The sequence below is a fragment of the Lolium perenne genome, chromosome 4, assembly GCF_019359855.2.
Source record: "Lolium perenne isolate Kyuss_39 chromosome 4, Kyuss_2.0, whole genome shotgun sequence".
In the NCBI taxonomy this organism is placed as follows: Eukaryota; Viridiplantae; Streptophyta; class Magnoliopsida; order Poales; family Poaceae; genus Lolium; species Lolium perenne.
This window is the reverse complement of record NC_067247.2, coordinates 97,173,880-97,316,668: the sequence shown is the minus strand read 5'-3', so window position 1 is coordinate 97,316,668 and position 142,789 is coordinate 97,173,880. Positions and strand designations below refer to the sequence as shown.

General features: G+C 42.5%; 1 long non-coding RNA gene and 1 pseudogene across 1 annotated transcript; one reads left to right on the top strand and one right to left on the bottom strand.

Moving 5' to 3' along the window:
* Positions 1–41,426: 41,426 nt before the first annotated feature.
* LOC139830495 (uncharacterized) lies at positions 41,427–43,930 on the bottom strand. The gene is made up of 3 exons (XR_011742691.1): positions 43,412–43,930; positions 41,860–42,861; positions 41,427–41,708 (listed from the first exon to the last, which is right to left on the bottom strand). It is a non-coding gene; the product is annotated as an uncharacterized lncRNA (long non-coding RNA).
* A 17,242-nt stretch (positions 43,931–61,172) lies between these two features.
* LOC127347027 (uncharacterized) lies at positions 61,173–122,097 on the top strand (annotated as a pseudogene).
* The last annotated feature ends 20,692 nt before the right edge of the window (positions 122,098–142,789 follow it).

The following is a 142,789-nucleotide window of genomic DNA, read 5'->3' as shown; positions in this document are numbered from 1 at the left end:
TTCCTTGTTGTTCAAACTCAATACTAGAAATTATCTAGACCTTAGAGAGACCAAATATGCAAACCAAATTTTAGCATGCTCTATGTATTTCTTCATTAATGGGTGCAAAGCATATGATGCAAGAGCTTAATCATGAGCACAACAATTGCCAAGTATCACATTACCCAAAACATTTATAGCAATTACTACATGTATCATTTTCCAATTCCAACCATATAACAATTTAACGAAGGAGAAACTTCGCCATGAATATTAAAAGCTAAGAACACATGTGTTCATATGAACCAGCGGAGCGTGTCTCTCTCCCACACAAGCATGATGTAATCCAATTTATTCAAACACAAACAAAAATAAAAGCATACAGACGCTCCAAGTAAAGCACATAAGATGTGACGGAATAAAAATATAGTTTCAGGGGAGGAACCTGATAATGTTGTCGATGAAGAAGGGGATGCCTTGGGCATCCCCAAGCTTAGACGCTTGAGTCTTCTTAGAATATGCAGGGGTGAACCACCGGGGCATCCCCAAGCTTAGAGCTTTCACTCTCCTTGATCATGTTGCATCATACTCCTCTCTTGATCCTTGAAAACTTCCTCCACACCAAACTCGAAACAACTCATTAGAGGGTTAGTGCACAATAAAAATTAACATATTCAGAGGTGACACAATCATTCTTAACACTTCTGGACATTGCATAATGCTACTGGACATTAGTGGATCAAAGAAATTCATCCAACATAGCAAAAGAGGCAATGCGAAATAAAAGGCAGAATCTGTCAAAACAGAACAGTTCGTATTGACGAATTTTAAAATGGCACCAGACTTGCTCAAATGAAAATTCTCAAATTGAATGAAAGTTGCGTACATATCTGAGGATCATGCACGTAAATTGGCTTAATTTTCTGAGCTACCTACAGGGAGGTAGACCCAGATTCGTGACAGCAAAGAAATCTGGAACTGTGCAGTAATCCAAATCTAGTACTTACTTTTCTATCAACGGCTTTACTTGGCACAACAAAACACAAAACTAAGATAAGGAGAGGTTGCTACAGTAGTAAACAACTTCCAAGACACAAATATAAAACAAAGTACTGTAGCAAAATAACACATGGGTTATCTCCCAAGAAGTTCTTTTCTTTATAGCCATTAAGATGGGCTCAGCAGTTTTAATGATGCACTCGCAAGAAATAGTATTTGAAGCAAAAGGGAGCATCAAGAGGCAAATTCAAAACATATTTAAGTCTAACATGCTTCCTATGCAAAGGAATCTTGTAAATAAACAAGTTCATGAAGAGCAAAGTAACAAGCATAGGAAGATAAAACAAGTATAGCTTCAAAAATTTCAGCACATAGAGAGGTGTTTTAGTAACATGAAAATTTCTACAACCATATTTTCCTCTCTCATAATAACTTTCAGTAGCAACATGAGCAAACTCAACAATATAACTATCACATAAAGCATTCTTATCATGAGTCTCATGCATAAAATTATTACTCTCCACATAGGCATAATCAATTTTATTAGTTGTAGTGGGAGCAAATTCAACAAAGTAGCTATCATTATTATTCTCATCAAGTGTAGGAGGCATAGTATAATCACAACAAAATTTACTCTCCATAGTAGGTGGTACCAAAAGACTACTATCATTATAATCATCATAAATAGGAGGCAAAGTATCATCAAAGAAAATTTTCTCCTCAATGCTTGGGGGACTAAAAATATCATGCTCATCAAAGCCAGCTTCCCCAAGCTTAGAATTTTCCATATCATTAGCAACAATGGTGTTCAAAGCGTTCATACTAATATCATTGCTACTAGCATGCAAATAAGGTTCCATAGGTTTTTTAATTTTCGCATTAAACCATTCATGTCTTGACTCAGGAAATAGTACAAAGAGCTCACAGATGTTTTCCATTATGCCTTACTAGTGTAAACAAGAAACAAAAAGTTGCAATTGCAGGATCTAAAGGAAATAGCTTCGAGCACAAACACAATGGCGCCAGAAAAGTACTTTACCTGGAACCGGAGTATGAGTGCCTTTTACCTTTCCTCCCCGGCAACGGCGCCAGAAAAGTGCTTGATGTCTACGTTCCCCCTCCTTTCCTGTAGACAGTGTTGGGCCTCCAAGAGCAGAGGTTTGTAGAACAGCAGCAAGTTTTCCCTTAAGTGGATCACCCAAGGTTTATCGAACTCAGGGAGGAAGAGGTCAAAGATATCCCTCTCATGCAACCCTGCAACCACAAAGCAAGAAGTCTCTTGTGTCCCCAACACACCTAATAGGTGCACTAGTTCGGCGAAGAGATAGTGAAATACAGGTGGTAGTATTGCAGCAGTAGTAACGCAGTAAAACAGTAAACAAGCAGTAGTAACGCAGCAGTATTTAGGAACAAGGCCTAGGGATTACACTTTCACTAGTGGACACTCTCAACATTGATCACATAACAGAATAGATAAATGCATACTCTACACTTTTGTTGGATGATGAACACATTGCGTAGGATTACACGAACCCTCAATGCCGGAGTTAACAAGCTCCACAATAATGCTCATATTTAAGTAACCTTATAGTGTAAGATAGATCAACAGACTAAACCAAGTACTAACATAGCATGCACACTGTCACCTTCATGCATATGTAGGAGGAATAGATCACATCAATATTATCATAGCAATAGTTAACTTCGCAATCTACAAGAGATCATGATCATAGCATAAACCAAGTACTAACACGGTGCACACACTGTCACCTTTACACACGTGCAGGAGGAATAGAACTACTTTAATAACTTTGCTAGAGTAGCACATAGATAATAGTGATACAAAACTCATATGAATCTCAATCATGTAAAGCAGCTCATGAGATCATTGTATTGAGGTACATGGGAGAGAGATGAACCACATAGCTACAGCCGAAGCCCTCGGCCTCGGTGTGAATTACTCCCTCCTCATCATGGGGGCAGCGATGGCGGTGAAGATGGCGGTGAAGACGGCGGTGGAGATGGCTCCGGGGGCAATTCCCCGTCCGGCAGGGTGCCGGAACAGAGAGTTCTGTCCCCCGAATTGGAGTTTCGCGATGGCGGCGGCGCCCCTGGAGTCTTTCTGGAGTTTTGTCAATTGGTACTGCGTTTTTAGGTCGAAAGGGCTTTTATAGGCGAAGAGGCGGCGCAGGGGGGCACCTGGGGGCGCCACACCCTAGGCCGGCGCGGCCTAGGCCTGGCCCGCGCCGCCATGTGGTGTGGTGGCCCCCGGTCCACTCTGCGACTCTTCTTCGGTGTTCTGGACGCTTCCGGGAAAAATAGGAGGTTTGGCGTTGATTTCGTCCAATTCCGAGAATATTGCCCGAACAGCCTTTCTGGAACCAAAAACAGCAGAAAACAGGAACTGGCACTGTGGCATCTTGTTAATAGGTTAGTTCCGGAAAATGCATGAAAATGATATAAAGTGTGAACAAAACATGTTGGTATTGTCATAAAACAAGCATGGAACATCGGAAATTATAGATACGTTGGAGACGTATCAACACTCTCAACATTGATCACATAACAGAATAAATAAATAAATGCTATACTCTACACCCTCTTGTTGGATGATGAACACCACTAACTGTGTAGGATTACACGAACCCTCAATGCCGGAGTTAACAAGCTCCACAATATTCAATGTTCATATTTAAATAACCTTAGAGTGCATAACATATCAACATAACCAAACCAAGTACTAACATAGCATGCACACTGATGACCCACAAGTATAGGGGGTGTATCATCGTAGTATCTTCGATAAGTAAGAATGTCGATCCCAACGAGGAGCAGAAGGTGTTGACAAGCAGTTTCGATGAAGGATTCACTGTAAATGCTCACAGACAAGTATTCAGGGGGTTTTGATGTAACAAATGAATAAAGTACAAGTAAGTAAAATGCGAGAGAAATAATTGCAGCGAGTGGCCCAATCCTTTTTAGCACAAAGGACAAGCCGGTTTGATTACTTATAATGACCAAGCGTTCTCGAGGACACACAGGATTTTAGTCTAGTGCTTTCGCTACATATGGCTAATTAATCTTCATTGTTTTGATAAGTGTTGTGTGGGTGAACCTATGCTAATGTACCGCCCTTCCTAGGACTAATACATACTTGTGATTATACCCCTTGCAAGCATCCGCAACTACAAGAAAGTAATTAAGATAAATCTAACCACAGCCTTAAACTCTGAGATCATGCGATCCCTCCTGCATCGATATACCAACGGGGGCTCAGGTTTCTGTCACTCCGGCAACCCCGCAATTGGCAAACGAGTACAAGATGCATTCCCCTAGGCCCATAAAGGTGAAGTGTCATGTAGTCGACGTTCACATGACACCACTAGAAGAATAACACCACAACTTAAATATCATAACATTGAATATTACTCAACCATAATTCACTACTAACATTTAGACTTCACCCATGTCCTCAAGAACTAAACGAACTACTCACGAGACATCATATGAAACATGATCAGAGGTGATATGATGATGAATAACAATCTGAACATAAACCTTGGTTCAATGGTTTCACTCAATAGCATCAACAACAAGTAGAAATAGATACCGGGAGAGTTTCCCCTATCAAACAATCAAGATCAAACCCAAATTGCTACGGCGGAGACGAGGTGCTGCGGCGGAGATGGCGGTGATGATGATGAAGATGATGATGATGGTGATGGAGATGATGTCCAGCTCGATGACGGTGACGATGGCGTCGATTTCCCCCTCCGGGAGGGAATTTCCCCGGCGGATTCCTGCCCGCTGGAGAGCTCTTTTCTCTCTGGTGTTCTCCGCCCCGCAGAGGCGGCTGTAACTCTTCGTGAGGTACCCTCTGGAGCTTAGGTTTTTGAGACGAAGGGTTTCGCGAAGAAAAGGAGGCGAAAGGGGCTGTGGGGCCCCCACACCACAAGGTGGCGCGGCCAGGCCATGGGCCGCGCCGGCCTGTGGTCTGGCCCCACCTTGGGCCTTCTCAGCCCCCCCTTCTGGCTTCCTTCGTCGTCTGAAAAAATAGGATTTTTGGTATAATTTCCTTCCATAGTTGATCTTCCGAAATATTGCGTTCTGACGGTGCTTTTTCCAGCAGAATCCTGGCTCCGGTGCTCGATCCTCCAATAATGATGAAACATGCAAAATAGATGAAATAACATAAGTATTGTGTCCAAATATGAAATATATCAATGAATAGCAGCAGATTATGATACAAAATAGTGATGCAAATTGGACGTATCAACTCCCCCCAAGCTTAGACTTCGCTTGTCCCCAAGCAAAACTGAACTCGGTAAACAGGACCACATGTTTATGGAGTGAAGAGTCGATAAATAAAATACGGACAAGAAGCATCATATTCATTCACACAAGACATTATAGTAAACAACTTCCTCATATAACTCAATCTTGAAACAAGTATAAGGTAATCACAAATAAAGGTGCATAAGAAATCATAATTGGTGATGGCAAACTTTGTTCTTGGTCAGAGAACAGTTAACAGATTATACTTATCTATTGAGCAACGCTCTCATATTAAAGCTTATGGTAAACTGGCATACTCAATCATAATGGTCTCCTCATGATCATTGATAACTTGCAAAGCTATATTCATTCAGATAAAACTTGTACTAAACAAGGAAGAATAAAAACATGATAAAGCAAATCACAATATAATGGTCTGATCACAACCACTCAAATGCTTGCTTGAGATGGAGGGAAATAGGTTTACTGACTCAACATAAAATAAAAGACAGACCCTTCGCAGAGGGAAGCAGGGATTAAATCATGTGCTAGAGCTTTTTCAGTTTTGAAATCATATAGAGATAATAAAAGTAACATTTTGAGAGGTGTTTGTTGTTGTCAACGACTGGTAGCGGGTACTCTAACCCCCTTGCCTGGCAAACCTTCAAAGAGCGGCTCCCATATTATTTTCATTTTATGTGGCATTCCTTCCAACCTTTCTTTCACAAACCATGGCTAACCGAATCCTCGGGTGCCTGCCAACAATCTCATACCATGAAGGAGTGCCTTTTTATTTTAGTTTTATTATGATGATGACACTCCCCCCAACCTTTGCTTACACAAGCCATGGCTAACCGAATCCTTCGGGTGCCATCCATCAATCACATACCATGGAGGAGTGTCTTTTTAGTTTAATTAATTTGGGACTGGGAATCCCATTGCCAGCTCTTTTTGAAAAATTATTGGATAAGCGGATGAAGCCACTAGTCCATTGGTGAAAGTTGCCCAACAAGATTGAAAGATAAAACACCACATACTTCCTCATGAGCTATAAAACATTGACACAAATAAGAGATACTAAGTTTTGAATTGTTTAAAGGTAGCACATGAAGTATTTACTTGGAATGGCAGAAAATACCATGTAGTAGGTAGATATGGTGGACACAAATGGCATAGGTTTGGGTTAAGGTTTGGATGCACGAGAAGTATTCCCTCTCAGTACAGGTCTTTGGCTAGCAAGGTTAATTAGCAAGCATAAGAGTCGAGGGAAACAAACAAATATACATGTGATAGAAACAATCATGCATCCTCCTTATAAGCACAAACACTTTTAACTTCAGAATAATAAGCTATGAGCTAACAAGAAAGAAAGACAATGAAACAACTACATGTATTTCTCTTTTCTACTTAAACCTCAAAGTGTTGTTGCTATTGACCAATGCTAAGTTTGCCAAAACCAAATAGATTTATTCAATGCTCCCAAAGTGATACCAATACTAACAGCAAGGTAAATCATATAGTAGAGATTGCAAACTAAAATAAGATGTGCAATATGTAAATGATAAGACTTCTCATTAATATTCCATAACGATAACTCACACCAAGGGATACATAGATAACCAACTAAAGGAGAGATACTTCCAAACTGCAACCCATCTTATATGATAACTTCCCTACTCATGATATGACACTACTTGACAATAAAAAGTAAAAGGTAGTGATGATGTGATACCGCGGCACTCCCCCAAGCTTGGAACAAACCAAGGGGATGCCAATACCGATGATGAATTACTCCTGCGGCGATGGTGGTGATGAACTCCCATCATCAAACTTCCAAGGAAGAGGCTCTCCATCAAGAAACGACATCTTGGTCTCGGGAATCCTGAAACTAGCAGCACGGCTTATGTATTTAAACCTGTTTTCATACTCACAGTTCTGATTCTGAACGTCATAGAGTTGTGCTTGGAGCTTGTTGGTGGTGTCGTGAAGTGAGAGGATGTCGCCCCAAAGCTTTGCAGTTTCCTTCTCATGTTCAGCAATGAGTTCAGACACAATCCTGTGGAAGATATCCACCTCACGCTCAGCCATCTTCTTGTATTTGAAAACCTCTTGTTCTAGCTTCTCCATCCTGTCTTCCAAGCTTCCTTCTCCTTTAGGACCCTGGACATCCTTGATCTGCAGTTCTCCTGCAATGAGCAGCAACTCCTTGGGGTGCATCCTCAGCTCCTCCTTGTACAAGTTGCCAACATCCTTGCAGGAGCTGTCCTTCGGGGTTTCCGACGAAGACATGATGGCTCTAGATCCGAAGCAAATCCTGGCAGAAACAGTTCGAAACAAAACACGTCGAGAAAACGATATACGGACCTCCAGGGGTCCGGGGGATTATATAGCAAAAAATTTCACGACAAAAGGAAAGTACCAGATCGAACTAGAGTCGGAAAGGGGCGACGAGGCGGCCAGACCATAGGTCAGCGCGGGCCCAGGCTAGGCCGCGCCGGCCTATGGTGGCACGCCCTCGTGCGTCTTTTCCACTCCGTTTCGAACTCGTAATTTTTCATATTTTCCAAAAACAGCAAAAATATAGTTCGGAAAGTAAATTGCGAACTTTTCATTACCCGATCAAGTTACCTATTCAAAGTCGAGTTCTGGCGGACTGTCAATTTGTCCTTTGATGAAAGCCTCCGGCGTTTCCACTCGAATAATATCAACATCAACATTATAGGAATCACCTGAGATATAATGCTTGAGTCTTTGTCCATTCACCACTTGCGTAGCATTGCCTTGGAGAGAGCTAATTTTAATTGCTCCTGAACGATACACCTCCTCAACAACGTATGGTCCTTCCCATTTCGAGAGTAATTTCCCTGCAAAGAATCTGAGACGAGACCGATACAATAGGACTTTATCCCCAATATTAAATTCTCTTTTGATAATCCTTCTATCATGCCATTTTTTAACTTTCTCTTTAAAGAGTTTAGCATTTTCGTAAGCTTCACTTCTCCATTCATCTAGAGAACTTAATTGCAACAACCTCTTATTACCGGCAAGTTTAGGATCTTTATTTAATTCTCTAACAGCCCGATAAGCTTTGTGCTCTAGTTCTAAAGGTAAATGACAAGCTTTCCCATAAACCATTTTATAAGGTGACATTCCCATGGGATTTTTATAAGCAGTTCTATAAGCCCATAGTGCATCCTTCAATTTACCAGCCCAATTCTTTCTAGTTTTATTAACAGTCTTTTGCAAGATAGATTTAATCTCTCTATTTGATAATTCTACTTGCCCACTAGTTTGAGGATGATAAGCGGAAGCAATTCTATGATTAATACCATACCTAGCAAGAGTTTTTCTAAAACCACCATGAATAAAATGAGAACCTCCATCAGTTATAATATATCTAGGAACTACAAATCTAGGAAAAATAATATCTAAAAGCATTCTTAAAGAGGTCTCACCATCAGCACTTTTTGTAGGTATGGCTTCCACCCATTTAGTAACATAATCAACAGCAACAAGTATATGAGTGTGATACGTCTCCGACGTATCAATAATTTCTTATGTTCCATGCCACATTATTGATGTTATCTACATGTTTTATGCACACTTTATGTCATATTCGTGCATTTTCTGGAACTAACCTATTAACAAGATGCTGAAGTGCCAGTTCCTGTTTTCTGCTGTTTTTGGTTTCAGAAATCCTAGTAACGAAATATTCTCGGAATCGGACGAAATCAACGCCCAGGTTCCTATTTTTCCCGGAACCATCCAGAACACCCGAGAGCCGCCAGAGGGGAGCCCTGGGGGCCCCACACCACACCCTGGCGCGGCCAGAGGGGGGGCCGCGCCGCCCTATGGTGTGGGCCCCCCAGAAGCCCTCCTGCGCCGCCTCTTCGCCTATATAAAGTCCCTGGATCGAAAACCCTGAGGCGTTCGACGAAACCCACAGAAACCTTCCAGAGCCGCCGCCATCGCGAAGCCAAGATCTGGGGGACAGGAGTCTCTGTTCCGGCACGCCGCCGGAACGGGGAAGTGCCCCCGGAAGGCTTCTCCATCGACACCGCTGCCATCTCCACCGCCATCTTCATCACCGCTGCTGCTCCCATGAGGAGGGAGTAGTTCTCCATCGAGGCTCGGGGCTGTACCGGTAGCTATGTGGTTCATCTCTCTCCTATGTACTTCAATACAATAATCTCATGAGCTGCCTTACATGATTGAGATTCATATGATGATGCTTGTAATCTAGATGTCATTATGCTAGTCAAGTGAGTTTTACTTATGTGATCTCCGGAGACTCCTTGTCCCACGTGTGTAAAGGTGACAGTGTGTGCACCGTGTGGGTCTCTTAGGCTATATTTCACAGAATACTTATTCACTGTTGAATGGCATAGTGAGGTGCTTATTTATATCTCTTTATGATTGCAATGTGTTTGTATCACAATTTATCTATGTGCTACTCTAGCAATGTTATTAAAGTAGTTTTATTCCTCCTGCACGTGTGTAAAGGTGACAGTGTGTGCACCGTGTTAGTACTTGGTTTATGCTATGATCATGATCTCTTGTAGATTGCGAAGTTAACTATTGCTATGATAATATTGATGTGATCTATTCCTCCTACATATGCATGAAGGTGACAGTGTGCATGCTATGTTAGTACTTGGTTTAGTCTTTTGATCTATCTTACACTATAAGGTTACTAAAATATGAACATTAATTGTGGAGCTTGTTAACTCCGGCATTGAGGGTTCGTGTAATCCTACGTAATGTGTTCATCATCCAACAAAAGTGTAGAGTATGCATTTATCTATTCTGTTATGTGATCAATGTTGAGTGTCCACTAGTGAAAGTGTAATCCCTAGGCCTTGTTCCTAAATACTGCTATCGCTGCTTGTTTACTGTTTTACTATGTTACTACTGCTGCAATACTACCACCATCAACTACACGCCAGCAAGCTATTTTTACGCACTTTGTTGCTCTTGCTTATTCATACCACCTGTATTTCACTATCTCTTCGCCGAACTAGTGCACCTATTTGGTGTGTTGGGGACACAAGAGACTTCTTGCTTTGTGGTTGCAGGGTTGCATGAGAGGGATATCTTTGACCTCTTCCTCCCTGAGTTCGATAAACCTTGGGTGATCCACTTAAGGGAAAACTTGCTGCTGTTCTACAAACCTCTGCTCTTGGAGGCCCAACACTTTCTACAGGAAAGGAGGGGGAAAGTAGACATCAGAGTGTTACCTTCTGAAGACGGAAAAGGTCCCATGAAGTCAAATCCCCAACAATCAAATGGTTCAATAACAAGAGTATAATTCATAGGCATTTCATTACGTCTGGAGATATTACCAACCCTTTGGCATTCATCACAAGATAAAATAAACTTTCTCGCATCCTTGAAGAGAGTTGGCCAATAAAAACCTGATTGTAGAACCTTTTGCGCGGTTCTTTCTCCGGCGTGATGTCCTCCATAAGCACTACCATGACATTTACTCAATATCTCTTGTTGTTCATATTCGGGAACACACCTTCGCAGAATACCATCCACTCCTTCTTTATATAAGTGTGGGTCATCCCAGAAATAATGCCTCAAGTCATAAAAGAATTTCCTCCTTTGCTGAGCTGAAAAGGTTGGAGGCAAGTACTTGGAAACAATAAAGTTAGCATAATCAAGATACCAAGGACCTGTCTCGCGAGCTCACCTTTATTACAGCCAATTGTTCATTTGGAAAACTATCATTAACAGAGAACAGGATCATAAGCAATATTTTCCAATCTAGACAAATTATAAACAGGATTATCAGCACCTTTCCTATCTACAATATGTAAATCAAATTCTTGCAAAAGAAGTACCCATCTAATAAGCCTCGGCTTAGCATCTTTCTTTGTCATAAGGTATCTAATTGCAGCATGATCAGTATGAATTGTAACTTTTGAATCAACAATATAAGATCTAAATTTATCACAAGCAAAGACTACAGCTAATAATTCTTTTTCAGTTGTAGCATAATTTCTTTGAGCAGCATCAAGAGTTTTACTAGCATAATGAATAACATTCAGTTTTTTATCTACTCGCTGTCCAAGAACAGCGCCTACAGCAAAATCACTAGCATCACACATAATTTCAAAAGGCAAATTCCAATCAGGAGGTTCAACTACAGGAGCAGTTGTTAAGGCTTTCTTTAGAGTTTCAAAAGCTTCCTTGCAATCATCATCAAAAACAAAAGGTACATCTTTTTGAAGAAGATTAGTAAGAGGCTTTGAAATCTTGGAGAAATCTTTAATAAATCTCCTATAAAACCCAGCATGACCAAGAACACTACGAATACCTTTAACATCCCTCGGATAGGGCATCTTCTCAATTGCTTCAACTTTAGCTCTATCAACTTCAATACCTCTTTCAGAAATTTTATGTCCCAATACAATTCCTTCATTAACCATAAAGTGGCATTTCTCCCAATCAAGAACAAGGTTAGTTTCTTCACATCTCTGCAAAACTTTATCAAGGTTTCGCAAGCAACTATCAAAAGAATTCCCATAGACGGAAAAATCATCCATGAATACTTCCACAATACTCTCACAAAAGCCATGAAAAATAGCAGACATGCATCTTTGAAAAGTAGCAGGAGCGTTACATAAACCAAAGGGCATACGCCTATAAGCATAAGTTCCATAGGGACATGTAAAAGTGGTTTTCTCTTGATCTTTAGTTTTAACAGCAATTTGTGAAAACCCAGAATAACCATCAAGAAAGCAAAAATGAGTATTTTTAGACAATCTTTCTAGCATTTGATCAATAAATGGTAAAGGGTAATGATCTTTCTTAGTAACTTTATTAACTTTTCGAAAATCAATGCACATTCTATACCCTACAACTACTCTTTGAGGGATGAGCTCATCATTATCATTAGGCACAACAGTCATTCCTCCTTTCTTGGGAACGCAATGCACAGGACTAACCCATCTACTATCAGCAATAGGATATATAATACCAGCTTCAAGAAGTTTTAATACCTCATTCCTTACCACCTCCTTCATCTTCGGAATTAGACGATGCTGACGTTCAACAACAGGCTTTGCATCATCTTCCATATTAATAGCATGTTGGCAAATAGAAGGAGAAATCCCCTTCAAATCATCAAGAGTGTAGCCAATAGCTCCTCGGTGTTTCTTCAATATTTCCAATAACCTTTCTTCCTCAATCTCTGAAAGCTTAGAACTAATAATAACAGGATATATTTTCTTATCATCAATATGAGCATATTTAAGATTATCAGGTAAAGGCTTTAAATCAAAAACAGGATCTTCCTTTGGTGGCGGTGTTGTACCCAAATCTTCCACCGGTAAATCATGCTTGAGAATAGGTTGGCGAAGAAAAATTTCCTCAAGCTCATCTCTTTCTTTCCTGAAAACTTCACTCTTGCTATTCTCCAAATGTTGCTGCAAAGGATTAGTAGGAACAAGAACAATAGATGCACACTGTTCCATTTTAAAATCATCACTAGGCAAATCAGCTTTATAAGGAGTTTTGGCAAATTTAGAGAAGTTAAACTCATAAGATTCACCAGCAAATTTAGTCAAAATTTTCTCTTTCTTGCAGTCTATAATAGCTCCACAAGTATTTAGAAAAGGTCTACCAAAAATGATAGGACAATAATCACTAGCAGCAGAACCAAGTACCAAAAAGTCAGCAGGATATTTAATCTTACCACATAGAACTTCTACATCTCGAACAATACCAATTGGAGAAATAGTTTCTCTATTAGCCAGCTGAATAACCACATCAATATCTTCAAGTTCACAAGAATCAATTTCATGCATAATCTCCGTGTAAAGCTCATAAGGAATAGCACTAACACTTGCACCAATATCACATAAACCATAATAGCAATGATCACCAATTCTAACAGATAGCATAGGAACACTAACTTGTTTGGGTTTATTAGGATGTGAAACAATATTAGAAGCATCTTCACGTAAAATAATATGACCATCCTCCACATTTTCGAGTCACAAGATCTTTAACTATTGCAACAAAGGTTCAACTTTTATTTGTTCTTCAGGTTCTACAGGTTTCTTTTCACTTTTATGAACTGCACTATTTATAACAGAGTACTCCTTCATTTTAGCAGGGAAAGGAGTTTTTTCAATATAAGCTTCAGGAATAACATGATCAGCAGTTTCAACTACAATGCATTTATTAATAGATGAATCAATTTTATCTTTATACGGTTCATGATACTTATCAAAATTCTTCTTAGGCAATTCATAATGAGAGGCAAAAGCTTTATCAAGATTTGCAGCAACTTGAGAATCAAGACCATATGTAGCACTCATATTACGAAATTTATCAGTATCCATAAAAGCTTCAATGCATTTATAATCATAAATTATACCTGATTCTCTATCCTTGTCGTTCTCCCAACCTTCAGTATTTTCTTGGATCCGATCAAGAAGGTCCCTTTTAAACTCTTCTTTGTTGCGTGTAAATGATCCAGAACAAGAAGTATCCAGCAAGGTCTTCTCTTGAAAAGAAAGTCTTGCATAGAAATTATCAATAATAACATTACCAGGAAGCTCATGAATGGGGCATTTGAGCATTAAAGACTTCAATCTCCCCCAAGCTTGGGCAATACTCTCTCCATCATGAGGCCAAAAATTATATATGCAATTCCGATCCTTGTGAATTTCACTTGGAGGATAGAACTTAGAATAAAACCGGGGCACAATATCATTCCATTCAAGAGAATCCCCATTATCCGATAATTTATACCAATGCGCCGCCTTACGAGACAGCGATATAGAGAATAGTTTCTTCCTCACTTCATCCATAGCAATACCTGCACACTTGAATAAACCGCATAATTCATGCAAAAAGCAGTAAATGATCACCAGGATGGACGGTTCCATCCCCTTCATAGCGGTTATCCATAACACGTTCAATAATTTTCATAGGTATTTTATATGGTATCACTTCCTCACCTGGTGCCTCATCCACTACCGTTGCGATAGTAGTAGATTTCCCAAATAGAAATTGAAGAGAAGATCTCTCCATAATGACTTATAGCGACGGCAGAAATAAAATCAGCACAAACAAGAAAGGTTTTCCTTACCAATTCCACTTACCAATAGCGCTTCACTCCCGGCAACGGCGCCGGAAAATAGTCTTGATGACCCACAAGTATAGGGGTGTATCGTAGTATCTTCGATAAGTAAGAATGTCGATCCCAACGAGGAGCGAGAAGGTGTTGACAAGCAGTTTCGATGAAGGATTCACTTGTAAATGCTCACGGAGACAAGTATTCGGGGGTTTTGATGTAACAGATGAATAAAGTACAAGTAAGTAAAATGCGAGAGAAATAATTGCAGCGAGTGGCCCAATCCTTTTTAGCACAAAGGACAAGCCGGTTTGATTACTTATAATGACCAAGCGTTCTCGAGGACACACGGGATTTTAGTCTAGTGCTTTCGCTACATATGGCTAATTAATCTTCATTGTTTTGATAAGTGTTGTGTGGGTGAACCTATGCTAATGTACCGCCCTTCCTAGGACTAATACATACTTGTGATTATACCCCTTGCAAGCATCCGCAACTACAAGAAAGTAATTAAGATAAATCTAACCACAGCCTTAAACTCTGAGATCCTGCGATCCCTCCTGCATCGATATACCAACGGGGGCTCAGGTTTCTGTCACTCCGGCAACCCCGCAATTGGCAAACGAGTACAAGATGCATTCCCCTAGGCCCATAAAGGTGAAGTGTCATGTAGTCGACGTTCACATGACACCACTAGAAGAATAACACCACAACTTAAATATCATAACATTGAATATTACTCAACCATAATTCACTACTAACATTTAGACTTCACCCATGTCCTCAAGAACTAAACGAACTACTCACGAGACATCATATGAAACATGATCAGAGGTGATATGATGATGAATAACAATCTGAACATAAACCTTGGTTCAATGGTTTCACTCAATAGCATCAACAACAAGTAGAAATAGATACCGGGAGAGTTTCCCCTATCAAACAATCAAGATCAAACCCAAATTGCTACGGCGGAGACACTACACGAAAAGTTGCCATGGCCGACGAAGTTGAAGTCGCGCTGTGGTTGCTGGTGTACCATGGCCGACGATTTTGGGTCCCTCCGTGGTGCATGTCAAAACTTTTTTTTTCTCGTTTTTTAGGCCACCTAGCCCGACGAAAGCGGCCAAAACGTCGCGTATGGTGGCCCGGGACGTGGTGCATCTCGAAATCTCGGGTTCGCCGGCCGAGTCAACGCAAATCCGCACCGCCGAGGGATGTAGGGCCCAGATGGCAGCCTCTCTGGCATTGTTTTTTTTCTCGATCGCGCCATCTCGTTCAACGTTCTCCGATCGAGCCGTTTACGATGTAGGATCATGGGTCCCGCATGTCATCCTCTATGAACCAAAATTCTTTCTATTCTTGGATTTTTTTTGACCCCCTGATTTCTGGCTACTTCCTTTTTCTTTTGATCCCTTGCCGCCTTGGAAACGTTGAGACCGCTGCTGCTAAATGGGACCCGCATGTCATCCTCTATGTGCAATCAACTTTCTTTTCTAGGAGTTTTTTTTGGCACCTCATATTTGGTCACTTGCCTTTTTTTTTCGATCCCCTGCCGCCTCTCAAACGGTGATACTGCTGCTGCTAAATGGGACCCGCATGTCATCCTCTATGTACTATAAAACTTTCTTTTCTTGGATTTTTTTTGGCACCTCATATTTGGTCACTTGCCTTTTTTTTTCGATCCCCTGCCGCCTCTCAAACGGTGATACCGCTGCTGCTAAATGGAACCCGCATGTCATCCTCTATGTACTATAAAACTTTCTTTTCTTGGATTTTTTTTTGGCACCTCATATTTGGGCACTTGCCTTTTTCTTTCGATCCCCTGCCGCCTCTCAAACGGTGATACCGCTGCTGCTAAATGGGACCCGCATGTCATCCTCTATGTACTATAAAACTTTCTTTTCTTGGATTATTTTTGGCACCTCATATTCATTCACTTGCCTTTTTCTTTCGATCCCCTGCCGCCTCTCAAACAGTGAGACCGCTGCAGCTAAATGGGACCCGCATGTCATCCTCTATGAGCAATCAACTTTCTTTTCTTGGAGTTTTTTTTGGCACCTCAAATTTGGGCACTTGCCTTTTTCTTTCGATCTCATGCCACGTTTGAAACGTTGAGGAACCTGCAGGCTCATGGGACCCGCATGTCATCCTCTATGTGCTATAAAAGTTCATTTTCTTGGTTTTTTTCACCCTCTGATTTTTGGCAATTTCTTTTTTCTTTTTAACCATGACGCCTCTCAAACGGTGATACCGCTGCTGCTAAATGGGACCCGCATGTCATCCTCTATGTACTATAAAACTTTCTTTTCTTGAATTATTTTTGGCTCCTCATATTTGGTCACTTGCCTTTTTCTTTCGATCTCATGCCACGTTTGAAACGTTGAGGAACCTGTTGGCTCATGGGACCCGCATGTCATCCTCTATGTGCTATAAAAGTTTTTTTCTTGAATTATTTTTGGCTCCTCATATTTTTTCACTTGCCTTTTTCTTTCGATCTCATGCCACGTTTGAAACATTGAGGAACCTGCTGGCTCATGGGACCCGCATGTCATCCTCTATGTGCTAAAAAAGTTTCCTTTGTTGGATTTTTTTCACCCTACGATTTTTGGCTTGCCTTTTTATTTTGATCACCTGCCCCCTTTGAAACGTTGAGTAAGTTGGCTCAAGGGACCCGCATGTCATCCTCTATGTCCATCAACTTTCTTTTCTTGGATTTTTTTTCACCCCTAATTACTAGCTACTTTCTTTTTCTTTTGATCTCAAGCCGCATTACAAACATTGAGACCGCCGTCAAAATGGGACCCGTATGTCATCCTCTATGTACAATAAATCTTGGATTATTTTTGGCTCGATATTTGGTCACTTGCCTTTTTCTTTCGATCTCATGCCACCTTTGAAACGTTGAGTAAGGCTGCTGGCTCATGGGACCCGCATGTCATCCTCTATGAACAATAAAAGTTTCCTTTGTTGGATTTATTTTTGACCCCTAATTTCTCGGCTATTTGCCTTTTTCTTTTGATCCCTGCCCCCTTTGAAACGATGAGGACCCATTTGGCAGGTCGGTCCCACATGTCATCCTCTATGAACAATAAAAGTTTCCTTTGGTGGATTTATTTTTGACCCCTAATAAATTTCTGGCTATTTCCTTTTTTTCTTTTGATCCCCTGCCACCTTGGAATTGTTGAGAATGCTGCTGCCTCATTTTTCTTTTGGTCCTGTTCCGCCTTGGAAACGTTGAGACCGCTGCTACAAAATGGGACCCGCATGTCATCCTCTATGTACAATAAAGTTTCTTTTCTTGGATTATTTTTGGCTCCTGATATTATGTCACTTGGCTTTTTTCTTTCGATCTCATGCCGACTTTGAAACGTTGAGGATGCTGCTGCCTCATGGGTCCCGCATGTCATCCTCTCAGAACGATAAATGTTTTCTTTTCTTGTATTTTTTTACCAACTGATTTTTGGCTTTTTTTTATTTTTGGTCCCCTGCCGCCTTTGAAACGTTGACGACGCCGCTTGGCTCATGGGTCCCCGATGTCGACCTCCCGTACAAGAAACATGTGATATTTTATTTTGCAGACAATAAACGTTGTATTTCGCTCTGAGCTATTGCAAACGGATAAATTAAATCTTTATATCTACATAAACAAACTTATATGTTGAATCTCCTTGTTTTTTGTTTTTGCGAAGCATAGGACTTTCCTGTTTTTTTTTTTGAGAAAAATCCGACCTTTCCTGTTTTGGAGTGGGCTGCAATTGTACGAGTCAAAAGGCCCAGCAGGATAGTTCGAAGGCCCAGATGTCGAGATACAGCCCAATTGAAATCTTTCTTTTCTTGGATTTTTTTTCACACCCTGATTTCTCGGCTACTTCATTTTTCTTGCGGTCCTGTTCCGCCTTGGAAGCGTTGAGACCGCTGCTACAAAATGGGACCCGCATGTCATCCTCTACGTACAATAAAGTTTCTTTTCTTGGATTATTTTTGGCTCGATATTATGTCACTTGCCTTTTTCTTTCAATCTCAAGCCGACTTTGAAACGTTGAGGAAGGCTGTGGCTCATGGGTCCCGCATGTCATCCTCTATGAACAATAAAAGTTTCCTTTGTTGGATTTATTTTTTCCCTAATTTACGGCTATTTGCTTTTTCTTTTGATCCCTGCCCCTTTGAAACGATGACGACACAGCTAGCAAGTCGGTCCCACATGTCATCCTCTATGAACAATAAAAGTTTCATTTGATGGATATATTTTTGACCCTAATTAATTTACGGCTATTTCCTTTTTTCTTTTGATCCCTGCCGCCTTGAAATAGTTGAGGATCTTTGCTGCCTCATGGGTCCCGCATGTCATCCTCTCGTAAAGGTAAATGTTTCTTTTCTTGAATTTGTTTACCAACCGATTTTTGGCTTATTTTTTCTTTCGATCTCCTGCCACCTTTAAAACGTTGACGACGCTTGGCTCATGGGTCCCCAATGTCAGCCTCCCCATACCGCAAATCCTCTTTACGCAAAGGTTGTATTTCTAGATAGATAAGGTGGATTCGAATCTGCCATGGTTCGAGCGGCTCGGGTAAGCCTTCTTTCACCGATTAATGGAAGTAGTGTATAGCAAGGTCAAGACATGTGGCTCGGTGTAATGAATCTATTTGAATCATGTTGTGGGTTCAATCTGATAGTTCTCTAACAGGTCAGTCAAAATAGAAATTAAGTTTTTTTCTAAAACGGAAATGCAAATTAAGATGAACACAAACATTAGTTATCATAATAGCTGATCATACATACATACTTGCTAAGAGCAAAAGCTTGCCGTAGTTTTACCACCCATACAATTAATTAGCAGTTCGAGATAAGATAACCTTATATAAGTATAACTACAAATGCATTTGCTAAGGGCTCATGGGGCAACAGAACTAGACAACCGCGAACTTTATGACCGGCATGTCACGGTGGCATCGAAAGATCTTGACCTTCAACTTTGATCCAATGCGAAGTTTGGCACCGTCAATGAACTTTTTCCACCGGAAGTAACAGCCAAGCGGCCATACGTGGGACCTGACGGAGTACCGTCCCTCCACGGTGAGACCTTCACTCTCCATGACGAGGGATATCTTGCCCCTTCGGCCAGCATTGAGATCCTTGGAGATACTTTTAGGCAATTTCTGATTCAAAGCAAGAGATACCACCAAAAATTAGTCAATGGCACCAATGCACTTTGAACCATGTGAGACTTTGAGCAGAGAAGACATCAAGATAAGAGCAGTTATGCTTTGTCATATACTCACGAACATAGCCTTGGATGCGTCCTGGTCACCACACGGTGGCCACGGCAATGAGCTGAGACCTCGGTGATCCGGCTGGGCAGGTGCGGGAGCACAGGCTGGTACACGAGCCGGGTGCGATGCGAGGAGACTGGCGGCGGTGCGATAAACGGTGCCTCTAGAGGAACCGGTGCTGATGCAGGAGACTGTTGGGCGAGGTGCAGAACGGTGCAGCTAGAGGAACCAGATCTTGATGCGGGGAGCTCTTTGGGCGGTGTGTAGTATATGGGGCCTCTACAGAACCAATGCTGATGTAGGGGACTGCTGGGTAGATGCGATAACGGAGCTGGTACAGGAACCGGTGCTGATGCGGGAGAGTGGGAAGCCGGTGCCGGTGCCGGTGTGGTTGCCCTTTGTGACATCCGCTTATGTTCCATCGGGGATCTGCAGCTTTGATCAAGTTAAACCCAGCAAGCTAGAACAGAGGGAATGGTTTAGAACAACTGCTCATAACAGATATCAACAGATATCAGTAGACAAAGTAACATATTATATATTTGGAAGTGTCTCCAACTCAGAAGCGATTACGTATATCTGCCCGTTTGAGTTTCGATCCTCAGCTCGTCGCCCTTCTTCGCACCGTAGTCAAAAGCAAACTTTCTCCAATCATGTCCATACAAATATGTGATGGCCTGCGTCTTGTAGACATACACCTCATAGACCGTGTAGGTGTTCATCAATTTGCCATTGCCATGCATAGTGAAAGACCCTTCATGCGGACACATCTGGTTAATCATTGGACGAAGTTCACAAGGTACAGTCTGCATGTGAAAATTGATACAAATGTAAGAAGCAGGAAGACTAAAAACAAGACTTTACTATATGCCAATTCATGCTAAACCACTGAGAATACATACCTATAACTCTGTGAAGGAGCTACTAGAAAGGTAGATAGAGCCATAGGAGGTGTTATATGCGGGGTATGTACATGGGCCCGCCATATTCCCGCAAGCTCGGCATCGGGATGGTGAAGGAAACATGGGAGGTACTACTGGTGCGTAGCGCTGAATGTAAGTGGAAGAATTAGGTTGTGTAAAGTGCATAGTTCAGAGCAATGCAAATGTTGACAAGCGAGTGCATAACACTATGTTACAACCTGAACAGTGAAAAATTAGTGTATGATGAATATAAGCATGCTAATTTGGTGTTTCCGAATTCCAAAAAGCATTAGACAGAGCCGGTGATAATATCAGACATAAATCATGGCATGTATATGTGGCTTAAGAAAATATACCCGAACCCTTGGATGGTTACGGCCCGGCTGGTCCTTGGACTTGAGCTTATATAAGCATCCAGAAGGTGGGGCGACAAGAACTTGGTGGCAGCCTCTGCAGATGCCTCATCAAGCTAGCTTGCAATCCTTTTGATCAATGAAGGGTTAGCAGTTTCGATCTGCATATGAAAATTGAAGAGTAACGAGACATCGAGTGATATATAAAATGAATCTATGAGACACTGATGCATATAGTGCTGGATGTAAGTGTAAGAATAGGTGTGTGTGTTTCTGAACTATTGGTAAGCATTAGACAAAGCCGGCAATAAACAGACAAAAATCAAATCATGTATGAGGATTAAGAAAATATACCTGCTTACTGAAAAGGGTACCACCCAGCTGGCCCGTGGCCTTGTGCTTGAGGAGGTTTTCAGAAGATGATGGCGGCACCATCGTCTTCACAGCAGCCTCATCAGGATCATTTTTATCCATTTGAGTAGAGGCACAAAAGTTTCATCCTGTATATGAATAGCAACAGAACTCATCATTGATATTTGATAAATCTATGAGATAGACTGATGCAAATAGTGCGGGTGTAAGTGGAAGAATAGGGTTGTGCATAGAGAACAGTCGACAACAATGCAAATGATTACAAAACAAGCCAATGGAAATCAACAGTTTATATACTGGATGAGACAGACTGAAAAGTGAAAAATTAGTGTATGATGATTGTAAGCAAACGCAGTGTTTCTGAACTTTTGGTAAGCATTAGACAAAGCCAACAGTAATTAAACAGATAATAATGAAATCATGTATGTGGATTAAGAAAGTATACCAGATTCATTAAAAGGTCACCACCCAGCTGGCCCATGGCCTCGTGCTTGTAGAGGTTTTCGGAAGATGGTGCCGGCACCATCGTCCTCACAGCAGCCTCATTAGCCTCATTTTGCATCCACTTGAGTAAAGGCGCAGCGATTTCAACTGCATAAGAATGGGAACAGATCTCAGCAGTGATATTGAATGACTCTGAGACAGACTGATGCATATAGTGCTGGATGTAAGTGGAAGGGTATGGCCGTGTATGGACAACAGTTCACAACAATGCAAGGGTGTGTTCGGTTCTGAAACAGCGTGGAATGGAATGGAATGGTTCCATTTCAGAGGAATGGAATGGTTAAATTTTTGTTCGGTTGGCATAAATGGAGAGCAGAAGAGATCGAGGTTAAACTAACCATTTGTCTCAAAATTGTAATTAACAATTGCAAATGACATTTTAATCTCAAAGTCGTAATTAACAGCGCCTAATGGTGCTCTTTTAATCTAAAAATCGTAATTAACACACTTTTTTGTTGGGTTAGGGGAACTGGAGTAGATGAACATTAATGTATGATGATTGTAAGCAAACGAATTTGGTGTTTCTAAACTTTTGGCTTCGAGATCTTATGGGTTTCAACTCTAGCCTAGCCCAACTTGTTTGGGACTGAAAGGCTTGGTTGTTGTTGTTGTTGTTGTTGTAAACTTTTGGCAAGCATAGAAAAAACCGACAATAAACAGAGAAAAATCAAGGCATGTTTTGTGGATTAAGAAAATATACCATATTCATTAAAAGATCACCACCCAGCTGGCGCGTGGCCTTGTGCTTGTAGAGGCATTTAGAAGATGGGGGCGGCATCAACATACTGGCAGCCTGATCAGCTGCAGTTTTGATCTTCCTTTTGAGTAAAGGCCCTAAAGTTTCAGTCTGCATATGAATAGCAAAACAAAAGGCAGACCTCAACAGTGATATTGAATTACTGTATGAGATAGACTGATGCATATAGTGGATGCTCTTAGCCTTTTGCAGCGTGAACACTAGCTATGGACAGACAAAAAACTAGTTAACTCAGCTTTGTCTAGATATGAATGTACTACCACCATCCAAAAGCTTAAGCCTTATTTATTTTTGAGAAATCAAAACAAGCAAAGTTTGACCAAAATTTTAGAACATTCTATCAACAAATATAATACTGTGTAGATACCGTAGGAAAATATATTTTATTATCTATTTAATGATATTAATTTTGTATTTTGCATGTTACTGATTTTTGGTAAAAGCTTAGTCAAACATGGTATAGTTTGACTTTCTAAAAATAATATAAGCCCAAAGCTTTGGGATGCAGGCAGTAGTATCTAGAGCTAAAACACATCTAGATACATCCGTATCTACGTATAGTTGAGTCAATTAATTTGGATCCGAGGGAGTATCGATTCGAGACTACATCATGGTAAGTTGGTTTAAAAAATTACCCACAGGCGGTCCCTGCCCAGCTCGGCGATGGCATTTCGCTTCTTGTCTTGCAGATCGGGCCATGCTCCTGCAGCAGGTGGGGCGCTATTCTCGTTCCCCATGGCCTCAGCACGGAACCTGGAGGTACCAACCTGATACAGAGAATATAGAGCATGGTGTCACAGAGGCTTTACGCACAAACACCTGAAGACATGTGCTACTTTAAGCATATTCCAGAACAGGAACAGATTGAGGATGCAGAGAGACACTTAAAAGGTAAAGAGTGGATAAGCAAACGGAGTACACAGCCCGCGGGGCTGGGGACGCAGCTCAGGCTCAGCCAACTGCCCACATGCGTGGTGGCCTTACGCTCCATTGCCCCCACCGCCGAGGTCTTACCTTTCCTGTACAAGCTGACAAAAGATACAGTGAGGATCAGCAGAAACTACAAAGGTTGCAAATGTCGACAAATAAAGGAAGAACACCCCAATCCAAGCAAAGGTAGCCCCCGCCCCCACCCCCATCAATCACTCCCAGCTCGAGGGTGACCAGAAAGACACCCCTTCGCCCAGAATAGGAAAGAGATGCGCAAGATATCGAGGAGAGGAAAAAAGAACCGATCTCGAGAAAGGAAAGAACATTACTAGTCCTACCTAATCCGCCTGGTCTAGATGCAGCTTGCCCCTCCAAGCTGGATGCCTGGTGTTGCTGCCAAAACCCACCGGCGGCAGCGACGGGCAACACAGTAGAGCCGGGAACAACCTAGGGCTGCGGCTGGCCGAGGTCCCTCCGAGCGACGGCCCGCAAAGCCTTCTGGTACACACGTCCGATGCTGATGCAAGGGCGTGCCACCTGACCTATACCTGGTCAGGAAGGTGATGGAGATGCCTCGCTTAGTTTCCTGCATGGCATACACGTAAACATTAAATACGAGCCTCGATCGGCTCTCAGGTTATCCTGTGAATCGGTTCAAGGAGCCGATCCACCCATGATTCGTACGAGGTGCACGAATATATGGTGGTCCTGCTTGATCAAGATAAAGCTAATGAGATCTACGACGATCTGGGGTTTTCACCGCATAATCGGATCATCCTACTCACGATTGGGCCTCGCGGCCACGCACGGTGATCGTAAGCCGATCCTAGATAGGGCCTAAAAACCAACACGAGGTTGATCCCCGGAACATCCTGTCTAGGACTAGCAAACGACACCCTACGTGCCGCTGGATCCTCCAACCCTTTGTAAGGCCTAACTATTGCAGATATTAAACTAATCCTCGATGAACGAGGAGCGATCGTAACGGATCGGATCTACTAAATAAAGATCAAGCGGGGTGCCGCCCCCACACCTGAGATAGGTGTGAGGGCGGCTAGATATGCAAGGGTTGCACTACGATAGCATGTTACGCGAAGAACTATGCTAACCCTAACACATCTATGATAACTACGTTGCTCGCCATCAACAAGGCTTCAGTACGAGCAACGCATGAACAACGTGGAGCTTGTGCTGCCTAGATCGCAAGATGCGATCTAGGCAGCATGTTGCTTACCGGTAGAAACCCTCGAGATGAAGGAGTTGGCGATGCGCCGAGATTGATTTGGTTGGTTGAACGTTGGTTGTTGTTTATTCCATAAACCCTAGATACATATTTATAGTCCAGGGGACTTTCTAATTCAGGCGTGCACCTAACCGTGCACGGGTCAAATTCTATCTTTTAATCTAAGATGCGATCTACTATATTACAGATACACGGGCAGTCTAGCCCAAACTCTTCGTGCAAGGCCGCTTTAGAGATCTTCCATATGTAATCTTCCAAGCTCATCCCTCTTACGGCCCACCTCCTGATTTGGCCAAAATCTGGTGATAACACATGCCCCCCTGGTTTTGGCAATGATAATTTCAAAACCACTCCGTTTTTCCTTCGAAGGGTCATGTCGCGGCAGAGCAGACCTGGCGCAGTATTCTTCATCATGATGACCTGTCTTTCCAGCTTCTCTGCAAAATTCGATAGCTTTGGCATCACTTCCTCGGAAACTGCAATGGCATTAAATTTCCACCAGGCTTCTCATTATTTAACTGTGCCGATCGATTAGCTCTTTTCATCCCCTTCCTCTGTTCCAGCCATCGGCACCAAAAAAACCCTCTTCTCCTATAGCAATGTCTTCCTCTTCCTCTTCCCCCTCAGGCCTCCCCCTCCAATCTTCGCCGAAGAGCAAGAATGAAGACGACCTCCACTCCGGGGCAAATCCCATCTCCTCCGACAGGGAGAAAAAAGAAGGAGAAGTAGAGAAGACAGAGGCCTCCCTCTCCGCCAGGCTCCCGCCAAGGAAGCGCTCCCGCATGTGGGCGGACAGCGAGGACGAGGACGATGACGAGGTAGAAGAAGAGAAGGAGGAGGAGGATGATTCCTCTTCTTCCGCTGGGTACCCACCGACGAAGCGCTTCCGCGCTTGGGCGGACAGCGAGGATGACGATGATGACGAGGAAGAAGAAACTCCGGCCGAAGGATGGGACAGCAGCGACGAGGAATTCTCCGACGGTAGCGCCGACGGCGACGCCGACGATGATGCTAGCGAGGATGAGTAATGTAGGATTAGTAGTCCCTGAGCAATCGGCTCTTCTTTTGCTCTTCCTTGCTTGAGTAATCGGCTCTCCATTGTAAAAATCCTCTCTTATTAATGAAGAAGACTTTCCCTTTGTGCTGATTCTGCCGATTGTTAGCTTGATCGACGCTCAATGAGCCGATGGCAACGCATCGACCTCTTACGGTAAATTTCGAGATAGACCAATTTAGCCACTTCCTTAAATGGTAACCTGTGAACCTTGCTCAAACTCAGATCTCCAAGTTCCAACCGAACAGGTCCAAACCGCAGCCACTGAGCGTATATTGACGGCAACCTTTGTCTTCGGGAGAGCTCTTGGACCACTGCTGAATCAACCCAGAGGCCGGAGCTGATACTTCTGCAGGACAGGCTCCTGCTCCGTAGCTTTAGCAGTCTTCTTCTGCCACACCTCACTGCTTTCAAAGAAGACCACGATGCAGGGTCAGCCGATGCAACTCCAATCGGCTCCAAGAACAGAGCATCTACCAAGTTAGCTGCCCCCCGAGCCTTAATCAAGGCGAGAACACCAGCGAGGATGCACAGGTCAAACCAAAAGGCTTTGACTTTAGGCAATCTGGCAATCCGAGATATCCACCATGAAGAGTCAACCGAACTTGCCCTCATTGATCAGCTTTCCTCCGCTGAACGTCGATGTTGTAGATGAAACACCAACAAAGGGTTGAGCACATAGCCGGCAGGTCTTGGTCTTGTATAACTGTACTAGAGTCGATGGCTTTGCATCGGCTGTGACAAAAAAAAAATTTTACTGGCCGATTTTTCCTATCAGCCCCAATATTTTACTGCACCATGTTCTCCTGTGCATGCTCACATGTTCATCCGCTCTAGGTGCCCCCCGAGCCGAATCTGCCAGATGACTGCAGATATCGGCTTTTGTGGTTAGCCAGGGCACTGCATTTGCACGTCGGCTCCGCGAGGATTCGTGCTGACTTTCATCCGCCGATGTGGCCGCTGCCCAGTAGCTCGATGCTGAACACAAGCAGAACACGTGGTGAAGATAATTTTAGCCGATTGCTGGAATCGGCCTCCATATCGATTGAAGCGCTGACTGAAGGTTCTGTAATGCTCCTTCATAATTTTTGGGGCCGATCACAAGGATCGGCCTCGCCATGTTTGCTCATCGCTTTGCTTCAGCTACTCGGTCAGGCTGGATAAAACCAACCCAACCTCTGACTTTATCATGTTGATGCGCTTGCTGTCGTCCACCTTGAGTGCATCGTATAATCGTGGAGCACTAAGCTCCGTCGGAAGGACGAGCACCATGTTTGTACCAGCCGATGTTTCATCATCGGCTTTCCTTTGCTTGGGGAGCCACTCCATTTTTCGTGGACGACCCTCTTCGTCCAGGGTTCGCTGAACTTTCGCAGCCAGATCAGGTCGTGCCTTCCTTAACGTATGCAAGTATAACCTTTCGGCTTCCTCCAGGCCGCGCAATCGCTGAACCCTGCGCTTTTGTGAACGGCTGAGTCCATCAGGGCACCACCTTGGCCGGTGGTACCTGTCTTCTTCTTCTTGTCCCTCGTCTTCTGAATCCTCGAGATCTGCCCACCGAGGGGACTCAGCGCGTTTGCTTTGTGGCGGGAGAGGCCCTAAGCGCTTGAACACGGACACATTGGCTGCCTCCTTCTTCTTCTGGTTGCATTCTGGGCAATTGCCGATTGTGGGCAATCGGCTCATTCCTGAATCCCAGCAGTGCCCACAATCGGCTCATTCCTGAATCCCAGCAGTGTCTGAAGAAGGGGCAGTCCCAGTGCCTGTCGTTGTCGTCTTGCTCCCTTGATTTTTCTTTGGCATGGCGCTCGTGCTCCTCCTCCTCATCGTGATTGTGCCGACGATGTCTTCTGGCTTCTCTAGCCAGACGATCTCTTTCATCATCATCACTGGATCGTCGGCGTTGGTCATACTGACTCACATACTTGTTGAGGAGGTGATCAGAGAGGGGTCGCTGATATCTCATGTTCTTCACTTCTCCCTCTGTGACGTAGCGCTTGCCATCATGACGGAGCCGATCGCGTGGAGCGGCCTCCTCTGTGTCCTTGCTACGAGAGCAGCTGCCCTCGTCTCCGTCCTTGCCAGCGTGGCGTCCAGGTCCTACCATGTTGATGCTGAACGAGGACCCTGGCTGGCAACCTTCAGGGTAAGTACATTCTACCATGTTAACGGCGGGGAAGGGTTGGGTGTCGACCTTCATGGCGTACTGGTTGAAAATCAGCCGCCCCTTTTCTATCGCCGCTTGGATGTGCTGACGCCACACCCTGCAGTCGTTGGTGGCATGGGAGAGCGAGTTATGCCATTTGCAGTATGGCTTTCCGTTCAGCTCTTGCACCGTGGGGAATTTGAGACCTTCGGGAATCGTCAACTGCTTCTCCTTGAGCAGGAGGTCGAAGATTTGCTCGGTTTGGTCACGTCAAAATCAAACCCCCGGGCGGGCTGGTGGCTTTACCCATTTGCGGGACACGGGGCTCCCCGAGTCCATTCAGCCCACTTGCTACCTCTTGATCTCCCGCGAAACTTCGTCTTCCTCTGCATCGACCAGGACTACTGCACGCTTGAATTTGTCCTGGTACAGTCCGGTAGCGCTGTTCATATGCCGACAGCTTCGAACCATGTGCGCCGGTGAGGGATAGTCTCGCTTGGGAGGCCATGTCCTTGAGCGGTGTTGCGAGGCCCGCTATCGCCAACTCGGCGCTTCCTTTTCGGTTAAACGAACCGAATAACATCGGTTCCTAAGATTCTGAAGCGCTGGATGTGATTCTGTCACAGTTTCTCCACGCTTCTGACGTAGTTGTGCTAGATCGGCAATGCCGGACTCGGAAGCCTCTGAATGGTACTGCATATGGAACTGTTCTTCCAACTGCTTCCAAGTCCGGATGGAGTCTGGTGGCAACGAGGTGTACCATCCGAAAGCCGATCTCGTGAGGGACTGTGAGAAGAGCCTCACGCGTAGTTGATCCGACACTGAGGCCGGTCCTAGTTGTGCCAAATATCGGCCCACGTGCTCGATGGAGCTGGAACCATCTAATCCACTGAATTTGGAGAAGTCAGGGAGCCGATATTTAGGTGGTAGCGGGATCATCTCGTAGTCGTCGGGGTACGGCTTGGAATAGCCGATTGCCCTCCGTTTCGGCACCATGCCGAACTGGTCTCTCAGTATGTTGCTGATCTGATCCGCTGTGCTGGCTGCAGGAGTTGAACTCTGAAGATTCGCCGGGGTGGCGTACTTAGCCAGCCATGTTTGCTTTTCCAGCTCTGAGCCAATTGCAGGAGCTGAGCTCTGGAGGTTCGTCGGGGTGGCGTACTTAGTAAGCCACGTCTGCTTCTCAAGATCTGTTGCTGACGTCCCTCCTGCTTTCCCAGAAGTCCCTGATGTTGTGGCCTGGTTTGCGAGCGCCCAGTTACCGCAATCTGGCACATACGTGCATGTGTACCCGTGAGGGATCTCCTTAGGCGCCTCTTGCAAGAACTGGCAGTCACTAGGGTCACCACCGATCTTGTAGACGACGAATGCCGGTGAATTCGGCACTTCTGGTGCTGCCCACGCAAATGGCAGTGGTGGACGGGACTGGAGTGGCAACTCCCCTTGATGCGTCCCGAGAGCCGGTCCTGACGGCGAGTGCGGTGCCTCATGATCTCCTGGATCACGCGAAGAGCGACACGCTCCAACGTGTTGACCAGGTTCTCAGAGTGGCGGTGTAGCGAGTGAGCCACCATGTAGTTGATCTCCTGCCGCAGGGACCTGGTGCGTTCTTCTGACGGGGCAGAGAGGTCTATCCCATCGAGTGCACCATTAGGCGAGAACCCCTTCCACCTGATGCCATGTGAACGGGTTCTGTGGAAAGAGCCGATGAGGTCGGCTTCGAGGATGACCTTGATCTCGTCATACTTCTTCTTGAGCTCGTCGGTCAGATCCTCGTACGTGACTGGCGTGCCGTCCGCCATCTCAGATGTAGATGGCGATGTGGTTGATGTAGAAGCTTGTCCCACCGGGCGTGCCAGAATGTGTTGCTGCCAAAACCCACCGGCGGGCAGCGACGGGCAACACAAAGAGAGCCGGGAACAACCTAGGGCTGCGGCTGGCCGAGGTCCCTCCGAGCGACGGCCCGCAAAGCCTTCTCGGTACACACGTCCGATGCTGATGCAGGCGTGCCACCTGACCTATACCTGGTCAGGAAGGTGATGGAGATGCCTCGCTTAGTTTCCTGCATGGCATACACGTAAACATTAAATACGAGCCTCGATCGGCTCTCAGGTTATCCTGTGAATCGGCTCAAGGAGCCGATCCACCCATGATTCGTACGAGGTGCACGAATATATGGTGGTCCTGCTTGATCAAGATAAAGCTAATGAGATCTACGACGATCTGGGGTTTTCACCGCATAATCGGATCATCCTACTCACGATTGGGCCTCGCGGCCACGCACGGTGATCGTAAGCCGATCCTAGATAGGGCCTAAAAACCAACACGAGGTTGATCCCCGGAACATCCTGTCTAGGACTAGCAAACGACACCCTACGTGCCGCTGGATCCTCCAACCCTTTGTAAGGCCTAACTATTGCAGATATTAAACTAATCCTCGATGAACGAGGAGCGATCGTAACGGATCGGATCTACTAAATAAAGATCAAGCGGGGTGCCGCCCCCACACCTGAGATAGGTGTGAGGGCGGCTAGATATGCAAGGGTTGCACTACGATAGCATGTTACGCGAAGAACTATGCTAACCCTAACACATCTATGATAACTACGTTGCTCGCCATCAACAAGGCTTCAGTACGAGCAACGCATGAACAACGTGGAGCTTGTGCTGCCTAGATCGCAAGATGCGATCTAGGCAGCATGTTGCTTACCGGTAGAAACCCTCGAGATGAAGGAGTTGGCGATGCGCCGAGATTGATTTGGTTGGTTGAACGTTGGTTGTTGTTTATTCCATAAACCCTAGATACATATTTATAGTCCAGGGGACTTTCTAATTCAGGCGTGCACCTAACCGTGCACGGGTCAAATTCTATCTTTTAATCTAAGATGCGATCTACTATATTACAGATACACGGGCAGTCTAGCCCAAACTCTTCGTGCAAGGCCGCTTTAGAGATCTTCCATATGTAATCTTCCAAGCTCATCCCTCTTACGGCCCACCTCCTAATTTGGCCAAAATCTGGTGATAACACCTGGACGGTGGAGGCGAAAGGAGGGGATCGAGCTAGCGGCTTGCATCCGTCGGCAATCGGCACTCGATCGGGAGAGAAGGGGTGCTACATAAAGGGGAGGGGTAACATATTTTATTACACAGTGAACTTACTGATGTGACTATAGTCATTACATGTCTCACTGAAACTAGGGCCCATAGCGTGGCACCCCAAATTCACTTGAAGCTGCCCGGCGGGACGCATTGGCGCGTCAAGAAACCCCCGAATTGTAGCGGGGAAATGAAACATTTCACAAAAATTCGAAATTCAAGCACACCGCCACGCGCCAAGCACGCGGCTGTTCCTTCCTCTTCCTCGGTTCCTCCTCCCCTATCCGAAAAAACCCCAAATCCCAAGCTCAAACCAAAAAAAAAACCCCTGGCCGCCATGCATGTCCTCGTTAACCCGCTGGAGATCGTTCCCGGACGATGCGGACCCCCCCGCCCTGAGATCCAGAATTCCGTCCACCTCGAGGCACTGCGTGCTGTCTCGCAGCAGCGGCTTGAGGGCGCTGAAGAGGAAGTTCCGCCGGAAAGTGCTCATGGCAACCGTGCAAGCTCACCGGCGTGCTGCATCCCGAGAGGAACTGGTCAAAGCTTTGCTATTCGCCACACACAAAAAATTGCGGGCCAAGATCTGGTCAAAGCTTTGTCGATGGCTTGCCGCGAGAGGCTTGGAGTCCAGAGTCAATAAACTAGCTGCTCGAGGAATTTAGGCGGTTTACACGGATTCATATTAAGCGACTCAAGTTTGTTAGTCTAGTTAACAAATGCATCTAGATACATCCATATCTAGACAGAATTGAGTCAATTAATATGAATCGAGGGGAGTACACGAAAGTGTTTCATGCTACCAACTAATGCGGCGCGGGAATCGCTGTAGAAGTAATTGTGCTACTACTCATACGATGAACTGATTGTGTGGGTGTCGAATTTTGCAACGCGATCATCCACTGAATGCTTAATCTAGCGCCAAAGGCGTACAAATCATAACATACTACAGCACCAGAACATAAGAGTACGAATCATAAAGTAGCTCAACATTTTGCATCAGGGCTGGGTGGTCCTGAGACTACCGGGACGCCCCTGATGATCTCCGGGTGTGCATCCTCTTCAACGCAAAGTTGTGTACTCGGTCCACGGCCTCCTTCTGTAGGCTGGATAATCTCAGGTGCAGGACCTTCGTCTATGAGAGGCTCGTCATCAGTACCATCCACGGGTGCATCGTGGCTGGGTGGTCTTGAGACTACCGGACGCCCCGATGATCTCCGGCGTGCATCCACTTCAACGCAAAGCTGTGTACTCGGTCCACGGCCTCCTTACGTAGGCTGGATAATCTCGGGTGCAGGACCTTCGTCTATGAAAGGCTCGTCATTAGTACCATCCACGGGTGCATCAAACTGAGATTCATCTTCAAATCTCCCATCAAACCGAGAGACCTCTTCAACTCTATGCTTCGCAATGAGTACATCAACCGCTTAGACAAACATCTACGGGATGCAACCTGAACAAATGCCGTTTTACATATTTACCTTCTCATCCGCACAAGACATGTCCCGAGCTGAAACCCGTTTCTGAAGCAAGCGCTTTTTCTCTCCTTCCCGTCCATCCATCTGCAACAAGTTAAATTTGAGTACGGAACCTTGCACAAGAATGCAAACTATTGATTGAAACAGCGGCAGCATCAATATAAATAATTAACTACATATGCCAAGACACATACAGTGTGAGCAAGATCTGCTTCTCCTGCTAAAGGATCATTATATGGTTCACCATGCTAAACCCGCCTAACATATGTGCGGTCCATCCCAAAAATGTGTAAATGATCTGCCACTACAGGGTGAGGCCTCTTCTCACCATTCATACATGTGCAGCGCGGGCAATACACGTCCAGGTTGTGACCTTCATGACCTCTAATAAACCCCATAAAGGGTTGAACACCATTTATATATGAAGGTGGACATAAGTGTCCATGCAGTATCCAAGTTCTGTCCATCTGTTTAATTATGAGATACAGTGGTTGGTGATTAATTTAAGGCGAAGTAGGAAATGTATATCCATCGAGTACAAAACTATACTACATGATTATGCATTTCAGCAATCATGTCGAGTACAAAACAAAAAATGCCCATCGACATTTTAGCAAACAGATCGTGTACAAAACTACGCCATGGCATTTCAGCAAATTAACGGATCGAGTGCGTAACCGACTCTATATGCCCACGCAAATGAACAAATTGATCGATGACAAATCGAGCGGAAAACTATAAAGTGCCAATTAGTTCGAGCATACCGACGAATTTTTAGCAGCATCAAGAAAATATAAATCGTTAGGCCGTCTTGCCCGATACATGATTGAGCTAGAGATAGCAGCCCTACCGTGGATCAACTTGACCGCCGGTGCGTCTCGAGAAGAACGACGGGGAGGGGAAGCTTCTTCTTCGCACGGACGGGACGGGGAGGGGAAGCTCTTCGCACGGACGGGGATAAGTTGTGTAGGGGTGGGTGGGGGGTCATGCGGTCGAGCCGCCGGGGTGATAATTAAGGTCGGTAGGTGGCGTTTAATGGAGTTGCGTGTGTAATTTGCCGTGCACAAGGTTGAGGAATAGGCGGTTCCCTTTGCCGCACGCACAATTCAAACTATCCCGCCCATGTAGTTTAAATTCGCCATATTTTCATTAAATCGACATAAAGTCATGTGAGTGGGGGAAAATTAGCAAAGTTGCTTGAAAAATAGTAAAACTCTGGAATTATCCTTTAAATATGCTCTACTTCGTGTGGAAATCGGGGTGTGGAAGCATGTTGAGCTGTTTTATTTGTACTTTCTTCATTAAAACTCCCATTTTATGCACTTTGGATGGAAAGAAATCATTTGTACATAAATTTTGACAACGCCATTTGCAAACACTAATTGTTTTACATGCCAAGATGCACCCATCCACCAAATTTATATGGGGCAAAAGTTTATCACAATCTAGCAGATATGCACAATTAGTGAGGGACCCCTTTTGATTTTGTGCAATTTCCACTAATTAGGTAGAGAGAAGGGGTTAATTAATTAGGCCATGTTAGGGGTTATGTGTTTTAGATTAGGTTGTGTGGATTCAAATACAACTTCTTTATTTGTGTGCTATGATTAATCAAAACTAGATTGATCGACTGCGCACACATTATTAGAGGCGCATGCCTTTGCGCACAAAGTGCATGTGTGTGTTGTTGGCCACCAATTAATGAGAGAGAGAGAGAGACAGAGAGAGAGAGGTAGAGAGAGATCTACATACGAGAGAGCGATTGAAATCCCCAAATTAAACACATATATATATGCATGGCACATTTAATTTAATTAGAGGACCGCGAGCTAAGGCACCCCTGGCCTGCTTGATGCACAATTAAGTGTCATTGGCCTATATATAGGGTTTAATTAGGGTTTAGGGTTTAGGGTTAGGAGGTTAGGGTTTAGGGTCTAGGGTCTAGGGTTTAATGTTTATGGTGTTTAGGGGTTTAGGTATTAGGGATTAGGGTTTATTGAATTAGGGTTTAAGGTTTATGGATCATCGATCGAGTGCGCACACACACATTATTAGAGGCACACGCGCCTTTGCGCATAAAGTGCATGTGTATATGTGTGTGTTTTTTTGGCCAACAACGATATATAGATGATCGAGAGAGAGAGATTGAAATCCCCAAGAATATGTTCGATCAAATATATATTAAAATATATGCACGAATGCATGCATGGTAGGCCATGCATGCACACTAATTATATATATATATTATGAGGAAACTTAATCAAATGTGTTTTCATTCGAGAGAACTTGTCAAAATTCAAGTTAATTAATTTATCATCGATAATTATATAATTAATTAATGAATCTCAGGGAGATGTTATACAACATATGATCGATATAGGCCATGTCGTATAAATTAATTGGTGTTAATCTACCGTTTAATTTGCTAGCTAGCTGCTATATATAGATCGAGCATGTTTTTATTAGATCGGGTTATAGCTAGCTAGTATAGTTTAGGGTTATGTGTTTTAATGAACTAGGGTTTGATTAGCTAGGGGTTAGTTATATATATGGTTTAGGGTTAATGCATGGCACATTTAATTTAACTAGAGGACCGCGAGCTAGGCACCCCTGGCCTCGCTTGATGCACAATTAAGTGTCGTTGGCCTATATATAGGGTTTAATTAGGGTTTAGGGTTAGCTAGGGTTTAGGGTTTAGGGTTTAGTGTTTAGGGTGTTTAGCTAGGGTCTAGGGTTTAGTTTAGGGTGTTTAGGGTCTAGGGTTTAGGGTTTAATTAGTGTTTAGGGTGTTTAGGGTTTAGGGTTTAGGGTTTAGTGTTTACGGTGTTTAGGGTCTAGGGTTTAGGGTTTAGTGTTTAGGGTGTTTAGGGTCTAGGGTTTAGTGTTTAGGGTGTTTAGGGTTTAGGGGAGTTTTAGGGTTGTTTAAGGTTTAGGGATCATCGATCGAGTGCGCACACTAATTATATATATATTATGAGGAAACTTAATCAAATGTGTTTTCATTCGAGAGAACACTTGTCAAAATTCAAGTTAATTAATTTATCATCGATAATTATATAATTAATTAATGAATCTCAGGGAGATGTTATACAACATATGATCGATATAGGCCATGTCGTATATATTAATTGGTGTTAATCTACCGTTCAATTTGCTAGCTAGCTGCTATATATAGATCGAGCATGTTTTTATTAGATCGGGTTATATATAGCTAGCTAGTACAATTTAGGGTTATGTGTTTTAATTAAGTAGGGTTGATTAGCTAGGGTTAGTTATTACATATATATGGTTTAGGGTTAATGCATGGCACATTTAATTTAATTAGAGGACCGCGAGGCACCCCCTGGCCTGCTCGATGCACAATTAAGTGTCGTTGGCCTATACATAGGGTTTAATTAGGGTTTAGGGTTAGCTAGGGTTTAGGGTTAGGGTTAGGGTTAGGTTAGGGTTTAGGGTCTAGGGTGGTTTAGGGTCTAGGGTTTAGGGTTTAGGGTTAGCTAGGGTTTAGGGTTAGGGTTAGGGTTAGGGTTAGGGTTAGGGTTAGGGTTTAGGGTCTAGGGTTTAGGGTTTAGTGTTTAGGGTGTTTAGGGTTTAGGGATTAGGGATTATTAGGGATTAGGGATTTAAGGTTTTAGGGGTTGTTAAGTTTAAGGTTTAGGGATCATCGATCGAGTGCGCACACACATTATTAGAGGCACCCGCGCCTTTACGCATAAAGTGCATGCGTATATATGTGTGTTTTTTGGGCCACCAACGATATATATATAGATGATCGAGAGAGAGAGAGAGATCGAGACTGAAATCCCCAAGAATATATATGTTCAAATATACATTAAAATATATGCACGAATGCATTGTAGGCCATGCATGCACACTAATTATATATATATATTATGAGGCAACTTAATCAAATGTGTTTTCATTCGAGAGAACTTGTCAAAATTCAAGTTAATTAATTTATCACGATAATTATATAATTAATTAATGAATCTCAGGGATATGTTATACAACATGATCGATATAGGCCATGTATATTTTAATTGGTGTTAATCTACGGTTTGCTAGCTAGCTGCTACATATAGAGCATGTTTTTATTAGATCGGGTTATAGCTAGCTAGTATAGTTTAGGGTTATGTGTTTTAATTAAGTAGGGTTGATTAGCTAGCTAGGGTTAGTTACATATATATGGTTTAGGGTTAATGCATGGCACATTTAATTTAATTAGAGGACCGCGAGGCACCCCCTGGCCTGCTCGATGCACGTACAATTAAGTGTCGTTGGCCTATACACATAGGGTTTAATTAGGGTTTTAGGGGTAAGCTAGGGTTTAGGGTTAATTAGCTAGGGTTAGGGTTTAGGGTCTAGGGTTTAGGGTCTAGGGTTTAGGGTTTAGGGTTAGCTAGGGTTTAGGTTTAGGGTTAGGGTTAGGGTTAGGGTTTAGGGTTTAGGGTTTAGTGTTTAGGGTGTTTAGGGTTTAGGGATTAGCTAGGGATTATTAGGGATTAGGGATTTAAGGTTTTAGGGGTTGTTTAAGGTTTAGGGATCATCGATCGAGTGCGCACACACATTATTAGAGGCACCTGCGCGCGCCTTTACGCATAAAGTGCATGCGTATATATGTGTGTTTTTTGGGCCACCAACGATATATAGATGATCGAGAGAGAGAGAGATCGAGATTGAAATCCCCAAGAATATATATGTTCAAATATACATTAAAATATATGCACGAATGCATTGTAGGCCATGCATGCACACTGATTATATATATATTATGAGGCAACTTAATCAAATGTGTTTTCATTTGAGAGAACTTGTCAAAATTCAAGTTAATTAATTTATCACGATAATTATATAATTAATTAATGAATCTCAGGGATATGTTATACAACATGATCGATATAGGCCATGTATATTTTAATTGGCGTCAATCTATGGTTTGCTAGCTAGCTGCTATATATAGAGCTAGCATGTTTTTATTAGATCGGGTTATATCTAGTATAGTTTAGGGTTATGTGTTTTAATTAAGTAGGGTTGATTAGCTAGGGTTATTTACATATATATGGTTTAGGGTTAATGCATGGCGCATTTAATTAATTTAATTAGAGGACCGCGAGGCACCCCTGGGCTGCTCGATGCACAATTAAGTGTCGTTGGCCTATACATAGGGTTTAATTAGGGTTTAGGGTTAGCTAGGGCAGATGGTTAGGGTTAGGGTTAGGGTTTAGGGTCTAGGGTCTAGGGTTTAGTGTTTAGGGTGTTTAGGGTTTAGGGATTAGGGATTAGGGATTTAGGGTTTTAGGGTTGTTTAAGGTTTAGGGATCATCGATCGAGTGCGCACACACATTATTAGATCGAGGCACCCGCGCCTTTACGCATAAAGTGCATGCGTATATATGTGTGTTTTTTGGGCCACCAACGATATATAGATGATCGAGAGAGAGATTCAAATCCCCAAGAATATGTTCAAATATACATTAAAATATATGCACGAATGCATTGTAGGCTATGCATGCACACTAATTATATATATATTATGAGGCAACTTAATCAAATGTGTTTTCATTCGAGAGAGCTTGTCAAAATTCAAGATAATTAATTTATCACGATAATTATATAATTAATTAATGAATCTCAGGGATATGTTATACAACATGATCGATATAGGCCATGTATATTTTAATTGTTGTTAATCTACGGTTTGCTAGCTAGCTGCTATATATAGAGCATGTTTTTATTAGATCAGGTTATAGCTAGCTAGTATAGTTTAGGGTTATGTGTTTTAATTAAGTAGGGTTGATTAGCTAGGGTTAGTTACATATATATGGTTTAGGGTTAATGCATGGCACATTTAATTTAATTAGAGGACCGCGAGGCACCCCCGGCTTTGCTCGATGCACAATTAAAGTGTCGTTGGCCTATACATAGGGTTTAATTAGGGTTTAGGGTTAGCTAGGGTTTAGGGTTAGGGTTAGGGTTAGGGTTAGGGTTTAGGGTCTAGGGTTTAGGGTTTAGTGTTTAGGGTGTTTAGGTTTAGGGATTAGGGATTAGAGATTTAAGGTTTTAGGGTTGTTTAAGGTTTAGGGATCATCGATCGAGTGCGCACACACATTATTAGAGGCACCCGCGCCTTTACGCATAAATTGCATGCATATATATGTGTGTTTTTTTGGCCACCAACGATATATAGATGATCGAGAGAGAGATATTGAAATCCCCAAGAATATGTTCAAATATACATTAAAATATATGCACGAATGCATGGTAGGCCATGCATGCACACTAATTATATATATATTATGAGGCAACTTAATCAAATGTGTTTTCATTCGAGAGAACTTGTCAAAATTAGAGTTAATTAATTTATCACGATAATTATATAATTAATTAATGAATCTCAGGGATATGTTATACAACATGATCGATATAGGCCATGTATATATTAATTGGTGTTAATCTAAGGTTTGCTAGCTAGCTGCTATATATAGAGCATGTTTTTATTAGATCGGGATATAGCTAGTATACTTTAGGGTTATGTGTTTTCATTAAGTAGGGTTGATTAGCTATGGTTAGTTACATATATATGGTTTAGGGTTAATGCATGGCACATTTAATTTAATTAGAGGACCGCGAGGCACCCCTGGCCTGCTTGATGCACAATTAAGTGTCGTTGGCCTATATATAGGGTTTAATTAGGGTTTAGGGTTAGGGTTAGGGTTTAGGGTATAGGGTTTAGTGTTTAGGGTGTTTAGGGTTTAGGGATTAGGGATTAGAGTTTCAGGGTTGTATAAGGTTTAGGGATCATCGATCGAGTGCGCACACACATTATTAGAGGCACCCGCGCCTATGCGCATAAAGTGCATGCGTATAGTTTAGGGTTATTTGTTTTAATTAAGTTGGGTTTGATCAGCTAGGGTTAGTTACATATATATGGTTTAGGGTTAATGCATGGCACATTACATATAGTTTAAATCTCAAGAATGTTTATACATGATAGGCCATATGTGCAAAGGATTTTTTTTCCCTGTGAACTTGTCAAAATTCAAGTTTATCAGTGCCAATGGAAACTAGTCCAAAAAATTACATAGAGGACCAAAAGTACTAGACAATAACTAATAGAACCTGCAACTTTACAAAAAGGACCCCAAAACATATAGAAGAAAATCAATCGAGTCCTTCTCGATCGCACATCAGATCTCTGCTCCGCATCCTTTCCAGCAACTCCGTCGCCGGGGACGCACCACTTGGGACGGTGTCGCCGGTAGTCGCCAGGACGAAGGAGAAGAAGGGCCTCAGCAACGGCATATTGGCTCACGAGAAGGGCCGCTGAAAGGCCAAGATGTGCACGGGCAAGACGGATGACGCCGTCGTATGCCCCGAGCTTGTGAACTTTAGCAGCTTGACTTCCCCATTGACCAGATCTGAAGCACTGACCAAAGCAAGCCTCACCGTTAGCGCCATCACATTGATAGCACCAGATCGGGGTTTGGCCGGCAAGATCCGCCAGATTCACCATAGGCCAGATCTGAAGCCGATGATGAGATCCCCGACTCCATTGCGCCATTCTGCTCATGGGAAACACTGGATCTAAGCTTACAACAACACTAACTCCCTCGGATCCAAATTAGCTGACTCAACTTTGCTTATCTAAATATGGATGTATCCACACATGTTTTTACTCTAGATACATACACGTCTAAGGAAAGTTGAATCAATTAATTTAGTTCGGAGGGTGTACAATATACAGAGAGAAGTCGGCCTCATCTCCGGCCGGCGAGGCCGCCGGAGAGAAGGGGGGGAGGAGCCGGGGGAGTGGGAGAGACTCGAGAGAGAAAGAGAAGAGGAAGAAATGAGAGCTCCCTGGGGAAGAACATTATTTTTGTCGTTCTGCTCGTAGCTTGAAACTGAAAATTTCGGCCGCGCGCCAAATCATCCCGCCGCATCCATTCGAAAATCCCGTGACCAGTTTTACCCTTTTAACCCTGGTCCGGAAGCTACAACCCACCGACCATGGAGGGCTCATTCGGTAACAATGAAATATCTTGCCTAGATCCCGAACCCTCCCCACAGGCCCACACCCACCCACCAACCATTCGCCCCATTAGCTCAAAAATACTCTCACACGCCAAAGCTCTGACTCTCTACAGTACTAGATCTGCTTCGCCGCCGGCATACTCCTCCACGGCGTAGCCTTGATCGTGTTGGCTGTCCACCCACCTGATCCGCTCCCCCGCCGCCCTCGTCACCGACGGATCTGCTTCACCGCCGACCTCGCCACCGACTACCTCGGCGCAGCGGCTGTATCAACTTCACCGAATCCCTTGCCAGCCAACCAGATCTGTTTCACTAACGCCCGCTTCTACTGAAACAGGGTCGATTCATCGTCTCCCGCGTTCGCCGCCGCTGGAATGCAAGTTGCCGCCCCCGTCCACCCCGCCGCAGCTTGGTTAGTACGCTGGCCCGTTAGATCGCGGTGTTTCTTTAGCCATGTTTTGTGTAGTTATTTGCAGATCTCATATGCCGTTAACTTTCTTGATGTGTTGCTTCGCATGAAGTTTGTTTAAATATTGTACAGTGCAAAAGCATTATCCGGTCGCTACTCAAGGTGAGAATGGGGCGGAACCCACCCCTAATCCAACCCCCCACCGCATGTAATTGACCTGCTACCCAGTCCAGCCCAAACCAGCATTTTTTTCTGGTAAACCGCACTGCCCCACCCCGCACGATATTTTCACCCGCACTGCCCCACCCCGCGTGGAGAATTTGGGTTGGACCCACGGGTTCAACCCGTGGATTCACGGAAAGCTGACGCTATTTGATAGTTTGATATACTGCTCTCTGCTGCTGCTTGCTGTTGGCAGATATGCTGTGCTCTTTGCTATTGCTAGCTGTAGCGTGTACTGGCTGACATATGAGAGTGAGAGTGGTAGCATTTCTTTTGTTGCCAAGGAAATTCACTAAAAATTTCTAAAAATATATATATTACAAGTTCAGAATTACTTCACCAGATAGCATTTCTTCATCCAGCATAATTGTTTGGACAAGAAAAAATATCTAAATTGTCCTAGAGCATCTCCATACACTTGTATTCACAAAATTGCAAAACATGTGCACACACAATATCTGATAAACGTAGTGCAAGCATGGTGTCTCGGGCGACAACAAGAGCGATGATGGTTGACGATGTCATGGCAATGCTCCCAGCCTATCATGTGCAATTGCTTCATACTGGTACCTGATAGAATGAAAGTTCATAAGTGGGCACATTCAGGAAGTGCAAGCAAGTTTCAGAAAATATTGACAGTGCAAGTTTCAGCACTGAATGTTCTTCTACTTAGAAACTGATAGAAATATTGACAGTGCCATCTTAAGCTCCTACTGCTTACATCGTTAAACACTAGCTGTTGGCATGCCTATCTTTAATTGGTGGATGTACATGTTCTATGGGAAGGACTCTAGACAATTCAAGTAATCAGCCATCACAATATCATATAAACTGCTAATAGCTCTGGTTTGTACTTGTACTCATGTCATTCACTGCTCTGGTTTAGTATGTGGGCACAACATCTGACATGGAAATCTATGCCTTCAAGCATCAGGCCATGGTCCTGAGTTTCCAAGAAGTTCTTAACTGCCCCAGTGTTATTAGCTGCATTGTCCAATGTTATAGTGAATAGTTTGCGCTTAATACCCCATTCTGTCAAGCAACGGCTAAGAGCCTCCTCAATGGCTTCTTTTGTGTGTGGATACTTCACGTCTTTGAAGGATATGATCTTTTTCTTCAAGACAAAGTTGGCATCAATATAGTGCGCTGTGACACACATATATCCCAACTTCTGAACAGATGTCCACATGTCTGACGTTAGGCAAATACGGGAATCAAGACTCTGAAGTTCGACTTTCAGCTGTTCCTTCATCTCATCATGTGTAAGGATGCAATCATTGCGAACTGTATGACGACCAACAACTTTGAATGTTGGTTGCATTGAGTCCATCCACTCCTCAAAGTAAGGGTCGTCGAATTTCTTGAATGCAATCTCAGCATGGATGCAATACTTGGTCATGAGTTGCCGACTTTTCTTAGCATCAAAAACAAATCCAACATCTGATGATTTCTTCTTAAGGGTTGCTAGAAACCCAGCTCTAACCTCAGCTTCAACCAATCTGCACGACTCGGAAATGTGACTCAAGAGGCTACTAGTTCCAGACCTTCTAGTGCAAGTAAGCTTCATTGCACAGTACTTGCAGACAGCTTTAGGAACATCACCAACAATGACAAGATCTTGCTCAAAGTGCTCCCACACTTTTGACCTCCTACCATGTGGTGTTGCAGAAGAACCACCAGTGCCAGCTCTCAGACACATGTGTAGACATGTTAACAAGCCTGCCTGTCAAAATAAAGGAATAGTCTCTAATAATTGAAATGAAAGGAGTAGTCTATAATTGTTGTCTATGAATTTCCAAACGTGGATACTACAGAAACTATTTAACAAAGACAAATTTAGGCTCAAGTGTTTTACTGTCTTTCTCAAGAAAATTTGTAGTACTGCAGTGTACTGACCAGTATGATGGACTAGCTACTGCAGGTTATGTGGCATGTGCATGATCTAATTTATTCCATTAAATTAACTGAAACGAGCACTGCTGTCAAATGGAAAACAATAATAAAGTGGGGGTGTATCATACAGTATTACGAGCTCAAACTGGGGTTCATACAGGCTTAGCACAAGGATCCAATTCCAACTAAGTTAAGATAGAGCAGAGCATGCTTGCAGTAACTGAACCATACAGATACGATCAAATCAGCTAGCAGTACCAATATAAAGGTCACCAAATAACATGGAATGGCATTGCACTTGTGGCAGTATAGTTTGAAAATAGTGCAAGTACAGGAAACGCACGATCTGGATTCTTGAACAAAAAGACTGATCTGCTCACCTTGGTGTGGTAGGAGAAGGGTAGGGCACCGGGTACGAAGTAGGAGAAGTGCGGCAGCGACGGCGGTCACCGTGTAGGGCGGCGGCCGGCGGTGGCTGTGGAACCCTAGCCCCAAGTCGGCTGAGGGAGGATGGCGCTGGGCGGTGCTGAAGGTTGACGGCGTAGGTAGCAGCGCAGGGCGGCGGAAGTTCGGATGCAGGGCGGCGGCGGCGGCGACGGAACCTAGCTAGGCTGCGGCCATGGGAATTTGGGGAGGAACGGAGGTAGCAGAAGAACTGAGCTCGAGTCGTGGCCTTCGTCTCTGGTGGAGAACCCGCACGGCTGGCGCGGGCCGAGCCCATGGTTTCAGCCCGTTTCTACTTATTTTTCCTAAGACCAAACCGCCCCACCCCAATCCGCTTTGCTGTTGAACCCGCACCGCCCCAGTCCACTTCAATATTAAAACCATTCGAGCCCAAACCATTTAAGGTCACAGCAGAATCCGCACCAAAAAACCCAAAACAACCCGCACCATTCTCACCTTGAGTCGCTACCATCCTGTTCATTCTACTGACACCTGTGTGCATCCACATATTTATAGCCTTATACCCATTCATTTGCTGCCTACTGTTTTTGTACTGCATGCTATTGTCGCACTGCTTTTATAGTCATTCTATGGGCATTTCCAATCTGCTTGTTCTTATACCACGTCATTAGCTCACCGCTAGCTGCTAGCTGTTTTCTCGTGTCTGCTATTCTCACACTGCTTTTATAATCATGCTATGTGCATTTCCAATCTGCTTGCTCTTATACCTCGTCTTTAGCTTATATAGTTATTGCTGCGTGCATGTCTGGTCTTTGTATTATCGTAGACTGACTTGTCAATGTTATTTTTCCTAGGGATTGATCATGCGAACCACTTATTAGAACATCCAACATTAACAGCGGGGACGCTAGGGAAGGTTGGAATCTGAGTTCTTGGTTGGTAATTTTGGCAGTTTACTTCCGTTATTATCTATAACCTATATGCATTGTTCCTTATGCAAGAGATTAACACTTGGAACCCTGCCATAGCAATGCCATTCATGCTTTACTATGTTTCTGCCTATTTGATATGCTTGTCTTGGAGAAACTGCGAAGGTGATTTGAACCTGACATTTGGTCATTCTTAATGCCAGTTTACTTTATGTGGAAAACCTTGGCATTACCCTACTCTAAATCTGAATGTCTGAAATTCGTATCTCATGCAAAGCAACATCTAGTTGGTTTTAATCAGATATCTGGTAAATATTGGCTTATTCATTTGGCAGCTCAAGTTATTTGTTATTTGAAACCAGATGACTTGGTCTTAAATGTGATATCTAAACACAGATTAAGGACAATGGAGCAGGAGGATTAGCATTTCACTTGATGGCTGAACCTAAAATGACAGCATGTTGACCACGACTAGTGCACGCAAGAGAAGGACTGCAGCGAGCGGTATGTGCTTAGTACATGCATCTTATCTTATCTTGTGCTTATTTTACGCTACATCTTTGTTATCTGATCTCTACATTGCGTAATACATGTTTGAATAGTTAATTGTTGTAACTATGTTTGCAATGTTACCGTAATGCGCTTTAATGAAGCAGTCATCATTAGAAGATAGTCGCCAAAAAGGATCTGTAGCGACCACTGTGCAACATTATGATGTAAGTTTGTGCTTAGTACAAGTTCCATACATTGTCTTATTTATGCAACTTGTTATTATCTTATATCTACATTGCATAATAAATGTTTGCATAGTTCATCGTTTAACTCTTTTTGCATTATTATCAGAATGCAGTTGTGATGAAGCAATCTTCATTAGAAGTGAGGCCCACAAAAAGTTCTGATATTTCTTCTGATGCATCTTCTCATAGCCGTCAACCTAGACCATTGCTTTCATCAAACAAGAATATCTCAAGGCTATACTTTATAAAAGACATGGTATTGCTGCTTTAAGATCTGTAGGCGATATGTTGACAAAGAGTACACAAGATTCAATCAAGGCGATTGCCAAATGTCAACGTGTTATTGATGATGCTAATAGAAGTCCTCAATGATTCTATGTAATTTTTTTGTTTGGGCACATTAATTGCCTTGTAATTTTCCTACCTGTTTTATTTGTGTATGTAATTGTGTGTATCATTGATATCAGATTTTAGGCTCATGAAATGTAATGCAAGTTGACTAGTCAAACAAGTAGGGCACTACAACAGATTGGGCCGGCCCACTTATAGTAGTGTGGGACCCACTTTCATTTTGGGCCAGCCCACTTCTTTAGTAGGCCGGCCCGGTTACACGATAGTGGGATCCACATGCTTATTGGTAGGCCCAATATCTTGTTGGGCCGACCTATTTGCTATATGGTGGTCCCACATGGTAAATGGGCCGGCCCTTTAACGAGAAGGTGGGACCCACTGTGTTTTTGGCCCACCACTATCTTGTTGGGCCGCCCACTTGCTATATGGTGGACCCCACATACTAAATGGGCCGGCCTTTTAAGCTGGAAAGTGGGACCCATCATGTTTTTGGCCGGCCCACTATCTTGTTGGGCCGGCCCACTTGCTATATGGTGGACCCCACATACTAAATGGGCCGGCCTTTTAACAGGAAGGTGGGACCCACCTGTGCTTTTGGCCCGGCCCACTATCTTGTTGGGCCGGCCCACTTGCTATATGGTGGACCCCACACACCAAATGGGCCGGCCCTTTAACAGGAAAGTGGGACCCACCTGTATTTTTGGCCCGGCCCACTATCTTGTTGGGCCGGCCCACTTGCTATATGGTGGACCCCACATACTAAATGGGCCGACCCTTTAACTGGAAAGTGGGACCCACCTGTGTTTTTGGCCCGGCCCACTTGCTATATGGTGGACCCCACACACTAAATGGGCTGGCCCTTTAACAGGAAAGTGGGACCCACCTGTGTTTTGGCCCGGCCCACTTGCTTCTTGGGCCCGATTCTTTGTAAGGTGGTCCCCACATGTTAAATGGGCCGGCCCATTTAAGTTTTGACCAGTCAACCTTAGAGGTTAGGCCCGGCCCACGTAACTAATGGACCAGCCCAGCTATATAGTTGACCGGTCAAACTATGTCAGCTGGCCCGGCCCGCTTAAGACGTGGCAGGCCTCGTGTGGGCCTACCATCTACCACGGGGTTTCAGCCGGTTAACGCCGTTAACTGCCAGTTAACGGCGTCTGCCACGTGTCAGTTTGCATGACGTCAGTAGTCAACGGGCTCCCGGAAACACTTGGGCAACGGTCCGATTTTCCGTGGCGGAAGGGCGCCCAAGCGCGACGGACCGAAAAAATCGTCGTAGGACTTTGCCTGACGCAGTTTCCACAACAGAACCCATATCGTCGGGTTAGGCCCATAGGCGACGAAAAACACCCCTTAGCGGACGATTTTGAGACGTTGCCTATCAGAACTTTTCTTGTAGTAATATTTTCCAATCTAGACAAATTATCAGCAACAGGATTATCAGCACCTTTCCTATCTACAATATGTAAATCAAATTCTTGCAAAAGAAGTACCCATCTAATAAGCCTCGGCTTAGCATCTTTCTTTGTCATAAGGTATCTAATTGCAGCATGATCAGTATGAATTGTAACTTTTGAATCAACAATATAAGATCTAAATTTATCACAAGCAAAGACTACAACTAATAATTCTTTTTCAGTTGTAGCATAATTTCTTTGAGCAGCATCAAGAGTTTTACTAGCATAATGAATAACATTCAGTTTTTTATCTACTCGCTGTCCAAGAACAGCGCCTACCGCAAAATCACTAGCATCACACATAATTTCAAAAGGCAAATTCCAATCAGGAGGTTCAACTACAGGAGCAGTTGTTAAGGCTTTCTTTAGAGTTTCAAAAGCTTCCTTGCAATCATCATCAAAAACAAAAGGTACATCTTTTTGAAGAAGATTAGTAAGAGGCTTTGAAATCTTGGAGAAATCTTTAATAAATCTCCTATAAAACCCAGCATGACCAAGAACACTACGAATACCTTTAACATCCCTCGGATAGGGCATCTTCTCAATTGCTTCAACTTTAGCTCTATCAACTTCAATACCTCTTTCAGAAATTTTATGTCCCAATACAATTCCTTCATTAACCATAAAGTGGCATTTCTCCCAATTAAGAACAAGGTTAGTTTCTTCACATCTCTGCAAAACTTTATCAAGGTTTCGCAAGCAACTATCAAAAGAATTCCCATAGACGGAAAAATCATCCATGAATACTTCCACAATACTCTCACAAAAGCCATGAAAAATAGCAGACATGCATCTTTGAAAAGTAGCAGGAGCGTTACATAAACCAAAGGGCATACGCCTATAAGCATAAGTTCCATAGGGACATGTAAAAGTGGTTTTCTCTTGATCTTTAGTTTTAACAGCAATTTGTGAAAACCCAGAATAACCATCAAGAAAGCAAAAATGAGTATTTTTAGACAATCTTTCTAGCATTTGATCAATAAATGGTAAAGGGTAATGATCTTTCTTAGTAACTTTATTAACTTTTCGAAAATCAATGCACATTCTATACCCTACAACTACTCTTTGAGGGATGAGCTCATCATTATCATTAGGCACAACTGTGATCATTCCTCCTTTCTTGGGAACGCAATGCACAGACTAACCCATCTACTATCAGCAATAGGATATATAATACCAGCTTCAAGAAGTTTTAATACCTCATTCCTTACCACCTCCTTCATCTTCGGAATAGACGACGCTGACGTTCAACAAACAGGCTTTGCATCATCTTCCATATTAATAGCATGTTGGCAAATAGAAGGAGAAATCCCCTTCAAATCATCAAGAGTGTAGCCAATAGCTCCTCGGTGTTTCTTCAATATTTCCAATAACCTTTCTTCCTCAATCTCTGAAAGCTTAGAACTAATAATAACAGGATATATTTTCTTATCATCAATATGAGCATATTTAAGATTATCAGGTAAAGGCTTTAAATCAAAAACAGGATCTTCCTTTGGTGGCGGTGTTGTACCCAAATCTTCCACCGGTAAATCATGCTTGAGAATAGGTTGGCGAAGAAAAATTTCCTCAAGCGCATCTCTTTCTTTCCTGAAAACTTCACTCTTGCTATTCTCCAAATGTTGCTGCAAAGGATTAGTAGGAACAAGAACAATAGATGCACACTGTTCCATTTTAAAATCATCACTAGGCAAATCAGCTTTATAAGGAGTTTTGGTAAATTTAGAGAAGTTAAACTCATAAGATTCACCAGCAAATTTAGTCAAAATTTTCTCTTTCTTGCAATCTATAATAGCTCCACAAGTATTTAGAAAAGGTCTACCAAAAATGATAGGACAATAATCACTAGCAGCAGAACCAAGTACCAAAAAGTCAGCAGGATATTTAATCTTACCACAAAGAACTTCTACATCTTGAACAATACCAATTGGAGAAATAGTTTCTCTATTAGCCAGCTGAATAACCACATCAATATCTTCAAGTTCACAAGAATCAATTTCATGCATAATCTCCGTGTAAAGCTCATAAGGAATAGCACTAACACTTGCACCAATATCACATAAACCATAATAGCAATGATCACCAATTCTAACAGATAGCATAGGAACACTAACTTGTTTGGGTTTATTAGGATGTGAAACAATATTAGAAGCATCTTCACAGAAAATAATATGACCATCCTCCACATTTTCAGTCACAAGATCTTTAATTATTGCAACAGCGGGTTCAAGGTGTATTTGGTCTGCGGGTTCTACAGGTTTCTTTTCACTTTTATGAACTGCACTATTTATAACAGAGTACTCCTTCATTTTAGCAGGGAAAGGAGTTTTTTCAATATAAGCTTCAGGAATAACATGATCAGCAGTTTCAACTACAATGCATTTATTAATAGATGAATCAATTTTATCTTTATACGGTTCATGATACTTATCAAAATTCTTCTTAGGCAATTCATAATGAGAGGCAAAAGCTTTATAAAGATTTGCAGCAACTTGAGAATCAAGACCATATGTAGCACTCATATTACGAAATTTATCAGTATCCATAAAAGCTTCAATGCATTTATAATCATAAATTATACCTGATTCTCTATCCTTGTCGTTCTCCCAACCTTCAGTATTTTCTTGGATCCGATCAAGAAGGTCCCTTTTAAACTCTTCTTTGTTGCGTGTAAATGATCCAGAACAAGAAGTGTCCAGCAAGGTCTTGTCTTGAAAAGAAAGTCTTGCATAGAAATTATCAATAATAACATTACCAGGAAGCTCATGAATGGGGCATTTGAGCATTAAAGACTTCAATCTCCCCCAAGCTTGGGCAATACTCTCTCCATCATGAGGCCAAAAATTATATATGCGATTCCGATCCTTGTGAATTTCACTTGGAGGATAGAACTTAGAATAAAACCGGGGCACAATATCATTCCATTCAAGAGAATCCCCATTATCCAATAATTTATACCAATGCGCCGCCTTACCAGACAGCGATATAGAGAATAGTTTCTTCCTCACTTCATCCATAGCAATACCTGCACACTTGAATAAACCGCATAATTCATGCAAAAACAGTAAATGATCACCAGGATGGACAGTTCCATCCCCTTCATAGCGGTTATCCATAACACGTTCAATAATTTTCATAGGTATTTTATATGGTATCACTTCCTCACCTGGCGCCTCATCCACTACCGTTGCAGTAGTAGTAGATTTCCCAAATAGAAATTGAAGAGAAGATCTCTCCATAATGACTTATAGCAGCAGGCAGAAATAAAATCAGCACAAACAGTAAAGGTTTTCCTTACCAATTCCACTTACCAATAGCGCTTCACTCCCGACAACGGCGCCGGAAAATAGTCTTGATGACCCACAAGTATAGGGGGTGTATCGTAGTATCTTCGATAAGTAAGAATGTCGATCCCAACGAGGAGCGAGAAGGTGTTGACAAGCGGTTTCGATGAAGGATTCACTTTGTAAATGCTCACAGACAAGTATTCAGGGGGTTTTGATGTAACAGATGAATAAAGTACAAGTAAGTAAAATGCGAGAGAAATAATTGCAGCGAGTGGCCCAATCCTTTTTAGCACAAAGGACAAGCCGGTTTGATTACTTATAATGACCAAGCGTTCTCGAGGACACACGGGATTTTAGTCTAGTGCTTTCGCTACATATGGCTAATTAATCTTCATTGATTTGATAAGTGTTGTGTGGGTGAACCTATGCTAATGTACCGCCCCTAGGACTAATACATACTTGTGATTATACCCCTTGCAAGCATCCGCAACTACAAGAAAGTAATTAAGATAAATCTAACCACAGCCTTAAACTCTGAGATCCTGCGATCCCTCCTGCATCGATATACCAACGGGGGCTCAGGTTTCTGTCACTCCGGCAACCCCGCAATTGGCAAACGAGTACAAGATGCATTCCCCTAGGCCCATAAAGGTGAAGTGTCATGTAGTCGACGTTCACATGACACCACTAGAAGAATAACACCACAACTTAAATATCATAACATTGAATATTACTCAACCATAATTCACTACTAACATTTAGACTTCACCCATGTCCTCAAGAACTAAACGAACTACTCACGAGACATCATATGAAACATGATCAGAGGTGATATGATGATGAATAACAATCTGAACATAAACCTTGGTTCAATGGTTTCACTCAATAGCATCAACAACAAGTAGAAATAGATACCGGGAGAGTTTCCCCTATCAAACAATCAAGATCAAACCCAAATTGCTACGGCGGAGACGAGGTGCTGCGGCGGAGATGGCGGTGATGATGATGAAGATGATGATGATGGTGATGGAGATGATGTCCAGCTCAATGACGGTGACGATGGCGTCGATTTCCCCCTCCGGGAGGGAATTTCCCCGGCGGATTCCTGCCCGCCGGAGAGCTCTTTTCTCTCTGGTGTTCTCCGCCCCGCAGAGGCGGCTGTAACTCTTTGTGAGGTACCCTCTGGAGCTTAGGTTTTCGAGGCGAAGGGTTTCGCGAAGAAAAGGAGGCGAAAGGGGCTGTGGGGCCCCCACACCACAAGGTGGCGCGGCCAGGCCATGGGCCGCGCCGGCCTGTGGTCTGGCCCCACCTTGGGCCTTCTCAGCTCCCCCTTCTGGCTTCCTTCGTCGTCTGAAAAAATAGGATTTTTGGTATAATTTCCTTCCACAGTTGATCTTCCGAAATATTGCGTTCTGACGGTGCTTTTTCCAGCAGAATCCTGGCTCCGGTGCTCGATCCTCCAATAATGATGAAACATGCAAAATAGATGAAATAACATAAGTATTGTGTCCAAATATGAAATATATCAATGAATAGCAGCAGATTATGATACAAAATAGTGATGCAAATTGGACGTATCACACACTGTCACCTTCACACTACGAAAGGAGGAATAGATCACATCAATACTATCATAGCAATAGTTAACTTCATAATCTACAAGAGATCACAATCATAGCCTACGCCAAGTACTACACGATGCACACACTGTCACCATTACACCGTGCAGGAGGAATAAACTACTTTAATAACATCACTAGAGTAGCACACAGATAAATTGTGATACAAAACACATTGCAATCATAAAGAGATATAAATAAGCACTTCATTATGCCATTCATAACAGTGAATAAGTATTCTGTGAAATATAGCCTAAGAGACCCACACGGTGCACACACTGTCACCTTTACACACGTGGGACAAGGAGTCTCCGGAGATCACATAAGTAAAACCCACTTGACTAGCATAATGACATCTAGATTACAAGCATCATCATATGAATCTCAATCATGTAAGGCAGCTCATGAGATTATTGTATTGAAGCACATAGGAGAGAGATGAACCACATAGCTACCGGTACAGCCCCGAGCCTCGATGGAGAACTACTCCCTCCTCATGGGAGACAACAACGTTGATGAAGATGGCGGTGGTGTCGATGGAGAAGCCTTCCGGGGGCACTTCCCCGTCCCGGCGGCGTGCCGGAACAGAGACTCCTGTCCCCCAGATCTTGGCTTCGCGATGGTGGCGGCTCTGGAAGGTTTTCTCTGGTTCCGTCGAACGTGGTAGGGTTTTCGCAACGGAGACTTTAAGTAGGCGGAAGGGCAAGGTCGGTGGAGTCCTGGTGGGCCCACACACTAGGCCGGCGCGGCCAGGGCTTGGGCCGCGCCGCCCTACTGTGTCCCCACCTCGTGGCCCCACTTCGTTTCCCCTTCGGACTTCTGGAAGCTTCGTGGAAAAATAGGACCCTGGGCGTTGATTTCGTCCGATTCTGAGAATATTTCCTTACTAGGATTTCTGGAACCAAAAATAGCAGAAAACAGCAACTGGCCCTTCGGCATCTCGTCAATAGGTTAGTTCCGGAAAACGCATAATAATGACATAAAGTATGCATAAAACATGTAGATATCATCAATAATGTGGCATGGAACATAAGAAATTATCGATACGTCGGAGACGTATCAGCATCCCCAAGCTTAGGTTCTGCTCGTCCCGAGCAGGTAAACGATAACAAAGATAATTTCTGGAGTGACATGCCATCATAACCTTGATCATACTATTGTAAGCATATGTAATGAATGCACCAATCAAAACAATGGTAATGACATGAGTAAACAAATGAATCATAAAGCAAAGATTTTTCATGAATAGTACTTTCAAGACAAGCATCAATAAGTCTTGCATAAGAGTTAACTCATAAAGCAATAATTCAAAGTAAAAGGTATTGAAGCAACATAAAGGAAGATTAAGTTTCAGCGGTTGCTTTCAACTTATAACATGTATATCTCATGGATAATTGTCAACATAAAGTAATATAACAAGTGCAATATGCAAGTATCTAGGAATCAATGCACAGTTCACACAAGTGTTTGCTTCTTGAGGTGGAGAAAAATAGGTGAACTGACTCAACATAAAAGTAAAAGAAAGGCCCTTCGCGGAGGGAAGCATTGATTGCTATATTTGTGCTAGAGCTTTGGTTTTGAAAACAAGAAACAATTTTGTCAACGGTAGTAATAAAGCATATGTAACATGTAAATTATATCTTACAAGTTGCAAGCCTCATGCATAGTATACTAATAGTGCCCGCACCTTGTCCTAATTAGCTCGGATTAACATGGATTATCATTGCATAACATATGTTTCAACCAAGTGTCACAAAGGGGTGCCTCTATGCCGCCTGTACAAGGGTCTAAGGAGAAAGTTCGCATTTGGATTTCTCGCTTTTGATCATTCTTCAACTTAGACACCCATACCGGGACAACATAGACAACAGATAATGGACTCCTCTTTTAATGCTTAAGCATTCAACAGTTAATATTCTCATAAGAGATTGATGTTTTATGTCCAAACTGAAACTTCCACCATGATTCATGGCTTTAGTTAGCGGCCCAATGTTCTTCTCTAACAGTATGCATACTCAAACCATTTGATTGTGAAAACCGCCCTTACTTCAGACAAGACGAACATGCATAGCAACTCACATGATATTCAACAAAGAGTTGATGGCGTCCCCAGGAACATGGTTATCGCACAACAAGCAACTTAATAAGAGATAAAGTGCATAAGTACATATTCAATACCACAATAGTTTTTAAGGCTATTTTGTCCCATGAGCTATATATTGCAAAGGCGAATGATGGAAATTTAAAGGTAGCACTCAAGCAATTTACTTTGGAATGGCGGAGAAATACCATGTAGTAGGTAGGTATGGTGGACACAAATGGCATAGTGGTTGGCTCAAGGATTTTGGATGCATGAGAAGTATTCCCTCTCGATACAAGGTTTAGGCTAGCAAGGTTATTTGAAACAAACACAAGGATGAACCGGTGCAGCAAAACTCACATAAAAGACATATTGTAAACATTATAAGACTCTACACCGTCTTCCTTGTTGTTCAAAACTCAATACTAGAAATTATCTAGACTTTAGAGAGACCAATTATGCAAACCAAATTTTAGCAAGCTCTATGTATTTCTTCATTAATAGGTGCAAAGTATATGATGCAAGAGCTTAAACATGAGCACAACAATTGCCAAGTATCACATTATTCAAGACATTTTATCAATTACTACATGTAGCATTTCCCGTTTCCAACCATATAACAATTAACGAAGCAGTTTCAACCTTCGCCATGAACATTAAAAGCTAAGAACACATGTGTTCATATGAACCAGCGGAGCGTGTCTCTCTCCCACACAAGGATGAACTTATTCAAACAAAAACACAAACAAAAGCACACAGACGCTCCAAGTAAAGTACATAAGATGTGACCGAATAAAAATATAGTTTCAAGAAAAGAAATCTGATAAATTGTTGATGAATAAGGGGATGCCTTGGGCATCCCCAAGCTTAGACGCTTGAGTCTTCTTGAAATATGCAGGGATGAACCACTGGGGCATCCCCAAGCTTAGACTCTTCACTCTTCTTGATCATAGTATATCATCCTCCTCTCTTGACCCTTGAAAACTTCCTCCACACCAAACTCGAAACAAACTCATTAGAGGGTTAGTGCATAATCAAAAACTCACATGTTCAGAGGTGACACAATCATTCTTAACACTTCTGGACATTGCCCAAAGCTACTGGAAGGTAATGGAACAAAGAAATCTACCCAACACAGCGAAAGAAGCAATGCGAAATAAAAGGCAGAATCTGTCAAAACAGAACAGTCCGTAAAGACGAATTTTAAAATGGCACCAGACTTGCTCAGATGAAAATGCCCAAATTTAATGAAAGTTGCGTACATATCTGAGGATCACGCACGTAAATTGGCAGATTTTTCTGAGTTACCTACAGAGAATTCTACCCAGATTCGTGACAGCAAGAAATCTGTTTCTGCGCAGTAATCCAAATCTAGTATCAACCTTGCTATCAAAGACTTTACTTGGCACAACAATGCAATAAAATAAGATAAGGAGAGGTTGCTATAGTAGTAACAACTTCCAAGACTCAAATATAAAACAAAAGTACTGTAGTAAAATAAACACATGGGTTATCTCCCAAGAAGTTCTTTCTTTATAGCCATTAAGATGGGCTCAGCAGTTTTAATGATGCTCGCGCAAGAAATAAGAGTTGAAGCAAAAGAGAGCATCAAAAAGCAAATTCAAAACACATTTAAGCCTAACATGCTTCCTATGAAAAGGAATCTTGTACACAAATGAATTCATGAAGAACAAAGTGACAAGCATAAGAGGATAAAACACGAGTAACTTCAAGATTCTCAACATAAAGAGGGGAAACTTAATATTATTAAGATGCATATAACCATGTTTCCCTCTCTCATAATAACTTTCAGTAGTGTCATGAACAAATTCAACACTATAAGTATCACATAAAGCATTCTTATCATGAGTCTCATGCATAAAATTATTACTCTCCACATAGGCATAATCAATTTTATTAGTTGTAGTGGGAGCAAATTCAACAAAGTAGCTATCATTATTATTCTCATCAAGTGTAGGAGGCATAGTATTATCATCATACAAATTACTCTCCATAGTAGGTGGCACTAAAAGACCAATATCATTATAATCATCATAAATAGGAGGCAAAGTATCGTCAAAGTAAATTTTCTCCTCAATGCTTGGGGGACTAAAAATATCATGCTCATCAAAGCCAGCTTCCCCAAGCTTAGAATTTTCCATATCATTAGCAACAATGGTGTTCAAAGCGTTCATACTAATATGTTCCATAGGTTTTTTAATTTTCGCATCAAACCATCCATGTCTTAAATCAGGAAATAGAATAAGAAGCTCATTGTTGTCCATTATGCCTAACTAGTGTAAACAAGAAACAAAAAGATGCAATTGCAGGATCTAAAGGAAATATCTTCGAGCACTCACACACCGGCAACAAGACTAGGAAATAGCTTAGTAGTCGGAGGATGTGAATACCTTTTACCTTACCTCCCCGGCAACGGCGCCAGAAAATAGCTTCGTTGCCGGGATCCGGTGTGTGAGTGCCGTTTACCTTTCCTCCCCAGCAACGGCGCCAGAAAATAGCTTGATGTCTACGGGTGCTTCTATTCTTGTAGACAGTGTTGGGCCTCCAAGAGCAGAGGTTTGTAGAACAGCAGCAAGTTTCCCTTAAGTGGATCACCCAAGGTTTATCGAACTCAGGGAGGAAGAGGTCAAAGATATCCCTCTCATGCAACCCTGCAACCACAAAGCAAGAAGTCTCTTGTGTCCCCAACACACCTAATAGGTGCACTAGTTCGGCGAAGAGATAGTGAAATACAGGTGGTATGAATAAGTATGAGCAGTAGCAATGGCGCCAGAAAAGTGCTTGCTGGCGTGCAGTTGATGGTAGTAATATTGCAGGAAGTAAAGATGCAGTAAAACAGTAAACAAGCAGCGATTTCAGTATTTGGGAACAAGGCCTAGGGATTATACTTTCACTAGTGGACACTCTCAACATTGATCACATAACAGAATAAATAAATAAATGCTATACTCTACACCCTCTTGTTGGATGATGAACACCACTAACTGTGTAGGATTACACGAACCCTCAATGCCGGAGTTAACAAGCTCCACAATATTCAATGTTCATATTTAAATAACCTTAGAGTGCATAAGAGATCAACATAACCAAACCAAGTACTAACATAGCATGCACACTGTCACCTTCACACTACGAAAGGAGGAATAGATCACATCAATACTATCATAGCAATAGTTAACTTCATAATCTACAAGAGATCACAATCATAGCCTACGCCAAGTACTACACGATGCACACACTGTCACCATTACACCGTGCAGGAGGAATAAACTACTTTAATAACATCACTAGAGTAGCACACAGATAAATTGTGATACAAAACACATTGCAATCATAAAGAGATATAAATAAGCACTTCACTATGCCATTCATAACAGTGAATAAGTATTCTGTGAAATATAGCCTAAGAGACCCACACGGTGCACACACACTGTCACCTTTACACACGTGGGACAAGGAGTCTCCGGAGATCACATAAGTAAAACCCACTTGACTAGCATAATGACATCTAGATTACAAGCATCATCATATGAATCTCAATCATGTAAGGCAGCTCATGAGATTATTGTATTGAAGTACATAGGAGAGAGATGAACCACATAGCTACCGGTACAGCCCCGAGCCTCGATGGAGAACTACTCCCTCCTCATGGGAGACAGCAGCGTTGATGAAGATGGCGGTGGTGTCGATGGAGAAGCCTTCCGGGGGCACTTCCCCGTCCCGGCGGCGTGCCGGAACAGAGACTCCTGTCCCCCAGATCTTGGCTTCGCGATGGCGGCGGCTCTGGAAGGTTTTCTCTGGTTCCGTCGAACGTGGTAGGGTTTTCGCAATGGAGACTTTAAGTAGGCGGAAGGGCAAGGTCGGTGGAGTCCTGGTGGGGCCACACACTAGGCCGGTGCGGCCAGGGCTTGGGTCGCGCCGCCCTACTGTGTCCCCACCTCGTGGCCCACTTCGTTTCCCCTTCGGACTTCTGGAAGCTTCGTGGAAAAATAGGACCCTGGGCGTTGATTTCGTCCGATTCCGAGAATATTTCCTTACTAGGATTTCTGAAACCAAAAACAGCAGAAAACAAAGAATCGGCCCTTCGGCATCTCGTCAATAGGTTAGTTCCGGAAAACGCATAATAATGACATAAAGTATGCATAAAACATGTAGATATCATCAATAATGTGGCATCGAACATAAGAAATTATCGATACGTCGGAGACGTATCAGGCGTCATGTTTGATGTGTATGGTAGCCAGCGGAACTAGTGTAGGGGTGTAATTGATGGTAGGGTGGCGGATCTACATTTGGTGGCATTGCGAACATTGTGGCAACAATGATAGTTGTGAACGGATCTGAGTCGCGACACGTTCTTCGCCACGACTGTCCAACATGTTTTTTGGTTCTTGTGTGGCATCCCGATGCGTTGAAGTTAGAGGGCTATGCGTCAGGGGACAACACGTCGGCACCGATACCACCTGATCATATGTACTAGTGCATGGATCTCCAGCTATCGTGTGGATGCGGGCATGGTCTACAACTTTCTCATGTGAAGCTCAATGTCAAATTGATGCCGCCTCTTCCTCGGCAAGTTTTCAATAGACTGTTTGGGTCTGGGTCTACATGGGTTTTGGTATCGGTTGCACCAAGGACCTCGTTGGTGGTCGTCAAAGGTGAAATCGGAGTCGTTGGCTCGTGGAGGAGTGATGACGATGACACTCGATGACAACCATGAAAGTGATCTTTGTTCTCGACGGCATATGTTTGTTTCTTGTGAGCAACAAACTAAAATGGTTGCACAATGAGTCAACTGGTCGTGCTCTAGTGCATTGTAGTGGTTTTTAGCTCATTCCTCGTAAATAAAAAATCACTTCTCTTCTATTTTTTCAAACTAGTAGTGGTAGCTGAGACCCATGCCATGATGTAAAGTTGTATATAAATATGAGATACTGCTTTACGTGTCAACATATGCATTAGTGTCTAATATTGCGTTATGCGTGTCAACACGACTGTTGTGCACACTCTTGGGATACTAGCACCACTGGCCCCATGATTGTCACAATCCTACAAAGTTATTCATGACTTTTATTTGGAAACTGTCAAAGGATTCCAAAAGATATCATTTCTCAAGTATTGGCATGGACTCGCTATTATTAGATGAATATATTCTTGAAAGGTAATAAATGGATAGTAAGTGTTTGATAGCCTTGATCGATTGATGTGGCCATAATTAAGATACTTCATTGCTTATAGTACCTCTTTAGACATGAATGCTCATACTTAATTTGATGATAATAAACTTCCAATGTTCCTTGGAAAACTGAGAGTTAACTACTTAAGCTAGACTAATTGTTTACACAACTGGCTATTCATACTTATAATCTTTACTGTTATTGCCTTGAGTTACCAATGCTTGTATTATATTCTTGGCACTTCTCTAACTATGTTAAGCTTTCAAATGGAAGAAGTGTTGAACTCATAAGGTTACTACTTGTAAGTGACTTAGCTTTCTCGTTGTTTTGGTTCAAATGCCAAGTTCTTTATTGTTTTTTGTTTATTCCTCGAGGACGATCAAGTTTAAGCTTAGGGAAGTTGATGGTTGTGAAATACGCCATATTTTCTCGCGTTTAAACTCTTAGCTAAGTAAAGAAAATAACTAAGTTTACATCTCTAGTTGCCACTAATGCCTAATCAATGCAAAATATGTGCAATCTCTTCTATTTTTGGAAGATGTGCATGAAATCACGTCATAATGGAAAATGGACCTGCAATTACTGAATAAAATCAAGTCAGGAGCATGCCGAAGTTGAATACACTCGGAAAGACGGTTCTTGGAGCTTTAACGGGTATCGGTACGGGCAAGCCCCGCCCGTACCACCTACGGCTGCGTTCCCGAGGTCAAACACTATAAAAGTCGTGAAGGGACCGACGCTGAAAGAGAGCCATTCTTCGCCAAACAGAGCCTCCATCCACCAGATCCATCCGCACCACACCGAAGAAGATCCATCACCATAGTTCATCCATTCCATCTCCCATCTCCTCTATAGCCATAGCCATCACCATTGTAATAGAGATCTCCTTGAGAATTGGCGACCATTGTAAGAATATTGTGATTTCAATCTAAGTATTTTGCACAAATAATTTCTATCTTTGTATTTGATCTTGATATTATGTGTGAGTAGTCCTCACGGGTTGCGAGTTGGGGTGAATCTTAGCAGCGTTCATGTGCATCTAATCTTATGATATGTGTAAGGATTGAATATGAGTTTTGCAATCTTGTATCCTTGTCTATTTGCCTCGTCTTGATGATCTGCAGTTACCCATATCATTCAAGTCGATCAAGGGAAGAAGTGGGATGAGTGGAGAACGACGTGGTACCGCGAATCCTCAGTGACAGAAAGGGAGTAACGATACATATTTAGTGATTCATTCGGGATCATAGGACAATCATCTAGCTTAAGGCTTTGGTTTGTATTTACTTAAAAACTGTTGTTGCTTGCGGTGTGAGGACAATGGTTAGACCATTAAGCTCTTGTCACCTCTGGCTTTAGGGGCAAGAGTATTTATGGATGTGCTACTCACAAATCTCTTATCTCTATTTTATTTGTTACACATATGAGCTTCATTTATATATGTATGTATAGTTGCAGGTGAAACCTTAACCCTAGCCTATTTTCATCATTGAACACAACTCCCTTAAAAGTAAACTACATAGGTCCGTTAAACTGAAAATGAAGTACACTAGCAAGTCTGGTAAACGTTTCCTTCACACCATTAGCAGTGCTTCACAAGGTTCGATTAAACCTAGGTCTTCTACGAAAAATCTTATCATACTACAATCCATAATTCGGATCGAAAGTATCAGCTCGTTCCTCATAAATAAAAATCAGTTCTCTTCTATTTTTTTCAAGTAAATTGTGGAAAATTTGCTTTTTTTTGTGATGGCTCTGCTCCTAGCCCTTCATTTTTAAGAAAAATATGCATTAATGTTAAGATTATCAAACCCTTAATACATGTAGTCCATATAATTTTCGGCACTATACTTGTAGTCAGGCCGAAGAAATGTAGAGCTAGCACAGGTAAGGAGGTAACAGAGGACCAGTAGTGCCTCGCGATGCGTGCGAGGACATTCCGTCCTCCCGATCATGTGATTGCCCTACCCTCCCTCTCTCCTTAAATTGCAGTGTCCCACGCCGCCCCCATCTCGCCGCCCCGCCCTGACTCCCAAGCCCAAATCCCCAAATCGCCCCTAAAACCCTAGCCTCACGCCATGGCCGCCTCCCCCAACACCCCCGCCTCCGGCTCCACTGCCGCGGCGACGGCGGCTGCTGCCTCCGAGGCCAACGATGGGCCGGTGCTCACCGTCGTCACCAAGCGCCTCCGCGCTGCGCAAGAAGCAGAACCGTATCGCCAAGATGGAGGAGTCCGTCGCCGCCGGCAAGGCCCTCGACCACAAGCGGAAGGAAGTGTTGCGCTCCAAGCCCATCGCCGTCACACTCATCGACGAGCTCGACCGCCTCCACTCCCCGCTCTCCGCCGCCCTCACCGAGGAGCTCTCCACCGTCCCCGCCCCCGCAGCCGCCCTGGCCCCTGCCGATTCGTCTGTCCAGGACCTCTTCACGCTCGTCTACTTTGGCTCCCTCTTCGACGTCAAGCCGCAGAGCGAGTTCCTCGCCATGATGGTGTTGGAGATATGCCCAAGAGGCAATAATAAAAGTGGTTATTATATATCTTTATGTTTATGATAAAAGTTTATATACCATGCTATAATTGTATTAACCGAAACATTGATACATGTGTGTTATGTAAACAACAATGAGTCCCTAGTAAGCCTCTTAACTAGCTTGTTGATTAATAGATGATTAGTTTCATAATCATGAACATTGGATGTTATTAATAACAAGATTATGTCATTATATGAATGATGTAATGGACACACCCAATTAAGCGTAGCATAAGATCACGTCATTAAGTTATTTGCTATAAGCTTTCGATACATAGTTACCTAGTCCTTTCGACCATGAGATCATGTAAATCACTTATACCGGAAAGGTACTTTGATTACATCAAACGCCACTGCGTAAATGGGTGGTTATAAAGGTGGGATTAAGTATCCGGAAAGTATGAGTTGAGGCATATGGATCAACAGTGGGATTTGTCCATCCCGGTGACGGATAGATATACTCTGGGTCCTCTCGGTGGAATGTCGTCTAATGTCTTGCAAGCATATGAATAAGTTCATAAGAGACCACATACCACGGTACGAGTAAAGAGTACTTGTCAGGAGACGAGGTTGAACAAGGTATAGAGTGATACCGATGATCAAACCTCGGACAAGTAAAATATCGCGTGACAAAGGGAATTGGTATCGTATGTGAATGGTTCATTCGATCACTAAGTCATCGTTGAATATGTGGGAGCCATTATGGATCTCCAGATCCCGCTATTGGTTATTGGTCGGAGAGAGAGATCTCGACCATGTCTACATAGTTCGCGAACCGTAGGGTGACACACTTAAGGTTTGATGTCGTTTAAGTAGATATGGAATAAGGAATGGAGTTCGAAGTTTTGTTCGGAGTCTCGGATGGGATCCAGGACATCACGAGGAGGTCCGGAATGGTCCGGAGAATAAGATTCATATATAGGAAGTCATATTCCAAGTTTGGAAATGATCCGGTGCATTTATGGCAGGTTCTAGAAGGTTCTAGAAAAGTCCGGAAGAAATCACCATGGAAAGTGGAGTCCCGAAGGGACTCCACCTTGCATGGCCAGCCAAACCCTAAGGGGTGGAGTCCCAGGTGGACTCCACCATAGGTGGCCGGCCACCCCACCTAAGGGAAAGGTGGGAGTCCCACCTTGGGTAGGACTCCCCCCTTGAGTAGGTTTCCCACCTATGGGAGGTTTTGTTGTTGGGGTCTTATTCGAAGATTTGGACTACAACTCTTGGGGATTTCCACCTATATAATGAGGAGGAGAGGGAGGGGGCAGCCACTCTTGGCCGCACCACCTAGGGCTGCCCATGGCCGGCGCCCTAGCCACCCCCTCTCCCCAAACCCTAGCCTCTCCTCCTCCACCACTTCTCCCGCATACGCTTAGGCGAAGCCCTGCCGGAGTTCTCCATCGACACCGCCACCACGCCGTCGTGCTGTCGGGTTTCCGAGGAGGATCTACTACTTCCGCTGCCCGCTGGAACGGGGAGAAGGACGTCGTCTTCATCAACACCGAACGTGTGACCGAGTACGGAGGTGCTGCCCGATTGTGGCACCGTCAAGATCTTCTACGCGCTTTTGAAAGCGGCAAGTGATCGTCTACCGCAGCAATGAGAGCCTCCTCTCGTAGGCTTGGGAACTCTTCAAGGGTTAGTCTCGTTCATCCCCTCGTTGCTACCATCTTCTAGATTGCATCTTGGCTTGGATTTCGTGTTCGCGGTAGGAAATTTTTTGTTTTCTATGCAACGTATCCCTACAGTGGTATCAGAGCCGTGTCTATGCATAGATGGTTGCACGAGTAGAACACAATTGTTTTGTGGGCGTTGATGCTTATGTTGTCTTTAGTTCGAGTACTTTGCATCTTTGTGGCATGGTGGGATGAAGCGGCTCGGGCTAACTTTACATGACCGCGTTCATGAGACTTGCTCCACGTTCGACATGCAAGTTGTATTGCATAAGTGGCTTTGCGGGTGTCTGTCTCTCCCACCATAGTGAAGATTCAATTTACTCTTTCTATTGACAACATTAGTATCACCGTTGTGGTTCATGTTCGTAGGTAGATTAGATCTTACTCGAAAACCCTAAACCACGTAAAATATGCAAACCAAATTAGAGGCGTCTAACTTGTTTTTGCAGGGTTTGGTGATGTGATATGGCCATGATGTGATGATGAATATGTATGAGATGATCATTATTGTATTGTGGCAACCGGCAGGAGCTTTATGGTTGTCTTTATATTTCATGTTGAGTATTATTTCAAAGTAGTTGTAATAGTTGCTACATGCGGTGAACAACCATGAAGACGGCGCCATGGACCTTGACGCTACGTCGACGATGATAGAGATCATGCCTGTTGATGATGGAGATCATGTCCGTGCTTTGGAGATGAAGATCGAAGGCGCAAAGACTAAAGGGCCATATCATATCACATATGAATTGCATGTGATGTTAATCCTTTATGCATCTTATTTTGCTTAGATCGCGACGGTAGCATTATAAGATGATCCCTCACATTAATATCAAGATAATAAAGTGTTCTCCCCTCGTATGCACCGCGTTGCACGCTCGTCGTTTCGAAGCATCTCGTGATGATCGGATGTGATAGACTCAACGTTCACATACAACGGGTGTAAGCCATGTTGCACACGCGGAATACTTGGGTTTGCTTGACGAGCCTAGCATGTACAGACATGGCCTCGGGACAACGGAAACCGAAAGGTTGAACACGAGTCATATGGATGATATGATCAACATGTTGATGTTCACCATTGAAGCTACATCATCTCACGTGATGATCGGTTTTGGTGTAGTGGATGTGGATCGTGTACCACTTAACAACTATGAGGGATGTTGTATTAAGTGGGAGTTCATTAGTAATTAGATTAAACATGAACTAATTATCATAAACATAGTCTGAGTAGTATTTTGAATAATTTGTAGTATTGGCATCCGTTTTCTACCAAGCGCTAGTCTTGTAATTGAGATAGAAATACTGTTAAAATCTGACAAGAAACTTTACGGACTGGTACCGTATTGTTAAAGAATCAAGAAATGATTAAGTCCTATTGCAAACTTTTAGTAAACCTCACATTGTTGATTCAAAGAACTATGGTTTTAATTAGTACCTAAAGTTATCTTGTCTCCGTGAAACTTGAAGTTCAAATCTGTTTGAAAAGTAAGGAGCTGAAAATTTTGTTTTCAGAAATAATCAAGGTATGAGATATATGTGATATCTAAGACCTTATTGCAAGATGATAGAATATAATTTGGTGAGACTACATAAACTCATAAGTTTTATGGGAATGTAGGAAGGTTGAAGACGCAAGGCGTCCCAATCCTCCAACTATTGGGGCACTAACGATATTCGCATATCCATGAAGTGATCGTCCTTAGTATGCACCATTGCTAAGACTCGTCGTTTCGTAGCATCACGTGATGATCGGGTGTTATAGATTCTACGTGTGCATACAACGGGTGCAAGCCAGATTTGCACATGCGAATACTGAGGTTAAACTTTACGAGCCTAGCTTGTACAGACATGGTCTCGGAAAAGTCGTCATGATATGATGGATAAAATTATGAGTGAAATTGTTCATCATATTACAAAGTTACTAATAGTGAAATCTGAAACACTTGTCATATGATGATCAACTTCAAAGTAAGAACCTCAAGGTTATTGGTATTTGACCAACAAACCTAGAAGTTATTGAAGGTGAAGTATTTTCTGAATAATGAGGAAAGCTAAAAGAGAAACTACAAAAGATATTTTGGCAGAAAGAAAAGAGAAGACTAGAAAGTCTAGCTCTGGTGTTTATCCATGATATACATGTTCTGGTTGTATTCCTAGGGTGGGCACTCCATGAAATTCTTGGGTATTAGGACCATATTGGTTGGTATGAAATGTCATACAAAACAACGCAATACAAGAATACAATGGCCTAAGTGACTGACAAGGAATATGATAGGAATGCACTTCTGGAACAAAAATAAAGTGTTATTATGTTCGTCGTTGGCATCCTATCTAGCCCTTAGAATTTATAATAAAGAACTTAATAATTGTTATGTTGCTCTGGTCAAATGAAAACAATGAGTTGTTCAAATTATGACATTACTCCATGTACGATGGATAAGTTATTATAAATCTTAATGGTGAAACACACATACATAATACTGACGCTAAAATGCCATGAGGCAAATGATTTGAATTCCACTTATTTGTGGAACCGCAATTTAGGTCATATTAGAAAGGAACGCATGAAGGAACTCCATGCAAATGGATTTTTGGAGTCATTCGATTTTTGAATCGTTTGGCGCTTGCAAATCTTTTCTAAAGAGAATGACTGAAATACCGTTCATAGGCCAAGAGTTGAACGAGCAACTAACTTAGTGGAAAAATACATGATGATGTATGTGGTTCACTGGGCATAGGTTGTGCGGGAGATTCTTCTACTTCATGAAAACTTCCAACAATGAATTGAGTATATATATGTGGATATATTCGATAAGGAAGAAGTTTGAAACATTTGAATGGATTCAAATAAATTTCAGCATGAGGTGGAAATCATCGTAATAGAAAAGTCAAATATCTATGATTGGATCATAGTGGAAATATTTGAATTACGAGTTTTAGCGAACATCTAAGAGAGTTATGAAATTGTTCTACGACTCACGTTTCTTGGAGTATCATAGTGATGATGGAGTATCCGAGAGATGTATCCAAACCTTGTTGGGTCAATGATGAGATAAAATATTGATGCTATTATATTTTTGTGGATTATGCTTTAGTGACTACCGCTTTTACACTAAATAGAGCATCATCATGATCCGTTGAAATGACACCATACGAGTTATGGCATGGGTATGAACCCTAATAGTCATTTCTTAAATTTTGGAATGCATAGCATAAAGTAAATAAGTTTACAACCAAAATCGGATGAATGTCTTTGTTGGTTATCCCACAGAATTGATTGGGAATTCTTTCCACTATGGAGACAAAGACAAAAGTGTTTGTCGATGTTTCTTACTTATTTCCAAGAAATTGTTTTTAGCGAAGTATTTGAGTGGGAGGATAATAAAACTTGATAAGGTTTATGAACCTGAGCATAATGATCAGAGTAGCGCAGCATCGGAATTGGTTCCGGAAGCGGCCACGACGATCATGGCTCCCATGTCTACAAAATGTTATAGTCATGGAGATCGAAGTACTTATTGAACCTTGTAGGTATGGTTTACTTTGTGATCAAATAAATGATTTGTGAACAAAGGATTGTTTCTTGAACAATGATAAACCAACTACATACAAAGAAGTTATGATGGGCCCTGACTCCGTTAAAATGGCTATACGCCATGAAATCCAAGATAGATGAATAGTTTTTGAAAGTAAATGGATCTATAAAATTGATGGACCTGGATGGAATATCCTTGAATAAGCTTGACTTGTCGAAAAGTTGTTTACGACAAAGTTCAAAGAGTTGACTACGATAAGATTAGATCTTCCGTAGCAATGCTTATAGTCTATGTGGATTATTCTAGTAATCACTACATATTTCTTTCATGAGATATGATAGTAGGATGGCAAAATACATTACTTAACAGAAGTGTGTAGTAAAGTTGTATACAAGATACAACCAAGAGTTTTGTTAGTCCGTGGAATACTAGATAGGTATACAAACTTCAAAATGGGTGAAGTAAGTATCGCGGAGTTGGAATCTTCACCAGGTGAAATAGTCAAAGAGTTTTTGATTTCATCAGAGACGATGAAGAGGCTTGCATATGCAAGAAATTAAGTGGGAGCACTGAGACATATTTATAATACTTTATGTAGATACATATAGTTGGTTATAAATGATGTAATTATATACTTGATTATAAAAGGTTTCATTGAGAATTAACTTCAATGAAAGGATATGGACTGAAACATATTTAGTGTCAAGATCTATGAAGATAGATTGAAACACATAATAAGTTTAAATCAAAGTACATAGAAAGGATATTGAAGTAGTTCAATATAGAAATATTAAGAAAATGTTCTTGTCATGTGAAGTTTTAACAAAACTTGAGTGTATCTGACACTCAATGAGTAAAAACACATGAGTGATTATGGATCACGAATAATATGTACACAATCAGATGTCCTGTGCTCTAAAATGTTATGAGCATATACCAGAATGATTCATGTGATGATCATTGGACGACAGTAAGAATATCCTTGAGTACTTTAGAAGAACCAAGGATATATATAATTTTATATGGGGTAATGTCAAACAAATCACTGTAAGGTGTTGCACCGATATTGGTTTTGTCACATATAAAAATAAAATTTCAATCTCAAAATTAGGCTAAGTGTTGTTTAAAAGGTAGCACAATGCTAGATTTAGAAGAGTTCTAAATGTTGTGACGGATTCTACAAACGAAGGCAGAATATGTCGTTGTTTTGACAATGACTAAAGATGTTAAGTCAAGAGGTTCTTTGAGAACTTGGTGTAGTTCCGATAGTGTCAGAACTTTGAAGCTATATTGTGTATGACAATATTAGTGACATATTTCAGACCGCGGAATTAAGGTTCCACCAGAAGACCAAACATATTTAATGCCGACTCATTTGGAAAATGAGTGATGCGTTGAGACGCAAATGAATTGCAAAATACATACGTTTCTGAGTGTGTCAGAACCGTTGACTAAAACTCTCCCTAGGGCAAAGTATGACCAACACCAGAATGCCATGGGTGTTAGGTACATTACAATGTAATCTAGATTATTGACTCTAGTGCAAGTGGGAGACTGTTGGAGATATGCCCAAGAGGCAATAATAAAAGTGGTTATTATATATCTTTATGTTTATGATAAAAGTTTATATACCATGCTATAATTGTATTAACCGAAACATTGATACATGTGTGTTATGTAAACAACAATGAGTCCCTAGTAAGCCTCTTAACTAGCTTGTTGATTAATAGATGATTAGTTTCATAATCATGAACATTGGATGTTATTAATAACAAGATTATGTCATTATATGAATGATGTAATGGACACACCCAATTAAGCGTAGCATAAGATCACGTCATTAAGTTATTTGCTATAAGCTTTCGATACATAGTTACCTAGTCCTTTCGACCATGAGATCATGTAAATCACTTATACCGGAAAGGTACTTTGATTACATCAAACGCCACTGCGTAAATGGGTGGTTATAAAGGTGGGATTAAGTATCCGGAAAGTATGAGTTGAGGCATATGGATCAACAGTGGGATTTGTCCATCCCGATGATGGATAGATATACTCTGGGCCCTCTCGGTGGAATGTCGTATAAATAGCTTGCAAGCATATGAATGGTTCATAAGAGACCACATACCACGGTACGAGTAAAGAGTACTTGTCAGGAGACGAGGTTGAACAAGGTATAGAGATACCGATGATCAAACCTCGGACAAGTAAAATATCGCGTGACAAAGGGAATTGGTATCGTATGTGAATGGTTCATTCGATCACTAAGTCATCGTTGAATATGTGGGAGCCATTATGGATCTCCAGATCCCGCTATTGGTTATTGGTCGGAGAGAGAGATCTCGACCATGTCTACATAGTTCACGAACCGTAGGGTGACACACTTAAGGTTTGATGTCGTTTAAGTAGATATGGAATAAGGAATGGAGTTCGAAGTTTTGTTCGGAGTCTCGGATGGGATCCAGGACATCACGAGGAGGTCCGGAATGGTCCGGAGAATAAGATTCATATATAGGAAGTCATATTCCAAGTTTGGAAATGATCCGGTGCATTTATGGCAGGTTCTAGAAGGTTCTAAAAAAGTCCGGAAGAAATCACCATGGAAAGTGGAGTCCCGAAGGGACTCCACCTTGCATGGCCAGCCAAACCCTAAGGGGTGGAGTCCCAGGTGGACTCCACCATAGGTGGCCGGCCACCCCACCTAAGGGAAAGGTGGGAGTCCCACCTTGGGTAGGACTCCCCCCTTGAGTAGGTTTCCCACCTATGAGAGGTTTTGTTGTTGGGGTCTTATTCGAAGATTTGGACTACAACTCTTGGGGATTTCCACCTATATAATGAGGAGGAGAGGGAGGGGGCAGCCACTCTTGGCCGCACCACCTAGGGCTGCCCATGGCCGGCGCCCTAGCCACCCCCTCTCCCCAAACCCTAGCCTCTCCTCCTCCACCACTTCTCCCGCATACGCTTAGGCGAAGCCCTGCCGGAGTTCTCCATCGACACCGCCACCACGCCGTCGTGCTATCGGGATTCCGAGGAGGATCTACTACTTCCGCTGCCCGCTGGAACGGGGAGAAGGACGTCGTCTTCATCAACACCGAACGTGTGATCGAGTACGGAGGTGCTGCCCGATTGTGGCACCGTCAAGATCTTCTACGCGCTTTTGAAAGCGGCAAGTGATCGTCTACCGCAGCAACGAGAGCCTCCTCTCGTAGGCTTGGGAACTCTTCAAGGGTTAGTATCGTTCATCCCCTCGTTGCTACCATCTTCTAGATTGCATCTTGGTTTGGATTTCGTGTTCGCGGTAGGAAATTTTTTGTTTTCTATGCAACGTATCCCTACAGATGGTAGCCCACGAGCACGAGAGGAGCAGCTGCATCTCCTACGACCATATCGGGGACGACACCGTGGACCTGCTCGTGGAGAACGACCTCAACACGGTGTATGCCCTGGCGGCCTTTGCCGCAGCCCTGCTTCCGCCGTGGACGTCTCCCACCGTGAAGCGCTCCAGGCCTGCGCCAATCATGCCCGCCTTTGGCTCGCCGGTGCTGAGGAGCCGATCGGCCCTGACACCCCTGCTACATGTGAGCGTTGATAAAGGTTCGTAATTTTATATGATTTTAGGTGATTGGCGATTGATTTAGTGTGGCTTTTGGCTGTAGATGTGATAACGCGTGAAGCACACGTCCGTTGGGAACCCCAAGAGGAAGGTGTGATGCGTACAGCAGCAAGTTTTCCCTCAGTAAGAAACCAAGGTTATCGAACCAGTAGGAGATGAAGGCCACGTGAAGGTTGTTGGCGAAGGAGTGTAGTGTGGCGCAACACCAGGGATTCTGGCGCCAACGTGGAACCTGCACAACGCAATCAAAATACTTTACCCCAACTTAACAGTGAGGTTGTCAATCTCACCGGCTTGCTGTAAACAAAGGATTAAACGTATGGTGTGGAGAATGATGTTTGCTTGTAGAGAACAGTAAAGAACAATGATTGCAGTAGATTGTATTCAGATGTAAAAGAATGGACCGGGGTCCACAGTTCACTAGTGGTGTCTCTCCCATAAGATAAATAGCATGTTGGATGAACAAATTACAGTTGGGCAATTGACAAATAGAGATGCATACATATCATGATGATTACTATGAAATTTAATCAGGGCATTACGACAAAGTACATAGACCACTATCCAGCATGCATCTATGCCTAAAAAGTCCACCTTCGAGTTAGCATCTGCACCCCTTCCAGTATTAAGTTGCAAACAACAGACAATTGCATTAAGTATGGTGCGTAATGTAATCAACACAAATATCCTTAGACAAATCATTGATGTTTTATCCCTAGTGGCAACAACACATCCACAACCTTAGAACTTTCTGTCACTGTCCCAGATTCAATGGAGGCATGAACCCACTATCGAGCATAAATACTCCCTCTTGGAGTCACAAGTATCAACTTGGCCAGAACCTCTACTAGCAACGGAGAGCATGCAAGAACATAAACAACATATATATGATATATTGATAATCAACTTGACATAGTATTCAATATTCATCGGATCCCAACAAACACAACATGTAGCATTACAAATAGATGATCTTGATCATGATAGGCAGCTCACAAGATCTAAACATGATAGCACAATGAGGAGAAGACAACCATCTAGCTACTGCTATGGACCCATAGTCCAAGGATGAACTACTCACACATCAATCCGGAAGCGGGCATGGTGATGTAGAGCCCTCCGGTGATGATTCCCCTCTCCGGCAGGGTGCCGGAGGCGATCTCCTGAATCCCCCGAGATGGGATTGGCGGCGGCGGCATCTCTGGAACTTTTTCCGTATCATGGCTCTCGGTAATAGGGTTTTCGCGACGGAGAGTTTAAGTAGGCGGAAGGGCAGAGTCGGGGGCGCTCGAGGGGCCCACACCATAGGGCAGCGCGGGCCCCTCCTTGGCCGCGCCGCCTTGTGGTGTCGCCACCTCATGGCCCCACTTCGTATCCCCTTCGGTCTTCTGGAAGCTCCGTGGAAAAATAAGACCCTGGGCGTTAATTTCGTCCAATTCCGAGAATATTTCCTGTGTAGGATTTCTGAAACTAAAAAGAGCACAAAACAGGAACTGGCGCTTCGGCATCTCGTTAATAGGTTAGTGCCGGAAAATGCATATAAATGATGTAAAGTGTGTATAAAACATGTGAGTATTGTCATAAAACTAGCATGGAACATAAGAAATTATGGATACGTTTGAGACGTATCAAGCATCCCCAAGCTTAGTTCCTACTCGCCCTCGAGTAGGTAAACGATAACAAGGATAATTTCTGAAGTGACATGCTATCGTAATCTTGATCAATACTATTGTAAAGCATATGAAGTGAATGAAGTGATTCGAAGCAATGGTAAAGACAATGATTAAACAACTGAATCATATAACAAAGACTTTTCATGAATAGTACTTTCAACACAAGCATCAATAAGACTTGCATAGGAGTTAACTCACAAAGCAATAAATTCTTAGTAGAAAGTTTTGAAGCAACACAAAGGAAGATATAAGTTTCAGCAGTTGCTTTCAACTACAACATGTATATCTCATGGATAATTGTCAACACAAAGTAATATGATGAATGCAAATAAGCAAGTATGTAGGAATCAATGCACACAGTTGACACAAGTGTTTGCTTCTAAGATAGAAAGAAGTAGGTAAACTGACTCAACATAAAGTAAAAGAATGGCCCTTCGCAGAGGGAAGCATGGATTACTATTTTTGTGCTAGAGCTTTTATTTTGAAAACATAGAAACAATTTTGTCAACGGTAGTAATAATTCATATGTGTTATGCATAAGACATCTTATAAGTTGCAAGCCTCATGCATAGAATAGCAATAGTGCTCGCACCTTGTCCTAATTAGCTTGGATTTACATGGATTATTATTGCATAACATATGTTTCAACCAAGTGTCACAAAGGGGTACCTCTATGCCGCCTGTACAAAGGTCCAAGGAGATAGATCGCATTTGATTTCTCGTTTTTGATAGATCTCAACTAAGGACATCCATACCCGGACAACATAGAAAACGGATAATGGACTCCTCTTTAATCCATAAGCATTCAACAACAGATAATATTCTCATAAGAGATTGAGGATTAGTGTCCAAACTGAAACTTCCACCATGATTCATGGCTTTAGTTAGCGGCCCAATGTTCTTCTCTAACAATATGCATAGCAACTCACATGATATTCAACAAAGGTGTAATAGTTGATGGCATCCCCAGGAACATGGTTACCGCTCAACAAGCAACTTATAAGAAATAAGATACATAGCAACATATTCAATACCACAATAGTTTTTAAGCTATTTTCCCATGAGCTATATATCGCAAAGACAAAGAATGGAATTTTAAAGGTAGCACTCAAGAAATTTACTTTGGAATGGCAGAGAAATACCATGTAGTAGGTAGGTATGGTGGACACAAATGGCATAGGTTTTGGCTCAAGGATTTGGATGCACGAGAAGTATTCCTTCTGAGTACAAGGCTTTGGCTAGCAAGGTTGTTTGAAGCAAACACAAGTATGAACCGGTACAGCAAAACTTACATAAGAACATATTGCAAGCATTATAAGACTCTACACTGTCTTCCTTGTTGTTCAAACACTTCACCAGAAAATATCTAGACTCTATAGAGACCAATCATGCAAACCAAATTTTAACAAGCTCTATGGTAGTTCTTCATTAATAGGTGCAAAGTACATGATGCAAGAGCTTAAACATGATCTATTTGAGCACAACAATTGCAAGTATATGCGTCAAAAAAACAATTGCCAAGTATCAAATTATTCAAGACAATATACCAATTACCACATGAAGCATTTTCTGTTTCCAACCATATAACAATGAACGAAGCAGTTTCAACCTTCGCCATGAACATTAAAAGTAAATGCTAAGAACACCAGTGTTCATATGAAACAGCGGAGCGTGTCTTTCTCCCATACAAAGAATGCTAGGATCCATGTTTATTCAAACAAAAACAAAAATAAAAGCAAACAGACGCTCCAAGTAAAGCACATAAGATGTGACTAAATAAAAATATAGTTTCACTAGAGGTGACCTGATAAGTTGTCGATGAAGAAGGGGATGCCTTGGGCATCCCCAAGCTTAGATGCTTGAGTCCTCTTGAAATATGCAGGGATGAACCACGGGGGCATCCCCAAGCTTAGACTTTTCACTCTTCTTGATCATATTGTATCATCCTCCTCTCTTGATCCTTGAAAACTTCCTCCACACCAAACTCGAAACAAACTCATTAGAGGGTTAGTGCATAATCAAAATTCACATATTCAGAGGTGACATAATCATTCTTAACACTTTTGTACATTGCACAAAGCTACTGAAAGTTAATGGAACAAAGAAATCTATTCAACATAGCAAAAGAGGCAATGTGAAATAAAAGGCAAAATCTGTCAAAACAGAACAGTCCATAAAGACGAATTTTTCTGGGGCACTTTACTTGCTCAGATGAAAAATCTCAAATTGAATGAAAGTTGCGTACATATCTGAGGATCACGCACGTAAATTGGCAGATTTTTCTGAGGTACCTACAGACGGGTCTGCTCAATTTCGTGACAGTAAGAAATCTGTTTCTGCGCAGTAATCCAAATCAAGTATCAACCCTACTATCAAAGACTTTACTTGGCACAACAATGCAATAAAATAAAGATAAGGAGAGGTTGCTACAGTAGTAACAACTTCCAAGACTCAACAAAACAAAAGTGCAGAAGTAAAATAATGGGTTGTCTCCCATAAGCGCTTTTCTTTAACGCCTTTCAGCTAGGCGCAGAAAGTGTGAATCAAGTATTATCAAGAGATGAGGCATTAGCATCATAATTTTCACAATTTGTCACAATAGGTATATTAGATGCTCCATCATCCATAGTGGTACTAAGGGCTTTGTCAATTTTAGGCCTATAATAGTTTTTTGGCTTAGGCACCTTAGAGACATACATGAACTTTTGCTCCTTACCCACATAAGCTTTCTCCTTAAACTTAAGAGAAGAAAAAGTTGAACCCAAGGTTCCCATAGCTTCTTCAAGTTCACTAATCCTATGGGTTTGATTATCATGAGTAGCACAAGTTTCTAAGATAGCGACTCTCTCATTAATTCCACCTAGAGATTTATCAAGTTTATCAGTGTTATTAAGTAATATTCCCAATTTAGTCTTAATACTTGGAAGATTTTGCTCTATTGGTCTCCAACTTTTTCATGACATCTTCAAGAGAGATTTCAATTTTAACTTCATTAACAGGTGGTATTCCAACTAGACTCTCAATAATGCAACTAGCTTCTAAAGCAGGAGTGCCTAGGAAATTACCTCCCGCAAGAGTATCAAGAACATACCTATTCTAGCTAGAGATACCAACATAAAAGTTCCTAAGCAGGATAATAGTGGAGTGTTTCTTAGTGCACCTATGATGACCATCACTAATTCTATACCAAGCATCTTTAAAACATTCTCCCCCTTGTTGGTTAAAAGAACGAACTTCAACTTCAGGATTACTCATTTTTAGCAATAGTAAAAACAAGTAAAGCAAACTAAATTAAGTAAAGTAAATGCAAGTAACTAATTTTTTTGTATTTTTGATATAGAGAAAGTAAACAAGACAAATGAAATAAAGTAAAGCAACTAATTTTTTGTGTGTTTTTGATATAAAGAAGCAAACAAAACAGAAAATAAAATAAAGTAAAGTAAAGAAAGACAATAACAAAGTAAAGAGATTGGATGTGAGAGACTCCCCTTGCAGCGTGTCTTGATCTCCCCGGCAACGGCGCCAGAAAAAGAGCTTGATAACGCGTGAAGCACACGTCCGTTGGGAACCCCAAGAGAAAGGTGTCATGCGTACAGCAGCAATTTTCCCTCAGTAAGAAACCAAGGTTATCAAACCAGTAGGACATGAAGGCCACATGAAGTTTGTTGGCGAAGGAGTGTAGTGCGGCGCAACACCAGGGATTCCGGCGCCAACGTGGAACCTGCACAACACAATCAAAATACTTTGCCCCAACTTAACAGTGAGGTTGTCAATCTCACCTGCTTGCTGTAAACAAAGGATTAAACGTATGGTGTGGAGAATGATGTTTGCTTGCAGAGAACAGTAAAGAAAAATGATTGCAGTAGATTGTATTCAGATGTAAAAGAATGGACCGGTGTCCACAGTTCACTAGTGGTGTCTCTCCCATAAGATAAATAGCATGTTGGGTGAACAAATTACAGTTGGGCAATTAACAAATAGAGATGCATACATATCATGATGATTACTATGAGATTTAATCAGGGCATTACGACAAAGTACATAGACCGCTATCCAGCATGCATCTATGCCTAAAAAGTCCACCTTCGGGTTAGCATCCGCACCCCTTCCAATATTAAGTTGCAAACAACAGACAATTGCATTAAGTATGGTGCGTAATGTAATCAACACAAATATCCTTAGACAAAGCATTGATGTTTTATCCCTAGTGGCAACAACACATCCACAACCTTAGAACTTTTTGTCACTGTCCCAGATTCAATGGAGGCATGAACCCACTATTGAGCATAAATACTCCCTCTTGGAGTCACAAGTATCAACTTGGCCAGAGCCTCTACTAGCAACGGAGAGCATGCAAGAACATAAACAACATATATATGATAGATTGATAATCAACTAGACATAGTATTCAATATTCATCGGATCCCAACAAACACAACATGTAGCATTCACTACAAGAAAAGTTCTGATAGACAACGTCTCAAAATCGTCCGCTAAGGGGTATTTTTCGTCGCCTATGGGCCTAACCCGACGATATGGGTTCTGTTGTGGAAACTGCGTCAGGCAAAGTCCTACGACGATTTTTTCGGTCTGTCGCGCTTGGGCGCCCTTCCGCCACGGAAAATCGGACCGTTGCGCAAGTGTTTCCGGGAGCCCGTTGACTGCTGACGTCATGCAAACTGCCACGTGGCAGACGCCGTTAACTGACAGTTAACGGCGTTAACCGGCTGAAACCCCGTGGTAGATGGTAGGCCCACACGTGGCCTGCCACGTCTTAAGCGGGCCGGCCCATTAAGTTTGCGGGCCGGGCCAGCTGACTTAGTTTGACCGGTCAACTATATAGCTGGGCTGGTCCATTAGTTACGTGGGCCGGGCCTAACCTGTAAGGTTGACTGGTCAAAACTTTAATGGGCCGGCCCACTAAGCATGTGGGCCGGGCCGAATGCACTCGTTTGACCGGTCAACAGGCAAAAGGGCCGGCCCACAAGACACGTGGGACCCACTTTCCTGTTATCGGGCCGGCCCATTTACCTAGTGGGGTCCACCTTAAAACAACTGGGCCGGCCCAAGAAGTTATTGGGCCGGCCCAATTAGCATATGGGTCCCACTTTCCTCGCATCGGTGGCCCATTTAGTACGTGGGGTCCACAATAGATCAAATGGGCCGCCCAACAAGAAAGTGGGCCGGCCAAAAACACGAGGTGGGTCCCACTTTCCGTTAAAGGGCCGCCCATTTAGTATATGGGGTCCACCATATAGCAAGTGGGCCGCCCAAGAAGATAGTGGGCCGGCAAAAACACAGTGGGTCCCAATTTCCAGTTAAAGGGCCGGCCCATTTAGTATGTGGGGTCCACCATATAGCAATTGGGCCGCCCAACAAGATAGTGGCCGGGCCAAAAACACAGGTGGGTCCCACTTTCCTGTTAAAGGGCCGGCCCATTTAGTATGTGGGGTCCACCATATAGCAAGTGGGCCGGCCCAGCAAGATAGTGGGCCCGGCCAAAAACACAGGTGGGTCCCACTTTCCTATTGAAGGGTCGGCCCATTTAGTATGTGGGGTCCATAATATAGCAAGTGGGCTGGTCCAACAAGATAGTGGGCCGACCCAATAAGCTGGTGGGGCCCACTTCCCTGTTAACGGGCCGGCCCAATAAGTAGGTGGGCCGACCCAAAATGAAAGTGGGTCCCACACTACTGTAAGTGGGCCGGCCCAATCAGTTGTAGGGCCCTGGTTGTTTGTCTAGTCAACTTGCATTAAATTTCATGAGCCTAAAATCTGATATCAATGATACACACAATTACATACACAAATAAAATAACTAGGAAAATTACAAGGCAATTAATGTGCCCAAATAAAAAAATCACATAGAATAATTGAGGACTTCTATTAGCATCATCAATAACACGTTGACATTTGGCAATCGCCTTGATTGAATCTTGTGTACTCTTGGTCAACATATCAGCTACAGATCTTAAAGCAGCAATACCATGTCTTTTATAAAGTACAGCCTTGAGATATTTAATCGCTTGATGAAAGGAATGGTCTAGGTTGACGGCTATGAGAGGATGCATCGGAAGAAAGATCGAACTTTTGTGGGCCTCTCTTCTGATGAAGATTGCTTCATCACAACTGCATTCTGATAATAATGCAAAAAGAGTTAAACGATGAACTATGCAAACATGTATTAAGCATTGTCGATATGAGATAGTCACAAGTACTAAGCACATACTTACATTATATCGTTGCATAGGCTCACCCCGGAACCTTTTTTGCGCTCTATCTTGTACTAAGGACTTCTTCATTACACCTGCATTTTAGTAATATTGCAACATAGTTGCAACAGTGAACTATTCAAACATTTATTATGCAATGTAGATATAAGATAATAACAAGTTGCATAAATAAGACAATGTATGGAACTTGTACTAAGCACAGACTTACATCATAATGTTGCACAGGGTCGCTTTGGCGACTATCTTCTAATGATGACTGCTTCATTAAAACTGCATTCTGGTAATATTGCAAACATAGTTACAACAATTAACTATTCAAACATGTATTACGCAATGTAGAGATCAGATAACAAAGATGTAGTAGAAATAAGCACAAGATAAGATAAGATGCATGTACTAAGCACATACATCGGCTCATTGCAGTCCTTCTCTTGCGTGCACTAGTCGTGGTCGACATGCCTGTCATTTTAGGTTCAGCCATCAAGTGAAATGCTAATCCTCCTGCTCCATTGTCCTTAATCTGTGTTTAGATATCACATTTAAGACCAAGTCAGCTGGTTTCAAATAACAAAAAACTTGAGCTGCCAAATGAATAAGCCAATATTTACCAGATATCAGATTAAAACCAACTATATGTTGCTTTTCATGAGATACGAATTTCAGACATTCAGATTTAGAGTAGGGTAATGCCAAGGTTTTCCACATAAAGTAAACTGGCATTAAGAATGACCAAATGTCAGGTTCAAATCACCTTCGCAGTTGCTCCAAGACAAGCATATCAAATAGGCAGAAACATAGTAAAGCATGAATGGCATTGCTATGGCAGGGTTCCAAGTGTTAATCTCTTGCATAAGGAACAATGCATATAGGTTATAGATAATGACGGAAGTAAACTGCCAAAATTACCAACCAAGAACTCAGATTCCAACCTTCCCTAGCGTCCCCGCTGTTAATGTTGGATATTCTAATAAGTGGTTCGCATGATCAATCCCTAGGAAAAATAACATTGACAGGTTAGTCTACGATAATACAAAGACCAGACATGCACGCAGCAATAACTATACAAGCTGTGCGACAGGAGAATTCATGGAAAAATAGCTATAAGCTAAAGACGAGGTATAAGAGCAAGCATATTGGAAATGCACATAGCATGATTATAAAAGCAGTGTGAGAATAGCAGGCACGAGAAAACAGCTAGCGGCTAGCGGTGAGCTAATGACGTGGTATAAGAACAACCAGATTGGAAATGCCCATAGCATGACTATAAAAGGAATAGCATGCAGTACAAAAACAGTTGGCAGCAAATTAATGGGTATAAGGCTATAAGTATGTGGATGCACACACGTGTCAGTAGAATGAACAGGATGGTAGCGACCGGATAATGCTTTTGTAGTGTACAATATTTAAACGAACTTCATGCGAAGTAACAAATAAAGAAAGTTAATGGCATATGAGATCTGCAAATAACTACACAAAACATGGCTAAAGAAACACCGCGATCTAACGGGCCAACGTACTAACCAAGCTGCAGCGGGGTGGACGGGGGCGGCAACTTGCATTCCAGCGGCGGCGAACGCGGGAGACGATGAGTTGACCCTGTTTCAGTAGAAGCGGGCGTTAGTGAAGCAGATCTTGTTGGCTGGCAAGGGATTCGGTGAAGTTGATACAGCCGGTGCGCCAAGCTAGTCGGTGGAATAGATCGGTTTCTGTGGAGGGGGGGGCGCGGTGAAGTAGACCCGGTTCCGTTGGAGAGGATCCGGTGCGTCGACAGGAAAAGGCGTTGATTGCTATGCTGTGGATGAGGTCGGCGGTGAAGCAGATCCGTCGGTGGCGAGGTCGGCGTTGAAGCAGATCCGTCGGTGGCGAGGTCGGCGGTGAAGCAGATCCATCGGTGGCGAGGGCGGCGGGGGAGCGGATCAGGTGGGTGGACAGCCAACACGATAAGGCTACGCTTTGGAGGAGTATGCCGGCGGCGAAGCAGATCTAGTACTGTAGAGAGTCAGAGCTTTGGCGTGTGAGAGTATTTTTGAGCTAATGGGGGCGAATGGTTGGTGGGTGGGTGTGGGCCTGTGGGGAGGGTTCGGGATCTAGGCAAGATATTTCATTGTTACCGAATGAGCCCTCCATGGTCGGTGGGTTGTAACTTCCGGACCAGGGTTAAAAGGGTAAAACTGGTCACGGGATTTTCGAATGGATTCGGCGGGATGATTTGGCGCGGGGCCGAAATTTTCAGTTTCAAGCTACGAGCAGAACGACAAAAATAATGTTCTTCCCCAGGGAGCTCTCCTCTTCTCTTTCTCTCTCGAGTCTCTCTCACTCCCCCGGCTCCTCTCCCCCTTCTCTCCGGCGGCCTCGCCGGCCGGAGACGAGGCCGACTTCTCTCTGTATATCGTACACCCTCCGAACTAAATTAATTGATTCAACTTTCCTTAGACGTGTATGTATCTAGAGTAAAAACATGTGTGGATACATCCATATTTTGATAAGCAAAGTTGAGTCAGCTAATTTGGATCCGAGGGAGTTAGTGTTGTTGTAAGCTTAGATCCAGTGTTTCCCATGAGCAGAATGGCGCAATGGAGTCGGGGATCTCGTCATCGGCTTCAGATCTGGCCTATGGTGAATCTGGCGGATCAGATCTGGCGGATCTTGCCGGCCAAACCCCGATCTGGTGCCATCAAGGTGATGGCGCTAACGGTGAGGCTTGCTTTGGTCAGTGCTTCAGATCTGGCCAACGGGGAAGTCAAGCTGCTAACGTTCACAAGCTCGGGGCATACGACGGCGTCATCCGTCTTGCCTGTGAACATCTTGGCCTTTCAGCGGCCCTTCTCAGAGCCAATATGCCGTTGCTGAGGCCATTCTTCTCCTTCGTCCTGGCGACTACCGGCGACACCGTCCCAAGTGGTGCGTCCCCGGCGACGTAGTTGCTGGAAAGGATGCGGAGCAGAGATCTGATGTGCGGTCCAGAAGGACTCGATTGATTTTCTTCTATATGTTTTGGGGTCCTTTTTGTAAAGTTGCGGGTCCTATTATTTATTGTCTAGTTCTTTTGGACCTCTATGTAATTTTTTGGACTAGTTTCCATTTGCAACGATAAACTTGATTTTTGACAAGTTCATGGGAAAAAAAATTCTTTGCACATATGGCCTATCATGTATGAACATTCTTAAGATTTAAACTACTATATGTAATGGCCAGCACTTGCGCAAGGGGATCGTCTAGTGCGCACTAGTTTCCATTAGCACCGATAAATTTGAATCTCGACAAGTTCTTGGAAGAAAAAATTGATTCACATATAGCCTATCATGTATGAACATTATTGGGATTCAAACTATACATAGATGGCCAACACGTGTGCAAGGGGGTCCGCTAATGTGCACTAGTTTCCATTTGCACTGATAAATTTGAATCTATACAAGTTCTCCGAAAAAAATTGCTTCACACATATGCCCTATCATGTATGAACATTATTGGGATTCATAATATATATAGATGGCCAACACTTGTGCAAGGGGGTCCTCTAATTCTTGGGGATTTCAATCTCTCTCTCTCTCTCTCGATCTATCGTTGGTGGCCAGAACAACACACATATGCATGCACTTTATGCGCAAAGGCGCGGGTGCCTCTAGTAATTCATGTGTGTGCGTATAGTTGAACATATTCTTGGGGATTTCAATCTCTATCTCTCGATCTATATATCGTTGGTGGCCAAGAAACACACTTATATATATACGCATGCACTTTATGCGCAAAGGCGCGGGTGCCTCTAATAATGTGTGTGTGCACTCGATCGATTATCCCTAAACCTTAATCCCTAAAACCCTAATCCCTAATTATACCCTAAACATACACCCTAAACACCCTAAACACTAAACCCTAAACCCTAGACCCTAAACCCTAAACACTACACCCTAAACCCTAAACCCTAAACCCTAACACTAGACCCTAAACACTAAACCCCAAACCCCAAACCCTAAACCCTAGACCCTAAACCCTAATTAACCCTAACCCTAACCCTAAAACCCTAGCTAGATAACCCTAAACCCTAATTAAACCTTAATTAAACCCTACATATATATAGGCCAACGACACTTCATTGCGCATCAAGCAGGCGACCAACTAATTAGCGCTGATAAATTAATTAACTTTAATTTTGACAAGTTCTCTCGAATGAAAACACATTTGATTAAGTTGCCTCGTAATATATATACAATTAGTGTGCATGCGCGCATGTCATACCTTGCACATATCATTTGTGCATATATTTCAATATATATCTGAATATATTCTTGGGGATATATATATTTCAATCTCTCTCTCGATCTATATATCGTTGGTGGCCAAAAAACACACTTATATACGCATGCACTTTATGCGCAAAGGCGCGGGTGCCACTAATATGTGTGCACTCGATCGATGATTCCTAAACCTTAAACTCTAAAATCCTAATCCCTAATCCCTAATCCCTAATTATACCCTAAACGTACACCCTAAACACTAAACCCTAAACCCTAGACCCTAAACCCTAAACACTACACCCTAAACCCTAAACCCTAAACACTAAACACTAGACCCTAAACCCTAGACCCTAAACCCTAACCCTAGACCCTAAACCCTAGACCCTAGACCCTAAACCCTAAACCCTAATTAACCCTAACCCTAAAACCCTAGCTAGATAACCCTAAACCCAAAACTCTAATTAAACCCAACATATATATAGGCCAACGACACTTCATTGCGCATCAAGCAGGCGACCAACTAATTAGCGCTGATAAATTAATTAACTTGAATTTTGACAAGTTCTCTCGAATGAAAACACATTTGATTAAGTTGCCTCATAATATATATACAATTAGTGTGCATGCGCGCATGTCATACCTTGCACATATCATTCGTGCATATATTTCAATATATATCTGAACATATTCTTGGGGATATATATACATTTCAATCTCTCTCTTGATCTATATATCGTTGGTGGCCAAAAAACACACTTATATACGCATGCACTTTATGCGCAAAGGCGCGGGTGCCTCTAATAATGTGTGTGTGCACTCGATCGATCGTTGATCCCTAAACCTTCAACCATAAAACCCTAATCCCTAATCCCTAATTATACCCTAAACGTACACCCTAAACACCCTAAACACTAAACCCTAAACCCTAGACCCTAAACCCTAGACCCTAAACCCTAAACACTACACCCTAAACCCTAAACCACTACACCCTAAACCCTAAACCCTAATTAAACCCTACATATAAATATAGGCCAACGACACTTCATGGCGCATCAAGCAGGCGACCAACTAATTAGCGCTCATAAATTAATTAACTTGAATTTTGACAAGTTCTCTCGAATGAAAATACATTTGATTAAGTTGCCTCATAATATATATACAATTAGTGTGCATGCGCGCATGTCATACCTTGCACATATCATTCGTGCATATATTTCAATATATATCTGAACATATTCTTGGGGATATATATATACACATTTCAATCTCTCTCTCGATCTATATATCGTTGGTGGCCAAAAAGCACACTTATATACGCATGCACTTTATGCGCAAAGACGCGAGTGCCTCTAATAATGTGTGTGTGCACTCGATCGATGATCCCTAAACCTTTAAACCCTAAAACCCTAGTCCCTAATCCCTAATTATACCCTAAACGTACACCCGAAACACCCTAAACACTAAACCCTAAACCCTAGACCCTACACCCTAAACACTACACCCTAAACCCTAAACACTAAACACCCTAAACTCTAAACCCTAGACCCTAAACCCTAAAACTAAACCCCAAACCCTAAACCCTAAACCCTAAACCCTAATTAACCCTAACCCTAAAACCCTAGCTAGATAACCCTAAACCCAAAACCCTAATTAAACCCAACATATATATAGGCCAACGACACTTCATTGCGCATCAAGCAGGCGACCAACTAATTAGCGCTGATAAATTAATTAACTTGAATTTTGACAAGTTCTCTCGAATGAAAACACATTTGATTAAGTTGCCTCATAATATATATACAATTAGTGTGCATGCGCGCATGTCATACCTTGCACATATCATTCGTGCATAAATTTCAATATATATCTGAACATATTCTTGGGGATGTATATACATTTCAATCTCTCTCTCGATCTATATATCGTTGGTGGCCAAAAAATACACTTATATACGCATGCACTTTATGCGCAAAGACGCGGGTGCCTCTAATAATGTGTGTGTGCACTCGATCGATCGTTGATCCCTAAACCTTCAACCCTAAAACCCTAATCCCTAATCCCTAATTATACCCTAAACGTACACCCTAAACACCCTAAACACTAAACCCTAAACCCTAAACCCTAAACCCTAAACCCTAAACAGTACACCCTAAACCCTAAACCCTAATTAAACCCTACATATAAATATAGGCCAACGACACTTCATTGCGCATCAAGTAGGCGACCAACTAATTAGCGCTGATAAATTAATTAACTTGAATTTTGACAAGTTCTCTCGAATGAAAACACATTTGATTAATTAGTTGCCTCATATAATATATATATACAATTAGTGTGCATGCGCGCATGTCATACCTTGCACATATCATTCGTGCATATATTTCAATATATATATAAACATATTCTTGGGGATATATATACATTTCAATCTCTCTCGATCTATATATTGTTGGTGGCCAAAAAACACACTTATATACGCGTGCACTAATTTATGCGCGAATTGGCGCGGGTGCCTCTAATAATGTGTGTGTGCACTCGATCGATGATCCCTAAACCTTAAACCCTAAAACCGTAATCCTTAAGCCCTAATTATACCCTAAACGTACACCCTAAACACCCTAAACACACTAAACCCTAAACCCTAGACCCTAAACCCTAAACACTACACCCTAAACCCTAAACCCTAAACACTAAACACTAAACCCAAAACCCTAACCCTAGACCCTAAACCCTAAACCCTAAACCCCAAACCCTAAACCCTAAACCCTAAACCCTAGACCCTAAACCCTAATTAACCCTAACCCTAACGTACACCCTAAAACCCTAGCTAGATAACCCTAAACCCTAAACCCTAATTAAACCCTACATATATATAGGCCAACGACACTTCATTGCGCATCAAGCAGGCGACCAACTAATTAATTAGCGCTGATAAATTAATTAACTTGAATTTTGACAAGTTCTCTCGAATGAAAACACATATGATTAATTAGTTGCCTCATAATATATATATACAATTAGTGTGCATGCATGCGCGCATGTCATACCTTGCACATATCATTCGTGCATATATTTCAATATATATCTGAACATATTCTTGGGGATATATATACATTTCAATCTCTCTCTCGATCTATATATCGTTGGTGGCCAAAATTAAAAACACACTTATATACGCATGCACTTTCTGCGCAAAGGCGCGGGTGCCTCTAATAATGTGTGTGTGCACTCGATCGATGATCCCTAAACCTTAAACCCTAACACCCTAATCCCCAATCCCTAATTATACCCTAAACATACACCCTAAACACCCTAAACACTAAACCCTAAACCCTAGACCCTAAACCCTAAACACTACACCCTAAACCCTAAACACTAAACACTAAACCCTAAACCCTAACCCTAGACCCTAAACCCTAAACCCTAAACCCTAATTAACTCTAACCCTAACCCTAAAACCCTAGCTAGATAACCCTAAACCCTAAACCCTAATAAACCCTACATATATATATAGGCCAATGACACTTCATTGCGCATCAAGCAGGCGACCAACTAATTAGTGCTGATAAATTAATTAACTTGAATTTTGACAAGTTCTCTCGAATATATGAAAACACATTTGATTAAGTTGCCTCATAATATATATATATATATACAATTAGTGTGTGCATGCGCGCATGTCATACCTTGCACATATCATTCGTGCATATATTTCAATATATATCTGAACATATTCTTGGGGATATTTTTTTTTTATTCTCTCTCTCGATCTATATATCGTTGGTGGCCAAAACACACACTTTTATATACGCATGCACTTTATGCGCAAAGGCACGTGTGCGTCTAATAATGTGTGTGTGCACTCGATCGATGATCCCTAAACCTTAAACCCTAAAACCCTAATATCCCTAATCCCGAATTATACCCTAAACGTACACCCTAAACACCCTAAACACTAAACCCTAAACCCTAGACCCTAAACCCTAAACACTACACCCTAAACCCTAAACACTAAACCCTAAACCCTAACCTGCACTTTGTGCGCGCAAAGGCATGTGCCTCTAATAATGTGTGCGCATTCGATCGATCTAGTTTTGATTAATCATAGCACACAAATAAAGAAGTTGTATTTGAATCCACCCAACCCTAATCTAAAACACATAGCCCCTAACATGCATGGCCTAATTAATTGACCCCTTCTCTCTAGCTAATTAGTGGAAATTGCACAAAATCAAAAGGGGTCCCTCACTAATTATACATATATATCTAGATTGTGATAAACTTTTGCCCCATATTTGGTGGATGGGTGCATCTTGGCATGTAAAACAATTAATGTTTGCAAATGGCATTGTCAAAATTTATGTACAAATGATTTCTTTCCATCCAAAGTGCATAAAATGGGAGTTTCAATGAAGAAAGTACAAATAAAACAGCTCAACATGCCTCCACACCCCAATTTTCACACGAAGTAGAGCATATTTAAAGGACAATTCCAGAGTTTTACTATTTTTCAAGCAACTTTGCTAATTTCCACCCACTCACATGACTTTATGTCGATTTAACGAAAATAGGGCGAATTTAAACTACATGGGCGGGATAGTTTGAATTGTGCGCGCGGCAAAGGGAACCGCCTATTCCTCAACCTTGTGCACGACAAATTACAGACGCAACTCCATTAAACACCACCTACCGGGCGGCCCGGCCGCATGACCCCCCACCCACCCCTACACAACTTATCCCCGTCCGTGCGAAGAGCTTCCCCTCCCCGTCCCGTCCGTGCGAAGAAGAAGCTTCCCCTCCCCGTCGTTCTTCTCGAGACGCACCGATGGTCAAGTTGATCCACGGTAGGGCTGCTATCTCTAGCAAAATCATGCATCGGGCAAGACGGCCTAACGATTTATATTTTCTTGATGCTGCTAAAAAAATCGTCAGTATGCTCGAACTAATTGGCACTTTATAGTTTTCCGCTCGATTTATCCTCGATCAATTTGTTCATTTGCGTGGGCATATAGAGTCAGTTCTGCACTCGATCCGTTAATTTGCTGAAATGTCATGGCAGAGTTGTACACGATCTGTTTGCTAAATGTCGATGGGCATTTTTTGTTTTGTACTCGACATGATTACTGAAATGCATAATCATGTAGTATAGTTTTGTACTCGATGGATATACATTTCCTACTTCGCCTTAAAAATGAATCACCAACCATTGTATCTCATAATTAAACAGATGGACATAACTTGGATACTGCATGGACACTTATGTTCCCCTTCATATATAAATGGTGTTCAACCCTTTATGGGGTTTATTAGAGCTCATGAAGGTCACAACCTGGACGTGTATGCCCGCGCTGCACATGTATGAATGGTGAGAAGAGGCCTCACCATGTAGTGGAAGATCATTTACACATTTTTGGGATGGACCGCACATATGTTAGGTGGGTTTATCATGGTGAACCATATAATGATCCTTCAGCGGGAGAAGCAGATCTTGCTCACACTGTACGTGTGCTGGCATATGTAGTTAATTATTTATATTGATGCTGCCGCTGTTTCGATCAATAGTTTGCATTGCTGTGCAAGGTTCTGTACTCAAATTTAACTTGTTGCAGATGGATGGACGGGAAGGAGAGAAAAAGCGCTTGCTTCAGGAAACGGGTTTCAGCTCTGGGACATGTGCTGTGCCAGATGAGAAGGTAAATATGTAAAACGACATTTTTTCAGGTTGCATCCCTTAGATGTTTGTCTAATCTATTGATGTACTAATTGCAGAAGCATAGAGTTGAAGAGGTCTCTCAGTTTGATGGGAGATTTGAAGATGAATCTCAGTTTGATGCACTTGTGGATGGTACTGATGATGAGCCTTTCATAGACGAAGGTCCTGCACCTGAGATTATCCAGCCTACAGAAGGAGGCCGTGGACCGAGTACACAGCTTTGCGTTGAAGTGGATGCACGCCCAGAGATCATCAGGGGCGTCCGGGTAGTCTCAAGACCACCCAGCCCTGATGCACCTGTGGATGGTACTGATGACGAGCCTTTCATAGACGAAGGTCCTGCACCTGAGATTATCCAGCCTACAGAAGGAGGCCGTGGACCGAGTACACAGTTTTGCGTTGAAGTGGATGCACGCCCGGAGATCATCAGGGGCGTCCCGGTAGTCTCAGGACCACCCAGCCCTGATGGAAAATGTTGAGCTACTTTATGATTCGTACTCTTATGTTCTGGTGCTGTAGTATGTACTATCTTTGTTATGATTTGTACGCCTTTGGCGCTAGAACTATAATTAAGCATTCAGTGGATGATCGCGTTGCAAAATTTGACACCCACACAATCAGTTCATCGTATGAGTAGTAGCACAATTACTTCTACAGCCAGTCCTGCCAGCGCATTAATTGGTAGCATGAAACACTTTCAGGCACTCCTCGATTCATATTAATTGACTCAATTTTGTCTAGATATGGATGTATCTAGATGCATTTGTTAACTAGACTAACAAACTTGAGTCAGTTAATATGAATCGGTGTAAACCACCCAAGTCCTCGAGCAGCTAGTTTATTGACTCTGGACTCCAAGCCTCTCGCGGCAAGCCATCGACGAAGCTTTGACCAGATCTTGGCCCGTTTTTTTTTTGCGAATAGCAAAGCTTTAACCAGTTCCGCTCGGGATACGGCACGCCGGTGAGCTTGCACGGTTGCCATGAGCACTTTCCGGCGGAACTTCCTCTGCAGCGCCCTCAAGCCGCCGCTGCGAGACAGCACGCAGTGCCTCGAGGTGGACGGAACGGACGAACTCGGGATCTCAGGGCGGGGGGGTCCACCTCGTCCCGGAACGATCTCCAGCGGGTGAACGAGGACATGCATGGCGGCCAGGGGATTTGGTTTTTTTTGTTGTTGTTTGAGCTTGGGATTTGGGGTTTTTTCGGATAGGGGAGGAGGAACCGAGGAAGAGGAAGGAACAGCCCGCGTGCTTGGCGCGTGGCAGTGTGCTTGAATTTCGAATTTTCGTGAAATGTTTCATTTCCCCGCTACAATTCGGGAGGTTTGTTGACGCGCCAATGTGTCCCGCCGGGGAGCTTCAAGTGAATTTGGGGTGCCACACTATGGGCCCCAGTTTCAGTGAGACATGTAATGACTAGTCACATCAGTAAGTTCACTGTGTAATAAAATATGTTACCCCTCCCCTTTATGTAAACCCCCTTGTCTCTCTCGATCGAGTGCCGACAGCCGACGGATGCAAGCCGCTAGCTCGATCCCCTCCTTTCGCCTCCACCGTCCAGGCATCCAGCTTGGAGGGGCAAGCTGCATCTAGACCAAGCGGATTAGGTAGTACTCTACTAGTAATGTTCTATCCTTTCTCGATATCGGTTCCTTTTTCCTCACCTCGATATCTTGCGCATATATTTCCTATTCTGGGCGAAGGGGTGTCTTTCTGGTCACCCTCGCGCTGGGAGTGATTGATGGGGATGGGGGTGGGGGCGGGGGCTACCTTTGCTTGGATTGGGGTGTTCTTCCTTTATTTGTCGACATTTGCAACCCTTGTAGTCTCTGCTGATCCTCAATGTATCTTTTGTCAGCTTGTACAGGAAAGGGAAGACCTCGATCGGTGGTGGTGGTGGTGGGGGGGGCAATGGAGCGTAAGGCCACCACGCATGTGGGAAATTGGCTGAGCCTGAGCTGCGTCCCTAGCCCCGCAAAGCAGGTACTCCGTTTGCTTATCCACTCTGTTTGTCTGCATCCTCAATCTGTTCCTGTTCTGGAAAATGCTTAAAGTAGCACATGTCTTCAGCTGTTTGTGCGTAAAGCCTCTGTGACACCATGCTCTATATTCTCTGTATCAGGTTGGTACCTCCAGGTTCCGTGCTGAGGCTATGGGGAACGATAGCGCCCCACCTGCTGCAGGAGCATGGCCAGATCTGCAGCACAAGAAGCGAAATGCCACTGCCGAGCTGGGCAGGGACCGCCCAGGGGTAAATTTTTTTTAACCAACTTACCATGTAGTATGAATCTGATACTCCCTCAGATCCAAATTAATTGACTCAACTATCTGTAGATACGGATGTATCTAGATGTGTTTTAGCTCTAGATACTACTACCTCCATCCCAAAGCTTAGGGCTTATATTATTTTTAGAAAGTCAAACTATACCATGTTTGTGTTGGAGATATGCCCAAGAGGCAATAATAAAATGGTTATTATAATATATCTTTGTGTTTATGATAATGTTTACATACCATGCTATAATTGTATTAACCGAAACATTGATACATGTGTGTTATGTGAACAACAAAGAGTCCCTAGTAAGCCTCTTGTATAACTAGCTTGTTGATTAATAGATGATCATGGTTTCGTGATCATGAACATTGGATGTTATTAATAACAAGATTATGTCATTATATGAATGATGTAATGGACACACCCAATTAAGCGTAGCATAAGATCACGTCATTAAGTTATTTGCTATAAGCTTTCGATACATAGTTACCTAGTCCTTTCGACCATGAGATCATGTAAATCACTTATACCGGAAAGGTACTTTGATTACATCAAACGCCACTGCGTAAATGGGTGGTTATAAAGGTGGGATTAAGTATCCGGAAAGTATGAGTTGAGGCATATAGATCAACAATGGGATTTGTCCATCCCGATGACGGATAGATATACTCTGGGCCCTCTCGGTGGAATGTCGTCTAATGTCTTGCAAGCATATGAATAAGTTCATAAGAGACCACATACCACGGTACGAGTAAAGAGTACTTGTCAGGAGACGAGGTTGAACAAGGTATAGAGTGATACCGATGATCAAACCTCGGACAAGTAAAATATCGCGTGACAAAGGGAATTGGTATCGTATGTGAATGGTTCATTCGATCACTAAGTCATCGTTGAATATGTGGGAGACATTATGGATCTCCAGATCCCGCTATTGGTTATTGGTCGGAGAGAGATCTCAACCATGTCTACATAGTTCGCGAACCGTAGGGTGACACACTTAAGGTTTGATGTTGTAATAGTAGAACTTGAAAATGGAATGGAGTTCGAAGTATTGTTCGAAGTCTCGGATGGGATCCCGGACATCACGAGGAGTTCCGGAATGGTCTGGAGAATAAGATTCATATATAGGAAGTCATATTCCAAGTTTGGAAATGATCCAGTGCATTTATGGAAGGTTCTAGAAGGTTCTAGAAAAGTCCGGAAGAAATCACTAAGGAAGGAGGAGTCCCGGAGGGACTCCACCTCCCCTTGGCCGGCCAACCCTAGAAGGGGGAGTCCAAGGTGGACTCCACCAAGGGGGCCGGCCACCCCCCTTCATGGAAGGGTGGGAATCCCACTTGGGTGGGAGTCCCACCTTGGGTAGGTTTCCCTACTATATGGAAGGTTTTGGGTTCGGGTCTTATTCGAAGACTTGTAGTCCAACACTTGGGGTTCCACCTATATAATGAGGGGCATAGGGGAGGGGGCCGGCCACCACAAGCCACCAAGCTGGCCGCACCCCTTGAGGCCGGCCACCCCCTCTCCCAAACCCTAGCCGCCCCCTCTCTCCTCCACCTCTCCCGCACGCTTAGCGAAGCTCCGCCGGAGTTCTCCATCGCCACCGCCACCACGCCGTCGTGCTGCCGAAGTCAAGGAGGAGCTACTACTTCCGCTGCCCGCTGGAACGGGGAGAAGAACGTCGTCTTCATCAACACCGAACGTGTGACCGTGTACGGAGGTGCTGCCCGATTGTGGCACCGTGATCAAGGTCTTCTACGCGCTTTTGCAAGCGGCAAGTGATCGTCTACCGCAGCAACAAGAGCCTACTCTTGTAGGCTTTGGAAATCTTCAAGGGTGAGTCTTGATCATCCCCTCGTTGCTCCCGTCTTCTAGATTGCATCTTGGCTTGGATTGCGTTCTCGCGGTAGGAAAATTTTTGTTTTCTATGCAACGAATCCCTACAGTGGTATCAGAGCCGTGTCTATGCATAGATGGTTGCACGAGTAGAACACAATGGTTTTGTGGGCGTTGATGCTTTTGTTGTATTTAGTTTGAGTACTTTGCATCTTTGTGGCATAGTGGGATGAAGCGGCTCGGGCTAACTTTACATGACCGTGTTCATGAGATTTGCTCCACGCTCGACATGCAACTTGTATTGCATAAGTGGCTTTGCGGGTCTCTGTCTCTCCTACTATAGTGAAGATTCAATTTACTCTTCTATTGACAACACTAGTATCACCGTTGTGGTTCATGTTCGTAGGTAGATTAGATCTTACTCGAAAACCCTAAACCACGTAAAATATGCAAACCAAATTAGAGACGTCTAACTTGTTTTTGCAGGGTTTGGTGATGTGATATGGCCATGATGTGATGATGAATATGTATGAGATGATCATTATTGTATTGTGGCAACCGGCAGGAGCCTTATGGTTGTCTTTATATTTCATGTTGAGTATTATTTCAAAGTAGTTGTAATAGTTGCTACATGCGGTGAACAACCATGAAGACGGCGCCATGGACCTTGACGCTACGCCGACGATGATGGAGATCATGCCCGTTGATGATGGAGATCATGTCCGTGCTTTGGAGATGAAGATCGAAGGCACAAAGACTAAAGGGCCATATCATATCACATATGAATTGCATGTGATGTTAATCCTTTATGCATCTTATTTTGCTTAGAACGCGACGGTAGCATTATAAGATGATCCCTCACATTAATATCAAGATAATAAAGTGTTCTCCCCTCGTATGCACCTTTGTTACGCAGTTCGTCGTTTCGAAGCATCTCGTGATGATCGGATGTGATAGACTCAACGTTCACATACAACGGGTGTAAGCCATGTTGCACACGCGGAATACTTGGGTTTGCTTGACGAGCCTAGCATGTACAGACATGGCCTCGGGACAACGGAAACCGAAAGGTTGAACACGAGTCATATAGATGATATGATCAACATGTTGATGTTCACCATTGAAGCTACATCATCTCACGTGATGATCGGTTTTGGTGTAGTGGATGTGGATCGTGTACCACTTAACAACTATGAGGGATGTTGTATTAAGTGGGAGTTCATTAGTAATTAGATTAAAACATGAACTAATTATCATAAACATAGTCTGAGTAGTATTTTGAATTAATTTTGTAGTATTGGCATCCGTATTCTACCATGCGCTAGTCTTGTAATTGAGATAGAAATACTGTTAAAATCTGACAAGAAACTTTACAGACTGGTACCGTATTGTTAAATAATCAAGAAATGATTAAGTCCTATTGCAAACTTTTACTAAACCTCACATTGTTGATTCAAAGAGCTGTGGTTTCAATTAGTACCTAAAGTTATCTTGTCTCCGTGAAACTTGAAGTTCAAATCTGTTTGAAAAGTAAGGAGCTGAAAATTTAGTTTTCAGAAATAATCAAGGTATGAGATATATGTGATATCTAAGACCTTATTGCAAGATGATAGAATATAATTTGGTGAGACTAAATAAACTCATAAGTTTTATGGGAATGTACGAAGGTTGAAGACGCAAGGCATCCTAATCCTCCAACTATTGGGGCACTAACGATATTCGCATATCCATGAAGTGATCATCCTTAGTATGCACCGTTGCTAAGACTCGTCGTTTCGAAGCATCACGTGATGATCGGGTGTTATAGATTCTACGTGTGCATACAACGGGTGCAAGCCAGATTTGCACATGCGAATAGTGAGGTTAAACTTTACGAGCCTAGCATGTACTGACATGGTCTCGGAAAGTCGTCATGAATTGATGGATAAAATTATGAATGAAATTGTTCATCATATTACAAAGTTACTAATAGTAAAATATGCAACACTTGTCATATGATGATCAACTTCAGAACCTCAAGGTTATTGGTATTTGACCAACCAACCTAGAAGTTATTGATGTTGAAGTGTTTTTCTGAATAATGAGGAAAGCTAAAAGAGGAACTACAAAAGATATTTTGGCAAAAAGAAAAGAAAAGACTAGAAAGTCTAGCTCAGGTGTATATAAATGATATACATGTTATGGTTGTATTCCTAGTTAGATCACACAATGAAATTCTTGGGTATAAGTACCATATTGGTTGGTATGAAGTGTCATACAAAACAACGCAATACAAGAATACAATGGCCTAAGTGACTGACAAGGAATATGATAGGAATGCACGTCTGGAACAAAAATAAAGTGTTATTATGTTCGTCGTTGGCATTCTATCTAGCCCTTAGAATTTATAATAAAGAACTTAATAATTGTTATTATGCTCTGGTCAAATAAAAACAATGAGTTGTTCAAATTATGACATTACTCCGTGTACGATGGATAAGTTATTATAAATCTTAATGGTGAAACACACATACATAACACTGACGCTAAAATGCCATAAGGCAAATGATTTGAATTCCACTTGTTTGTGGAACCGCCATTTAGGTCATGTTAGAGAGGAACGCATGAAGGAACTCCATGCAAATGGATTTTTTGAGTCATTTGATTTTTGAATCGTTTGGCGCTTGCAAATCTTTTCTAAAGAGAATGACTAAAATACCGTTCATATGCCAAGAGTTGAACGGGCAACTAACTTAGTGGAAACATATATGATGATGTATGTGGTTCACTAGGCATAGTTGTGTGCGGGAGATTCTTCTACTTCATGAAAACTTCCAACAATGAATTGAGTATATATATGTGGATATATTCGATAAGGAAGAAGTTTGAAACATTTGAATGGATTCAAATAAATTTCAGCACGAAGTGGAAATCATCGTAATAGAAAAGTCAAATATCTATGATTGAATCATGGTGGAAATATTTGAATTACGAGTTTTTAGCGAACATCTAAGAGAGTTATGAAATTGTTCTACAACACACGTTTCTTGGAGTATCATAGTGATGATGGAGTACCCGAGAGATGTATCCAAACCTTGTTGGGTCAATGATGAGATAAAATATTGATGCTATTATATTTTTGTGGATTATGCTTTAGAGACTACCGCTTTTACACTGAATAGAGCATCATCATGATCCGTTGAAATGACACCATATGAGTTATGGCATGGGTATGAACCCTAATAGTCCTTTCTTAAATTTTGGAATGCATAGCATAAAGTAAATAAGTTTACAACCAAAATCGGAAGAATGTCTTTGTTGGTTATCCCACAGAATTGATTGGGAATTTTTTCCACTATGGAGACAAAGACAAAAGTGTTTGTCGATGTTTCTTACTTATTTCCAAGAAATTGTTTTTAGCGAAGTATTTGAGTGGGAGGACAATAGAACTTGATAAGGTTTATGAACCTGCGTATAATGATCAGAGTAGCGCAGCATCGGAATTGGTTCCGGAAGCGGCCACGACGATCATGGCTCCCATGTCTACAAAATGTTATAGTCATGGAGATCGAAGTACTTATTGAACCTTGTAGGTATGGTTTACTTTATGATCAAATAAATGATTTGTGAACAAAGGATTGTTTTTTGAACAATGATAAACCAACTACATACAAAGAAGTTATGATGGGCCCCGACTCCGTTAAAATGGCTATACGCCATGAAATCCAAGATAGATGAATACTTTTTGAAAGTAAATGGATCTATAAAATTGATGGACTTGGATGGAATATCCTTGAATAAGCTCGACTTGTCGAAAAGTTGTTTACGACAAAGTTCAAAGAGTTGACTACGATAAGACCAGATCTTCTGTAGCAATGCTTATAGTCTATGTGGATTATTCTAGTAATCGCTACATATTTCTTTCATGAGATATGATAGTAGGATGGCAAAATACATTACTTAACAGAAGTGTGTATTAAAGGTGTATACAAGATACAACCAAGAGTTTTGCTAGTCCGTAGAATACTAGATAGGAATACAAACTTCAATTGGATGAAGTGAGTATTGCGGAGTTGGAATCTTCACCGGATGAAATGATCAAAGAGTTATGATTTCATCAGAGACAATGAAGAGGCTTGCATTTGCAAGAAATTAAGTGGGAGCGCTGAGACATATTTGTAATACTTTATGTAGATGACATATCGTTGATTATAAATAATGTAATTATATAATTGATTAAAAAGGTTTCATTGAGAATTAAACTTCAATGAAAGGATATGAACTGAAACATATTTAGTGTCAAGATCTATGAAGATAGATTGAAACACATAAAAGTTTAAGTTAAAAAATATATAGAATGAATATTGAAGTAGTTCAATATAAAGAAGGTGTTCTTTTCATGTGAAGGTTTTACAAGACTTGAGTGTGTCTGACACTCAATGAGTAAAAACACATGAGTGATTATAGATCACGAATGATATGTACACAATCAGATGTCATGTGCTCTAAAAGTGTTATGAGCATGTACCAGAATGATTCATGTGATGATTATTGAAAAACAGTAAGAATATTCTTGAGTACTTAAGAAGAACCAAGGATATATATATAGTTTTGTATGGAGAAATGACAAACAAATCGCTGTAAGATGTTGCACCGATATTTGTTTTGTCACATATAAAAATAAAAATTTCAATCTCAAATTAGACTAAGTGTTGTTTAAAAGGTAGCACAGTGAGCTAGAAATTGTCTATGCTAGATTTAGAAGAGTTCTAAATATTGTGACGGATTCTACAAACGAAGGCAGAGTATGTCATTGTTTTGACAATGACTGAGGATGTTAAGTCAAGAGGTTCTTTGAGAACTTGGTGTAGTTCCGACAGTGTCAGAATTTTGAAGCTATATTGTGCATGACAATATTGGTGACATATTTCAGACTGCGGAATTAAGGTTCCACCAGAAGACCAAACATATTTTTAATGCCAACTCATTTGGAAAATGAGTAATGCGTGAAGACGCAAATAAATTGCAAAATACATACGTTTCTGAGTATGTCAGGTCCGTTGACTAAAACTTCTCCCGTGAGCAAAACATGATAAAGCACTGGAAAGCCAAGGTGTTATATCTTTACATATGTAAACTAGATTATTGACTCTAGTGCAAGTGGGAGACTGTTGGAGATATGCCCAAGAGGCAATAATAAAATGGTTATTATAATATATCTTTGTGTTTATGATAATGTTTACATACCATGCTATAATTGTATTAACCGAAACATTGATACATGTGTGTTATGTGAACAACAAAGAGTCCCTAGTAAGCCTCTTGTATAACTAGCTTGTTGATTAATAGATGATCATGGTTTCGTGATCATGAACATTGGATGTTATTAATAACAAGATTATGTCATTATATGAATGATGTAATGGACACACCCAATTAAGCGTAGCATAAGATCACGTCATTAAGTTATTTGCTATAAGCTTTCGATACATAGTTACCTAGTCCTTTCGACCATGAGATCATGTAAATCACTTATACCGGAAAGGTACTTTGATTACATCAAACGCCACTGCGTAAATGGGTGGTTATAAAGGTGGGATTAAGTATCCGGAAAGTATGAGTTGAGGCATATAGATCAACAGTGGGATTTGTCCATCCCGATGATGGATAGATATACTCTGGGCCCTCTCGGTGGAATGTCGTCTAATGTCTTGCAAGCATATGAATAAGTTCATAACAGACCACATACCACGGTACAAGTAAAGAGTACTTGTCAGGAGACGAGGTTGAACAAGGTATAGAGTGATACCGATGATCAAACCTCGGACAAGTAAAATATCGCGTGACAAAGGGAATTGGTATCGTATGTGAATGGTTCATTCGATCACTAAGTCATCGTTGAATATGTGGGAGCCATTATGGATCTCCAGATCCCGCTATTGGTTATTGGTCGGAGAGAGATCTCAACCATGTCTACATAGTTCGCGAACCGTAGGGTGACACACTTAAGGTTTGATGTTGTAATAGTAGAACTTGAATATGGAATGGAGTTCGAAGTATTGTTCGAAGTCTCGGATGGGATCCCGGACATCACGAGGAGTTCCGGAATGGTCCGGAGAATAAGATTCATATATAGGAAGTCATATTCCAAGTTTGGAAATGATCCAGTGCATTTATGGAAGGTTCTAGAAGGTTCTAGAAAAGTCCGGAAGAAATCACTAAGGAAGGAGGAGTCCCGGAGGGACTCCACCTCCCCATGGCCGGCCAACCCTAGAGGGGGGAGTCCAAGGTGGACTCCACCAAGGGGGCCGGCCACCCCCCTTCATGGAAGGGTGGGAATCCCACATGGGTGGGAGTCCCACCTTGGGTAAGTTTCCCTACTACATGGAAGGTTTTGGGTTCGGGTCTTATTCGAAGACTTGTAGTCCAACACTTGGGGTTCTGTTGCGGTCAAAACCCACCGGCGGGCAGCGACGGGCAACACAGTAGAGCCGGGAACAACTTAGGGCTGCGGCTGGCCCTGGTCCCTCCGAACGACGGCCCGCAAAGCCTCTGGTACACACGTCCGATGCTGGTGCAGGGCGTGCCACCTGACCTATACCTGGTCAGGAAGGTGATGGAGATGCCTCGCTTAGTTTCCTGCATGGCATACACGTAAACATTAAATACGAGCCTCGATCGGCTCTCAGGTTATCCTGTGAATCGGCTCAAGGAGCCGATCCACCCATGATTCGTACGAGGTGCACGAATATATGGTGGTCCTGCTTGATCAAGATAAAGCTAATACGATCTACGACGATTTAGGGTTTTCACCGCATAATCGGATCATCCTACTCACGATTGGGCCTCGCGGCCACGCACGGTGATCGTAAGCCGATCCTAGACAAGGCCTAAAAACCAACACAAGGTTGATCCCCGGAACATCCCGTCTAGGACTAGCAAACGACACCCTACGTGCCGCTGGATCCTCCAACCCTTTGTAAGGCCTAACTATTGCAGATATTAAACTAATCCTTGAAGAACAAGGAGCAACCGTAACGGATCGGATCTACTAAATAATGATCAAGCGGGGTGCCGCCCCCACACCTAAGATAGGTGTGAGGGCGGCTAGATATGCAAGGGTCGCACTACGATAGCATGTTATACGAAGAACTATGCTAACCCTAACACATCTATGATAACTACGTTGCTCGCCATCAAAAAGGCTTCAGAACGAGCAACGCATGAACAACATAAAGCTTCTGCTGCCTAGATCGCAAGATGCGATCTAGGCAGCATGATGCTTACCGGTAGAAACCCTCGAGACGAAGGAGTTGGCGATGCGCCGAGATTGATTTGTTGGTTGAACGTTGGTTGTTGTTTATTCCATAAACCCTAGATACATATTTATAGTCCAGGGGACTTTCTGACGTGGGAATAATCCCCACCGTGTACGAGACAAACTCTAACTTCTAAGATGCGATCTACTATAATACAGATACACGGGCAATCTAGCCCAAACTCTTCGTGTAAGGCCGCTTCAGAGATCTTCCACGTGTAATCTTCCAAGCCCATCTCCCTTACGGCCCACCTCCTGATTTGGCCAAAATCTGGTGATAACACATGCCCCCCTGGTTTTGGTAATGATAATTTCAAAACCACTCTGTTTTTCCTTCGAAGGGTCATGTCGTGGCAGAGCAGACCGTTGCAGCATCCTTCATCATGATGTCCTGTCTTCTCAGCTTCTCTGCTTTAGCATCACCTCCTCGGAAACTGCAATGGCATTAAATCTCCACCAGGCTTCTCATTATTTATCCGTGCCGATCGATTAGCCCTCTTCATACCCTTCCCCTGTTCTAGCCATCGGCACCAAAAAACCCTCTTCCCCTGTAGCAATGTCTTCCTCTTCCTCTGTCTCCTCCGGCCTCTCCCTCCAATCCTTCTCCTCGAGCGAGCCGGAGTGGAACTCCGATCATGCGCCAGAGGGCGACCTGCTTCTGACCGATGGGGAAGAGGACCTCAAGTTCCTCACCGAAGGGGAGCTGATAAGCGAAAGTGAAGACGACCTCCATCCCTGGGTAAAAACCACCTCCCCCGACGGGAAGGGGGAAGAAGTAGAGGAAGAAGAAGAAACAGAGGAGGGCGGCCCCTCCTCCCCTGCTAAGCTTCTGCCGGCCAAGCGATTCCGCGCTTGGGCGGACAGCAAAGACGATGATGATGACGAGGAGGAAGAGGAGGAGGATGAATCCTCCTCCTCCATCGGGTATCCGCCGACCAAGCGCTTCCGCTCCTGGGCGGACAGCGAGGATGATGATGATGACGAGGAAGACGAAGCTCCGGCCAAGGGCTGGGGTAGCAGCGACGAGGAACTTCCTGGGAGCAGCGCCGACGACATCGACGACGGCGACGACGAGGACAGCGACGACTAGTAGAGTAGGACTAGTAGTAGCGGTGCATTAGGTACCAGATCCCTCTTTTGAGAGCCATCGGCTCTTTCTTGTAAAGCCGCTCTTTTGAATTAATGGAAATTGTTCTTTCAATTCATCTTTCAATTAATCCAATTTCCATCCTTCCGCTTGCCACATCAAGACCGATAGCAACGTATCGGATTCTTTTTCCTTTAGACGCTCATGAAGCCGGACTCAAATATCGATTGGACCGTCAGCCAAGTACTTCTCAAATCCAGACTGCGATTTGATACCTGACCATACATTTTCGCAATCCCATAGCCGATGACTATTCATCGGCTATTTTGAAAATCCAATCTCTTGCAGCAACAGGACGGTCCAAAACCCGTAAAAGCCGACAGCCTCCTTTTCCGGCTCCTCTCCATAACTCTAGCAGTCTTCTTCTGCAACACCTCACCGTTTTCAGAGAAGACCATGATGCAGGGTCAGCCGATGCAACTCCAATCGGCTCCAAGACGGAGCATCTACCAAGTTAGCTGCCCCCCGAGCCTTAATCAAGGCGAGAATACCGGCAAGGATGCACAAGTCAGACCAGAAGGCTTTGACCTTAGGTAATCTGGTAAACCGAGATAGCCACCATGAAGAGTCACCCAAACTTGCCCTCATTGATCAGCTTTCTCCTATCGAACGCCGATGTTGTAGATGAAACACCACCAGCTTAATGAGAAAGAGGCTGCCTTGCATGCATAACTGATGTTACTGCTGAACTTGGCGCAAAGGGTTGTCGGCTCATTGCAGCCAAGGCTGCTCTCATTGTACATCCCCTTCAAGGAAACAGAAGCTCTTGAAGCCGAACTGAAAAACCACCTTGGCGAAAATCTGGGCCTTGAGCACATAGCTGGTAGGTCTTGTGTAACTGTACTAGAGTCGATGCCCTTGCATCGGCTGTATATCGTGATGAGAATTTTTTTTTTACTGGCCGATTTTCCTAATCGGCCCCCAACGTTTCACTGTACACATGTTCATCTGCACATGTTCACATGCTCATCTGGTTTAGGTGCCCCCCGAGCCGAATCTGCCAGGTGACTGCAGATATCGGCTTTGTGGTTAGCCAAGGCACTGCACTTGCACGTCGGCTCTGCTAGGATCCGTGTTGACTTTCATCCACCGACGTGACCGCTGCCCAATAAATCGATGTTGAACACAAACAGAACATGTGGTGAAGATAATTTTGGCCGATTGCTGGAATCGGCCTCCATATTGATTGAAACGCTCAATGAAGGTCTTGTAATTTTCCTTCATAAAATTTCTGGGGCCGATCACAAGGATCAGCCTCGCCACATTTGCTCATTGGTCTGCTCCAGTTACATGGTCAGGCCAGTGGATAAAACCAGCCTAACCCTGCCCTTTGTCACGTCGATGCGCTCGCAGTCGTCCAAATTGATGCCTGAGAGGGGCTCTTGGCCTGCTGCTTCCCACGCGTTCATGCCAGCCGTTGAAATTTCGGCTGAGTCATCGGCCTGGACAACCTCTACCTCATCTCCATCCCACTATATTACGCATTGGTGCATCGTGGAGGGAATGCAACAATTGGCGTGGATCCAATCTCTTCCTAGCAGAACAGCATAGGTGCTCTTGCTATCGACGATGAAGAACGTCGTAGGGATAGTTTTCCTTCCTACGGTCAGATCCACGTTCAGGACACCTTGTGCGTCAGATGCTTGGCCATTGAAATCACTCAATGTTACGTTGGTCTTGATCAGATCCGAGCTAGAGCGTCCCAACCGACGTAGCATAGAGTATGGCATAATGTTGACTGCCGCTCCGGTGTCCACCAGCATCTTATTGACAGGCCTCCCATCGATGTAACCTCGCAAGTACAGGGCCTTCAGATGTCTGTAGCTTCTTTCTCGTGGCTTCTCAAAGATAACCGGCCGTGGGCCGCAGTCAAGTTGTGCCACAGGTGCCTCGTCTAATCCTGGAGCACTAAACTCCGAAGGGAGGATGAACACCATGTTTGTGCCAGCCGATGTTTCATCATCGGCTTTCCTTTGCTTGGGGCGCCACTCCATTTTCCGTGGACGACCCTCTTCGTCCAGGGTTCGCTGAACTTTCGCAGCCAGATCAGGTCGTGCCTTCCTTAGCGTATGCAAGTATAACCTTTCGGCTTCCTCCAAGCCGTGCAATCGCTGAACCCTGCGCTTTTGGGAACGGCTGAGTCCGTCAGGGCACCACCTTGGCCGGTGGTACCTGTCTTCTTCTTCTTCTCCCTCGTCTTCTGAATCTTCGAGATCTTCCAACCGAGGGGACTCAGCGCGTTTGCTTTGTGTTGGGAGAGGCCCTAGACGTTTGAACACGGACACGTTGGCTGCCTCCTTCTTCTTCTGGTTGCATTCTGGGCAATTGCCGATTGTAGGCAATCGGCTCATTCCTGAATCCCAGCAATGTCTGAAGAAGGGGCAGTCCCAATGCCTATCTTCGTTGCCTTCCTCCCTTGTCTTTTCCTTGGCACGACGCTCGTACTCCTCCTCATCGCGATCATGCCGATGATGTCTTCTGGCTTCTCTAGCCAGACGATCTCTTTCATCTTCATCACTGGATCGTCGGCGTCGGTCATACTGACTCACATACTTGTTGAGGAGGTGATCAGAGAGGGGTCGCTGATATCTTATGTTCTTCACTTCTCCCTCTGTGATGTAGCGCTTGCCATCATGACGGAGCCGATCGCATGGAGCGGCCTCCTCTGTGTCCTTGCTACGAGAGCAGCTGCCCTCGTCTCCATCCTTGCCAGCGTGGTTTCCAAGTCCTACCATGTCGATGCTGAGCGAGGATCCTGGCTGGCAACCTTCAGGGTAAGTGCATTCCACCATGTTAACGGCGGGAAAGGGTTGGGTGTCGACTTTCATGGTGTACTGGTTGAATATCAGACGTCCTTGTTCTATCGCCATTTGGATCTGCTGACGCCACACCCTGCAGTCGTTGGTGGCATGGGAGAGCGAGTTATGCCATTTGCAGTATGGCTTTCCATTCAGCTCCTGTACCGTGGGGAATTTGAGACCTTCGGGTATCTTCAACTGCTTCTCCTTGAGCAGGAGGTCGAAGATTTGCTCAGTTTTGGTCACGTCGAAATCAAAACCCCTGGGCGGACCTGGTGGCTTAACCCATTTGTAGGTCACGGGGGTTGCCCCCCCGAGTCCATTCAGCCACTGCTACCTCTTGATCTCCCGCAGAAACTTCGTCTTCCTCTGCCTCGACCAGGACTACTGCACGCTTGAATTTGTCCTGGTACAAGTCCGGGTGGCGCTGTTCATATGCCGACAGTTTCTGAACCATGTGCGCTAGTGAGGGGTAGTCTGCTTGGGAGGCCATGTCCTTGAGCGGTGCTGCAAGGCCCGCTACTGCCAACTCGACTGCTTCCTTTTCAGTCACACGAACCGAATAACATCGGTTCCTAAGGTTCCTGAAGCGCTGGAAGTATTCTGTCACAGTTTCTCCACGCTTCTGACGTATTTGTGCTAGATCGGCAAGGCCAGACTCGGAAGCCTCTGAGTGGTACTGCGTATGGAACTGTTCTTCCAACTGCTTCCAAGTCCGGATCGAGTCTGGTGGCAACGAGGTGTACCACCCGAAAGCCGATCCCGTGAGGGACTGTGAGAAGAACCTCACGCGTAGTGGATCCGACACTGAGGCCGTTCCTAGCTGTGCCAAATATCGGCTCACCTGCTCGATGGAGCTGGAACCATCTGATCCGCTGAATTTGGAGAAATCAGGGAGCCGATATTTAGGTGGCAGCGGGATCAACTCGTACTCGTCGGGGTACGGCTTGGAATAGCCGATTGCCCTCCTTTTCGGCACCATGCCGAACTGGTCTCTCAGTATAGCACTGATCTGATCCGCTGTCTTTGGGCTGCGGAGTTGAACTCTGAAGATTCGCCAGGGTGGCGTACTTAGCCAGCCATGCTTGCTTTTCCAGCTCGAGCCAACCGCAGGAGCCGAGCCTCCGAGGTTCGTCGGGGTGGCATATTTAGTCAGCCACGTCTCGCTTCTCAAGATCTGTTGCCGACGTTCCTCCCCGTTTTCCCGTAAGTCCCCGATGTTGTGGCCTGGTTTGTGAGCGCCTGATTACCGCAATCTGGCACATACGTGCACATGTACCCGTGAGGGATCTCCTTAGGCGCCTCATGCAAGAACTGGCAGTCACTAGGGTCACCACCGATCTTGTAGACGACGAATGCCGGTGAATTCGGCACTTCTGGTGCTGCCAACGCAAATGCCAGCGGTGGACGGGTCTGGAGTGGCAACTCTCCTTGATGCGTCCCGAGAGCTGGTCCTGACGGCGAGTACTGGTGCCTCATGATCTCCTGGATCACCCGAAGAGCGACACGCTCCAACGTGTTTACCAGGTTCTCAGAGTGGCGGTGTAGCGAGTGAGCCACCAAGTAGTTGATCTCCTGCCGCAGGGACCGGGTGCGTTCTTCTGACGGGGCAGAGAGGTCAACCCCTTCCACCTGATGCCATGTGAACGGGTTCTGTGGAAAGAGCCGATGAGGTCGGCTTCGAGGATGGCTTTGACCTCGTCATACTTCTTCTTGAGCTCGTCGGTCAGATCCTCGTACGTGACTGGCGTGCCGTCCGCCATCTCAGATGTAGATGGCGATGTGGTTCATGTAGACGATTGTCCCACCGGGCGTGCTGCCGAAATGTGTTGCGGTCAAAACCCACCGGCGGGCAGCGACGGGCAACACAAAGAGAGCCGGGAACAACTTAGGGCTGCGGCTGGCCCTGGTCCCTCCGAGCGACGGCCCGCAAAGCCTCTGGTACACACGTCCGATGCTGGTGCAGGGCGTGCCACCTGACCTATACCTGGTCAGGAAGGTGATGGAGATGCCTCGCTTAGTTTCCTGCATGGCATACACGTAAACATTAAATACGAGCCTCGATCGGCTCTCAGGTTATCCTGTGAATCGGCTCAAGGAGCTGATCCACCCATGATTCGTACGAGGTGCACGAATATATGGTGGTCCTGCTTGATCAAGATAAAGCTAATACGATCTACGACGATTTAGGGTTTTCACCGCATAATCGGATCATCCTACTCACGATTGGGCCTCGCGGCCACGCACGGTGATCGTAAGCCGATCCTAGACAAGGCCTAAAAACCAACACAAGGTTGATCCCCGGAACATCCCGTCTAGGACTAGCAAACGACACCCTACGTGCCGCTGGATCCTCCAACCCTTTGTAAGGCCTAACTATTGCAGATATTAAACTAATCCTTGAAGAACAAGGAGCAACCGTAACGGATCGGATCTACTAAATAATGATCAAGCGGGGTGCCGCCCCCACACCTAAGATAGGTGTGAGGGCGGCTAGATATGCAAGGGTCGCACTACGATAGCATGTTATACGAAGAACTATGCTAACCCTAACACATCTATGATAACTACGTTGCTCGCCATCAAAAAGGCTTCAGAACGAGCAACGCATGAACAACATAAAGCTTCTGCTGCCTAGATCGCAAGATGCGATCTAGGCAGCATGATGCTTACTGGTAGAAACCCTCGAGACGAAGGAGTTGGCGATGCGCCGAGATTGATTTGTTGGTTGAACGTTGGTTGTTGTTTATTCCATAAACCCTAGATACATATTTATAGTCCAGGGGACTTTCTAACGTGGGAATAATCCCCACCGTGTATGAGACAAACTCTAACTTCTAAGATGCTTGCGATCTAGGCAGCATGATGCTTACTGGTAGAAACCCTCGAGACGAAGGAGTTGGCGATGCGCCGAGATTGATTTGTTGGTTGAACGTTGGTTGTTGTTTATTCCATAAACCCTAGATACATATTTATAGTCCAGGGGACTTTCTAACGTGGGAATAATCCCCACCGTGTACGAGACAAACTCTAACTTCTAAGATGCGATCTACTATAATACAGATACACGGGCAATCTAGCCCAAACTCTTCGTGTAAGGCCGCTTCAGAGATCTTCCACGTGTAATCTTCCAAGCCCATCTCCCTTACGGCCCACCTCCTGATTTGGCCAAAATCTGGTGATAACAGGTTCCACCTATATAATGAGGGGCATAGGGGAGGGGGCCGGCCACCACAAGCCACCAAGCTGGCCGCACCCCTTGAGGCCGGCCACCCCCTCTCCCAAACCCTAGCCGCCCCCTCTCTCCTCCACCTCTCCCGCACGCTTAGCGAAGCTCCGCCGGAATTCTCCATCGCCACCGCCACCACGCCGTCGTGCTGCCGGAGTCAAGGAGGAGCTACTACTTCTGCTGCCCGCTGGAACGGGGAGAAGGACGTCGTCTTCATCAACACCGAACGTGTGACCGAGTACGGAGGTGCTGCCCGATTGTGGCACCGTGATCAAGATCTTCTACGCGCTTTTGCAAGCGGCAAGTGATCGTCTACCGCAGCAACAAGAGCCTACTCTTGTAGGCTTTGGAAATCTTCAAGGGTGAGTCTTGATCATCCCCTCGTTGCTCCCGTCTTCTAGATTGCATCTTGGCTTGGATTGCGTTCTCACGGTAGGAATTTTTTTGTTTTCTATGCAACGAATCCCTACAGTTTGACTAAGCTTTTACCAAAAATCATTAACATGCAAAATACAAAATTAATATCATTAAATAGGTTGTGAAATATATTTTCCTACGGTATCTACACAATATTATATTTGTTGATAGAATGTTCTAAAATTTTGGTCAAACTTTACTTGTTTTGATTTCTCAAAAATAAATAAGCCTTAAGCTTTGGGATGGAGGTATCTAGACAAAGCTGAGTCAACTAGTTTTTTTTGTCTGTCCATATAGCTAGTGTTCATGGTGCAAAAGGCTAAGATCATCCACTATATGCATCAGTCTATCTCATACAGTAATTCAATATCACTGCTGAGGTCTGCCTTTTGTTTTGCTATTCATATGCAGACTGAAACTTTAGGGCCTTTACTCAAAAGGAAGATCAAAACTGCGGCTGATCAGGCTGCCAGTATGTTGATGCCGCCCCCATCTTCTAAATGCCTCTACAAGCACAAGGCCACGCGTCAGCTGGGTGGTGATCTTTTAATGAATATGGTATATTTTCTTAATCCACAAAACATGCCTTGATTTTTGTCTGTTTATTGTCGTTTTTTTCTAATGCTTGCCAAAAGTTTACAACAACAACAACAACCAAGCCTTTCAGTCCCAAACAAGTTGGGGTAGGCTAGAGTTGAAGCCCATAAGATCTCGAAGCCAAAAGTTTAGAAACACCAAATTCGTTTGCTTACAATCATCATACAAGAATGTTCATCTACTCTCCAGCTTCCCTAACCCAACAAAAACGATGTTAATTACGATTTTTAGATTAAAAGAGCACCATTAGCGCTGTTAATTATGACTTTGAGATTAAAATGTCATTTACAATTGCTAATTACAATTTTGAGACAAATGATTAGTTTAACCTCGACTGCTCTGCTCTCCATTTTTCCCAACCGAACAAAAATGTAACCATTCCATTCCTCTGAAATGGAACCATTCCATTCCATTCCATGTTGTTTCGTAACCGAACACACCCTTGCATTGTTGTGAACGGTTGTCCATACACAACCATACCCTTCCACTTACATCCAAAGACTATATGCATCATCTGTCTCAGAGTCATTCAATATCACTGCTGAGATCTGTTCCCATTCTTATGCAGGCTGAAACTGCTGCGCCTTTACTCAAGTGGATGCAAAATGAGGCTGATGTGAGGACAATGGTGCCGGCACCATCATCCGAAAACCTCTACAAGCACGAGGCCATGGGCCAGCTGGGTGGTGACCTTTTAATGAACCTGGTATATTTTCTTAATCCACATACATGATTTTATTATTATCTGTTTAATTACTGTTGTCTTTGCCTAATGCTTACCAAAAGTTCAGAAACACTGCGTTTGCTTACAATCATCATGCACTAATTTTTCACTTTTCAGTCTGTCTCATCCAGTATATAAACTGTTGAGTTCCGTTGGCTTCTTTTGTAATCATTTGCATTGTTGTCAACTATTGTCTATGCACAACCCTATTCTTCCACTTACATCCCGCACTATTTGCATCAGTCTATCTCATAGATTTATTAAATATCAATGATGAGTTCTGTTGCTATTCATATGCAGGATGAAGCTTCTGTGCCTCTACTCAAATGGAAAAAAATGATCCCGATGAGGCTGCCGTGAAGACGATGGTGCCGCTACCATCTTCTCGAAAACCTCCTCAAGCACAAGGCCACGGGCCACCGGGTGGTATCCTTTTCAGTAAGCAGGTATATTTTCTTAATCCTCATACATGATTTGATTTGTCTGTTTATTGCCGGCTTTGTCTAATGCTTACCAATAGTTCAGAAACACACACAACCCTATTCTTCCACTTACATCTAGCACTATATGCATCAATGTCTCATAGATTCATTTTATATATCACTGCTGACGTCTGTTGCTCTTCAATTTTCATATGCAGACTGAAACTGCTAAGCCTTCATTGGTCAAAAGGATTGCAACTGCTGCTGATGAGGCATCTGCAGAGGCTGCCACCAAGTTATCACACCCCCACCTTCTGGATGCTTATATAAGCTAAATTCCAAGGACCAGACTTGCGGTAACCATCCAAGGGTTCGGGTATATTTTCTTAAGCCACATTTACATGCCATGATTTATGTCTGATATTATCACCGGCTTTGTCTAATGCTTTTTGGAATTCGGAAATGCCAAATTAGCATGCTTATATTCATCATACACTAAATTTTGACTGTTCAGTTTGTAACATAGTGTTATGCACTCGCTTGTCAACATTTGCATTGCTCTGAACTATGCACTTTACACAACCTAATTCTTCCACTTACATTCAGCGCTACGCACCAGTAGTACCTCCCATGTTTCCTTCACCATCCCGATGCCGAGCTTGCGGGAATATGGCGGGCCCATGTACATACCCCGCATATAACACCTCCTATGGCTCTATCTACCTTTCTAATAACTCTTTCACAGAGTTACAGGTATGAATTCTCAGTGGTTTAGCATGAATTGGCATATAGTAAAGTCTTGTTTTTAGTCTTCCTGCTTCTTACATTAGTATCAATTTTCACCTGCAGACTGTACCTTGTGAACTTCGTCCAATGATTAACCAGATGTGTCCACATGAAGGGTCTTTCACTATGCATGGCAATGGCAAATTGATGAACACCTACACGGTCTATGAGGTGTATGTCTACAAGACGCAGGCCATCACATATTTGTATGGACATGATTGGAGAAAGTTTGCTTTTGACTACGGTCCGAAGAAGGGCGACGAGCCGAGGATCGTAAACTCAAACGGGCAGATATACGTAATCGCTACGTAGTTGGAGACACTTCGAAATATATATTATGTAACTTTTTTGTACTCATATCCTTTGATTACTGCATTCTGAGCAGTTGTTCTAAACCATTCCCTCTATTCTAGCTTGCTGGGTTTAACATGATCAAAGTTACAGATCCCCTGATGGAACAGGAGCGGATGTCACAAAGGGCACCCACACCAGCACTGGCACCGGCTTCCCACTCTCCCCGCATCGCACCGGTTCTGTACCGGCTCGTTCTGCATCTACCCAAAGAGGCTCCCGCATCAAGATCGGTTCCTCTAGCTGCACCGTTTATCGCACCTGCCCAACAGTCTCTGCATCAAGACCGGTTCCTCTAGAGGCACCGTTTATTGCACTCGCCTGCAGTCTCCTGCATCGCCACCAGCTCGTGTACCACGGCCTCCCGCACTGCCCCCACCGGATCACCGAGGTCTCAGCTCATTGCTGTGGCCACCCGTGTGGTGACCAGGACGCATCTGAAGGCTATGTTCGTGAGTATATGACAGCATAACTGCTCTTATCTTGATGTCTTCTCTACTCAAAGTCTCACATGGTTCAGTCTTCAGTGCATTGGTGCCATTGACTAATTTTTGGTGGTATCTCTTGCTTTGAATCAGAAATTGCCTAAAAGTATCTCCAAGGATCTCAATGCTGGCCGAAGGGGCAAGATTTCTCTCGTCATGGAGAGTAAAGGTCTCACCGTGGAGGGACGGTACTCCGTCAGTCCCACAGATGGCCGCTTGGCTGTTACTTCCAGGTGGAAAAAGTTCATTGACGGTGCCAAACTTCGCATTGGATCAAAGTTGAAGGTCAAGATCTTTCGATGCCGCTGTGACATGCTGGTCATAAAGTTTGCGGTTGTCTAGTTCTGTTGTCCCATGAGCCCTTAGCAAATGCATTTGTAGTTATACTTATATAAGGTTATCTTATCTAAACTGCTAATTAATTGTATGGGTGGTAAAACTCTGGCAAGCTTTTGCTCTTAGCAAGTATGTATGTATGATCAGCTATTATGATAACTAATGTTTGTGTTCATCTTAATTTGCATTTCCGTTTTAGAAAAAAAACTTAATTTTTATTTTGGCTGACCTGTTAGAGAACTATCAGATTGAATCCACAACATGATTCAAATAGATTCATTACACCGAGCCACATGTCTTGACCTTGCTATACACTAGTTCCATTAATCAGTGCAAGAAGGCTTACCTGAGCTGCCTGAACCACGGCAGATTCGAATCCACCTTAGCTATCTAGCTAGAAATACAACCTTTGCAGAAAGAGGATTTGCAGTATGGGGAGGCTGACATTGGGGACCCATGAGGCAGCAGCGTTGTCAACGTTTTAAAGGCGGCAGGAGATCGAAACAAAAAAAATAAGCCAAAAATCAGTTGGTAAACAAAATCCAAGAAATGAAACATTTACCTTTCTGAGAGGATGACATGCGGGACCCATGAGGCAGCAGCATCCTCAACTATTCCAAGGCGGCAGGGGATCAAAATAAAAAAGGAAATAGCCAGAAATTAATTAGGGTCAAAAATAAATCTATCAAAGGAAACCTTTATTGTTCATAGAGGATGACATGTGGGACCGACCTGCCAGCTGCGCCGTCATCGTTTCAAAGGGGGCAGGGGATCAAAAGAAAAAGGCAAATAGCCAGAAATTAGGGGTAAAAAATAAATCCAACAAAGGAAACTTTTATTGTTCACAGAGGATGACATGCGGGACCCATGAGCCAGCAGCTTCCTCAACGTTTCAAAGTCGGCATGAGATTGAAAGAAAAAGGAAAGTGACCAAATATCAGGAGCCAAAAATAATCCAAGAAAAGAAATTTTATTGTACATAGAGGATGACATGCGGGTCCCATTTTGCAGCAGCGATCTCAACGTTTTCAAGGTGGCACAGGACCAAAAGAAAAATGAAGTAGCCAGAAATCAGGGGGTGAAAAAAATCCAAGAAAAGAAAGATTTCAATTGGGCTGCATCTGGACATCTGGGCCTTCGAACTATCCTGCTGGGCCTTTTGACTCGTACAATTTCAGCCCACTCCAAAACAGGAAAGTTCGGATTTTTCTAAAAAAACAGGAAAGCCCTATGCTTCGCAAAAACACAAAACAAGGAGATTCAACATATAAGTTTGTTTATGTAAAAATAAAGATTTAATTTATCCGTTTGCAATAGCTCAGAGCAAAATACACTGTTTATTGTCTGCAAAATAATCAAGATATCACATGTTTCTTGTACGAGGAGGCTGACATCGGGGACCTATGAGCCAGCAGCGTCGTCAACGTTTTAAAGGCGGCAGGGGATGGAAAGAAAAAATAAACCAAAAATCTGTTGGTAAAAAATCCAAGAAAAGAAACATTTTCGTTCTGAGAGGATGACATGCGGGACCCATGAGGCAGCAGCATCCTCAGCGTTTATTGTTCATAGAGGTTGACATGTGGGACCCGTGAGCCAGCAGCGTCCTCAACGTTTTAAAGGCTGCAGGTGATCGAAAGAAAAAATAAGCCAAAAATCGCTTGGTCAACAAAATCCAAGAAAATAAACATTTACCGTTCTGAGAGGATGACATGCGGGACCCATGAGGCAGAAGCATCCTCAACGATTCCAAGGCGGCAGGGGAAATATCCAGAAATTAATTAGGGGTTCAAAATAAATCCATCAAAGGAAACTTTTATTGTTCATAGAGGATGACATGTGGGACCGACCTGCCAACAGCGTCCTCATCGTTTCAGAGGGGGCAGGAGATCAAAAGAAAAAGGCAAATAGCCAATAAAGTTTGGGTCAAAAATAACTCCAAGAAAGAAAACTTTTATTGTTCGTAGAGGATGACATGCGGGACCCATGAGCCAGCAGCTTACTCAACGTTTCAAAGGCGGCATGAGATCGAAAGAAAAAGGCAAGTGACAAAATATCAGGAGCCAAAGATAATCCAAGAAAAGAAACTTTATTGTACATAGAGGATGACATGCGGGTCCCATTTAGCAGCAGCGGTCTCAACGTTTCAAATGCGGCTTGAGATCAAAAGAAAAAGAAAGTTGATTGTACATAGAGGATGACATGCGGGTCCCATGAGCCAGCAGCGTTTCAAACGTGGCATGAGATCGAAAGAAAAAGGCAAGTGACCAAATATCAGGATCCAAAAATAATTCAAGAAAAGAAACTTGATTGTACATAGAGGCTGACATGTGGGACCTATGAGCCAGCAGAGTCCTCAACGTTTCAAAGGCGGCAGGGGATCAAAAGAAAAAGGAAATAGCCAAAAATCAGAGGGTGAAAAAAAACCAAGAAAATGAACTTTTATAGTACATAGAGGATGACATGCGGGTCCCATGAGCCAGCAGGTTCCTCAACGTTTCAAACGTGGCATGAGATCGAAAGGAAAAGGCAAGTGACCAAATATGAGGAGCCAAAAATAATTCAAGAAAAGAAAGTTTTATAGTACATAGAGGATGACATGCGGGTCCCATTTAGCAGCAGAATGTATCACCGGTTGAGAGGCTGCACGGGATCGAAAGGAAAAGGCAAGTGACCAAATATGAGGAGCCAAAAATAATTCAAGAAAAGAAAGTTTTATAGTACATAGAGGATGACATGCGGGTCCCATTTAGCAGCAGCGGTATCACCGTTTCAGAGGCGGGACGGGATCGAAAGAAAAAGGCAAGTGACCAAATATGAGGTGCCAAAAATAATTCAAGAAAAGAAAGTTTTATAGTACATAGAGGATGACATGCGGGTCCCATTTAGCAGCAGCGGTATCACCGTTTGAGAGGCGGCAGGGGATCGAAAGAAAAAGGCAAGTGACTGATGTCTACGCCCCCCTCCTTTTCCTGTAGACAGTGTTGGGCCTCCAAGAGCAGAGGTTTGTAGGACAGCAGCAAGTTTCCCTTAAGTGGATCACCCAAGGTTTATCGAACTCAGGGAGGAAGAGGTCAAAGATATCCCTCTCATGCAACCCTGCAACCACAAAGCAAGAAGTCTCTTGTGTCCCCAACACACCTAATAGGTGCACTAGTTCGGCGAAGAGATAGTGAAATACAGGTGGTATGAATAAGTAGCAACGGCACCAGAAAAGTGCTTTGCCCAGGACAGTAAACAAGCGAGTAACGCAAACAGTAGTAACGCAAAGAAACAGTAAACAAGCAGCGATAGCAGTATTTAGGAACAAGGCCTAGGGATCATACTTTCACTAGTGGACACTCTCAACATTGATCACATAACATAATAGATAAATGCATACTCTACACTCTTGTTGGATGATGAACACATTGCGTAGGATTACACGAACCCTCAATGCCAGAGTTAACAAGCTCCACAATTCAATGTTCATATTTAAATAACCTTAGAGTGCATGAAGATCAACACGACTAAACCAAGTACTAACATAGCATGCACACTGTCACCTTCACACTATGTAGGAGGCCTAGATCACATCAATACCATCATAGCAATAGTTAACTTCATAATCTACAAGAGATCACAATCATAGCCTACGCCAAGTACTAACACGGATGCACACACTGTCACCATTACACCGTGCAGGAGGAATAAAACTACTTTAATAACATCACTAGAGTAGCACATAGATAAATTGTGATACAAAACACATTGCAATCATAAAGAGATATAAATAAGCACTTCACTATGCCATTCATAACAGTGAATAAGTATTCTGTGAAATATAGCCTAAGAGACCCACACGGTGCACACACTGTCACCTTTACACACGTGGGACAAGGAGTCTCCGGAGATCACATAAGTAAAATTCACTTGACTAGCATAACGACATCTAGATTACAAGCATCATCATATGAATCTCAATCATGTAAGGCAGCTCATGAGATTATTGTATTGAAGTACATAGGAGAGAGATGAACCACATAGCTACCGGTACAGCCCCGAGCCTCGATGGAGAACTACTCCCTCCTCATGGGAGACAACAGCGTTGATGGAGATGGCGGTGGTGTCGATGGAGGAGCCTTCCGGGGGCACTTCCCCGTCCCGGCGGCGTGCCGGAACAGAGACTCCTGTCCCCAGATCTTGGCTTCGCGATGGCGGCGGCTCTGGAAGGTTTCTCGTACCGTGGCTTTTCCGTATCGAGGTTTTAGGTCGAGGGGCTTCTTATAGGCGAAGAGGCGGCGTCAGAAGGTCAACGGGGCGACGACACTATAGGGCGGCGCGGCCAGGGCCTGGGCCGCGCCGGCCTATGGTCTGGGGGCCCAGTGCCCCCCCTCTGGTCCTTCTCGTGTGTTCCGGATGCTTCCGGGGATTCTAAGATCTTCGGCGTTGATTTCGTCCGATTCCGAGAATATTTCTTTACTAGGATTTCTGAAACCAAAAACAGCAGAAAACAAGAATCGGCCCTTCAAAGATCTCGTCAATAGGTTAGTTCCGGAAAACGCATAATTATGACATAAAGTGTGCATAAAACATGTAGATATCATCAATAATGTGGCATGGAACATAAGAAATTATCGATACGTCGGAGACGTATCAGCATCCCCAAGCTTAGTTTCTGCTCGTCCCGAGCAGGTAAACGATAAACAAAGATAATTTCTGGAGTGACATGCCATCATAAACTTGATCATACTATTGTAAACACATGTAATGAATGCAGCGATCAAAACAATGGTAATGACATGAGTAAACAAATGAATCATAAGGCAAAGACTTTTCATGAATAGTACTTCAAGACAAGCATCAATAAGTCTTGCATAAGAGTTAACTCATAAAGCAATAATTCATAGTAAAAGCATTGAAGCAACACAAAGGAATATTAAGTTTCAGCGGTTGCTTTCAACTTATAACATGTATATCTCATGGATATTGTCAACATAGAGTAATATAACAAATGCAATATGCAAGTATGTAGGAATCAATGCACAGTTCACACAAGTGTTTGCTTATTGAGGTGGAGAGAAATAGGTGAACTGACTCAACAATAAAAGTAAAAGAATGGTCCTTCAAAGAGGAAAGCATCGATTGCTATATTTGTGCTAGAGCTTTGATTTTGAAAACAAGAAACAATTTTGTCAACGGTAGTAATAAAGCATATGCATCATGTAAATTATATCTTACAAGTTGCAAGCCTCATGCATTGTATACTAATAGTGCCCGCACCTTGTCCTAATTAGCTTGGACTACCGGATCATCGCAATGCACATGTTTTAACCAAGTGTCACAATGGGGTACCTCTATGCCGCCTGTGCAAAGGTCTAAGGAGAAAGCTCGCATTGGATTTCTCGCTATTGATTATTCTCAACTTAGACATCCATACCGGGACAACATAGACAACAGATAATGGACTCCTCTTTTATGCATAAGCATGTAACAACAATTAATTTTTCTCATTTGAGATTGAGGATATATGTCCAAAACTGAAACTTCCACCATGGATCATGGCTTTAGTTAGCGGCCCAATGTTCTTCTCTAACAATATGCATGCTCCAACCATAAGGTGGTAGATCGCTCTTACTTCAGACAAGACGAACATGCATAGCAACTCACATGAAATTCAACAAAAGGTAGTTGATGGCGTCCCCAGTGAACATGGTTATCGTACAACGAGCAACTTAATAAGAGATAAAGTGCATAAGTACATATTCAATACCACAATAGTTTTTAAGCTATTTGTCCCATGAGCTATATATTGTAAAGGTGAAGAATGGAAATTTAAAGGTAGCACTCAAGCAATTTACTTTGGAATGGCGGAGAAATACCATGTAGTAGGTAGGTATGGTGGACACAAATGGCATAGTGGTTGGCTCAAGTATTTGGATGCATGAGAAGTATTCCCTCTCGATACAAGGTTTAGGCTAGCAAGGCTATTTGAAACAAACACAAGGATGAAGCGCTGCAACAAAACTCACATAAAAGACATATTGAAAACATTATAAGACTCTACACCGTCTTCCTTGTTGTTCAAAACTCAATACTAGGAATTATCTAGACTTTAGAGAGACCAAATATGCAAACCAAATTTTAGCATGCTCTATGTATTTCTTCATTAATGGGTGCAAAGCATATGATGCAAGAGCTTAAACATGAGCACAACAATTGCCAAGTATCACATTACCCAAGACATTTATAGCAATTACTACATGTATCATTTTCCAATTCCAACCATATAACAATTTAACGAAGAAGAAACTTCGCCATGAATACTATGAGTAGAAACTAAGGACATACTTGTCCATATGCAACAGCGGAGCGTGTCTCTCTCCCACACAAGCATTTATTCAAACAAAACAAAAACAAAAACAAACCGACGCTCCAAGTAAAGTACATAAGATGTGACCGAATAAAAATATAGTTTCAGGGGAGGAACCTGATAATGTTGTCGATGAAGAAGGGGATGCCTTGGGCATCCCCAAGCTTAGACGCTTGAGTCTTCTTGATATATGCAGGGGTGAACCACCGGGGCATCCCCAAGCTTAGACTTTTCACTCTTCTTGATCATAGTATATCATCCTCCTCTCTTGACCCTTGAAAACTTCCTTCACACCAAACTCGAAACAAACTCATTAGAGGGTTAGTGCATAATCAAAAATCCACATGTTCAGAGGTGACACAATTATTCTTAACACTTCTGGACATTGCTCAAAGCTACTGGAAGTTAATGGAACAAAGAAATCCATCCCACATAGCAAAAGAAGCAATGCGAAATAAAAGGCAGAATCTGTCAAAACAAAACAGTCCGTAAAGACGAATTTTAAAATGGCACCAGACTTGCTCAGATGAAAATGCCCAAATTGAATGAAAGTTGCGTACATATCTGAGGATCACGCACGTAAATTGGAAGATTTTTATGAGTTACCTACAGAGAATTAGGCCCAGATTCGTGACAGCAAAGAAATCTGTAACTGTGCAGTAATCCAAATCTAGTATGAAGCTTACTATCAAAGACTTTACTTGGCACAACAAAACACAAAACTAAGATAAGGAGAGGTTGCTACAGTAGTAAACAACTTCCAAGACACAAATATACAACAAAGTACTGTAGCAAAATAACACATGGGTTATCTCCCAAGAAGTTCTTTCTTTATAGCCATTAAGATGGGCTCAGCAGTTTTAATGATGCACTCGCAAGAAATAGTAGTTGAAGCAAAAGAGAGCATCAAGAGGCAAATTCAAAACACATTTAAGTCTAACATGCTTCCTATGCAAAGGAATCTTGTAAATAAACAAATTCAAGAAGCATAATGCAACAAGCATAGAAAAACTAGACAAGCTCAACTTCAAGATTTTAAGCATATAGAGAGGTGTTTTAGTAACATGAAAATTTCTACCAACATATTTTCCTCTCTCATAATAACTTTCAGTAGTGTCATGAGAAAACTCAACAATATAACCATCACATAAAGCATTCTTATCATGAGTCTCATGCATAAATTTTTTACTCTCCACATAAGCATAATCAATTTTATTAGTACTAGTGGGAGCAAATTCAACAAAGTAGCTATCATTATTATTCTCATCATCAAATATAAGAGGCATATTGTAATCATAATCAAATTCATCCTCCATAAATATCATTATAATCATCATAAATAGGAGGCAAAGTATCATCAAAGTAAATTTTCTCCTCAATGCTTGGGGGACTAAAAAGATCATGCTCATCAAAACCAGCTTCCCCAAGCTTAGAATTTTCCATATCATTAGCAACAATGGTGTTCAAAGCGTTCATACTAATATCATTGCTACTAGCATGCAAATAAGATTCCATAGGTTTTTTAATTTTCGCATTAAACCATTCATGTCTTGACTCAGGAAATAGAATAAAAAGCTCACAGATGTTTTCCATTATGCCTTACTAGTGTAAAACAAGAAACAAAAAGATGCAATTGCAGGATCTAAAGGAAATAGCTTCGAGCACAAACACAATGGCGCCAGAAAAGTACTTTACCTGGAACCGAAGTATGAGTGCCTTTTACCTTTCCTCCCCGGCAACGGCGCCAGAAAATAGCTTGATGTCTACGCCACCCTCCTTTTCCTGTAGACAGTGTTGGGCCTCCAAGAGCAGAGGTTTGTAGGACAGCAGCAAGTTTCCCTTAAGTGGATCACCCAAGGTTTATCGAACTCAGGGAGGAAGAGGTCAAAGATATCCCTCTCATGCAACCCTGCAACCACAAAGCAAGAAGTCTCTTGTGTCCCCAACACACCTAATAGGTGCACTAGTTCGGCGAAGAGATAGTGAAATACAGGTGGTATGAATAAGTAGCAACGGCACCAGAAAAGTGCTTTGCCCAGACAAGAAACAAGCAAGAGTAACGCATAAAAAACAGTAAACAAGCAGCGATAGCAGTATTTAGGAACAAGGCCTAGGGATCATACTTTCACTAGTGGACACTCTCAACATTGATCACATAACAGAATAGATAAATGCATACTCTACACTCTTGTTGGATGATGAACACATTGCGTAGGATTACACGAACCCTCAATGCCGGAGTTAACAAGCTCCACAATTCAATGTTCATATTTAAATAACCTTAGAGTGCATGAAGATCAACACGACTAGACCAAGTACTAACATAGCATGCACACTGTCACCTTCACACTATGTAGGAGGCCTAGATCACATCAATACCATCATAGCAATAGTTAACTTCATAATCTACAAGAGATCACAATCATAGCCTACGCCAAGTACTAACACGAATGCACACACTGTCACCATTACACCGTGCAGGAGGAATAAAACTACTTTAATAACATCACTAGAGTAGCACATAGATAAATTGTGATACAAAACACATTGCAATCATAAAGAGATATAAATAAGCACTTCACTATGCCATTCATAACAGTGAATAAGTATTCTGTGAAATATAGCCTAAGAGACCCACACGGTGCACACACTGTCACCTTTACACACGTGGGACAAGGAGTCTCCGGAGATCACATAAGTAAAATTCACTTGACTAGCATAACGACATCTAGATTACAAGCATCATCATATGAATCTCAATCATGTAAGGCAGCTCATGAGATTATTGTATTGAAGTACATAGGAGAGAGATGAACCACATAGCTACCGGTACAGCCCCGAGCCTCGATGGAGAACTACTCCCTCCTCATGGGAGACAGCAGCGTTGATTGAGATGGCGGTGGTGTCGATGGAGGAGCCTTCCGGGGGCACTTCCCCGTCCCGGCGGCGTGCCGGAACAGAGACTCCTGTCCCCCAGATCTTGGCTTCGCGATGGCGGCGGCTCTGGAAGGTTTCTCGTACCGTGGCTTTTCCGTATCGAGGTTTTAGGTCGAGGGGCTTCTTATAGGCGAAGAGGTGGCGTCAGAAGGTCAACGGGGCGACGACACTATAGGGCGGCGCGGCCAGGGCCTGGGCCGCGCCGGCCTATGGTCTGGGGGCCCAGTGCCCCCCCTCTGGTCCTTCTCGTGTGTTCTGGATGCTTCCGGGGATTCTAAGATCTTCGGCGTTGATTTCGTCCGATTCCGAGAATATTTCTTTACTAGGATTTCTGAAACCAAAAACAGCAGAAAACAGCAACTGGCCCTTCGGCATCTCGTCAATAGGTTAGTTCCGGAAAACGCATAATTATGACATAAAGTGTGCATAAAACATGTAGATATCATCAATAATGTGGCATGAAACATAAGAAATTATCGATACGTCGGAGACGTATCAGTGACCAAATATGAGGTGCCAAAAAAAACTCCAAGAAAAGAAAGTTGATTGCACATAGAGGATGACATGCGGGTCCCATTTAGCAGCAGCGGTCTCAACGTTTCCAAGGCGGCAAGGGATCAAAAGAAAAAGGAAGTAGCCAGAAATCAGGGGGTCAAAAAAATCCAAGAATAGAAAGAAATTTGGTTCATAGAGGATGACATGCGGGACCCATGATCCTGCATCGTAAACGGCTCGATCGGAGAGCGTTGAACAAGATGGCGCGATCGAGAAAAAAAACAATGCCAGAGAGGCTGCCATCTGGGCCCTACATCCCTCGGCGGTGCGGATTTGCGTTGACTCGGCCGGCGAACCCGAGATTTCGAGATGCACCACGTCCCGGGCCACCATACGCCACGTTTTGGCCGTTTTCGTCGGGCTAGGTGGCCTCAAAAACGAGAAAAAAAACGTTTTGACATGCACAACGGAGAGACCAAAAATCGTCGGCCATGGTCACCAGCAACCACGACGCGACTTCAACTTCGTCGGCCATGGCAACTTTTCTTGTAGTGATTACAAATAGATGATCTCGATCATGATAGGCAGCTCACAAGATCTAAACATGATAGCACAATGAGGAGAAGACAACCATCTAGCTACTGCTATGGACCCATAGTCCAAGGATGAACGACTCACACATCAATCCGGAGACTGGCATGGTGATGTAGAGCCCTCCGGTGATGATTCCCCTCTCCGGCAGGGTGCCGGAGGCGATCTCCTGAATCCCCCGAGATGAGATTGGCGGCGGCGGCGTCTCTGGAACTTTTTCCGTATCGTGGCTCTCGGTAATAGGGTTTTCGCGACGGAGAGTTTAAGTAGGCGGAAGGGCAGAGTCGGGGGGCGCCCGAGGGGCCCACACCATAGGGCAGCGCGGGCCCCTCCTTGGCCGCGCCGCCTTGTGGTGTTGCCACCTCGTGGCCCCACTTCGTATCCCCTTCGGTCTTCTGGAAGCTCCGTGGAAAAATAAGACCCTGGGCGTTAATTTCATCCAATTCCGAGAATATTTCCTGTGTAGGATTTCTGAAACCAAAAAGAGCACGAAACAGGAACTGGCGCTTCGGCATCTCGTTAATAGGTTAGTGCTGGAAAATGCATATAAATGATGTAAAGTGTGTATAAAACATGTGAGTATTGTCATAAAACTAGCATGGAACATAAGAAATTATGGATACGCTTGAGACGTATCAAGATGCTACGGTCAGGGCTAAGCTGGAGAGGATCATGGCATCATAGTACTACACCGCCGCTGCGGTTGGAGGTGTGCAGACATAGGAGAGCGTGCCTGCCTCACCAGAGGCGTCGTCTGTAGAAGAGAACCTAGCTAATCACTTGTTTATGATACCAAGTTAATCAAAACCTTAATAAGAACCTTGTTGTGAACCATCTTTAAAAGTGCAACACATCCTAAACAAATCATTCCAACTCACTAATCCTAAATCATCGGGGTTAGGTTACGCTTAGAATGATTGCATCTCATACTTATACATTATAGCATATTTGCCAATCTTTTAAACATTGTCCTTACCGGACGATGATGCTATTTTAGAATTTGGAGCTATTCCGTATCGAAGTCCTTGCCTGCATAATCTTACAGTCAAGAAAGGCAAGTTCATCGCTTGCTCATGCCACTTTGAGTATTTTTACCAAATTACTAGCAATTTACTATACTTATCACTCCTGCATTAAAATCAAAGTATTACTTTCACAATTATGAATATGACTATGTGGTGGGTAATGGAACCATGGTATGAGTTTGGTGGAGGTTCCATTTGCATTGGGTTTTTCATCTAGGACTTAACAAAAAATGTCGTTCAGTGATTCTTGCGCCGTAATACCCGTGTTTACCATAAGATCTGGAGTGGGACGGAGTAGTCATCTATTCTTTTCCCTCTGGCATATCAACAGGTACACCTGCCGGTGGGCTAGTAGACGCTAGAAGGGAGGAAGCCCATATTGCTTCTACGGTTTGGTGTATCTATGATGGATTGTAACGGGCTGACTCAAGGACTAGATTAGAGAATCAGTCAGCAGCCAGTGGTTTACAAAAGGGTGGGTATGCAGAGTCGCGGAAAGGCCCAGTGATTGGCTATGACCTTATACCCAGGGTCGCGAAAAGGCCCAGTGTGGACGGGATGAGCTGCCCGGTTGGTAACAAGGATAAGATCTCTTATGGGTAAACTAACACACCTCTGAAGAGTGTATCAAATTGTGGCATGTTGATGCGCGTGAGACACACGTCCGTTGGGAACCCCAAGAGGAAGGTGTGATGTGCACAGCAGTAAGTTTTCCCTCGGAAAGAAACCAAGGTTTATCGAACCAGTAGGAGCCAAGAAGCACGTTGAAGGTTGTTGGTGGCAGAGTGTAGTGCGGCGCAACACCAGGGATTCCGGCGCCAACGTGGAACCTGCACAACACAATCACAGTACTTTGCCCCAACGTAACAGTGAGGTTGTCAATCTCACCGGCTTGCTGTAAACAAAGGATTAGATGTATAGTGTGGATGATGATGATTGTTTGCGAAGAACAGTAAAGAACAATTGCAGTAGATTGTATTTCAGATGTAAAGAATAGGACCGGGGTCCACAGTTCACTAGTGGTGTCTCTCCCATAAGATAAACAGATGTTGGGTGAACAAATTACAGTTGGGCAATTGACAAATAAAGAAGGCATAACAATGCACATACATATATCATGATGAGTACTATGAGATTTAATCAGGGCATTACGACAAAGTACATAGACCGCTATCCAGCATGCATCTATGCCTAAAAAGTCCACTTTCAGGTTATCATCCGAACCCCTTCCGGTATTAAGTTGCAAGCAACAGACAATTGCATTAAGTATGGTGCGTAATGTAATCAACACAAATATCCTTAGACAAAGCATCGATGTTTTATCCCTAGTGGCAACAGCACATCCACAACCTTAGAACTTTCTGTCACTGTCCCAGATTTAATGGAGGCATGAACCCACTATCGAGCATAAATACTCCCTCTTGGAGTCACAAGTATCAACTTGGCCAGAGCCTCTACTAGCAATGGAGAGCATGCAAGAACATAAATAACATATATGATAGATTGATAATCAACTTGACATAGTATTCAATATTCATCGGATCCCAACAAACACAACATGTAGCATTACAAATAGATGATCTTGATCATGATAGGCAGCTCACAAGATCTAACATGATAGCACAATGAGGAGAAGACAACCATCTAGCTACTGCTATGGACCCATAGTCCAGGGGTGGACTACTCACACATCGATCCGGAGGCGATCATGGCGATGAAGAGACCTCCGGGAGATGATTCCCCTCTCCGACAGGATGCCGGAGGCGATCTCCTGAATCCCCCGAGATGGGATTGGCGGCGGCGGCGTCTCTGGAAGGTTTTCCGTATCGTGGCTCTCGGTACTGGGGGTTTCGCGACGAAGACTATATGTAGGCGGAAGGGTAGGTCAGGGGGCGTCACGAGGGGCCCACACAACAGGCCGGCGCGGCCAGGGCTTGGGCCGCGCCGCCCTAGCGTGTGGCCACCTCGTGGCCCCACTTCGTTTCCTCTTCGGACTTCTGGAAGCTTCGTGGAAAAATAGGCCCCTGGGCGTTGATTTCGTCCAATTCCGAGAATATTTCCTTACTAGGATTTCTGAAACCAAAAACAGCAGAAAACAGCAACTGGCTCTTCGGCATCTCGTCAATAGGTTAGTGCCGGAAAATGCATAAATATGACATATAATGTGTATAAAACATGTGAGTATCATCATAAAAGTAGCATGGAACATAAGAAATTATAGATACGTTTGGGACGTATCAAGCATCCCCAAGCTTAGTTCCTACTCGCCCTCGAGTAGGTAAACGATAACAAAGATAATTTCTGAAGTGACATGCTATCATAATCTTGATCATACTATTGTAAGCATATGAGATGAATGCAGCGATTCGAAGCAATGATGAAGATAATGAGTAAACAAATGAATCATATAGCAAAGACTTTTCATGAATAATACTTTCAAGACAAGCATCAATAAGACTTGCATAAGATTTACTCATAAAGCAATAAATTCAAAGTAAAGGCATTGAAGCAACACAAAGGAAGATGTAAGTTTCAGCGGTTGCTTTCAACTTCAACATATTTATGTCATGGATAATTGTCAACACAAAGTAATATAACAAGTGCAATAGGTAAACATGTAAGAATCAATGCACACAGTTTACACAAGTGTTTGCTTCTGGGATAGAAAGAAGTAGGTGAGCTGACTCAACAATAAAGTAGAAGAATGGCCCTTCGCAGAGGGAAGCATGGATCACTATATTTGTACTAGAGCTTTTCATTTTGAAAACAAGAAACAATTTTGTCAACGGTAGTAATAAAGCATATGTGTTATGTATAAGACATCTTATAAGTTGCAAGCCTCATGCATAGTATACTAATAGTGCTCGCACCTTGTCCTAATTAGCTTGGATTAACACGGATTATCATTGCATAACATATGTTTCAACCAAGTGTCACAAAGGGGTACCTCTATGCCGCCTGTACAAGGGTCTAAGGAGAAGGTTCGCATTGGATTTCTCGCTTTTGATCATTCTCAACTTAGACACCCATACCGGGACAACATAGACAACAGATAATGGGCTCCTCTTTTAATGCTTAAGCATTCAACAACAATTAATATTCTCATAAGAGATTGAGGTTTTATGTCCAAACTAAAACTTCCACCATGATTCATGGCTTTAGTTAGCGGCCCAATGTTCTTCTCTAACAGTATGCATACTCAAACCATTTGATCATGAAAATCGCCCTTACTTCAGACAAGACGAACATGCATAGCAACTCACATGATATTCAACAAAGGTAAAAGTTGATGGCGTCCCCAGAAACATGGTTACCGCTCAACAAGCAACTTATTAAGAAATAAGACACATAAGTACATATTCTTCACCACAATAGTTTTTAAGGCTATTTGTCCCATGAGCTATATATTGTAAAGGCAAAGAATAGAAGTTTTAAAGGTAGCACTCAAGTAATGTACTTTGGAATGGCGGGGAAATACCATGTTGTAGGTAGGTATGGTGGACACAAATGGCATAGTTTTTGGCTCAAGGATTTGGATGCACGAGAAGAATCCCTCTCAATACAAGGCTAGGCTAGCAAGGATGTTTGAAGCAAACTCAAGTATAAAAGGTGCAGCAAAGCTCACATATGAACATATTGTAGCTATTATAAGACTTTACATTGTCTCCTTGTTGTTCAATGTGATGACCCAGCGTACCACTGCATGGTGTAGTACACAAGTCGTTGACATAACACAAGTGAAACACCGTTCCACTCATATTACATCTCTCAGAGTGGTACAACAGAAACATATGCGAGTCCAAGGTATGTCTATAGAAGTACACACGAGCTGTTTACATAAGATCAACACAACCTCCTACTTTACAGTGAGGTAAAACTTCAAATAAAGTTCCAGAAGAACGACTCGTAGTCTATCTTATTGCTAACTTAAGTTCAAGAGCTACTTGGCTTGCTATAGAAATCTAGCTACTTAGGTGCTAGGATTAGGGAAAGGTTCCCTTCTATTACTAATCTAGGTTTCCAGTATAGCTGATGCAGAAGTTGACTCCATTGACTTCTTTGATTGGATTCTTCATCTTGTTGCAGTTGACTCTTTTGTCTTCGAGTTCCACGGTAGTTTCTCCTTCGGTGCCTTGATCTAAGAAGGGGGTTCGAACGAGATAGAATGAGTACGAGTGTACTCAGCAAGTTCATATTAGGAAATAGGTGTATCATGCACTAGCTACAGCCATAGACCAGAAAGTCATAGGCCAATGCAAGTTTTCATAAACATTTCTTCAAAAGGTTTATTTTATTCTGAAAACTATGCCCGTCAGTCTTCACAGGTTGACCAGAACTTCGTGGAGTTCCTTTCCTCGCGTTGTCATAGCTCCCTTCCCGAACGAGGAGTGACAAATAATTCAAGTATCCTCTGCAGAGGTGCGTTACTTTTCCCATAAGAGAACTTATCCTTGATACCAACCGGTGTACTTTCCCGTCCACACTTCCTTGGTGTGGGGCCAGGTGTAAGGTCCAAGCCAATCATCGCCTTCTCCGCGACCGCAAACCCACCCTTTTGTCCACCCGCACACCTCCAAAGACTTCCCCGATAATACGGCTTTACTCATGGTGTACTTTGGACAATCCTTCATAGATCGTAGAGCCATCATCACTAATGGATGGGGATTTAAAAGGCTATCCCAACCTACGGCAGTGCCTCCAACACCCCGCCGGCTCTACCAATCCGTTGGCGTGCAGAAGGGAAAAGATACAAATTGACTTCCCGCAGCCATTATAGATCTTATGGTCAACGCGATATGTACGGCGCTAGAATCACTGGACGGCATTGGTAATTAATCCTAGGGTGATATAACCCATTGCAATGGAACCTCCACCATATCAACACATACCATGGTTCCATTGCCCACCACATAGTCATATTCATAATTGTAAAATAATACTTTGCTTTTCAATGCATGAGTGATAAGTATAGTACTTTGCATATAATTTGATAAAAATAATCAAATGACATGAGCAAGCGATGAACTTGCCTTTCTTGACTGCAAGATTATGCAGGCAAAAGCTTCGATACGTGATAACTCCAAATTCTGAAATACCATCATCATCCGGTAAGGACAATGTTTAAAGAACTGGCAAAGATGCTATAATGCATAGTATGAGATGCAATCGTCCCGAGCGTAACCTAACCTCGATGATTTAGGATGGATGAGTTGTAAAGATTTCTTTAGGGTTGGTTGCACTTTTAGAATGGTTCTCAAACAAGGTTCTTATTAGGGTTTGGTTATATTAGCATCATAATCAAGTGATATAAGACATCATAACAAGTACACACATAAAGAATAGTGGTGGAACAATATGTAAAGAACAGTTGTCAATTTTAAGTTCTACAGATCATGGTTGATGATTACTGATACTATACTTCAAAAGAATAACTTTTGAAGAATATGTTGTTTAAGAAATAATGAGTATTTAAATGAAGAACTATGGCTTCTATGGTTTGATTGACATTTGTACTTTAAAAGAATAACTTTTGAAGAACAGGTTAAATAAGAATATGAACTACTATACATAGGAGCTATGTAACTCTAGGGTTTACTATTGAGTTCATTTAGTTGCACTAATAGGAACTAGTTGGGTTCTTAAATAGAATGGGTTTCTATATAGCAAGTATTGGCAGGTTTATTGCTATAGTTTCTTCTAAGCATCATATCAAAGGATAGTTATTAAGATGGTTCTATAAATTAGCTATTAGGGTTTACTATGGTTTCACAATTTCTTTACTAAATAATGATTAATGGTTTCTAAACTAGATGGTTTATCACTTCCTGAATAGGGTTCAGGGGAATAGGAGCATGTGATGTGTATTACTACACAAGATTGGTACTAGGGTTTATCATTATGGTTCTACTAAATTATGATGGTTGAGGTTGATCCTAATGGTATGGTATATAGGATTGATGATCAATGGTGCTAACATGTAGTAACAAGCTAGGGTTTATACCTAAGTGGCACTAGTGAATCATATAGGTTTAAGCTAAGTATATGGAAACATGAAATGATAATCTCAAGTGACTTGGTTTATGCTAGTGGTTCATGAGCATGCATTCAATTGTTTCTTATTAGGATTCTATATGTCAAGTAAATCTCACATGATCATATGTGACACATAACTAGGGTTTTAGGGTTGGTTCTAAGGTGGAATGATCACATGAAATAATGGGATCAAGGTCTTACTCAAATTGAAACTAGGGTTTCTAATTTATAGTACAACTCCTAAAATGATGATTGGAATTATAAATGTGGTAACTAATTACTTTGAAGCATAATTAGTAATGGTTTGGCATTTTATTATTTTACACAAGACTTAATAATTAGAGTAACTCCTATTTTAGTTTAATTAAGAATCAGGGTTTAATAATTGTTATTAGGGTTAAAATAATTAACTTGTTAACTAAAGAATGTTTAAGTAAATAATTGTTGAGCTACCAAAATGATATTGGCTTTTAATATTTTCTTGCTTTATTGCTATTTAAAGAAAATGGCAAATGGTAATTTGCAAATTAGGGTTTATGAATTACCACTAATAATTAAGTTAATGTAAATATGATAAATAAAATTAATCTTAACATTTTACTTAGTTACTGAATAGTTAAAATTTAATTTTGGAACTTAATTATTTATTGAATTCAATTTGCATTTTAAATAAATGAAAAGGCATAATTAATAAGGTTAAAAATAAGTGAATTTTTATTTTGACACATATTTTGGTTTTATATTTTATTTGAATAGAGTTTATTTTTGTGAGCATTTTGATATATTATTTGCATTTTTCTGAGTTGAAATGAATTTGCTATGATTTTACAAAGTTTCAACATTTTTCTGGTTTTTTAAACTAAATAGAAAACACTAAAGCTACCCGGTACAAATCTAACCCTAGCAGCTGACTAGTGGGTCCATTGACTGGGTCAGTTGCCACGCGGGCAACGACTACCAACGATGTCGGGGAACCCACCAGCCACGTTGGCGTTGCCGGCGGCTAAACGCCGGCGACCAAATCACGGCGGCGCTATGCTACAGGGCCTCCTAGGATGGACTACTGATGGTTTCCGAATCTCCTCGACATGCTGAAGATGATGGTGGTGACGGTTTTGCGAGGGGTTCACCGGAACTAGCTCCGGCGAGAGGTGATGCGGCGGTGCTCTCCGGCCAACACGCGAACTAGGGCTACGGGCGATGCCAGGAAGCAATAGATAGCTCGGAGGAAGCGCAAGCTCACCAGGAGTACGCTGATATGCTCGATGGCGATCTTGGTGGTCGGAATCGACCACACAGCCTGGTTTCCGGCCAGCAGTCGAAGAAAGGAATGGCGCGATTGCATCGATTGAGGGCTCCATTCGTCGATTCCTTTCACCCAGAGAATCAGCAAGCTCTCGCGCTTCTCCTCGACCACACCACGGAGCCAGGGGTGGTCGGAATCCTCGAATCCTTGCTTGACGCCGGCGACAGAGAGTGGAAGATGGTGAGATATAGAGGATGATTGAGAGGATGAGAAGCGGCGTTGTGGTTCTAGGGTTTCACTGCGAAGCTCCAGACACATTTATAGAGCTCGGCGAGGCTTCTACCGTAACTTCACCGGCGGCAGTGGATCAGATGCGTCGACGACGGTGAGGTGCATACGGGCGCGAATCTTGGCGCTAAAGGATAGGACGGACGCGAGAGATATAGAGGAGGGTTCTGGAAGCTTCTGCCACGTCCAGGGTCATCCCTATCTCCAACGGTGAGGTGGCCAGGGCGTTTCGGTGCGCTGTTGACGCCGTGGAGGAAGACGACGCCCTCGTTTTGTTTCACGCCAGCGACGAAGCGGTACGAGGCCGTGGGCTGGACTGGGCCGTGGAGTTGGCGTGGGTCTTGGGCTGCTGCTGGACTGTCTACGGCACAGACGAGGTAAGTTCCCTCTCTTTTCTCTTTTCAATTTCTATTTTATATTTTCTGTTTTCTATTTTGTTGTTTGAATTCAAATTTTAATTCTGTTATGTTTTGCTGGTTCTAAAATATTTGAATAGCAAGATAATTTGATAATCATGATCACCGCCTAATGTTGTTGTTTACACAAGTATTGCAATTTTGATTTGATTTATAATTTTGGTGAGATGTGAGTAAAATGGAATGGTTTAAATCTTTATCCCAATTGCTTCTTAATTAAGGAACTAATATATTTGAATGGTTTGAAATTTCTAACATGTGCAGGGTGAACACATGCTTAGGTTTTGCTAGTACTTAGCAATATTGATGGTTCACATATATTTCAATTATGGCTAGAGTTTCATATAATTGGTAATGAGGTTGGAGTTGTATTATGATTGTATGTGAATGATAGTTTCCAAAGGTTTGAGAATATGGTTGGCTTCACTCTGTGTTAAATAATCTTGCTTAGCAATTCTGGCTTGGCTTACTTGAAATAGATCCTAAGCTTATCAGGGTTAATTCACTTGTTAAAGTGATTCTAATTCATACCCTACTATTTCATTTGGTTCCCAAGGCAAGTACTTGGGAGGCAAAATAGAATTGAATATTGATTCACTCTACTCACCAAAGGCATTTAGTCCATAAGCATATATGGCTGGGTTTATTACTTGTGATACATGATACACAAGTTAGGTAACAATATTTTATGTGGGATGGATCCTATATGAAAGGGTTAGAGTTTTAGGGATACCTCACTAATTGAAATATTGAATAGGCATGAGGCATGGCAGGGTTATATTTGTACTCCAAAGTGATACTTGGATTGAAATGCAAAGGTGATCTAGGGTTTTAGTTGTGATCACCCAATTGATACACAACCAAGAATTAGGATATGAACATAAGCTTTGGTTATGTTTCACTAATGGAACATGGCTCTTATCTACAAGATTAAAGGTTGGTTTAAACAAGTAAGGTGTAATTCTACTCTAAAATTCTCTAGGATAGACATGGCTATGGTTAGCATCTATAATCTCTCACACTTCTAATTGTCTTGTAATAGCCTAAGGTCCTACTCAAGATATGATGATATGATCCTCTAAAGATATGGTTTGCCTAGGGATTCTACCTTGCAATATTATGTAGCTTGTTCTTCAGGAAATCTGATAAACCTGCATCTTGTGGTATGCCTCCACCTCCTAGCTTCTTCATCTTGATCCAAGCTAATCCACATGGAGTGGCTCTATGTGTTTTCTTCCTTGTATCATACTACAAGGTGATCAAATGGATGAAGGGTGTGGCTCTATTTATAGGCTTGGGCAAGCTCTAGTATCATGACACATAAGTGGTGACTCTTGGGTTGGTTTGATGACTAAGGTGCTTGGGTGTCATGCCCTCATCCATAGCAATCCTTTGAGCATGAGGTGGCATAGCTTGGAAAGCAAGTCATGTAGATATTTTCATCCTATGTGGCAAGATCATTATCCTCTCATATGATTTATTTTTGGATAGCCAAGTGGCATTTGTTACTAAATATCTTGTGGATGGTTTTATTATTGTGGATGAGTCACTATATCGTATTGGATTGGATTTATATTATAATATTGATCAAAAGATCAAGGTTGAAGGTTATTCCTCAAATTTGGATAGTTGGTTTTGATTTCACCAAGGCATGATCATATGAGTTTCAAAATACTCATAGTCAGTTTGATTCAAATAGTTTGAACTATAAATCGTAATGTAAATGGATTTAGTTTTATGATATTCCATATACTTAATAAGTTATGATTTAAATAAGAATGTGTGGCTTTTATGCACTTTAGACCCTGTGGTTTACCTTATTTGGTAATAAGTTTAGAAGTGAATTAATTTACACACAAAGTTAGTTGCTAACTTTTAAGTGTTCATAAGTTAGGCTTCGATTCTTAAAGAATGTGTTGTTGTAAAACTAATTCCATTTGATCTAATCCATAGATCAAATCATCTCTACCCAAAACAAGGTTTTAGCAAAGATCACAGTGAAGTTTATAGCGCTTGACTTGATGATCTACTTCAGTTCCAGCAAGTCAAGTGAAACTTCGCCATCGTGGTAAGTTTTATTTGAAAGCGCGAAAATCCCCCGGATTTTCTATGCATGAATGCAATGCACACTTTGGTGTTCTCTCATTTTATTGCCTCTAAACCTGGGATATTACAGCCTCTCCCCCTTAAACTGAACTTCGTCCCGAAGTTCGAACGCTCTCATGTTTCGGAATAGTTGAAATGTCTTGAACAGATCACCATCCTTCAACTCCATGGTGATCACACTATATATAGTGAAATATATCCCTTGTCCAGATCCTTCCTGGAGTCTTCTGATGTCTGGCACTAATACTTTCTTCTATTCTATGATTTCTTCCAACACTCTAAGCTTATAGGCTTTCTCTCTAAAGATTCTTGGATTAGGACATCTTATTGTGTTAATGGCCTTTACTAATGGTTGTGGTGACATCTTCCTATTTGGGTACTCAAAGCTTGGTTTTACCAGCTGCGGTAATCCAGCTGCGATGTAATATGGCACTATGGTGTACCAGCTGCGGTGTCCAAACCTTAATTCTAAAAGATTCATTTAAGGTAGGGTATTGTTTTCCCTTACTACCATAACGAAAGTAATGGTACTTGGGAAGGTATTTACAGTAGGCATGGTCCTGGTTGTTTAGTCCTATGAATGGATTAGACTCATTTAGTCCATCCAATCATGGCTTCTAGTTTATACTAGTTATCTTCCTTTTGGTTTCTTTAGGTTCCATGAAAGGAATCTTTCTAATAGGCTTATGTTTTGGTATGGTCAAACTCCTTCGGTCTTAAGCCTTCTTAAGCTTTGCATGTCCTTCGACATCTTCTTCATCCAACTTCATTATCTTAGACTTACTTGAGCTCTCTTGGTTTCGAGTAATTACAATTACCCACTCTAGTTAAGGTCTAACCCTTACTTCCTCGAGATATGAACCTCGGCTTTTGGTCTGACGACCTCCTGAAACTACATTTATATGGGTAGTTTCCCACCAACCTTATAAAAATAAGATCGTACTTTTTCTCAGTTCAGACCTTTTTCTCCATCTATCACACTACCAATAATATCTTAATATTTCTCCTTCAGCCTTCCTCTCCCCCTTGGAGTTTACTAATGATCTTCCAACTCCTTTCTTCTAATCGTTAAACTCCAAGGTTAGGTAGTTGGTTTAAGTCTGGTTTAGGTTTACACTTTTCTAGAGTCTCACGAAGAATTCTTTGCGGTATATCCACACAGTTGTGGGTATCCATTATGAATCCTCCAACTAAATATTTACCAACCACGAGATACCAGCTGTGAAATACTAGCTGCGGAATTCCCCCTTTCTTTTAGGGTAAAGAAATGTTCAAGCTGCGGGCTATCTGGTACCAGCTGCAGACTACCTAGTACCAGATGTGGCTTATTGGATACCAGCTGTGGCTAGGTTATGGTTCTAGTCAATTATCTACCTACCAGCTGTGGCTACTTACATAGTTTTAGTTAAGATATACTTCACTTCACATGATTTCTCTTCATGATTATTCTATATCAGCTGCGGTCTTATTATACCAGCTACGACTTCACTTGTCTATTTTGCTTTTTCCAGGGTTTGTTTTGCAAGAGAACCACTTGTTGACACTATGAAAATAGTATTTTAAGTGACTTCACTTGCATTCCTTCTTCCATAATGAATACAGCTCTACTTCTACTACTCCATATTCACTATTTTTCTCACTTCCATGGTACTTCCATGTTGAAGTACTCCTTGATTAAGGATAGAAGTGAGTTTTATTGGTCCTTCCTGTAGAGTATTGTGGTTACTTCCCACAACTTTACTTCCTTCTTTAAGTGAACCTTAATCTTGTCTTCAAATCTTCAGAATTCGTCACTTCCTTACACGAATACCTTTACCCTCTAGACCTATAACATCAAGTAAGAGCTTGATATTGCAACATGCATTTGCATATCAAAGTCAAACTTCATGTATGGATCTAGTCAATCAATGAAGATTCAAGAAAATCCAAGAAAATCCAGCTTTGTGCTTATAATACACATCCTTATATGCCTGAATATAATAATTGGGTAAGACATCCCTAAACATCAGGTATAGATGTGTAGTATATAACACCACATAAGATAGGTTTAGGTTGTGATACTTAGCACAATACGTAAATTTCTACTATTTTCCTCAACATTTATCTTAATTGCACATTTGCAATGAGACAAACTTGAAACAAAATGGCCTGGGATGGTTGGAGTTAACCTAGTTTTCTTTGGAAGTACTAACAAAATAGGTTACCATATATATGTGCTATTGAGAACTACTTCCTATAATACCATTAGTTCTAACATGTCTATTCTAAACACATGATTGTTTAGAATATACCACATACAACTCTAGGATTTCTCTATGTGATATGCTCTAAATAAGTCTTCTTTAAATTAAGGACTATGGTTCTAACATACTTGGTACAGTTATTAGGATTTTAAGGCCTAAGCTTTCGAACTATTCCCTAAATCCTACTCCTTATCATCCTTTTGTTATCGTACTTATGATGTTCTACTCCATCATACCATGATTCTCAAGTGAATCATATATGATTACTAACTCTACCATGAAAAGTAGACTTATATGACCCCTATCACTCTTCCTTACCTCCTATGATTGACCTATCATAGGTATATACTACCACATATTACTTATCTCCCTTACTTACCATCAGTCATTTGACATTTTTAATGACTCTTACTTAACCATACCTGTATTGGTATACTTCTTCCAATAGGATATCTTCCTTACGGTTGTATCCTCTCTTTGGACTACCATGTGTTGTATACCAACTGTGGTCTACTACCATCAATTATCTTAAGCTTCAATGGTGTTCTAGTTACTTGGAATGAAGCAAGATAACTAACTAACTTTACTTAAGAAATATAGATAAGAAAGATTGACTCAAGTGTGTCAGGATTATTCTCCAGAGAATACCCATCTCAAGTCAAAAGAATAGTTGGTTTAGCATAGTTGGCTTAACTAAGATACTTCCTATAGACACTACCAAACCTATAGGTCTCCTTTAAAGGGTTTTAATCCTAGGGTCAAAGCATTTGCTCTGATACCAGCTGTGATGACCCAGCGTACCACTGCATGGTGTAGTACACAAGTCGTTGACATAACACAAGTGAAACACCGTTCCACTCATATTACATCTCTCAGAGTGGTACAACAGAAACATATGCGAGTCCAAGGTATGTCTATAGAAGTACACACGAGCTGTTTACATAAGATCAACACAACCTCCTACTTTACAGTGAGGTAAAACTTCAAATAAAGTTCCAGAAGAACGACTCGTAGTCTATCTTATTGCTAACTTAAGTTCAAGAGCTACTTGGCTTGCTATAGAAATCTAGCTACTTAGGTGCTAGGATTAGGGAAAGGTTCCCTTCTATTACTAATCTAGGTTTCCAGTATAGCTGATGCAGAAGTTGACTCCATTGACTTCTTTGATTGGATTCTTCATCTTGTTGCAGTTGACTCCTTTGTCTTCGAGTTCCACGGTAGTTTCTCCTTCGGTGCCTTGATCTAAGAAGGGGGTTCAAACGAGATAGAATGAGTACGAGCGTACTCAGCAAGTTCATATTAGGAAATAGGTGTATCATGCACTAGCTACAGCCATAGACCAGAAAGTCATAGGCCATTGCAAGTTTTCATAAACATTTCTTCAAAAGGTTTATTTTATTCTGAAAACTATGCCCGTCAGTCTTCACAGGTTGACCAGAACTTCGTGGAGTTCCTTTCCTGCCGCGTTCGCAGTTCCCTTCCCGGAACAGGGAGTGACAGTCACAATTCAGTATCCTCTGCAGAGGTGCGTTACTTTTCCCATAAGAGAACTTATCCTTGATACCAACCGGGTGTACTTTCCCGTCCACACTTCCTTGGTGTGGGGCCAGGTGTAAGGTCCAAGCCAATCACTGCCTTCTCCGCGACTGCAAACCCACCCTTTTGTCCACCCGCACACCTCCAGTAGACTTCCCCCGATAATACGGCTTTACTCATGGTGTACTTTGGACAATCCTTCATAGATCGTAGAGCCATCATCACTAATGGATGGGGATTTAAAAGGCTATCCCAACCTACGGCAGTGCCTCCAACACCCCGCCGGCTCTACCAATCCGTTGGCGTGCAGAAGGGAAAAGATACAAATGACTTCCCAGAGCCATTATAGATCTTATGGTCAACGCGATATGTACGGCGCTAGAATCACTGGACGGCATTGGTAATTAATCCTAGGGTGATATAACCCATTGCAATGGAACCTCCACCATATCAACACATACCATGGTTCCATTGCCCACCACATAGTCATATTCATAATTGTAAAATAATACTTTGCTTTTCAATGCATGAGTGATAAGTATAGTACTTTGCATATAATTTGATAAAAATAATCAAATGACATGAGCAAGCGATGAACTTGCCTTTCTTGACTCGCAAGATTATGCGGGCAAAAGCTTCGATACGTGATAACTCCAAATTCTGAAATACCATCATCATCCGGTAAGGACAATGTTTAAAGAACTGCAAAGATGCTATAATGCATAGTATGAGATGCAATCGTCCTGAGCGTAACCTAACCTCGATGATTTAGGATGGATGAGTTGTAAAGATTTCTTTAGGGTTGGTTGCACTTTTAGAATGGTTCTCAAACAAGGTTCTTATTAGGGTTTGGTTATATTAGCATCATAATCAAGTGATATAAGACATCATAACAAGTACACACATAAAGAATAGTGGTGGAACAATATGTAAAGAACAGTTGTCAATTTTAAGTTCTACAGATCATGGTTGATGATTACTGATACTATACTTCAAAAGAATAACTTTTGAAGAATATGTTGTTTAAGAAATAATGAGTATTTAAATGAAGAACTATGGCTTCTATGGTTTGATTGACATTTGTACTTTAAAAGAATAACTTTTGAAGAACAGGTTAAATAAGAATATGAACTACTATACATAGGAGCTATGTAACTCTAGGGTTTACTATTGAGTTCATTTAGTTGCACTAATAGGAACTAGTTGGGTTCTTAAATAGAATGGGTTTCTATATAGCAAGTATTGGCAGGTTTATTGCTATAGTTTCTTCTAAGCATCATATCAAAGGATAGTTATTAAGATGGTTCTATAAATTAGCTATTAGGGTTTACTATGGTTTCACAATTTCTTTACTAAATAATGATTAATGGTTTCTAAACTAGATGGTTTATCACTTCCTGAATAGGGTTCAGGGGAATAGGAGCATGTGATGTGTATTACTACACAAGATTGGTACTAGGGTTTATCATTATGGTTCTACTAAATTATGATGGTTGAGGTTGATCCTAATGGTATGGTATATAGGATTGATGATCAATGGTGCTAACATGTAGTAACAAGCTAGGGTTTATACCTAAGTGGCACTAGTGAATCATATAGGTTTAAGCTAAGTATATGGAAACATGAAATGATAATCTCAAGTGACTTGGTTTATGCTAGTGGTTCATGAGCATGCATTCAATTGTTTCTTATTAGGATTCTATATGTCAAGTAAATCTCACATGATCATATGTGACACATAACTAGGGTTTTAGGGTTGGTTCTAAGGTGGAATGATCACATGAAATAATGGGATCAAGGTCTTACTCAAATTGAAACTAGGGTTTCTAATTTATAGTACAACTCCTAAAATGATGATTGGAATTATAAATGTGGTAACTAATTACTTTGAAGCATAATTAGTAATGGTTTGGCATTTTATTATTTTACACAAGACTTAATAATTAGAGTAACTCCTATTTTAGTTTAATTAAGAATCAGGGTTTAATAATTGTTATTAGGGTTAAAATAATTAACTTGTTAACTAAAGAATGTTTAAGTAAATAATTGTTGAGCTACCAAAATGATATTGGCTTTTAATATTTTCTTGCTTTATTGCTATTTAAAGAAAATGGCAAATGGTAATTTGCAAATTAGGGTTTATGAATTACCACTAATAATTAAGTTAATGTAAATATGATAAATAAAATTAATCTTAACATTTTACTTAGTTACTGAATAGTTAAAATTTAATTTTGGAACTTAATTATTTATTGAATTCAATTTGCATTTTAAATAAATGAAAAGGCATAATTAATAAGGTTAAAAATAAGTGAATTTTTATTTTGACACATATTTTGGTTTTATATTTTATTTGAATAGAGTTTATTTTTGTGAGCATTTTGATATATTATTTGCATTTTTCTGAGTTGAAATGAATTTGCTATGATTTTACAAAGTTTCAACATTTTTCTGGTTTTTTAAACTAAATAGAAAACACTAAAGCTACCCGGTACAAATCTAACCCTAGCAGCTGACTAGTGGGTCCATTGACTGGGTCAGTTGCCACGCGGGCAACGACCAGTCAACGATGTCAGGGGAACCCACCAGCCACGTTGGCGTTGCCGGCGGCTAAACGCCGGCGACCAAATCACGGCGGCGCTATGCTACAGGGCCTCCTAGGATGGACTACTGATGGTTTCCGAATCTCCTCGACATGCTGAAGATGATGGTGGTGACGGTTTTGCGAGGGGTTCACCGGAACTAGCTCCGGCGAGAGGTGATGCGGCGGTGCTCAACGGCCAACACGCGAACTAGGGCTACGGGCGATGCCAGGAAGCAATAGATAGCTCGGAGGAAGCGCAAGCTCACCAGGAGTACGCTGATATGCTCGATGGCGATCTTGGTGGTCGGAATCGACCACACGGCCATGGTTTCCGGCCAGCAGTCGAAGAAAGGAATGGCGCGATTGCGTCGATTGAGGGCTCCATTCGTCGATTCCTTTCACCCAGAGAATCAGCAAGCTCTCGCGCTTCTCCTCGACCACACCACGGAGCCAGGGGTGGTCGGAATCCTTTGACGCCGGCGACAGAGAGTGGAAGATGGTGAGATATAGAGGATGATTGAGAGGATGAGAAGCGGCGTTGTGGTTCTAGGGTTTCACTGCGAAGCTCCAGACACATTTATAGAGCTCGGCGAGGCTTCTACCGTAACTTCACCGGCGGCAGTGGATCAGATGCGTCGACGACGGTGAGGTGCATACGGGCGCGAATCTTGGCGCTAAAGGATAGGACGGACGCGAGAGATATAGAGGAGGGTTCTGGAAGCTTCTGCCACGTCCAGGGTCATCCCTATCTCCAACGGTGAGGTGGCCAGGGCGTTTCGGTGCGCTGTCGACGCCGTGGAGGAAGACGACGCCCTCGTTTTGTTTCACGCCAGCGACGAAGCGGTACGAGGCCGTGGGCTGGACTGGGCCGTGGAGTTGGCGTGGGTCTTGGGCTGCTGCTGGACTGTCTACGGCCTGGACAGGTAAGTTCCCTCTCTTTTCTCTTTTCAATTTCTATTTTATATTTTCTGTTTTCTATTTTGTTGTTTGAATTCAAATTTTAATTCTGTTATGTTTTGCAGGTTCTAAAATATTTGAATAGCAAGATAATTTGATAATCATGATCACCGCCTAATGTTGTTGTTTACACAAGTATTGCAATTTTGATTTGATTTATAATTTTGGTGAGATGTGAGTAAAATGGAATGGTTTAAATCTTTATCCCAATTGCTTCTTAATTAAGGAACTAATATATTTGAATGGTTTGAAATTTCTAACATGTGCAGGGTGAACACATGCTTAGGTTTTGCTAGTACTTAGCAATATTGATGGTTCACATATATTTCAATTATGGCTAGAGTTTCATATAATTGGTAATGAGGTTGGAGTTGTATTATGATTGTATGTGAATGATAGTTTCCAAAGGTTTGAGAATATGGTTGGCTTCACTCTGTGTTAAATAATCTTGCTTAGCAATTCTGGCTTGGCTTACTTGAAATAGATCCTAAGCTTATCAGGGTTAATTCACTTGTTAAAGTGATTCTAATTCATACCCTACTATTTCATTTGGTTCCCAAGGCAAGTACTTGGGAGGCAAAATAGAATTGAATATTGATTCACTCTACTCACCAAAGGCATTTAGTCCATAAGCATATATGGCTGGGTTTATTACTTGTGATACATGATACACAAGTTAGGTAACAATATTTTATGTGGGATGGATCCTATATGAAAGGGTTAGAGTTTTAGGGATACCTCACTAATTGAAATATTGAATAGGCATGAGGCATGGCAGGGTTATATTTGTACTCCAAAGTGATACTTGGATTGAAATGCAAAGGTGATCTAGGGTTTTAGTTGTGATCACCCAATTGATACACAACCAAGAATTAGGATATGAACATAAGCTTTGGTTATGTTTCACTAATGGAACATGGCTCTTATCTACAAGATTAAAGGTTGGTTTAAACAAGTAAGGTGTAATTCTACTCTAAAATTCTCTAGGATAGACATGGCTATGGTTAGCATCTATAATCTCTCACACTTCTAATTGTCTTGTAATAGCCTAAGGTCCTACTCAAGATATGATGATATGATCCTCTAAAGATATGGTTTGCCTAGGGATTCTACCTTGCAATATTATGTAGCTTGTTCTTCAGGAAATCGATAAACCTGCATCTTGTGGTATGCCTCCACCTCCTAGCTTCTTCATCTTGATCCAAGCTAATCCACATGGAGTGGCTCTATGTGTTTTCTTCCTTGTATCATACTACAAGGTGATCAAATGGATGAAGGGTGTGGCTCTATTTATAGGCTTGGGCAAGCTCTAGTATCATGACACATAAGTGGTGACTCTTGGGTTGGTTTGATGACTAAGGTGCTTGGGTGTCATGCCCTCATCCATAGCAATCCTTTGAGCATGAGGTGGCATAGCTTGGAAAGCAAGTCATGTAGATATTTTCATCCTATGTGGCAAGATCATTATCCTCTCATATGATTTATTTTTGGATAGCCAAGTGGCATTTGTTACTAAATATCTTGTGGATGGTTTTATTATTGTGGATGAGTCACTATATCGTATTGGATTGGATTTATATTATAATATTGATCAAAAGATCAAGGTTGAAGGTTATTCCTCAAATTTGGATAGTTGGTTTTGATTTCACCAAGGCATGATCATATGAGTTTCAAAATACTCATAGTCAGTTTGATTCAAATAGTTTGAACTATAAATCGTAATGTAAATGGATTTAGTTTTATGATATTCCATATACTTAATAAGTTATGATTTAAATAAGAATGTGTGGCTTTTATGCACTTTAGACCCTGTGGTTTACCTTATTTGGTAATAAGTTTAGAAGTGAATTAATTTACACACAAAGTTAGTTGCTAACTTTTAAGTGTTCATAAGTTAGGCTTCGATTCTTAAAGAATGTGTTGTTGTAAAACTAATTCCATTTGATCTAATCCATAGATCAAATCATCTCTACCCAAAACAAGGTTTTAGCAAAGATCACAGTGAAGTTTATAGCGCTTGACTTGATGATCTACTTCAGTTCCAGCAAGTCAAGTGAAACTTCAGTTACTGTGGTAAGTTTTATTTGAAAGCGCGAAAATCCCCCGGATTTTCTATGCATGAATGCAATGCACACTTTGGTGTTCTCTCATTTTATTGCCTCTAAACCTGGGATATTACATTCAAACACCTTAACCAGAAAATATCTAGACTCTAGAGATCAATCATGCAAACCAAATTTTAACAAGCTCTATGTAGTTATTCATTAATAGGTACAAGGTAAATGATGCAAGAGCTTAAACATGATCTATATGAGCACAACAATTGCCAAGTATCGCATTATTCAAGACATTATACCATTTACCACATGCGGCATTTTCCGTTTCCAACCATATAGCAATGAATGAAATAGTCCAACTTTCGCAATGAACATTAAAGAATAAAGCTAAGAACATGTGTGTTCATACGAAACAGCGGAGCGTGTCTCTCTCCCAAACAAAGAATGCTAGGATCCGATCTTATTCAAACAAACAAAAATAAAAACAAACAGACGCTCCAAGTAAAGCACATAAGATGTGACTGAATAAAAATATAGTTTCATTAGAGGAACCTGATAATGTTGTCGATGAAGAAGGGATGCCTTGGGCATCCCCAAGCTTAGACGCTTGGGTCTTCTTAAAATATGCAGGGATGAACCACGGGGGCATCCCCAAGCTTAGACTCTTCACTCTTCTTGATCGTATTGTATCATCCTCCTCTCTTGACCCTTGAAAACTTCCTCCACACCAAACTCGAAACAAACTCATTAGAGGGTTAGTGCATAATTGAAAATTCATACATTCAGAGGTGACATAATCATTCTTAACACTTCTGAACATTGCACAAAGCTATTTAAAGTTAATGGAATAAAGAAATCCATGAAACATAGCAAAACAGGCAATGCGAAATAAAAGGCAGAATCTGTCAAAACAGAACAGTCCGT